This window comes from Mauremys reevesii, linkage group 27 (genome assembly GCF_016161935.1).
Source record: "Mauremys reevesii isolate NIE-2019 linkage group 27, ASM1616193v1, whole genome shotgun sequence".
Taxonomy (NCBI): Eukaryota; Metazoa; Chordata; order Testudines; family Geoemydidae; genus Mauremys; species Mauremys reevesii.
This window is the reverse complement of record NC_052649.1, coordinates 9,126,820-9,233,707: the sequence shown is the minus strand read 5'-3', so window position 1 is coordinate 9,233,707 and position 106,888 is coordinate 9,126,820. Positions and strand designations below refer to the sequence as shown.

General features: G+C 55.5%; 8 protein-coding genes and 1 long non-coding RNA gene across 25 annotated transcripts; 2 read left to right on the top strand and 7 right to left on the bottom strand.

Moving 5' to 3' along the window:
* Positions 1–2,862: 2,862 nt before the first annotated feature.
* VAT1 (vesicle amine transport 1) lies at positions 2,863–28,304 on the top strand. Its single transcript, XM_039516415.1, has 6 exons — positions 2,863–3,418; positions 15,249–15,456; positions 15,952–16,122; positions 16,242–16,331; positions 17,434–17,675; positions 23,578–28,304. The coding sequence occupies exons 1-6, from the start codon at positions 3,071–3,073 to the stop codon at positions 23,677–23,679; spliced, it is 1,161 nt and encodes a 386-aa protein (XP_039372349.1). The 5' UTR covers positions 2,863–3,070; the 3' UTR covers positions 23,680–28,304.
* On the bottom strand, positions 28,172–41,232 carry LOC120392001. Its single transcript, XM_039516270.1, has 6 exons — positions 41,042–41,232; positions 38,108–38,298; positions 37,695–37,798; positions 33,623–36,481; positions 31,212–31,420; positions 28,172–30,551 (listed from the first exon to the last, which is right to left on the bottom strand). The coding sequence occupies exons 1-6, from the start codon at positions 41,230–41,232 to the stop codon at positions 30,482–30,484; spliced, it is 3,624 nt and encodes a 1,207-aa protein (XP_039372204.1). The 3' UTR covers positions 28,172–30,481.
* Positions 41,233–47,270: 6,038 nt separating this feature from the next.
* On the bottom strand, positions 47,271–54,360 carry IFI35 (interferon induced protein 35). Of its 8 annotated transcripts, none has more exons than XM_039516418.1 (10): positions 54,334–54,360; positions 53,300–53,346; positions 52,639–52,734; positions 52,189–52,347; positions 51,412–51,525; positions 50,740–50,884; positions 50,294–50,415; positions 49,325–49,514; positions 48,897–49,003; positions 47,271–47,584 (listed from the first exon to the last, which is right to left on the bottom strand). In XM_039516418.1, exons 2-10 carry the CDS (start codon positions 53,330–53,332, stop codon positions 47,393–47,395), a joined length of 1,158 nt encoding a protein of 385 aa, XP_039372352.1. In that variant the 5' UTR covers positions 53,333–53,346; positions 54,334–54,360; the 3' UTR covers positions 47,271–47,392. The 8 variants fall into 8 exon arrangements, with proteins under 8 accessions (XP_039372352.1, XP_039372355.1, XP_039372350.1 ...); XM_039516421.1 differs by having other exon boundaries at positions 53,315–53,346; positions 54,334–54,356; XM_039516416.1 differs by lacking the exon at positions 54,334–54,360 and adding an exon at positions 54,114–54,174.
* Positions 54,361–55,481: 1,121 nt separating this feature from the next.
* Positions 55,482–60,714, bottom strand: RPL27 (ribosomal protein L27). Its single transcript, XM_039516450.1, has 5 exons — positions 60,559–60,714; positions 59,709–59,791; positions 58,156–58,325; positions 57,225–57,335; positions 55,482–55,571 (listed from the first exon to the last, which is right to left on the bottom strand). The coding sequence occupies exons 2-5, from the start codon at positions 59,787–59,789 to the stop codon at positions 55,523–55,525; spliced, it is 411 nt and encodes a 136-aa protein (XP_039372384.1). The 5' UTR covers positions 59,790–59,791; positions 60,559–60,714; the 3' UTR covers positions 55,482–55,522.
* An 813-nt stretch (positions 60,715–61,527) lies between these two features.
* On the bottom strand, positions 61,528–69,875 carry RUNDC1 (RUN domain containing 1). Of its 3 annotated transcripts, none has more exons than XM_039516403.1 (5): positions 69,646–69,875; positions 66,724–66,882; positions 66,234–66,432; positions 65,779–65,892; positions 61,528–64,833 (listed from the first exon to the last, which is right to left on the bottom strand). In XM_039516403.1, the coding sequence occupies exons 2-5, from the start codon at positions 66,820–66,822 to the stop codon at positions 63,968–63,970; spliced, it is 1,278 nt and encodes a 425-aa protein (XP_039372337.1). In that variant the 5' UTR covers positions 66,823–66,882; positions 69,646–69,875; the 3' UTR covers positions 61,528–63,967. The 3 variants fall into 3 exon arrangements, with proteins under 3 accessions (XP_039372337.1, XP_039372335.1, XP_039372336.1); XM_039516401.1 differs by lacking the exon at positions 69,646–69,875 and adding an exon at positions 66,971–67,247; XM_039516402.1 differs by lacking the exons at positions 66,724–66,882; positions 69,646–69,875 and adding an exon at positions 66,514–66,717.
* A 4,724-nt stretch (positions 69,876–74,599) lies between these two features.
* On the top strand, positions 74,600–88,455 carry PTGES3L (prostaglandin E synthase 3 like). Of its 3 annotated transcripts, XM_039516408.1 has the most exons (17): positions 74,627–74,655; positions 76,144–76,275; positions 76,428–76,494; positions 77,146–77,244; positions 78,016–78,105; positions 79,558–79,611; positions 82,208–82,333; positions 82,429–82,588; positions 84,001–84,058; positions 84,449–84,605; positions 84,737–84,853; positions 85,474–85,604; positions 85,792–85,858; positions 86,102–86,193; positions 86,925–86,979; positions 87,553–87,647; positions 88,215–88,455. In XM_039516408.1, exons 1-17 carry the CDS (start codon positions 74,648–74,650, stop codon positions 88,348–88,350), a joined length of 1,644 nt encoding a protein of 547 aa, XP_039372342.1. In that variant the 5' UTR covers positions 74,627–74,647; the 3' UTR covers positions 88,351–88,455. The 3 variants fall into 3 exon arrangements, with proteins under 3 accessions (XP_039372341.1, XP_039372342.1, XP_039372340.1); XM_039516406.1 differs by lacking the exons at positions 74,627–74,655; positions 76,144–76,275; positions 76,428–76,494; ... (1 more) ...; positions 78,016–78,105; positions 79,558–79,611 and adding an exon at positions 81,899–82,084; XM_039516407.1 differs by lacking the exons at positions 82,208–82,333; positions 82,429–82,588; positions 84,001–84,058; ... (6 more) ...; positions 87,553–87,647; positions 88,215–88,455 and adding exons at positions 80,411–80,439; positions 80,881–81,705 and having other exon boundaries at positions 74,600–74,655.
* Positions 85,099–87,859, bottom strand: LOC120392082. Its single transcript, XR_005591594.1, has 2 exons — positions 87,481–87,859; positions 85,099–86,380 (listed from the first exon to the last, which is right to left on the bottom strand). It is a non-coding gene; the product is annotated as an uncharacterized LOC120392082 (long non-coding RNA).
* LOC120392055 (glucose-6-phosphatase-like) lies at positions 88,347–96,918 on the bottom strand. Of its 6 annotated transcripts, none has more exons than XM_039516413.1 (6): positions 96,649–96,918; positions 95,770–95,879; positions 95,570–95,675; positions 95,135–95,254; positions 93,830–93,945; positions 88,347–88,426 (listed from the first exon to the last, which is right to left on the bottom strand). In XM_039516413.1, exons 1-6 carry the CDS (start codon positions 96,864–96,866, stop codon positions 88,410–88,412), a joined length of 687 nt encoding a protein of 228 aa, XP_039372347.1. In that variant the 5' UTR covers positions 96,867–96,918; the 3' UTR covers positions 88,347–88,409. The 6 variants fall into 6 exon arrangements, with proteins under 6 accessions (XP_039372347.1, XP_039372343.1, XP_039372344.1 ...); XM_039516409.1 differs by lacking the exon at positions 88,347–88,426 and adding an exon at positions 91,394–93,028; XM_039516410.1 differs by lacking the exons at positions 88,347–88,426; positions 95,135–95,254 and adding an exon at positions 91,394–93,028.
* Positions 96,919–99,620: 2,702 nt separating this feature from the next.
* On the bottom strand, positions 99,621–106,573 carry LOC120392060 (glucose-6-phosphatase-like). The gene is made up of 5 exons (XM_039516425.1): positions 106,344–106,573; positions 103,537–103,646; positions 102,273–102,378; positions 101,438–101,553; positions 99,621–100,152 (listed from the first exon to the last, which is right to left on the bottom strand). Exons 1-5 carry the CDS (start codon positions 106,571–106,573, stop codon positions 99,641–99,643), a joined length of 1,074 nt encoding a protein of 357 aa, XP_039372359.1. The 3' UTR covers positions 99,621–99,640.
* Between the last annotated feature and the right edge of the window lie 315 nt (positions 106,574–106,888).

Below are 106,888 nucleotides of genomic sequence, written 5' to 3'. Positions count from 1 at the left end.
CCCTGCACACTCTCCTGGGCTCTCTGACGAGTTCTCTCCACACACAACCCCACTGTAATTCTAATGAAGTCTGTGTACTTACACCAGGGATGAATTTATTCTGCTGAGTTATTGCCAGTGCAAGAGAGAGAGCTGCACACTCCCTTGTCACTTTCAAAGGTTTGTAAATGATCTTAAAATTCCCTGCTTCATCACTGTCTGGAGCTTTCAAAACACGCAAAGCTGCAGCTCAGGGAATTCTCTGGATTTGCTGAGTTGTCTCTTTCTCTCTCCTGCTTCAAAAGACAAAGCTAAAAGCTACTAGAGAGAAATTACTAAGGAACATTTACAGGAAGGCAGCATCGCTGGAGCAAGGGACGTGCACAGCTCATATGTCACATCCCCATTTGTCTGGAGCTGAGAGGATGTGAACCATGGATGTTTCTTCTGAACTGCCCCACAGGAATAAATATTCTGCATTTCCTATTTTCTTTTCTATTGTGGCCTCCTTTCCCTACAGGAATGGGATGATTGCAGTATGCACCTGGGGGCTTTGCAAAGGACTATTTGTATCTTGGGTATAGTTTTAGATTTGGTGCAAGCAAATATGCTTTCTGAGAGCTGGAGTTAGACATAATTTGTATCTTATTCTCAGTACCCCTACTCCACTCTCACTGACATGACTCCCTCGCAGAGCTGGAGCTAGAACCCAGGAATCCTAACTCCTCACAACCCACTAAAGCACAGCCCCCTCCCAGAGCTGGGAATGGAACCCAGGAGTCTATTTTATTCTATATAGACTCTTATACCACCCTTATAATGTGAAGCACAGATCCACAAAGGTATTTAGGTTCTTAACTCTAGAAGTTCGGAACCTAAATACCTTTGTGGATCTAGGCCTGAGCACCTCCCAGTTGTGCATTAAGCACTGTGACTAACATTGTCACATGTGGTCATTCTCTCCCCAGTGGAGTGTTTTGCTTTGGTTGGTTTTGTTTGGAAGTTTGTTTGTTTTTTCAAATGCTGTTCTTCATTTATATTGGAGAAGGCAGGTGTGGAAGGTGGCTCTTAGTTCCTGGAGGAGTTCATTCCACAGTTTTGGATAAGCCCAGACGAGCACATAGATGAGCTTTACTCTTAGGGTAGAAAGTTCCACTGTGCCTGGGGATTGGAGTTGTTGACTACCATCATCATAGAGCTGTAGGGTCTTTTGGATATCCCAGGACCAGGCCAAGGAGCTTCTGGAAGGACCGAGACCTTGCACTTGACTTGCTGCTCTATGAAAAGCCAGCACAGGGAGCAGAGGACGGGTGTGATGTGTTCACAGGAGCCAGCATTGCTGAAGGGACACAGTGCAGTGTTCTGTACTATATGGAGTTTCCTAGGCGCTGAAGACACCATGTCTAGGTATAGTACACTGCTGTAGTCCCAACGGGAGGTGACAAAGGCATGACTAACTGAGGCCAAGTCATTGTTTGCATGTTTGTCATGTGTCTGACGAAGTGGGTATTCACCCACGAAAGCTTATGGTCCAATCCGTCTGTTAGTCTATACGGTGCCACAGGACTCTGTCGCTTTTTACAGATCCAGACTAACACGGCTACCCCTCTGATACCTGACAGGATGGAACAGCGGAGAGCATTACTCACGGATGCTGCAATATGAGAGCGTAGGCAGCACAGGATTAAAACAAGCATTAGGAAGCACTTCTTTACTCAATGCACAGTCAGCCTGTGGCACTTGCTGCCAGGGAAGTTGTGAAAGCCAAAAGTATAACTGGGTTCAGAAAATCCAAGATTAGCCAAGATGTTCAGGGATGAAACCGCATGATCCAGGAGTCTTTAAACTCTGACTGCAAGAAGCTGGGACTGGATGATGGGGTGGATCATGTGATAATTTCCCTGTTTGGTTAATTCCCTCTGAAACATCTGGCACTGGCCTCTGTTGAAAGACAGGACACAAGGCTCTGCGAATCATTGGTCTGACCCAGTTTGGCTGTTTTTATGTTCATCAGGAATCTACAAGCCTCCTCAACTATGGTCTGAATCAACCATTTGTGGGTGTGAACCTTCAACCAAGTGAGACTGCACCGTGGCTGCAAACTCCTCAAAATACTTTCCTCTGCCAACCAGCATCATCTCTGTCTTCCTTGGGTTTAGCTTCAACCTGCTGTCCCTCATCATCCATGAGCTGATCTCATCTGAGCACTGGACATCATGGGCACGTGTGGTGAAGATAGGAAGAGGTGTCCTCCACCAGCATATTGTTGGCACTTGAGTTCAGTTAATCTGACCAGTGACTATAGGGTAGACATTGAATAGAATTAGAGAGACAATTTATCCTTGTGGCACCGCATAAATATGGGGTGTAATGGCAGAGGTGCATTCCCCTGGGCCCCCTGCCACCTCTCTGACCTGGGACAGCAATATCTCAAGGTGGACAGTGATGAATGTTGCTGGAGAGGCCCAGGAAGACCGGAATGGATGTCTCCCCACCATCCCTCGAAAGCTGAGTAACACCATGTTTCTGTCCCATGATTTGGTCTGAATCCAGAGTATTTGAACTAGAGCATCTCTTTTAGAAAAACATCCAATCTTTTGATGTAAAATCTGCAGGGATGGGGAATCCAGCAGGACCCTGGCTAAGCTGCTTCAGCGTTAAAGACTTTCACTGTTCAGATCTGCAGGTTATGAGACCAGCTTGTTGCTGGCGTTTGGCTACCTTCTGTGGGAGCTTGGGTTTGACACTGGGGTCCTTACTTGTGGGTTAAGTTCTGACTCCCCGTCCTCTAACTTGCGCTCCCAGTGTGGGGAAGAGAACCCAGGAGTCCTGGCTCCAGCCCCTGCGTGAGGCGCCGCTCCCCGCGGAGGGAGCTGCTGGCTCCGCTCCGCTCCGCGCGCCGCCTTCCACGTTTTCCCTCATTCCAGCCACGCCCCGGATTCCGGCTCCGGGTTTCCCGCAGGCCCGCGCTCAGCCCAGCTGTTCGCAGCTGTCCGGCCGCCGCTGCCCGGTGTCCTGCGCCCGCCCGCCCCGTCCGCTGTCCCGGCCCGGCCGCTCCGAGCCCGGCCTCCGGCCCCACCCGAGCCCGGCCATGTCCGGGGAAGAGGCAGCGGCGCCCCCGGCCCCCGCCGACCAGGCGCCCCCGGCGGAGCAGCAGGCGGCGGGCGGCGGGGACGCGCCCCCGGCGGAGCCCCAGTACCGGGCCCTGGTGCTCTCGGGCTTCGGCGGCTACGAGAAGGTGAAGGTGCAGGTGCGGCGGGGCGAGCCCAGCCCGCGGCCCGGGGAGCTCGCCGTGCGGGTCCGAGCCTGCGGCCTCAACTTCGCCGACCTGCTGGCCCGGCAGGGGCTGTACGAGCGGCTGCCGCCGCCGCCCGTCTCCCCCGGCATGGAGTGCGCGGGCACCGTGCTGGCGCTGGGCGAGGGGGTCACCGGCCGCCAGGTGAGGCGGGGGCGAGCCCGGCGGGGCGGGCGAGCCTGGGGTGTGGGAACCTGGGGCCAGGAACGGGGCGGCCGGGGCCGGGGCAGGCGAGCTTGGGGGTCGGGGGAGGCGAGGCCGGAGCGGGGGAGGTGAGCTGGGGGAGGCAAACCCGGGGCCAGGATCGGGGGAGGCGAACCCGGGGAGGTGGGGCCGGGGCTCGCCCAGGGCAGGCGGCCGCCTGACGGTCTCGGGGCGCCCCGCCCTTCCCGCGCCCAGGCGGACCGGGAGGCGAGCCCGGGGCCGGGGTGTGAGGGGCGTGGGAGGTGAGCTGGGAGAGGCGGGCCCGGGGCCCCGGGGGCAGGGCAGGCGAGGCTGGGGCCAGGACCGGGGAGGCGAGCGGCGGGGAGGGGGCGTGAGGGCTGGGGGAGGCGAGCCTGGGGCCGGGGGCGAGCCCGGGGCCGGGGGTGTGAGGGGCGGGGGAGGTGAGCTGGGAGAGGCGGGCCGGGGGGGGGGTGGCGGGGCAGGCGAGGCTGGGGCCAGGACCGGGGGAGGCGAGCGGCGGGGTGGGGGCGTGAGGGCCGGGGAGGCGAGCCTGGGGCCGGGGCGGGAGGCGAGCCCGGGGCTGGCGGCCGCCTGACGGTCTCGGGCGCCCCGCCCTTCCCGCGCCCCGGCGGGGCGGCAGCCGGGCGATGCCCTGGCGGGTCCCTCCCGGAAGACCGGGGGGGGGGGGTCCCCCGCTCCGCGGCCGGGAAACAATGGGGGCTGCGGTGCGCATGCGGCCGGGGGCTCGGGAGCGGCCGCCCCGGGCCCGCCGCTGGGTTCCGCCCGCGTGTGCAGCCAGGGGCGGCTGGTCTGAGTCGGGCTGGGGGTGTTTGGGGCAATTGCCCCCTTGCTGTGGGGCGCTGTGGGGGAGCTGGGCGCACCCCGCTTTGTGGCATGTCCGGCCCTTCCAGCCCGAGCAGAAGGATCCGTGTTAATGTCTGCAGGCAGCGCAGGTGCTGGATCTGGGGGATGGGGGGGAGCTGCAGCACCCTCGGCTGGGGGTGGTGTCCAGCAGATCCAGGGTTTACAGTTTGGTTCAGTGGTTCTCAGCTCTCCCCCCCACCCCAACTGTACAAATTGTTCCCATGCCCTTGGCTGACAGTGGGACAAGGGAGATGGTGATAAATCAGCCAATAACCCCATAGCCTGGGTGAGGGGGGCACTTCCTAGCCAGGGGCCTCCAGAAAGTGAGGTCCCTTGATTGTGTGATGCAACATAGGGATAAAACAAGTAGTGGCAGTTCTGTCACCAGGTAGAACTGCATCCTTTCCTGCCCCTGATACCGCGGTGCCAGTACAGTGTCCCGTGGCCACAAAAGGAATGCCCTTTAACCCTGGAACACTGTGTAATAGCTCTGTCGATAGCCTCTCCTCATGCATGTGGTCACATTAACTAGTGGAAGCTAGACCTGTCTGTGATTGTACAATATCTGTTCCATGAGTTGAATATAAAAACATGGTTTTCATTCAGCACAAGGCAGGAAAACAGGTTTCTGGTCTGTTCACAACATATAGTGGGAGGATAATCTTGTGAAGGGCAACAAAAATGACTATGGACTGGAACAGCTTGCGTGTGAGGAGGGGGACTGTTCAGCTTGGAAGAGACACGACTGAGGAGGGATGTGGGTGAGGTCTATAAAATCATGACTGGTGGAGAAAGTGATTAGGGAAATATTATTTACGCCTTCACATATCACAAGAACCAGGGGGCACTCAATGAAATTAATAGTCAGCAATTTTAAGACATAAGAAAGTATTTCTTCATGCAACGCACAGTCAACCTGTGGAACTCATTGCTAAGGGATATTGTGAAAGCCAAAAGTATATCTGAGTTTAAAAAAAAAAAAAGAACTAGATAAGTTCACAAAGGATAGATCCATCAATGGCTGTTAGCCAAGATGGTCAGAGACACATCCATGTGCTCCGGGTGTCCCATAGTCTCTGACTGCTAGAACCTGGGACTGGATGATAGGGGATGGATCTCTTAATAAATTGCCCTGTTCTGTTCATTCTTTCTGAAGCATCTGACACTGGCCAATGTCAGAAGACAGGATGCTGGGCTAGGTGGACCCTTGGTCTGACCCGGTCTGGCCATTCTTATGTTCTTCTATATTACACTGTCCCAGTGTTACTTTTCTCAGCAGGTGTTAGGCAAAGATGGTTTCTCTTTATTGTCACTGTTACAAAAAGAAAAAACTGTTCCCAGCCAGCCTATATTACCTGTGCTGGACTGAATGTCTGTGACTGCTTCTCTACAAATGTAAAGTGTATCCGCCCACTCAGGGTGGGGCAGTTCCCATGAAGCTGGATTTAAATTAAACTGCTTTGAGGTGTCATTTTGTAGAAATCGGTTTAGTGAATTACTATTTAAATTGCAAAGAATTTCAATCTCATTAGGAGTTGTAAATCCAGCACTTGGCGTATGTGCTGAGACATCAGACTTTCGTGCGACAAAATTGTCTTCAAAATAAAAGCTGCATACTCTGATTTGGGGGCTTCCATTCAAAGCATATTTATGTGCTATTAAATGCAGCATATGTGCAACAAAGGCAGTCTATGGAGATGATCATATTAACACATCAATCTCGGAGGCTAGTTTCTCTATGTCATTGTCTTTATGGATGAATGTTACTTAAGAGCTCTTCAATAGTAAAACAAAGGTTCTGTATTAATTAGCTTTTTCTAAATATATGTAATCCTTTTACTGAATGGTTGCCTGCTCCAATCCCACTGTAACTGGCACATTGTGGATGAGTCACTAGAGATGGTTGGCTGCTTTAATAACACAGGTGTGCTATAGAGGTCACTTGCTCAGGTGCAGGTGTGAAGCTTTCCAATTAGGGTTGGCAGAACTGTTGATTACAAATTGGTTGTTTTTTATTTTGACTGGGCTGTTTTGTCTCAACACTCTGTAGCTGCTGTCAGATGCATCTTTCTACAATAAGGAGGAAGTTATCTTTAATGAATGATGTTTCAGAACTGGATATGCTGCAGGGGACAATATATCTGCCTGTTTCTGATAATTATGAGATCTATAGTAAACAGCTGTGCAGATTGACTATGCATCTAATATGGCTTAATCCAGGGAAAGGGAGAAGAGCCTTAGCTAAACTGTTTGAGCATTAGAATACTTGGCAGTACTGTAATGATCTCCACCACAGATCTTCATCTGCTTTTAAGCTACCTAAATGAGTCTCTTTCTGGGAAAATGCAGATGTCTCTCAGACCACATTCTATGGGTTCTTTCCTCATTTCTGGGTCTTTAAGTGTTAGTGCAGCTGATTACTATTAGTCATCTACTTGTTGTCCAGCTCTCATTTTGAGGAATTAAGCTGCTATATTGTATTCCTTTCTCCCTGCCCTCAAGAGTTTACAATCTAGATAGACAAAGATTGGGCCTGTCTTACAGTGTGTTTGAACAGTCCTCAGCATGAAGGGACCCTGATTTCTGGAGCCTCTAAGCACTACTGCAATAAAAATAGCTTACTATTAACGTACTAGATCCGCTCTGGAACAATATACAGTATATATTTCATTTAAAGATCAGTTTGGTGGTTTTTAAAACACTTCCACCCCTCGCCAGCTAATAGCAGGTTTATTTAATAGATTTCTGTTCTCATAGTTTCTCCCAAAGAGTTTAAATGGATGTTAATCTGTCTGGCAGATCAGTCCTGAGTGTATTATAAACATATTAGTCCTGAGTTCTGGGAGTCTTGTCTCACTGTAATGAAATGGAGAATGTTTCCAAGATAGTCTTGAATTCTCCACTGGTTATAGAACCCTAGAATTACCACCATTCCTGTTGCTGACACCCACCCGGAAGTGGTTAGTACCCTCCTGGGTTTCTTCCTAGCACGTACTGCTGTGCAGCCACTAGTGTGGGGCAGGTGAAACGTTGCTCATACCCACTTGCTGATGAAAGGCTCTCAGCAGAGCAGATGGCAGTAGCAGAACACATCTGTTTGACATCAGCTGTTTGGGGAATAAGTAAAATTAAAAATTAAAAAAAAAGTGTCCAGGTTTAGTAAACTTGAGGCCGGCTGCGTGACTGTTTTGCTGTCCCTAGGAATGGCGGGAACACGTGGTGATCCCATAGTGAGCTGTAGGCAGTATGCTCAGCCCCCCTGTGTGTGCATGATGTATGTGGAAAATGCATGTGCATGTTGTAGAAGGGTTCATGTAAAAGGTGAAGGCTGCAGAGCATCAATAACACTTTTTTCCTGACACTGGTGCCAAGTAAATACAGGATTTCCTGCCAGCAACGGAAGATTGTGTTTTCTTTTAGCATGAAAGATGCATGGCCCAGGAGTAGTGGAGGCTTCAGGGATAAGCAGTTCCAGTGATGCTGATTTTTACATTGTCTCCAGAACCAGTTTGAGGCATCCACCAGAATGTTGGGGGCGGAGGGGGGAAGAGGCTATTTATTGGCAGGAAGAAATGTCTAGCTATAACTTAATTTAAAAGGAGAATCTTCTTGGGAGTCTGGCGAGTATGAGATCAGCTGCTAAGGCCCTTTGTCTAAGGGTGACATGGCTGTTGGCCTGCATGGACAGAACATCACAGGAAAAAAATAACTCTGTGCACTTGCTGGAGCACCCCTGTACCCGAACCAGTTTCCAAAATCTGAAATTCTGTAAGAGCTAGATGAGGGCAGATTTGCAGGGCAGACAGTCTTGGAGAGATGGGAGATCAGATGGAAGATTGTGGCATTCTTATTTCTGTTTTTTATGAGGTTTTGCATGAGCAAAATTGCGTGTTCATTGGCGTTAGCGAGAACCCCCGGGATGCTCTCCGCCTGACCGCGGTTTCTGAACATAGCTAAAACGCGATTTGTAACCAGTTTCAGTGTGGAAGGAGATTGCTACAACCATTGCAAATGCTGTTTCCCAGCCTTAGAGCTGACAAGGCCTCAAGGGCATTAGCAGGTTAGCTGCTGTGAGGTCTTGCTGAGGCTAATGCAGCATGATTCTGGCATTACGCTATAGATCACGGTTATCTTTGGAAGTTCGTAGGACTGAAACACCCTCTTTGTTCTGTTTCAGAGTAGCAGCCGTGTTAGTCTGTATCCGCAAAAAAAACAGGAGGACTTGTGGCACCTTAAAGACTAACAAATTTATTTTAGCATAAGCTTTCGTGAGCTGCAGCTCACTTCTTCGGATGCATAGAATGGAACACACAGACAGGGGATATTTATACATACAGCGAACATGAAAAGGTGGAAGTATGCATACCAACAGGCAGAGTCTAATCAATTGAGATGAGCTATCGTTAGCAGGAGGAAAAAAAACTTTTTGAAGTGATAATTAAGATGGCCCATAGAAGGTGTGAGGAGAACTTAACATAGGGAAATAGATTCAATTGGTGTAATGACCCAACCATTCCCAGTCTTTGTTCTGTTTCTCTCATTAAAGCTTTGGTAGGTCATTGACAAACGTGCCAAGTTTTTTCCCTTCACCTGTTATCATTGGGCTAACAGAGTCATGACCGTTTCAGAGACGCGTCCAGGGAATGTATTCCCAAAGCCTCTCAAACAAACCTTGATTATTAAATATGATTCGGTTACGCTCTCCCCTCCCCCCAACGAAAACATTTCAGTTTGCTCAAGTGTAAATGCCAAACCCACACAGCTATGAGCCTTTCCGCTGCCTCGGCTGTGCCGCTCTGCTGTCCAATATGCTGCTATCTGGTTTTGCTGGCGCCCCTCCCGACACACTATGAACAGATGCTCCCTGTCTGGGGGGATAAGAGCAGCTCACTGGAGAGGCTTTGGGTTTCGTGCATCTGGAAGCAAAACTAAATTTGAAAGATGAACAGATTTACACCCACACTGAAACTATGGGTACGTCTACATTGCAAGTAAACACCTGTGGTTGGCCCATGTTAGCTGACACTGCGAGGGAGGGGGGTCCCAGAGCCGGGGCCTACACTGCAGTTTTATAGCTCCACACCTTGGCTGGGAGCCTGGATCAGCTGACGCAGGCCAGCCAGGGTGGTTAATTGCAGTGTAGACACATCTTGCCTTGTGTCACAGTGCTCTTAAAGTGACGAGAGGTCCAAGGTGGGGGAGGTAACATCTTTTATTGGATCAACTTCTGTTGGTGAGAGACGAGCTTTCGAGCTGACACAGAGGTCCAGTAAGTTCGGCATGAGGTGAGAGGATTGTGTGGTCCTCTGTACTTCCTGAATATAGAGCAAAGTGAAATCTGAGGGTCTCCTTAGGTGTCTGGCAGGACAGACTTAAGCTCTGAGTTTACCCCAGGCACTTGGGTTTATTGAGTGGCAGCTGAATGCAATGGCTGCACATTTGGAGAATTCGGTCCATCGAGTTGCCACGTGGAAAGGCTTTTTCCACATGTGCATACCCGTAAGTCACCTTTGAAGAACGTCCGATTCTTGTATCGGATAGAAGTGTACGTAGTTTGTGGAGATTTGATTGGTTCATACAATGCTTATTCCACGTCTGCCCACCCCCCTTCCAGTGCCATCAGAGAGTAGAGCTGATTCTATTGATATCCCTCAGCCTTGATGTAAACTCCGTTTTGATGTTGAGTTCACCTGCAGCCACATTGTTTTCTGCTGTGATTCCCTCGGGATTTGCAGGGTCAGGCCATTTAACAAACTCCTGGAAACTGCTCTTATGTTGAAATACTTCTTATCATTATCTGAGATTTCTTTTAAGAGCAGAAGCTTAAAGCAAAGGCCTGTACTGTGGAAGGAAATCTCTTCTACATGGGCTTCCCTGCTCACATCCTAGCAGGGAGTTTTTGGCACAGCTGTTGGACTCTGTGGCGAAATCACTTCCAAAAGAGGAGAAATATATGGAAATTGCCTTTGTGACTTATCAGCTGACTCATATAACAAAGTCACGTGCCTCTTTCAGTGCAGAGTTCAGAGGAGCTCAGTTACTTCCCCCAAATCCTTCTTCAGAAAACATCTGAGGCGTGAAGAATCTAGAACTGCTCACTGCACATGCTGTTCAAATAGAAAGAGTCTGGTAAAAAATGCAATGCTTTCCTAGTCTCTCCCTTCCTGGACTGATGCTCCTAGAGCAGTGGTTCTTAACCTGGGGGGCATGCACCCCCTGGGAGTGCGAGATGCCCTTTCTGGGGGTCTGAGACAGGCCAGATATTTTTTAGAAGGTAAATCATCGAAAACACAAATTAAGCACAGGCACGTAGGTGCAGCTACTTTGTTTCATCAAACCTATGTATTAACATTATACATTTTTTAATGATTACTGTAATACACAAACAAAAACAGGTTTAAAGAACTGACCTACTTCAACGATTTTTGATACGGGGTGCGAGAACATATGTTGAGAACCAAAGGGGGTGCAGGCTGCAGTAAAGGTTAAGAACCACTGTCCTAGAGTATCCCCTTCACAGCCTCATTTGGGACTCAGATAGCAGCCAGCGTTTGGGATGGTTCTTGGGTTCTGGTGATTGGTAACTCCACATTCCCAAAGTGTATTGTATTGTTTCACAGCTAAAGCTGCTGTATTGGCACTCCACAAATAACACCCTGAAGCACATCTCGGCGCTCCAGGCCTTTGCCAGGTAATAACTGACACCATGCCAGCTTTCTGCACCTCGCGCTGTAGTCGAAAGGCACCAGGCATGAGTTGTCTGGACACGTTTAACCTTCCCTCTGTCATTCAGAATGAACAGTGATGCAAACAGAGCATGAAGCTGATGACCGTGCTGGACTGAACAGCACTTTAAAGTTGGGCGTGCTGTATCCAAAGACAGGTCTTACTAACCCAGTGCAACCATCTGCCCAGGAGTCTCTGTCCACGCACGAACAAATTCAGCCGTGAACGTAAGAACGGCCAGACTGGGTCAGACCAATGGTCCATCTAGCCCAGTGTCCTGTCTTCCACCAGTGGCCAATGCCAGATGCTTCAAAGGGAATAGAATAGGGCTATTATCAGTTATCCATCCCGTCATCCAGTCCCAGCATCTGGCAATCAGAGGCTTAGGGACACCCAGCACATGGGGTTAAATCCCTGACCATCTTGGCTAATAGCTAGAGCCCTGCGCAATTACGAAATTTGTATCCACAGCCAATCCACGATCCCAAACGTGGTCAGTGGATATAAAGCAGATATTGATAGGCCTGTCCTCCGTGAACTTACCTAATTCTTTTTTGAAACCAGTTATAGTTTTGGCCTTCACAACGTCCCTTGGCAACGAGTTCCACGGGGTGACTGTGCGTTGTATGAAGAAGTACTGTACTTCTTTTTGTTCGCTTTAAACCTGTTGCCTATTAATTTCATTGGGTGGCCCCTCATTCTTCTGTTATGTGAAGGGGTAAATAACACTCCCTTATTCACTTTCTCCACAACATTCATGATTTTGTAGACCTCTAGCGCAGCCCCCTTACTCGTCTCTTTTCCAAGCTGAACAGTCCCACTCTTTTGAATCTCTCCTTATGTGGAAGCTGTTCCATACTCTTAATTATTTTTGTTGCCCTTCTCTGTACTTTTTCCATTTTTAATATCTCTGTTTTGAGATGGGCAACCCGAACTCCATGCAGTATTCAAGGTGTGGGCTTGCCATGGATTTATATAGAGGCAATATGATATTTACTGTCTTATCTGTCCCTTTCCTAATGGTTCCTAACATTCTGTGCGCTTTTCGGACTGCTGCTGCACATTGAGTGGCTGTTTTCAAAGAACTGAGGCAAAATCAGTACTTGGTCCTGCCTAGTGAAGTCAGGGGGCTGCTGGACTCGATGACCTTTCAAGGTCCCTTCCAGTTCTAGGAGATAGGTGTTAGACCCCATCATTTTATATGTATAGTTGAGAGTGTTTTCCAATGTGCAGTACTTTGCATTTATCCACATTGAATTTCATCTGCCATTTTGTTGCCCAGCCTTGTGAGATCCCTTTGTAACTCTTCACAGTCTGCTTTGGACTTTACCCTGAGTAATTTAGTACTGTCTGCAAATTTTGCCACCTCACTGTTTACCCCTTTTTCCAGATCATTTATGAATATGTTGACCCATAGGTGACTCATAAATGACGAGATGGGGGGGCATGTGACCGCCCCACACATTGCTTCTTCTGCCCATCCATTGACCCTTTACATGCTCCCCTCCTCACTGTCCTCTCCCCACTTTGCCCCTTCACCCACCACCATCCCCACTGCTGCTCCATAAACCCCCGGTGGAGTGCGTCCTGCTCCCAGCGTTGTGTGGAGCCCCTGGCAGGAGCACTCAGCACCCCTGCAGCCTGCCCAGCGGGCTCCTTCCTCCTCAGCTGCCTCTGGCCGGACCAGCACCCCAGGAAACCCTGAGACTCTCCCACATGGGGTGCTGCCCAGGAGGAACCAAGCCCTGCGTGTGCCAAAGCCGCCTGGAGCCCTGCCGGTGCCAGGTGGACACTACACTGGCACATAGGCACCGACTTCTGCTTGCGCCGGTGGGTGCTCACCCCCCCCTCTGCCCTGACTCCACCCCGGCCCCACTCCCTCTCGCCCCTATTCCAACCCCTTCCCCAAATCCCCGCCCCAGCCCCGCTCCTCCCTCCCGGAACTTGCTTCAGCTGTTTGGCAGCGGCAAGCGCTGGGGGAGGAGGCGGGGTGGGGGAGGTGGAGAGGGGAGCTTGGCTGCCAGTGGGTGCAGAGCACCCACTAGTTTTTCCCCATGGGTGCTCCAGCCCCGGAGCACCCACAGAGTCTGCACCTGTGCACTGGCACGGGGGAGCCTCTCCACCCCTCAGATAAACGCTGGAGTAGGGAGGGGAAGCAATTTCCAGCCAAACCTGCAGGCTCCCCAGCAGCCCCTTGGGCGGGGGCTTAGCTTCCTCTCCCCCCCCGCTGTCCCAGGTCCTGGCCCCAGTGAGCATGGGGCTGCTCCGTCCCCTAGGCGCCCTCCCCGGCTGAGCCACCTCTGGCCGGACTCCACAGCTGCGGAAGCCCCTGCAGTCAGGTTTCCTGGTGCACAGTGCTTCTTCCCCCAGCAAATCGTATTCATCAGTGTGTGATCGTTCTGTTCTGTACCACAGCCTCAGCCAGTCTGCCAGGTGCTGAAGTCAGGCTGACCGGCCTGTAATTGCCGGGATCGCCTCTGGAGCCTTTTATAAAAATTGGAGTCACATTAGTATCTGGTACAGAGGCTGATTTAAATGGCAGGTTACATACCACAGTTAGTAGTTCTGCAATTTCATCTTTGAGTCCTTCAGAACTCTTGGGAGACTATCACCTGGGCCTAGTGATGTATTACTGTTTAATTTATCAGTTTGTTCTAAACCCACTTCTATTGACACCTCAGGCTGGGACAGTTCCTCAGATCTGTCACCTAAAAAGAATTGTTAATGTGTGGGAATCGCTCTCACATCCTCTGCCCGGGTAGCCAAAGTGACTGACCCTTGGAGCCGCGTACGACAGTCTTCAGAAGTTTGAGAGCCGGGGTGCACCTGCTGGGGCTTGGGGTTTCAGCCCCATGGGAGATTCCTGTGGAGAATTGGGGCTGAAGTCCCAAGACCCACCCCCCTGCTGAGCAGAAGCCTCTACCCCACCACTCTGCTGCAAGGCAGAGGCCCCGAGCTCCACCTCCAGTCTGGTAGGTGGAGAATGGGGGGAGTGTGGGCGGGCCCCTTGAGCTGCACTTTAATGGTAAAAAAGCCACATACGGCTCAGTTTGGCCACCCCTGACCTATGCAAAGAAATCATTTAGCTTCTCTGCATTGTTTTTTTTCTTCCTTGAGTGCTCCTTGACCACCTCAATCCTCCAGTGGCCCCACTGATTGTTTGCAGGCTTCCTGCTTCTGGTGTACTTAAAAACATTTTGCTGATAGTTTGAGTCTTTTGCTAATTGCTCTTCAAATTCTTTTTTGGCCTGGCTAATGGGAAAATTCTGTGCTGCTTAAAGCAGTGATGTTGCTGCAGTGCTGCAGAAGTCAGACCCGCGAGGTGTATAACCCAGTGCAGGAATCTCTGCAGAAGCTGTAGAACTAGAGTGGAATTTGCAGCAGTTTGCAGAGAAATGCAGGTGTAGCTTCAGCTACGTTGCTGGGCTCTTCCGCACAGTGTCTGTATCCATTTCAACATCGTTAAAGTGCCGAATATCCTGTTGTTGTTCGAGAGCTAGCAATGAGTATGGTCCCTGCCCTAAGGAGTTTACACCAACCACCGTGCCACGAGGAGCCAACAGAAAACCGGAATAGTGTCCATGTGCCAGTCTTCTGAGCTGTCAGGCAAAGTAGAAAGTACAAATTCTCTCCACTGTGGTGCTCTCCTGTAATCACAACTATTGGAGCGCTCTTACTTTTGGTTTCATGCTTACGTCACTAGATCCCAAGACATTGCTGCCTTCAAGTGGCCGAGGCGCTTGTTAGAGAGGGACCTCTCAAAGGGATGCAGATGTCACAGAATGGCTCGAGGCCTTGGACTCTGCATCTTGGTCCCTGTTTGGGAATTCTCCCCCACCCTCTCCCTGCCTCGCCTCAAGTTTCAGCCCAAGCTTCACGTTCTAAGTGAAGCTAAACTCCAGAAGTTTGCTCTCCCTTTTCCCATCTAGTGTGTCGCACAAAGCCAGGCCTCGTGTCAGGAGCCTGGCTAGGGGACGGCAAACGCATATTGAGTCTGTGGAGCAGAGTCTCTGCATTCCCAGCCAGAGACCAGGAGCAGTCCAGGCACTGGAGACCTGTGCATTGTGTCTGTAAAGAAACTGGTGCTGTGTTTAGTGCTGTGGCTAAGTGCAGACTGGGATGCCCAGGCTGCTGGGTGACACCTCCCTGCTGACCCAGTGCATGCCACCATCGGCCATGCCACCATGGCCCTCTCACTCCACTCTCTCTCTGGCCTTAGGTTGGTGATAAGGTGATGGTGCTGGCCAGAGCAGGGCTCTGGCAGGAAGTCGTGACCGTCCCAGCCAATCAGACTTACCCGATGCCTGACGGAATGAGCTTCGAGGAAGCGGCCGCCTTTCTGGTCAACTACATCACGGCGTACATGATCCTCTTTGACTTTGGGAACCTGAGGCCCAACCAGAGCGTTCTCATCCACATGGCTGCCGGTAACGTGTGCTGCGCCGGGGCTCAGCCCATGGGCAGTTGGCTTCAGAATGGCCAGTCCAACTGCTGGGAGGGGAGATGACTTGGGTGCTTGGACAAAGGGGTGACAAACCTGATATAAAGGCTTAGACAGATCAGCTACACAGGTGCTGGGTTGGCAAAATATCCCACTGTGCTATTGGCGGATTCTGTCCATACCCCGGCCTGTGGGATGCCACACAGTAAAACCAGATGGGTCTGATTGTATTAAAGCCCTGAGCACCATAGTGAGGTGGCAGATCCCAGGGCCATATAGTTAGCCTGAGGCCATCAAGCTCTCTTAGGCTCAATGCATGAGCGTTTCTGAACCGCAGACAAATCCTTCACTCTGAGATTGAGCCATGGCGTGGAGTCGGGTAGGGGTGGGGGGCGCAGCAGCAGCACATCCAGGGACTGGTTTGTCTCCTATGCCCCTTTCCTGTCCACTCCTCTAATTCCCCTTTTGCTGCCTGTTTCAGGGGGGGTGGGAACAGCTGCCATTCAGCTCTGCAAGACGGTGGAGAACGTCACCATCTTTGGCACTGCCTCTGCCTCCAAGCACGACGCCCTCAGGGAAAGCGGGGTCGCTCACCCAATTGACTACAGGAGTATGGATTACGTGGAGGAAGTCCGGAAAATCTCCCCAAAAGGTACCATGAGCGATTGTGGGGAGGATGGGGTGGGATGGGGCTTCCCTACCCTGCTACAGGCCTATCCCTCAGGAAATGGAAAGAAACCGCCTGTAACTCTTTGTGCAAACTTTCTCTAGGAGTCGACGTTGTTTTGGATCCACTGGGAGGATCGGACACTACCAAAGCATTCAACCTCCTGAAGCCAATGGGCAAACTCATAACCTATGGTGAGTCTGAGGGAATGATGCATCTACTGAACAGCTGATGTCATCAGGCCAGGTTCCCTGTAGAGTGGAGTCATGCATTGGGCGGGGGAGGGTGGCTCTGCATGAGAGCACTCACACTGGTTTCCCCCAGCCAGGTCCCGAGGGAGAGCAGCCCACAGTGGCTGGTTACCACGTTAGTCTGAGCTCTAGTATCTGCTCTGTCTGGAGCGTCACATGCATTAGAAACCGGATTCCTGCTGGGGGTTCAGTTTGCTCATGTTTTATTTTGAGAGCTAGGTTCCTGTCCTCTCTCCCTGCCTGAGAGATGCAATTCGCTCCTCTCCATACACTGACCTGTCAAATCTCCCCTGCAAAGAGAATTGCTTCCTAGTCCGAATACACACATGCAGGGGGAAGTGGGATCTCTGTCCTGCTCATGGGATCAGTTGCAGTGAGTTTATCCTGATTCAGGCTGACTTAATGTGTAGCACTCATAGAAGCTCCCTTTTCTTCTGTGGGGTGTGTGGGTGATGCGGTTTGAAGCTACAGAATACTTCTCTCTCCATTCTCCAGCTGCAAAACACTGTGATTCTGTCCCCATAGACAAAGCCCTCACACAGCCCCTGACGGGCTATGTAGGAATCTCACGCTGACTGCATTCCGGCCCTTGGCATTGGCCTCCACTCTGTGGACTGCAGAGTGTTTTGGCAGGATTAACCATTACAGTGGGCCAGGCTCCGAAACCCTAGCTTGGGGTGGATTCGGCCAACACGGCTGGCTGCATTTTAGCCTCAGCAGTACTCAGCCATTGTACCAGTCTCACTGGCTTGGCACCTAAATCTAGCTGTGTTAATTCACTGCCTGTCCTAAGGTAAGAAACTCTCACGTTTTGAATACTTACTCTAGCAATGACCCTGCACATCTACTGGCCAAAAGGGGTCTTTGTTCCGTCACTCAAAGCCTCTTTGCCTCTGCGTTTCTTTGGTAGGTCCTGGCCTTGCCGCGGAGTGAGTACTCTGTGCTTTCTGAGCTGCCTTAGGACTGGTGCACTGGGTGCTCTTCACCAGGCATTATTAGCCTTTTGGGAGCTCTGAGCATGACTGTGGCCTTGACTTCCTCCTAGGGGTGGCCAACCTGCTCACTGGGCAGAAGAAGAACCTGATGGCCATGGCGAAGACCTGGTGGAACCAGTTCAGTATCAACGCTCTGCAGCTCCTGCACCTCAACAAGGCCGTGTGCGGCTACCACCTGGGTTACATGGATGAAGAGTTTGAGCTCATTGGGGGTGTTGTGGCCAAGCTGGTTAGCCTGTACAACCAGGGCAAAATCAAACCCAAAATAGACTCCGTATGGCCCTTTGAGCAGGTGAGTCCGAGTCGTGGTGCAGGCTGGCAGCCTCTGTAAGAGAGAAAGCGCTGCAGGGGCAGCTGCTGCCCCTGTTCCTAGCTGGGTTCTGCAGAGTTCCGGGTCGTGTTCTCTGGGATTTGTGGTTGGTTTTCTTTTGCAGTCGAGGTTCCCAACCAAGATGGTCTGTGTTGTGCCGTGTACACACTGAGACAGTCCCTGAGCCATGGAGCTTATAATCCTAACTAGACAAGTCAGACAAAGGGTGGGAGAAGGGAATATTATTATTTCCATTTCACAGACAGGGAACTGGTCCAGAGAGATTGTGTCTGGCCCGGGGTCACACTGGGAGCGTCAGAGCTGGGGAATGAACCCAGATCTCCTGCATCCCAGTTCAGTCTCTTAGCCACAAGACCACCACTCTCCCCACGGCAGTGCTCTCCTGCAGAGAAGAGCAGTGCAGCATGTACTGGAACTGGCTGGGTGACTGGCATCTGAACTACGTGGCTGGAGCACTCTGCGCCCAGTGTCCTTTTGATTTCCACTGGATTTGGAGCGGCAGGAACTGTGTGTACTGTGCGTAGTGCAGTGGGGCCCTGATCCTCGACTGGGCACTAGCACAATACAAGTAATAATCGCTCTCCCCTGGGGACCTGGCCTCCAGCCCCGCCCTGGAAGCTAGGCCAGAGGTGACGGAGTGCAGCCCTCTTGCTCCCCAAAAGCTGTGGCTGGTTAAGGAGCATCGTCCCTTGCTCTTGCAGGGAGTCTCCTAGTGCGTTAACCTCTACTTGCCTCCCCCCCGCCCCCGTCCAAACTGGAAGGATGGAGACGGGGGCGTGGAGCCTCTAGGATGGGTTTAAACTGGGGCACTGGGGATTACAGGAGACACTGACTTGCTTAGGAAACTTGTACTCAGCAGGATAAACCAGGGGCGCTGGAACAATTTTTATAGTGAGGGTGCTGAGAGCCATTAAACCAAATTATAAACCCTGCATACAATGGAAACCACTTCAAGCCAGGGGGTGCAGCAGCACCCCCCCCGCACCCCTGGTTCCAGCACCTGTGGTGTAAACTGAAGCAGGTTCTCAAGCTGGCTGCTGTTCACAGGATGAATGAGTCTCCTCTGCCAGGCAGAGAGCTACCAGCAGGAACTCAGCTTGGATTGCTAGTGTCGGGAGCCAGGTGTGGCTGGGAGTGATAATGGAGCCCTTGGGACATAAGGAGCACAGAGTGCCAAGCGCTAAGTGATATCTTGGAGCGCAGATCCTGGGGGAATCTGGAATAAGATGCGGCAGGCCTGTAGGGGCTGGGTAACGTGCTCAGTGTCTGCATGACTGATTTGCTGTTGGTCCATGCGTGGTAAGCCTGGAATCGCAGCTCATCGGAAATGTGAGAGAATTGGGGGGTGAACTTACACATCAGATAGCGTAACCCCAAAGTCCCCTGTACAGTGCGGTGAGGCCTGGGGGCCGCAAATCCCTGGGACGGGAGCAGGAGAACCCCGCTGCAGCGGTAGACGACAGAGTCCTGGGGAAGAGGCCAATGTGCTTTCTTCACTGGACAGCTGTTGGCTCCTACACGCTCCTCACTGGGTTTGGGCTGGCACAGGCTGTGGTTTCTCCCTGCGGGTGGGGAGATGGGGGCGTATCCTGCTGAGTCTGTGTCATGCAGATTCTTCGCTCTGAGTGGGAGCACCCGCCCGTTCTCTTCCCCTTAGCAGAGTAACTCTCTGTCTCTGCCTGGGGCTGCTCCGTGTGCTCCTTTTCTTCAGACCTGGCCCTGCTTAAGCAGGAGGAGCCTTGTTCCCAGCCCTGGGAGTGTTGTCCCAATGGCACAGGCTGCCCTGCAGAAAACAAAGGGGGAGTTGGGAGTGGCCGTGGGATGAGTGTGGCCAGGCTTGTATTTACCGTTGGGAGTTGTGGGTGTATTGGATGCTCTCATCCTTGGTGTGGGGAGCATTGGAGCCGGCTCTGGACCTGCCCGGGTCCTTGGCTGCGCATTGTGGGTGGATCCTGTGCACTCGAAGGCGCAGCCTGTGTCCCAGGTGCGCCTCGTGGAAGGTGTTCTCACGTCTGAGGCCAGCAGTTCCCCATGGCTGTTACTTGCATAACTTCCTGAGAGCTCCCTCGCTCACACTCCCTCCCCTGCGCCAGCAAATGTTTGCTGGGAGCCCCGGTGTCCTCCCTCCAGAGAGGGGCTGGTATCTGACACGCTCATTTCAGCGGGAAAGGGGAACCACTGAACAACAAGGAGCAAGAGAATTAAGCCATTTTCTTCTTTTTTAAATGCCTTTCAGACTGACTGTTTCAAGGCGTTCCCAAGCTGGGAACAGAGAAAGGGCCAAGGGGCTGAGTTACGTTGATTAATTACAGACAGCAGCGCTGCACACTGCGTGTGGGGCGTGTGCTGTGCATGTTACACTAGAGACTGCGCTGAATCTCTGCTCGGTAATTACAGAGGAAACTGTATGTGGGTGGGTGGGTCATTTAGTTGCTTCACCCTCAGATTTTTCTGCTGATTGGAAACTGAGGCAGCAGAACAGTGGAGATGCTGCAGAGTGAGACTGCGGCTTCGTAAATGGCTGTTACACGTTTCTGCATTTGGTGCATCCTTATGTTCAGTCAAATTCTGCTGTAGAGTCTGGGCTCTCCACCCTGATCTGTCTCTGGGGTGGGGAGAGTTCTTCCGAAACTAGATCTTTCTGCTAAACCCCGTGTGTTCAAACCAGTATTGCTAACGAGAGAATTCTCCTGACGCAGACCCTGCCCTGCCCTGCCCCATAGCACAGCGATAGTTTGCTATGGCAGCTCTGCAGAGTGGCCTTTAATAGCGCGATAGAAAAATTCCAAACCTGAGTATTGTAAAGGGCCCTAAAAGACTTGAGGGTCAGAAACCAGTGCCTGGCTGGAGGATAGCAGAGAATTACTGCACTGGTTTCCTGTCGGCATTTGTGACCTAGTCCAGAATTAAACAGTGATTTCTGAGACAAGAGCTGACATCTTGACCGCTTCCCAGCGAGAGAGCAGGACCAGGATAGCCGGGGTCCTCTGGGTCAGGATCGAGGGGCATCTGCAGAGCTGGGCGTGGGGTGCACAGGGCTGATAACAAATGGGACTCTGGGTTTGAAGATGAGCTGGGGTGTGGGCACCGTGCCTGCCCCAACATGTCTTGGTTTCAGGCACAACACAACTGCAAAGACTTCAGAGTGACTGACACACTGAACTGGAAATCTGTCTGCAACTGAAAGCAACATTTAAAAAAAAAATGGACTCATTTCCAAGCCTGGGGCAAGTGCTGTGGTGCTGTTAAAAGTCCTTTAATCAAGTCTGCCTTCAAAGGAGATAGATAAGAGACATACCACTTGGCCGCTGACTCTCCCTGAGCTCCTTGTGTCAGCCCAGAGCAGGGGATGGTCTGGCTAAGCTGGGGTCACGTGGGGGGAGACTGCAGAGATTGTCCGCTTCTGGCCTACACTAGACTTGCTTAACCCTCCTCTACTGCTCCACACCTTGAGGGGGGGAAGGGTGCTGTTGGCTCAGGCTGGAGGGAGCTGGGCACCTTTCCAGCAGAATGGGCCAGAATCGCCACTGGGGAGCTGGTTTGTAAGACAGGGAGCCTGGAGTGGCTTTCCTACCAAAACCCACTGGCCAATAGCATCCTGGGAGCCAGGGGTTAATCTCAGGAGTTTGCTGGACTTTACCAAGCAGCTTCTGGAGCCTGCCGATACAGCTCTGATTTCCGTCTAAACACATCAGGCTGCCCGAGCTCAGAGAGGCCCAGGAAGTCTGTGCTTCTCCGAGCTTAACTGTCCAGGCTGCCTCAGAGGTGTTGGGCAGAGGCCACCCGAGTGATCTCAGCCGTCAGTGAATGGACAGTAATGCATGGAGGTGTGTTACCCTTCCGGCCCAGCCAGGGGCAGAGCTCCTCTCCAGTGGGGAGCAGAGCTGGGGGACTTACTCCCCTTCACCCAGAAAGAACAGCTGCTTCTGAGGTCTCTACAGCAGAAGCCAAAAGAGATGGGGGGAGTTTCCTGTAAAGGGTCCCAAGTAACCTAGGCCCAAAATACAGATGTGCAAAGGGCCTAAAGAAGAGAGATGGGACCCTGTCTCCAGTAGCGGAGTCTCACCAGAGGGCCAGCGTAGTGCGGCAGGAGGGTGCTTGCTGCACTGGAGCAGCCAGTCTCTGGGGTGGGGTGACGGGGATTTGGCAGGGACCTTGCTGGAGGAAGGAGCAGATTTCTCTTTCCGATGCTAATTTGTAGCCTGTTTGCTGCCAGCAAAGCGTGTGCATTAGCTCGTAGCCATTGGTGTCAGATTGGCTTCTGGCCCCAAGCACTGACTGGAGCAGTACATGCTTCAGGCCTGTGCCTGGTCTCACTGAAGCATTCAGGTAGAGCTACGGAGATGGAGACACCACAGAGCGGAGGCAGGGCTGGGTTGTTTACCCAATTTAGAACCCAGCGTGGTGGCCCTGAACAGACCCACTGGCATTTTCCTGTCCAGTCCTGGGACTTCCCCAGCCTGCCCTGACTCGACAGCAGGTGAGGAAGTGCCTGCTAGATGTTCAGTCCGTGCTGCCGGCCTTGTGTTGGGCAGTGCTGTGGAGCGGGTCCTTTGAGGGCAGTTCTGGGAGGGGTGGGGATGCAGCTGAGAGACCCTTCCAGAGCCGGGGAGACACTCAGGTGCTTACCAGGTAGTTAGTTACCTGGTAAAACATCTTCCCCTGCCCGTGGTTCTGAGCCGGACCCTGGAGCGTCTCTGTGGAGGAACTGGCCTCGGTTGTTAATGGAGGGAGGAGAGAATTCCAAAAGACAAACTGGAGTAAGTCTGAGGAGCTCTGGCAATCTCCAGCCAGCACAGCGATCAGTCTGGCTGTTCAGACCCTGCTTTCCCTTTCCCCCCAGTCACCTGCAGTCTGTTTAAATTAACTCTGGCAGGAGGCGTGTGCTGTTTGTGCATCATTGTGCTGATCTCCTCCTGCCGGAAAGAGCAGCTCATAATGGGACCCTGATTGCATTACCAGCCAACAGCTTCTGCTCTGCCTGCATTGATCTGGGCATGCACTTTGTAATGACCCGGCACGTCCCAGTGGGTTTGTGCATGAGGGAGCCCTGTGCTCCAGACAGACACAGGAGAACACGAGCGTCTCATCAGCATGTCTGCTTGGCATGGTGACGAGGACAGTGCCTTCCAGGGAGCTGAAAGCGAACTGCCTCTTCCGGGCTTTCCAAACTGACTAGAGCTGGAATGGTCCGAGCCTGACGCTTGGGGAGCCTTCACCATAGGGCGTCGGGACTCGGCAGCACTGCCGGTTACTCCAGCTGGGGCTCAAAGCAGCAGGATCCTTGTGGCTAGCATGAGATGTCCCTGCAAGGTGTGCCAATGGCCCCGTCCACTCTCCTCTCCAGACACGGCTCATCCCCGACGCAGCGTGGCTAGCGCTGGGGGCTAGAATGTGCTGTACGTTTTTAGACAGCTCTCCCCGCTGATTTCAGACTGATGGTACTGGATGGCCTTTGCCTAGTGCCTGTGGCAGCTAAATGCTTTTCTCCCTTCCTGACACCAAGCTGTCTCTCAGTAGCTGTTTTGGCACAGTTTGTTTGTGTCATAAGAAGCCCTAGCGGTGCCAGTGTAACCAAAGGGACCTATTCCTCCTTCCTCCCGGCTCTCTGTTCAGTGGGACGCCCTGGAGTGCCCTGCCCTGTGCCCATGTGCTCTGAGCGCTCTCCCCTGCTGAGGCAGGGTGGGATGGCTGCCCAGCATTCTCCGTTGTGCGGTATGTGTGAGTGCACAGCAATTGCTGACCCGTGGGTATGCGGTAGATGAAAACGTTCCTGTGCGGACGCCACTGAGCTGGCGCGTCTCCTCCCGAGTGGCGCCGCGAGGCAGGTGTGGCTCTTCTCATGGGACTTCTTTCTTCCTAGGTGGCAGATGCCATGAGGCAGATGCAAGAGAAGAAGAACGTTGGGAAAGTCATCCTAGTTCCTGAGCTGCCGAAGGAAGAACCCAAGAAAGAGGAAAACTAAAGCAAGGAGACGTGTCTGCAGGTTGTGAGTCTGTGGTTTAACCCCTAACCCCTTTGGGGCCTGGGAATGGACGGCTCAGACCTGCCATCTTCCCCATGAAGGGAATGATACATTTTTAAAGCCGGTTCTAGGACTGTGAGCGTCTTGGGTTGTGAATCATATGCACCTGCCATAGCCAGCCTCCCCCAGGTGTGATTGTGTAACATTGTGTGATGCCTCCCACCTTAGCCCTGCTTTTCCCACCGCATTGGTATAGCTCCTTTCCCAAATTCCAAACCAAGTTCTTTTCCTCTGGCAACGCCTCTCTGGCCTCCAAGCAGTCAGTGACTAATGGCTGCGTAGTATGTTGCTGCAAAGTGTAAATGCAAATTGTTATAGCAACCATTGACTGTCTCCATAGAAACTGAGCCCTTTTTGCAGTCTTACGATGCACGTTCAACAGACGAATGTGCCAAGCCAGAGATGCTTGTCAATGAAATTGCTGTAGGAAAATAACATCAGACCGTGCATTATTCTAGTGCTGGTTATTTCTTTGCCGTTATTCCTGCTGTCACGACACTTCCCTTCCTCCTCCCCCTGCTTTTCCCCACACCCCCAGGCCTTTAATGCCAATCAGCTGGCAAAAGGCCAGTTTTTCTAAGCCCAGCTTAGTATCTTAGATGCTGGTCACGCTGTAGCTTTTTAATTTGCTGTTCCTTCTCTGTGCATGCTGCATGTAACCTGAGGAGCAGTTAGGCTGGTGCTATATGAATACTAAAGAGACATTTCAGTTCAACAATTTGCTCTCGTCCATTTTCTGCTCCCAAACCGTTAGGGAAAGTCTAAACCAATTCCGTGGTCAAAGCTGGGTCTGGAGACCGAACGGGCTCAGCTGTGTCTCCGAAAGGACTGACCCATTTGTGTTGGCTCTATGTGCTTTGTTAACGTTGGGCTCTGAATGTCCGTCAGGCTAAACTTCACCCTCGTGTTTGTTACCAAGGGCTGCAAATGTGAAAACGTGTCTGCAAGGCTGGGACAAAACAAGGCTTGTGGTCGGCCTTCGCTTCTGCGGTTGTGTGTGCTAGGACGGGGACGCTGCAGCTCTGGAAGGGAGCAGGCCCAGTAGAGTCTGGAGAGCCAGCATGTGACTCCCTCAGAACCACACACTGTAGAAATCAAAGGTCTGGGCTCAGACCTGTCGAACCCGCTGGTGTGAGGCTCCCACCTGGTTAGATCCTGGCTTCCGTTTTGCACTTTCCACTCCAGGTTTAATTAGCTTTTCAGATTCTCCACTAGTCCCAGGCTGTCCCTGTGGCTAGCTAGCGCCGAAGGGGGGCTTGCAGCTTGTCTGCTCGAATCGCGAAGTGCCAGTGTTTCAGGACACTTCCTAGTGCTGCTGAGATGCTGGGAACTGCCCGTGGGCTCCTCTCCCCAGGAAGAAAGCTGGGCTTGCCCATGCCAGACGTGTGGTCAAGCTGTGGCTGGGAACCTGACCGGTTCCTTGTCTAATGTTCCGACTGGTGCTGCCCCTTCCAGCCGCGCTCGCTCTCCTGCTGCAGTCTCGGGACCTGGCGCTTTGCTGCTGTTTGCACTTGCTCTAGCAGTCCGGGGCTGGTTCTGCTGGGTGGTGGATGGTGCAGTAGCTCAGGCTTTGCTTGTATTTGGATCTGGTAACTGAAGGGACCAAGCCCCCACCCCACCCCCTTTCTGTAAAGTGCCGTAGCAGAAGCAAAATGCTGCTCTTAAATAAGAGCAAACATGGATCTCCTGGGCTGTGAACGTTCCCTCCTGCTGGCTCCCTCCCTGCATTAAAGAAAACCTGGTCCAGCATCAGCACGAGAATTGGAGGGCGACAGCCTCCATTAGCTGCCCCCGCCCCAGGAGACGTAAGTGGCGCATCACTAAGGCTTGGGCTACACTAGCAACTAACGTCGGGGTAACTATGCAGCTTTACCGACCGAGCTCCGGTGTAGACAACGCTGTGTCAGCGGGAGGGTGTCTCCCAGCGACACGGCCACCGCCTCTCGGGGGGCGCGGTACGGATGCCGACAGGAGAAGCCTCCTCTTGGCGTAGGCAGCTCCTTCACTGACGTGCTACAGAGGTGCAGCTGCATTATCTCATCAGTGCAGCCTGGGTTGCTGTTCCTGCTCCCTTACCCTGTCGGGTTGCGTTAGGCCTGGAATCTGGAGGATTCACTTCAGGTGTAAAATGGGGCCCCCGTTTAGGTCTTCAGAAAGCAAACCACGATTGGGTTCAGACCCTCTTCTGTCTTCGTTCCTTCCATTCGTGACGCGGGGATTGACTCCGCAGATGTGATGCAGCGAAACTCACAAGCACAACTTTTTTCTAACCTTTTCTAAATACAAACTCTCCCCGCTGGGTTTTTTCCCCTCTCAGAACCGCTCCTGCCCAGTGAATTAGCTTTGATTTTTCCATTGGTTTACGCCGTTTCACCACAGGTTTGTAAAAGCAGTTCAGACACTTGGGCTTTTCCTTGACCTGCTCTTGTCCAAATCTTGGCTTCACCTTGAGACAGGAGGAGTCTGGCCAAACTGCACACTGCACCGCAGAGCTTCAGGTTCTCTAGAGTCTTTGAAAGGGGGAAAATGGTTGCCCCTTCCTTGGCTCTCCTCCGCTGAGAGCACCTGGTGCCTTACTCCAGACGGCCTTATCCCGGGCACCATCGCAAGGCTTTTGAAGTCTAGTCCCCTTTTAGCAAATGGGAATATCTTGTATCTTCCTGTAGGACAACTCTGACGTATGCTGCATTGCAACGCACCATAGAAAACAGTATCTCAGTGCCTTTTCTAGACAGCTTGTAGGACTAGCAAGTCACTGAAGCCTTTGCCATACTGGCCTCTTAAAATACTGCCAAAAATCTAGTGTGCTGCAAAATAGATATGGCTTGTGATACACAAGTGACCTAGCCCTGCCTACCCTCCGCCTCGATATACTCCTCGTACACGTGTTTTATGGGCTCTCCAGGCTGACCCCTGGAAGCTCCTGCTCCAGAGCCTAAGCAGCAGAGGCTACCGTAAGGCAATGCCTCGCATTTGGATGTGGCCAAAGGTGCCCGTGTATGTCAGTATCTCTAGGCCTGTCCTCTTGCAAAGCTTTGCTGGTAGTGGCCTCTCCTGGGGCTGAGGTGAGGACATTGAGGGTTTGTCACCATTGCAGAGACTCTCTGGAATTTCTTTTCTCTTCGTTTGCAATGTGTAGTTGATAGTGAATTTTCTACCTATAAACTTCTGACACCCTTTTCAGTCTGACTTCTGAATCCTTCCGAGCAGTATGGTAGTTGTGATAGAGATTAGCACTGACTCTGCACCGCAGTAGCTACGTTTTCTACAGAAGATTAAGTGTAACCTTGCGCTTTACTGCCTCAGACTAACGCTCTGTTCTAGATTTTATAGTAGCCTGGCATTTTATGGGCCAGTAAGTATTAAACCTACTGATCGTCAGTCTTAATACAACTTTATTACCAGTGTCTCAAACAACTTGTTAAACAGCAGGTTGTTCTAGCAAGGACCAAAGCACAATGTCATTCCACTCCAGAAGATGTCTGATTAGAAGGAAACATGCTGAACAGTTGAGGGCACAACGAGTGTCATCCAGGGAACAGAGAGGGCCACGTTGCCTCTTAAATTGTGCATCGTTCCAAAATAAGTGAAGTGCAGATTAATGTTCATTTTGCTAATTGATCATTTTGACTCAAATCTTGTGCCATGGGGGCAAAATGGCTGAAGGGCAAAAGTTTGTGTTGTGATGCTATGAGCACTAGCTAAAGGTTTCTGTGTTCCCTGCACTCTCTCCTGCTGCAGTTTGCAGGGTGTTCTGCCTTTGGTATGTACGTGTAGATTGCGAAATCCAGTGGTATCTGTCTAAGTGTGACCTGAGCATCATTGCTGTATCTGTAACCAAAACTGCCCATCCAGGAAGGGGCCCTTAAACACAACTGTACGTGCTTTGCCATCCCCAGGCGGCTTTAGAACTAAAAAGCTTGTTTAGTTTAATCAGAAATTTATTAGTTACAAAGGTTTCTTGCACCTGGGAGATGGGAGTGGAAAGGAGCTCAGCTTGCACAAACATAAGCCCTATTGAGATCTGTAGCTACACCAAGACAGTATTTGAGAGGTGAGGAAGGGTCCTACAGACACCAGGGAATGGAGTTTAGCTGCATGTTTAGTTACAAACCAGCTGTGTGAAGTAGAGTTGAGTGACCAGTGATGGGCAAAAAGTGTTGTGGGCATCAGACTTTAACCAGTGCAGGAATCTGACCCACCTGCAGCTGCGGTCGGAGGTGTGAAACCACCCCTGTTGCCAGATGAAGTCTGTGATGCCCAAAGCACTGGTGATGGCAAAGGGTGATGAGCACGGTGTGAGAATGGGGCATGCTTGGAGCCTCTTACGACACACGGCAGTGTCTGTGCCGTCCGGTTGATTGGCGGAGGTGTGAGCCCAGTGGCTGTTGTCCTACAGCACGGCGTTTTTAAAAATAATTATATTCCGCTTTGTGCGTGTAACCAAGTTGAACAGAAAGCGATTGTGCCAATGCTGTTTACATGACTACAACGTGTAATGCTCTTCTGCCTAACGTTACCGTATGCCTTATGTGTTTCAAATGTTAATTAAAAGCATAACAAAACCCTCGCTGGCCTGGTTCTCTGCTTGTGACGACGTTGGGGTTAAGCCTAAAGCAAAGGTTCCTGGGTCTGTCAGCGGCCTAGCAATCGAGCTGTGGTTCCCTTTGTCAGACCCGGGCAGGTCCCTGTCCCATCCGTCTCCTGCTCGTTTGTGTCACCGAAGAAATCTGGGAACAATTAATGCTCCCCAGCCTGTCAATAATTCAGATCAGTAACACTGGGAGAGGCGCCACGGCGGGAAGATTCAAGACCTACCCTGGGTGTTTCAAACAGCCATTGGGCCATGCTTGCAATGGGGGTAGTGGATTTAGCAGCAGTGTGGCTAGCTGAAAAGTGAATGGGAGAACCCTGCAACGTGAGCAGGGCGAGCTCTTGTCAGGCCCTGTGGTGACCCGCACAGCAGAACCTGGATGGGTACAACGGTCACCCCTTGTTAAAAGAAACTGACCGTGGGAGCATAAAGCGATGTTAGAGAACACACGTAAAACGACCCGGCTGCTTCTCTGCTGGCGTGAATGCGAAGCAGCCCCGGAAACATGCTCTAGGCAGGCGTGAGCCTCCCCCCCCCCCCTTCCCTTTTGTGGGGCAGGTGCCTCCCCTCCTCTGGAAGAATGTGCTGGGTCTGGAAGAGGAGCCTGAGCCCACAGAGCCGGCTGAAGAGGATCTTGGTGCCTGACTAAATATTCGTAAGGACGCTTTTCACCCCCCGCCCTTCACCTTAGAGCTCTAACCAACAGTCCAAGCTCTGTCCCAGTGCGGTAACGCACGAGCGAGCGACCGAGGGTGCTTGTCTCTGCAGTGACAGGCTCTCTCCCCTCCCAGCTGCCGCCCCAGGGCAGGGAGCTGTTCTGTGACACAAGTTCCAGGGCTGTCGTGCTCGGAGCCAATCATGCTTGTCACTTTCCCAGCAGGCTCAAGAACTGAATGGCGTGTGAAGTCCCCTCTTGGCCCAATGGCAGCCTCTCCGCTTCAGAGGGGAGCCTTGCTGGCCAGGGGTGTGGCTAAAAGGAGACCTTCACCCCAAGCTCTGGCCACGGGCGCACTCCTATCACTGTAATTACAGGGAGCAGATTTTGCACGGGGCTTTTGAGCAGCAGCACTGGACACCTGGTGTGAAATGTAACAAGGATCTCAGCTGCCTTGTAAGGGTTCACGTCAGCCCTGCCCCCCTTGGTATCAGCACCAAGTGTGTGTTTGGAGCCTTAAATTCACCGTCACATCCCCATAAAAAGCTACTCGAGAAAGCCCGGCCTCTGCAGAGGGGCTGCAGCCACTTCCCTGTTCTGGAAGCAGCAGCCGCTGCTATGCAGCCTAGAGCCAGTTGTTGCTATACCTGCCTGTGACCAAAACGGGGGCATTGTGAGGCTCCCAGCCCGAGCCATGGCCAAGCCCGACTGAACAGGGTGGGGAACGAGTCTCGTTTATTTGGGATTCTCCACCAACTACATGGAATGCAAAGTAACAGTGACTGTGTAACGCCGTGCTCCCTGGAGCACTGCGGCTCTGGGCTACGGGCCCACAGGGCTAGACGTGCATTAGAAGCAGAAAGGTTAGTGATGCTCCTCCAGAGAGCTCCCTGCCCTCCCTGGAACAGGCGCTGGGGATGGGAGGGGAGCTCCGGACTGTCTGTCCAAGGAATGAAACGCCCAAGTTAACAAGTGCTATTCCAGAAGCACTGAACACTAGAAAGATGAGCAGCTCCCAGTCCTCCAAAGGCAGAACTGGGATGTCCCAGGTTGACCTTTCCTGCAACCAGACATGTGCCTCCACTGGAGATTAGCATCAGGCTGGAAGCTGGGGATGGCTCAGCCTATAATGCTCATCATTCACTGATGCCGAAACCAGCTGTGCTAGGAGCTGCGGCTGGCGGCTGGTTAACAAGCTAAATCCAAGTGGGAGCTGGAGCTGGTGGCAGGTTTTACTTCCACTCAGCAAGAGCGAGGGCGGGTGCCAGTGAGACGCTGCCGCTGGACGTCTCGGTTCTCAGTGCGCTTCACACTTGGCACAGGAATTCCTGGCTAGCAAAGGGTGCGGTGGAGGTGAAGCCCACGCAGCGAAAAACCGGCACTGTCCTGAGCGGCTCAGTACTGAACGTGGATTGTACCAGCTGGGCTGAGCCTGGCTGGGACTGGAGGGCGGCAGAGAGGGAGCGGCTTTTGGCAGCTCAGCACTGGGAGTTTCACTCGATGCCCAAGTTTCTCAGCAGAGCGCTGACCTCGCGGAGGTACTGGGAATCCGGGTAGCCATTCCTGCCAGGGGAGAGGAAGAGGCGTGAGGCAGCAGCCCCACTGGTAACGCTCAGAGCACATTCCAAACGCTACCCCTCCCAACGACCGCAGGAAGTAGGGGGCATCTTTCCCTATTCCCCCACACACCCCATTTCCCAGATGGGGAGGGAGCCACAGAGGGAACCTCTCAGAGCTTGGCCACCCATGCTTCCAGCCCCGGAGCAAGAGGCGGCCTAGGTCTGGTGCAGGAATTGCTCTTCGCTAGTGTCTCACTGTGTCCTGCCTTGCAGAGGTGGAAAACAGCCGGTGGGGATGGAGTAGCAAGAAACATTTAAAATGGCATTTGGATGCTGCTCTTGCTCATTCATTTCTTCTCCGACAAAGTGGCTGCTGCAGTCCCACCCGCCAGGGTAAGAGAGGCTCTGCCCTCCCGAGCCAGGGCATGGAAGCAGCTGGGGGGCTCAGACAATTCCTGGGGATGGTGCGTGTTGCACCACTGGCGGCTTCGCTCCAAGGCCGGCTGCAGCGTTGGGTTGCTGGGCTCTGGCCGGTGCCTGCACACCAAGCATGGATACAGCACAGCACCCAGGCATCTAGGGCCAGGCCCTGTTCCTCTCCCTCCTAGGCCAAAGGCCACCGGGGCCCCGACCCCGTCCAAACCCCACCAGCACCGCTCCGTACCTGGCCTTGCCCTTGTCGAAAGAGGTTTTGTGGGGGATGAGGTGCCACATCACTCTCTCCTCCCCGTCACAGGACTGGATCTGGAAGGTCAGGCCCTGCTCAAACGCTTTCTGCAGCAGCTGAGACGTCTTCTTCCCCTCCCTGTTGTCGGGCAGGAAGGCCTGGAAGCGGCCACCCCTGTATGGTCTCCCGGGTCGGGGGTCTCCAGCCTTTAAATGGCGATGTGGAGGAGGGGAGAAGGAAGAAAGTCGTAAAATCAGCCCTGAGCAGTTGTTTGTGCTGCTGGGACAGGGCTACTCTCAGGTTTGCCTGCTGGGAGGCCAGGCAGGTTTCGTCGCCTGCCAGGGTCACGCTCCCCTGGCTGGGAAGCCAGGGTCAGTTTGTGGGACCCAGCCCCTGCCCTGCCCAAGGAGCGAGCCGGGAGCGCTGGCTAGTTAGCAGGAGCAGGCAGCGAGAGGAGGCTGCTAGTGGGAGCCGTTTGTGGGCGTTTCCTACGCTGGGTCATGCTCACAACCCCCCTGCTCAGCACTTCTACACAAAAACCCGACTCCCCTGTGGCTCCCTTCTTGGTCACTTCTCTCTGCAGTGCCTCAGCCCTGGGGTGCACTGGGAGAGGAGACTGCTCTGGGCTCTTGCTGGGTTGGGAGGGGACGTGGGAAAAGCCAGAGCCCCCGTCAGCCAGAGATGAACAGTGTAACTGCCTCATTCAACTCCCCTCTGCTGCTGTGCCTGCAACAAGCGAGAGAACCTCCGAACGGCCAGGCTGGGTCAGACCAATGGTCCATCCAGCCCAGTATCCCTGGCTCTGATAGTGACCGGTGCCAGGTTCCCCCGAGGGAATGAACAGAGCAGGGCAATCATTGAGTGATCCGTCCCCTCGCCCAGTCCCGGCTTCTGGCAGTGAGAGGGTTAGGGACACCCAGATCATGGGGCTGCGTCCCTGCCCATCTTGGCTAATAGCTCTTGATGGACCTGTCCTCAGTGAACTTATCAATTCTTTTTTGAACCCGGTTATAGTTTTGACCTTCACAACATCTCCTGGCAATGAGTTCCACAGGTTGACTGTGCGTTGTGTAAAGAAAATACTTCCTTACCATTGCCTAGTAAGTTTATTGGGTGACCCCTGGTTCTTGTGTTATGTGAAGGGGTAAACAGCACTTCCCTCTTCACTTTCTCCGCACCAGTCATGATTTTATGGCTCTCTATCGTATCCCCCCCAAGTCGTCTCTTTTCCAAGCTGAACAGTATTAATCTTTTCAATCTCTCCTCATATAGAAGCTGTTCCACAGACTTAATCATTTTTGTTGCCCTTCTCTGTGCCTCTTCCAATTCTAATATATCTGTTCAGAGATTTGGGAGCCAGATCTGCACGCAGTATTCAAGTTGTGGGCGTACCATGGATTTATATAGTTGTATTATGATATTTACTGTCTTATTATCTATCCCTTTCCTAATGGTTCCCAACACGCAGTTAGCTTTTTCGACTGCCGCTGCAGTCATTGAGCAGATGTTCTAGAGACGCATTATCTATGATGACTCTAAGATCTCTTTCTTAGTGGCAACAGCAAATTTAGACCGCATCATTTTGTAAGTATAGCTGGGATTATGTTTTCCAATGTGCGTTACTTTGCACTTAGCAACACTGAATTTCATCTGCCAGCTCATTGCCCAGTCACCCAGTTTAGTGAGATCCCTTTGTAACTCTCGGCAGGCAGCTTTGAACTTAACGATCTTGAGTAATTTTATATCATCTGCAAACTTTGGCACCTTCCTGTTTACCCCCTTTTCCAGCTCATTTATGACTCTGTTGAACAGCCCTGATCCCAGTACAGATCCCGGGGGGACCCCACTATTTACCTCTGTCCACTGTGAAAACTGGCCATTTGGTCCTCCCCTTTGTTCCCTGTCTTTTAACCAGTTACCGACCCATGAAAGAACCTTCCCTCGTCTCCCAGGACTTCTTACATTGCCGAAGAGCCTTTGCCGAGGGCCCTTGTGAAAAGCTTTCTGGAAGCCCATGTACGCTATAGCCTGGATCCCCCTTGTCCACATGCTTGTTGACCCCTCAGAGAATTCGAACAGACTGGGGAGGCCTGATGTCCCTTTTCAAATGCCATGTTGATGCTTCCTCAACAAATCGTGTTCATCTGGGACATAATTCTGTTCTTTATGGGTGTGCTTGGACTACAGCTCATTCCCAGCTGCCACCCGTGCTCCCCTTCTGCCTGTGTTATCCACCTGCCTCTTCTCTTGTGAGCTCTTTGGGGCAGGGACTCTGTTCTGCGTGGGCGGTGCCCAGCACAGCGGGGCCCTGGCTTCCAACCAGGATGCCTAGGCATTACCCCAAGTCCCATAATTAGGGGGCTGGAAAGGCCCTGGTGGCAGACTGTGTGTGTGGCCTGGCTACCTACCTCCTGCACACCGTCAGGGATGTCGTAGACAATCTTGAGCGTTGGGTCTCGAAAGTAGCCGGGCAGGCTCTGGGACAGAGTCACCACCTTGAACGTCCCTTTAATAGCCCTGGCGCTCTTGGGGGAGCCGCAGCAGGCTGGGTGCGTGTCTTCGGCTGCAAAACAAGTCCGGCACAGAGCGTGGCCGCACTGGGCGCGGCAGGTCGCTGTGCACAAGCTCTGGCATGCATCACACCTCCCAAGCTTGTGCTCGTGGGCTCCCTGCCCAGGGCTGGGACCTCTTAGCTCCAGCTCCGAAATTGCCATCTCCTGTGAGTCCCCATCTCCTGCTGGGTCCCCCTGGCCTGGCTTGGGGGCTCGTTCTGCAGCCTGAGCTGGCAGGACAGTCCCAGAGCTAAAGAGCCAGATGGGCAAGGACTGCGGGGGGCCGTCTGCTGCATGAGCAGGGGGCCTCGGGCTTCCCCCCGCCTCACTGGGGCCTCCTCGGCTCTTGTCTCTTGCGAACTGGAATCTGTCAGGCAGGACCCGCTTTATCCTGGCCATCTCGGGCTCTCCAGCTGGCCTCTCCCCCTTCTGCAACTCCTGGGGGTCCCCTGGGCTGAGGCTCTGCCTGCCTGCCCAGCTGGCATCAAGGAGGCTACTGCCACTCGCATCCTGTGAGTCGCTGGGGTAACTTGGGTCCTCCTGCCCCAGCACCTGCTGGTAGCTGCTGGCTCTCGTGCCATTCCACCCGGGCCCATCCAGCTGGGAGGCGCTCTCCGAAACGTCAGACTGGCTGGCTGTGCTGCTAACCTCCAGCTGCTGCAGTCCCTCCCGGCCACGGCGATATTCGGCAGCCAGCGCTGGGTCCTGGGTTTTCACCTGCTGCGTGGGGCTTGGATACTCCTCGGCTGGAGATCCCTCCAGCCCCGGAGACGGGGAAGAAAGTGTCAGAGCACTTCGCCTCCTGGCAGAGAATCTCTGGAAGGCCTCATTGACGCTCAGCAGCGTTTCCTTGGGGCACATGAGATGCAGTTTGTACCTGTCTTTGCTGACTCTGACCTGGGCAGAGCATCCTTTCAAGAGGCTGCACAGCTCATTCAAAGCCTCGTCGCTGGGCCCCTCCACAGCGAGTTCGGAGTAGCTCAGGCTCTGGCATACGAGAGCAGGACACACCGTCTGGCACAGAGCCTCCATCTTCCACCTGGCTTGGAGGAGCTTTGTCCTGTCCTCAGCTGTGAGCGTCAGCACGGTGCAGCCTTTGCTGCTGCGCTCTGCGAGCAGGACACCTCCCTCCCTGCACAGCCCGTCAATAGCAGAGCCATGAATCTCTTTCAAATAAGCCCACTGCGCAGGATCCATGCTGATCTCCTCGCTGACCCTGCTGGGGTCTCTGGGCGTGTCGCTTGCCTTAGACTTTGGAATGGAGAAGCTATTGGAGCGTCTCAGCGGGGCGCTAGACTCGGGCGGTTTGGAATCTAGTGCTGAGCAGGTCCCCGTGGTATCAAAAAGGCTCAAGGATTTGAAGGCACTAGACGTGCTGCTAATGAACTGAGGCTTTACGGGACCAGGGCTTTTCGAGACCCCGAGACGCTGCAAAGTGCTGCTTTCTTGGCCTCCAGCAAACAGAGATGGCGTCTTGGGTCTCAAGAGCAGGGGGGCCCCCTTCCTTCGGTCCCAATCCTTCAGCTCCCTCTGCTGAACCTCTGCCGCTGGTCCAGTGATGGCCGCAGAGACAGGCAGGTGGTGCTGACCGCTTGGTGGTGCTGGATCGCTCTGGCCCGGGGCGCCAGCTTCCTTTAACCAGCTGCCAGAAAGCTGCATCTGCTCCGTGAACAGGGAGCTGCGATCCAGCGAGGGCCGTGCACTGGAAAGAGCCGCGTTGTGCGTTAGGAAGCTGAAGTTGGCGGCTAGCTTGTGTTCACCTTTAAACTCAAACTTGCCAGAGCTCAGTCGTGGGGGTGAAGGATCCACCGTGGGTTCAGGCTTGCCCAGTCTGGCATCCCCTCCATGAAGAGCGGCTGTGTATGTGGCCAGGGAGCCGTTGGACGTCCTGAGGCCGGCTGTGGCTGTTCTCCCAGGACTTCGATCTTGGATGTATTGTTTGGCCTGGGAGACATCGACCAGATTCCCGATGAGATAGAGATGTCGCTCGTCTTCGTGACAAAGGAGCAGGGGGCACAGTTTCTGCAGGTCCCCTAGCAAGGCCCTCTGAGCCCGCAGGTCACTGCTCAGCTCCCCCTTGCTGATCTTCTCCTTGCGCAGACTGGCTTCCAGCTGCTGATAGAGGTGCAGCAGCGCCAGGCGGGCTTGCACCACGGAGCTGATGTCCCCCGTGTTCTTGGAGGAGGCCTGGAGGTAGAGAATGGCGATGCCGTCGCTGCTGACGTCCACCACGTCGACCTGGTGCTGGTGCAGCACCCGCTGGTACTTGTCACTGCAGAACTTCTGCATGTACAGGTAGATATCTGCGTCCATCACCAGGGAGAAGTCCTCCAGCTGCTCCACAGCTTCTCCGTCCACAGGGTCCCTGTGCAACGGGGGCTCAGACGCCTCCTCGTGCACTTGGCCCGGACTTGGCTGCTTCTCCACCCTGGGCTCTGGCAAGGGGGAGCCGGGCCTCTGCTGGGAAGCAGACATCCCTGTGCCTGTGGCGGGGTGGCTGACTCCCTCTGGGGGGGCCTCTCCAGCTTGCTGACTCCTCAGCAGCTCCTTGCTGAAGGCCTGCAGCTCCGTGAATGGCCCCTTGACCGTGCACAGCGTCTCCTTAGGGTCGAAGCTGAACTGCACGGCGCCGTAACGTTTGCGCAGGCTTCTCAGGAGGGTTTTGCCATCCAGGAGCTTCCCGTAGTCGATGATCATACAAACACGCACGAAGATCTGGGGGGACAGGACCAGAGGAGTCAGAGGGCAGCGACTGACGGTAAACAGCCCCCCTGCAGGAGGGAGACGACCCCCCGACAGGCCCCACTCCACCACCCTGCCATCATCAGGACAACGGCAGCTGCACGCACTATCTCACCGCGGCTCCCAGGGTCACTTCAAGGCCAAGTGCCAAGCGCCTCCACCTTCCCTTCCACCCTGTGTTTGCTCTCCCCAAGGGCAGGCAAACAAACCGACTGTAGCTTCGTGCGGCAATCGCTGCCCATGGAGACGGAGAGGGCGTGCCCCGGCGGGGGTGCATGGAGCCAGGCAGAGAGCTGTAGCGTCGGGCAGCGATTAACGTGGGAGGGCCGTGCGGCCAGGCCTGACAGAGCCAGCGGCCTGGAGCAGAACTTTCCCCTCCACACGCGGCACAAAGGGCTTGGTGCACAGGGTGTTGCCTGCTGGGAGCAGGGAGTGGCGCCGAGTGTGACTTTAATACAGCCACAGCATCTCCCATGTGCGCAGCGAGCTCGGCAAGCAGCCCGGGCCCAGGGATCCCCACTTCCCGTTTCTATTGCTAGCAAAGTGCCAGGATCTCAGCTGCCTCCCACCCCCTCTGCTCTGGCTGCAGTGTCCCTAGCAGGCATTAGGCTGCCTGTCTCTGACATCATACGCAGTTGCCATGGAGATAACTGTGATGTCACAGACAGCAGGCTCTGACTGCTGAGCTTGTTTTCACGAGTATCAAAGCCCAGAGCTGGCAGCTGCACCAGCATCATGAAATGAGAGGAAGGGCAGAATTACCTCACGGCCTCTGACCCCAGCGCTGCCCCTCAACGCCCTTGAGGAAAATCGCCTGCTTTCCTGGCTCATGAAGTGGCAGAGAAATTAACAGAAGTCCCTGCCTGGCCATGTGGGAGCAGACAGCTGGGCTTAACGAACCCCCCCATCTCCCCCGCTGCTATTCCCTCTGCGCTTGGACAGCTACACATGCAGACTGACCAAGTGTAAAATTGGGCCCTGACTCGGGTGCGTTATCAGCAAAAACCCTTTTAAATCCCCACTTGAATACAAATAAAGTGAGTTTGCTTCAACTCTGATAAACAGGATTAGCAGAGTCTCCTCCCTGCGTATCTATGGCAGGTGCGATGTTCTGGGTGCTGGCGGGGGCTCTGGGAGGAGTGTACGCAGCCGGGGGGGGGCCTGCCCGCCCGATCCCGTCCGTTACCTCGTCAGGGCTCAGCTCGGCCGCGTGCGCTGTCACTGTCAGCGGGTACGTCTTTCCACCGACCAACAAAACGTGGTTCTCCACCTCCAGGACCCTCTGAGCCACTAAGCCGAGCAAAGCAATAGACACGTGTCAGCCGGCTGCACCCTGCCCTGGGCTGTGCCGCTGGGCTCCCCAGCCAGACAAGGGCCAGAGCGGGATCCTTATTCCTCCCTCTCTCCCACCGCTTTCCTGGGGCAGCCCCTTGTTGGAGGCTGGGAATTCCACCAGCTGCCCTCCAGGATGGGGGGCCCAATGCCGCAGGGGGTGCCCTGGCCTCTAGGCCCCTGGGCAGAGCTTCCTGGGCTGCCCCCGTGGCCCCAGGACACGTCTTAGGCCGCCAAGTGCTGCCTGGCGCGAGCCCCCTGTGTTACCTCCCGCTTCCTCAAAGGTGACGAGGGCGCAGGCCGGGGGGCCAGCGACCAGCGCGATGTCTGCGATCTCTCCGCCGCCGTTGCGGGCGCGCAGGAAGTGGATGGTGAGCTTGTCGGCGACTCTCTCTGGCGGGAGGTCTGTTGGGATCCCCCCCACGCGCACTGTGCGCCCAGCCATGCTGCCGGCCCTCCTGCAGGGAAGGAGCACAGAGGTAAGCCAGCAAGCAAAGCTCCCAGCCCACCCGCCAGGGCTCGTGGGCTGCCCGCTCCGCTCTGGAGCCAGGGATCTGGGCTCGCAGGCAGGAGACCTGGGTTCTGTTCTGGTGCATGTGCCCTGCCTAGCAAATAATTAATGCCACGCTCCTCACTACGGCTAGGTCACTGCCCCTCTCTGTGACTCAGTTTCTCCACTTCCACAAGGAATCGGGCTTGTGCAGCTGAATGCAGGAGCATTTGCAAAGCACCTCTGGATCCGCAGACAAAGCCTGTTGTTACCCAGGGGAACCCTGGGCAGCCCTAGCTCACCTTGCGTGAAGCCCGTCCTTTCACCGCGTGGCACTCGCTGGGAGCAGACCCCACGGGGAATCAGGAAGAAACCGCCATCCCCCCATCACGGGAGCACAGCTGAGCGTGACCTTGTGTCTCCCTCCGGCCTGTGCCAGACAGCAGCCTCTGCCCAAGGCACTTGCTGCAGACAGGGGGTCAGACTGGGGAGCTCTCATGCCTGGAGGAAGATGTTCCTCCACCGCCCCTGTCCTCACCCAAGGCCCCATTTGCCCCAAAGGAAACTGAGGTCTCTGTTGGATTTGTATCTCAGCCGCTCTTTTCTCCAGGGAGCCCGAACGTTCCAGCCTGTTTTTTCTGGCTTCGAAGCTCCTGCCAAGGCGGCCAAACCTCCGCCAGGGGTGGCATTGACTCTCTCTTTGCATCGAGCAATAGAATGGCCAAACTCTGCAGGCCCCAAGCAGCACCCTCTAGTTCGCCAGCTGCATGAGGGTGGCAGCTGGCGTCAGGGCCCAACTTCCTGCGGCCAACTGAATAATGCAGCCTCGGTGCCCTGCCCCCCTGAATGCACATCAGTGCCACTCTTTGGAAAGGCACCGGCGGGAGGACAATGCTCAGTCTCTGCTAAGGGCTCCAGGGTCTGTGGTCCGAGCCCACCTATCATTTCTCTGCTCATCTGCAAGCAGAGGGGCTGAAATCTTGGATTATTCATGAGCTTCCACTTAACATGCAAAGATGCAGCTGCACACACTGTAAATATTTATTAGGCCTCCGGGAGGGGGACCCTCTGTTCTTGCAAATTCTCATTAAGCTGGGAGGAGCAGACTGAGAGGTGTCACGGTGGGAGCCAGAGCCAAGGGGCTCAGACAGCCTCTGCCGGGGGGGAAGGACAGCACCCACACCACCCTTCAGGGTGCAGGGCAGGCCCACGCCCCTCTGCCTCCCCTCGACCAACAGCCCATGCTCCAGCTGGTAAAAGGAGCAGCCTGCCTTTCTGCTGCCCTCCCCCTGTACTGCTGCAGCCAGGAGCGATCCGAGGCCTGAGGAAAAGCCCCGGTAGCCCCTGCCCCTCTTGGCCTCGAGGCTGGGCCAGGCCCCGGCAGAATGCGCCCTGCTCAGGGGTTTGCGGCGGAGCTGTGGGTGACTGAGCTGCGTTAGAGCCAGGGTCTCTCCAGGGGTTTTTATACAGCTGCTATCCCTGCAGTCCCCAGGGGGCAATGGGCATAGGGGCCAGGCCCCAGCAGAATGCGCCCTGCTCAGGGGTTTGCGGCGGAGCTGTGGGTGACTGAGCTGCATTAGAGCCAGGGTCTCTCTAGGGGTTTTATACAGCTGCTATCCCTGCAGTCCCCAGGGGGCAATGGGCATAGGGGCCAGGCCCCGGCAGAATGCGCCCTGCTCAGGGGTTTGCGGCGGAGCTGTGGGTGACTGAGCTGCATTAGAGCCAGGGTCTCTCTAGGGGTTTTATACAGCTGCTATCCCTGCAGTCCCCAGGGGGCAATGGGCATAGGGGCCAGGCCCCGGCAGAATGCGCCCTGCTCAGGGGTTTGCGGCGGAGCTGTGGGTGACTGAGCTGCATTAGAGCCAGGGTCTCTCTAGGGGTTTTATACAGCTGCTATCCCTGCAGTCCCCAGGGGGCAATGGGCATAGGGGCCAGGCCCCGGCAGAATGCGCCCTGCTCAGGGGTTTGCGGCGGAGCTGTGGGTGACTGAGCTGCGTTAGAGCCAGGGTCTCTCTAGGGGTTTTATACAGCTGCTATCCCTGCAGTCCCCCGGGGGCAATGGGCATAGGGTCCCCCACCTGCCCCCAGGAGTTCAGGTGTCCACATCACCAGGGTTCCTGTGGCAGAGGCCCAGCCTGAGCACGCGCCAGGGGTGCCTCAGTCAATCAATAACAAGGCTGGGAAGGTTTAACATTTAAACAAGCTGTTGAATTTTTCAGCAGGAAAGGCAGCAGCAGCAGGTCCCCCCCCCCCCCCCCAGCTCTGCGGTGTAGCTGCCTCTGGGCTTTCCAGGCTCTTTGCAAAACAGCAGCAGCGAGGCAAGAGACATTGTGCTGCAGGAGGCGACGGCAGCAGCAAACTGCAACTTTGGCCATGGCCTGCGTGGCCCCTGTCTCTGCAGGGACTCCCCAAGGGGCGCGGGGGGGGGCAGACGCTGTGTTAACAAGCAGATCGGCCTCATTCTGCTCTCGCTGTCTGGGTGCTGCCGGCCTGACGGGCAGGGACTGAAAGTGCTGCCCTGAAAGAGGCTGGATAGAAATGGCACCAGCTTCCCCCCCCCCCCCCCCGCCCGGGCCGCGTCCAGCGAGCGGCCGACTCTGGCCCCTGGTTGTGCAACTGGAGCCAGGGCCCCCTGGGGCTCCACGCAGGCACCCGGGCCCAGACCCACAGGGCCAAGGGCCAGATCCCGGCCCCAGTAACTTGGTCCCCACCTGCTGCCAGGGAGCCGGGCGGGGGCCGGGCTCTGCTCCAGCGCAGGCCGGCCCCGACTCCCCACGTCGTGGCAGCGGGGGGGGCTGGAGCAGGGGGCACCACCGGAGCCCGTGGGGCTGGTGGGGGCAGCAGCGGCTGGGCTGGAGCCAGGGAGGGATGATGCTCCCAGAGGCGGGGGCGGGGGCCGCATCTTGGGCACAGGAACAATGGGGGGGGGCTGGAAATCCTGTGTCTGCTGTTGGTTATTAGTGCTCCGAGCGGGGATCCCAAGTTCCAGCCCCGGACGGCGCCCACAGCGGGGCAGGACCGGGCCAGTAACTCCCCGCCCCGCACTGCGCACGAGGCCCCGGGGCGGGGGCTATGGGGCACCGCAGGGGCGGGGCTGTGTGTACACCCGGGGGCCTGCCCACCTGTGTGGGGTGAACTCGGGGCCCCTTCCCGCCCCTTCCCGCTACCTGCGGGCTCCGCTCCCGGCTCCGGCCCAGCCGCCGCGGCGGGAAACGAAAGTGAAAGTCTGGGAGGAGCCGCCCCGCCTCCCCCGCTCCTACAGCCCCCGCCCTGTGGGTGTGTGCGTCCCCCATAGCACCTAACGCCGCCACCCCGAGACCCTCCCACCCCGGGTTAGCTAGAGCCCCCGCCTCTGAACGCCCCCGCCCTTTCGGTGTGTGCGTCCCCCATAGCACCTAACGCCACCACCCCTAGACCCCCCCACCCCCGGGTCAGCTAGAGCCCCCGCCTCTGAACGCCTCCTACAGCCCCCGCCCTGTGGGTGTGTGTCCGTCCCCACAGCACCTAACGCCACCACCCCTAGACCCACCCCCCCGGTCAGCTAGAGCCCCCCCCCCGGGCCTCTGAACGCCTCCTACAGCCCCCCCCGCCCTGTGGGTGTGTGTCCGTCCCCCACAGCACCTAACGCCACCACCCCTAGACCCACCCACCCCGGGTTAGCTAGAGCCCCCGCCTCTGAACGGCCCCCGCGCCCTGTGGGTGGGTGTCCGTCCCCACAGCACCTAACGCCACCACCCCTAGACCCTCCCACCCCCGGGTTAGCTAGAGCCCCCCCCTCCTCTGAACGCCTCCTACAGCCCCCCGCCCCCCGCCCTGTGGGTGTGTGTCCGTCCCCCATAGCACCTCACGCCACCACCCCTCGACCCACCCACCCCTGGGTTAGCTAGAGCCCCCGCCTCTGAACGCCCCCCAGCGCCCTGTGGGTGGGTGTCCGTCCCCATAGCACCTAACGCCACCACCCCTAGACCCACCCACCCCGGGTTAGCTAGAGCCCCCGCCTCTGAACGCCCCCGCGCCCTGTGGGTGGGTGTCCGTCCCCATAGCACCTAACGCCACCACCCCTAGACCCACCCAGGTCAGCTAGAGCCCCCACCTCTGAATGCCCCAGCGCCCTCGTGGGGCATTCCCATAGCACCTAACGCCACCACCCCTAGAGCCCCCACCTCTGACCGCCCCTACAGCCCCCACAGGATCCCCATAGCCCATCACCACCTCCAGCCTCACCCGTCCGCCTCCCCACAGCGCCCCCGCGCACCCTATAGCCCTCTGCCCCCCCCATTCCCGCCCTCCACACCCCTATGGCCCCATCCCCACCTTAGGGCCAGCTATCGCCCCCACACACACACACACACTCCCTCTATCTCGTCCCCTAAATATCAGGGGGGAGCCGTGTTAGTCTGTAGCCGCAAACACAATGAGGCATCCGAGGCCACCTTATAGACTAACAGGTTCAGTTGGGCATAAGCCTTCGTGGGTGAAGAGGCAGCTGAAGACATGGGGGTTTTTTACCCATGAAAGCTTGTGCCCAAATAAAGCTGTTAGTCTTTAAGGTGCCACTGGACTCTTCGTCGGTTTTGCCCTAAACTAGGGTGACCAGATGTCGACTTTTTATAGGGACAGTCCTGCTTTTGGGGTCTTTTTCTTATATAGGCTCCTTTTACCCCCCCATCCCAACTTTTCACATTTGCTGTCTGGTCACCCTACCCTAAACACACACACTGCCCCCCATAGCATCTGAGGTCACAGGCCGAGACCCAGGAGAGCAATTGGAGTCATCTGAGGTCACTGGACAAGTAATGGGGTTATCTGAGGTCACAGACTCAGATCCAGAAGAGCAAATGAGGTCATGTGAGGTCACTGAAGAAGTAATGGGGTTGTCTGAGGTAACAGGGGTCATCTGAGGACACTGGACAAGTAATGGGGTTATCTGAGGTCACAGACTCAGATCCAGAAGAGCAAATGGGGTCATGTGAGGTTACTGAAGAAGTAATGGGGTCATCTGAGGTAACAGGGGTCATCTGAGGACACTGGACAAGTAATGGGGTTATCTGAGGTCACAGACCCAGATCCAGAAGAGCAAATGGGGTCATGTGAGGTCACTGAAGAAATAATGGGGTCGTCTGAGGTAACAGGTCCAGAACTAGGGCAGGTAATGGGGTCATCTGAGGACACAGACTCAGATCCAGAAGAGCAAATGGGGTCATGTGAGGTCACTGAAGAAGTAATGGGGTCATCTGAGGTAACAGGGGTCATCTGAGGACACTGGACAAGTAATGGGGTTATCTGAGGTCACAGACTCAGATCCAGAAGAGCAAATGGGGTCATGTGAGGTCACTGAAGAAGTAATGGGGTCATCTGAGGTAACAGGGGTCATCTGAGGACACTGGACAAGTAATGGGGTTATCTGAGGTCACAGATTCAGATCCAGAAGAGCAAATGGGGTCATGTGAGGTCACTGAAGAAGTAATGGGGTCATCTGAGGTAACAGGGGTCATCTAAGGACACTGGACAAGTAATGGGGTTATCTGAGGTCACAGACTCAGATCCAGAAGAGCAAATGGGGTCATGTGAGGTCACTGTAGAAGTAATGGGGTCATCTGAGGTAACAGGGTCATCTGAGGACACTGGCCTAGTAATGGGGGTATCTGAGGTCACAGAGTCAGATCCAGACTAGCAAATGGGGGTCATGTGTGGTCACTGTAGTCGTAATGGGGTTCATCTGAGGTAACAGGGGTCATCTGAGGACACTGGACAAGTAATGGGGTTATCTGAGGTCACAGATTCAGATCCAGAAGAGCAAATGGGGTCATGTGAGGTCACTGAAGACGTAATGGGGTCATCTGAGGACACTGGACTAGTAATGGGGTTATCTGAGGTCACAACTCAGATCCAGAAGAGCAAATGGGGGGGGTGGAGGTTACTGAAGAAGAAATGGGGTCATCTGAGGCAGGGTCATCTGAGGACACTGGACAAGTAATGGGGTTATCTGAGGTCACAGATTCAGATCCAGAAGAGCAAATGGGGTCATGTGAGGTCACTGAAGAAGTAATGGGGTCATCTGAGGTAACAGGGGTCATCTAAGGACACTGGACAAGTAATGGGGTTATCTGAGGTCACAGACTCAGATCCAGAAGAGCAAATGGGGTCATGTGAGGTCACTGTAGAAGTAATGGGGTCATCTGAGGACACTGGACTAGTAATGGGGTTATCTGAGGACACAGATTCAGATCCAGAAGAGCAAATGGGGGTCATGTGAGGTCACTGAAGACGTAATGGGGATCATCTGAGGTAACTGGGGTCATCTGAGGACACTGGAGAAGTAATGGGGTTATCTGAGGACACAGATTCAGATCCAGAAGAGCAAATGGGGTCATGTGAGGTCACTGTAGAAGTAATGGGGTCATATGAGGACACTGGACTAGTAATGGGGTTATCTGAGGTCACAGACTCAGATCCAGAAGAGCAAATGGGGTCATGTGAGGTCACTGAAGAGTAATGGGGTCATCTGAGGTAACTGGGGGTCATCTGAGGACACTGGAGAAGTAATGGGGTTATCTGAGGACACAGATTCAGATCCAGAAGAGCAAATGGGGTCATGTGAGGTCACTGAAGAAGTAATGGGGTCGTCTGAGGACACTGGACTAGTAATGGGGTTATCTGAGGTCACAGACTCAGCGCCAGAAGAGCAAATGGGGTCATGTGAGGTCACTGAAGAGTAATGGGGTCATCTGAGGTAACTGGGGTCAACTGAGGTCACTGAAGAAGTAATGGGGTCATCTGAGGTAACAGGGGTCATCTGAGGACACTGGTCAAGTAATGGGGTTATCTGAGGTCACAGACTCAGATCCAGAAGAGCAAATGGGGTCATGTGAGGTCACTGTAGAAGTAATGGGGTCGTCTGAGGTAACAGGGGTCATCTGAGGACACTGGTCAAGTAATGGGGTTATCTGAGGTCACAGACTCAGCTCCAGAAGAGCAAATGGGGTCATGTGAGGTCACGGAAGAGTAATGGGGTCATCTGAGGTAACTGGGGGTCATCTGAGGCCACTGGAGAAGTAATGGGCTTATCTGAGGACACAGACTCAGCTCCAGAAGAGCAAATGGGGTCATGTGAGGTCACTGAAGAAGTAATGGGGGTCATCTGAGGTAACAGGGGTCATCTGAGGACACTGGACAAGTAATGGGGTTATCTGAGGTCACAGACTCAGCGCCAGAAGAGCAAATGGGGTCATGTGAGGTCACTGAGGAGTAATGGGGTCATCTGAGGTAACTGGGGTCATCTGAGGACACTGGACAAGTAATGGGGTTATCTGAGGACACAGATTCAGCTCCAGAAGAGCAAATGGGGTCATGTGAGGTCACTGAAGAGTAATGGGGTTATCTGGGGTCATCTGAGGACACTGGACAAGTAATGGGGTTATCTGAGATCACAGACTCAGATCCAGAAGAGCAAATGGGGTTGTGTGAGGTCACTGAAGAAGTAATGGGGTCATCTGAGGTAACAGGTCCAGACCCAGGGCAGGGAATGGGGTCCGTCTCCCATAGCACCTTATGCCACCACCTCTAGACCCCCCCCCCCCGGTCAACTAGAGCACCCTCCCGGCCTCTGAACGCCTCCTACAGCCCCCCCCCCCATGCCCTCTGGGTGTGTGACCGTCTCCCATAGCACCTAACACCACCACCCCTAGACCCACCCACCCCCGGGTTATCTAGAGCCCCCCCCCCCCGCCTCTGAACACCCCCGCCCTTTGGTGTGTGTGTCCCCATAGCACCTAACGCCACCACCCCTAGACACCCTCCCGGTCAGCTAGAGCCCCCGCCTCTGAATGCCCCCAGCGCCCTCGTGGGCATTCCCCAGCACCTAACGCCACCACCTCTAGAGCCCCCACCTCTGACCGCCCCCAGCCCCCCCAGGATCCCCATAGCCCATCACCACCTCCAGCCTCACCCCGTCCGCCTCCCCACAGCGCCGCACCCCCTAGCCCTCTGCCCCCATTCCCGCCTCCACACCCCTATGGCCCCATCCCCACCTTAGGGCCAGCTATCGCCCACACACACACACACTCCTCTATCTCGTCCCTAAATATCAGGGGCCGTGTTAGTCTGTAGCCGCAAACACAATGAGGCATCCGATGCCACCTTATAGACTAACAGGTTCAGTTGGGCATAAGCCTTCGTGGGTGAAGAGGCAGCTGAAGACGTGGGGGTTTTTTACCCACGAAAGCTTGTGCCCAAATAAAGCTGTTAGTCTTTAAGGTGCCACTGGACTCTTCGTCGGTTTTGCCCTAAACTAGGGTGACCAGATGTCGACTTTTTAGAGGGACAGTCCTGCTTTTGGGGTCTTTTTCTTATATAGGCTCCTTTTACCCCCACCCCCATCCCAACTTTTCACATTTGCTGTCTGGTCACCCTACCCTAAACACACCCACTGCCCCCCCCCCATAGCATCTGCCACACTGCACTGATGCCCCCATCCTACCCACAGGCCCCTATACCCCCCAATGCCACCCACACGGCCATCCAGGCATGACAAGCTGGGCCCAATGAGCTTTTAACACCGACGGGGCCGCAGGCAGCACCCCCCCCCATCCCAGGCCCTTGCTTGGGCATCCTGGCACGGCCGCACAGCTCATGCTCGCAGGTTCCAAACTCACTTAACCCTACACCCAGCGGGCCCCACACCCTGCTGGAAAGAGACGCCCAAGAGGGGTCTAAAGGCAATTGGGTGTGGTGGGCAGAGACCCACTGCTCATTTCACTCCATTTCATGCCTGAGTCCACCATGCCGGGTGCCATCGCCAGCCAGGGCTTCGTGGCGAGCCACACAGGCCTGCCCGCTGTGCTGACGCTCGGAAATGGGGTTCTCACCTTCCTGCTCGTGCCCAGCCCCACAAGACCATAGAGCCACACTCGGCCCTGAGAACATGGGCAAGGACCGCGAGCAGCTCCCCAAAGACTTTAATGCCAATCAGAGCCTGATTAATCTACACGGAGCACGTGGGCTCAGGCCCAGTCCCTGGGTGCCGACTGTCTCGTGTTCGGGTTAATGTCCACGGAGGAGCTTCAGTCCGTGTCCTCCTCAAACACAGCAAGTCCCTGCCCCCCCACTGGCACATATCCCAGGGCATCCACCTCGCCCCCGCCTCGGCTGGGCTTCTGGAAGTGAATCTCCAGGGCGTCCCTCATGGACTCCTCATCCAAGATGTCCGGGATCCCCGACAGGAGCACGGTCTTGGCACAGACGGACGGACGGACCTAGGAGGAGAAAGCAGAGACGTGACCCTGCAGAGCGCGCTGCCTCCTGCTGGCACAGCCCGGTGTTGGCTGAGCTACGGGGAGAGCAGCCAGGGGAGAAGAGGGTCCGCTGCTGGGGATCTCAATTGATGGAATTAACCACCACAGGGACCCCCCTGCCCCCCCCCAGGAGTCAGAGCAGAGTGTGACACATGCCCTGGGCACAAAGGCACAAACCCGGCCTGCTGCTCGCCAGGCAAGCTCCAGCGCCTGCTTAGCTCTGCACGGAGCCTCCTGCAGCAGCTGCCGCCGGCTTCCCTAGGGGCAGGGTCCCTGCAGAGCGGCTAGTCTGACCCAGCAGCAGGGAGCGCGGGGAATGCAGAGCAGGGGTTCCCCAGCTGTGACTCAGCCGCTCCCCAATGTTGTTCTTATCTGTATTTCCACGGGGCTGGGAGCCCAGGCATGGGCCAGGCCCCACTGTGCTCTGTGCTGTACAGACCCAGACCAGAGACAGCCCCTGCCCCACGGAGCTGTCTGCCCCTGTCCCGCTCATGCTCTTGGCCACCAACCCTTTCAGCTGCCTTGTGCCTTCAGACTCCAGGGCGAGCGAGCGCTGGAGCATGCGGGGGGGGGGGGGGCGGGGGCTGCACACAGGCTTGTGCACAGTGCACATGGGGGGGACAATGGGCACTGGGCTCACGCCCAGGGTGGGAGTGGTGCTAGGGTCAGGAGTGGTGGTGTCAGCATGTGCTGGGACTTGTGCAGAGGGGAGGGGTGTTAGAATCAGTGCACACTGGGGGGGGAGGGCACGGTCAGTGTGCACTGGCGCTGGTGCGGAGGGGAGGGGTATCAGGATCAGTGCACGCCGGGGGGGTGTGGTCAGTGCACAATGGGGTCGTCTGAGGGGAGGGGGGTCAGGCTCAGTGAACGCTGGGGTCGTGTGAGGGGAGGGGGGTCAGGCTCAGTGAACGCTGGGGTCGTGCGAGGGGAGGGGGGTCAGGCTCAGTGAACGCTGGGGTCGTGTGAGGGGAGGGGGGTCAGGCTCAGTGCACACTGGGGTTGTGTGAGGAGGGTCAGTGCACGCTGGGGCTCGTACAGGGGGTGCAGTCAATGTATGCTGAGGCTTGGGGTGCCAGTGTATGCTGGGGCTGGAGGGGAGGGGTATCAGGATCAGTGCCCGCAGGGGGGGTGCGGTCAGTGCACACGGGGGTCGTGTGAGGGGTATCAGGATCAGTGCACGCTAGGGGGGTGCGGTCAGTGCACGCTGGGGCTCGCACGTGGCCGGGGATGGCACCAGAGCACGCTGGGAGCGCACAGGGCTTGCAACCCCTACCTGAAGGTCTGTGATCTGTCCACTCATGTAGGGCGTCACTTTGAGTTCGTACGTCCGCTTGCCAATGGGGACTTGGATGCGTCCTTTCTTCATTAGCTGCTCCGCCACTGCCGAGCGAAGAGAGACGCCCTGAGCTCCTGCTCCCACCCGCAGGCTGAGCCTTTCCCCAGTGCCAGGGGGGCGAAAGTGGCCGCTGAGGCTCCAGCACTGGCGCCTGCAGCATCACCCCAGGAATCCTGCGCCAAGCGCAACGAGCCCAGTGCAGCCTCTGGGAACCGGGAGCCCCCCCCCGTCTCCCCCACTCCAGCCCCCCTCACGGCGCACTCGGGCTACGCACAGAGGGACGTCAGTGCTGCAGGGAGCTGTCCCCTCCCTGGAATGAGAGCTCAGGGCCCCCCACCCCGGCTCTCAGCGTCTCCCCCACCTACCTCCATCTTGCGCAAAGGTCAGCACCACGTGCCCAGAATCACTCAGCAGCTCCCGCTGCTCCACCTCACCGCCCCCGTTCTTCGCCTTGCTGAAGAACAGCTCCAGCTTATCCAGCAGCTGCTCCTCCGAGAGATCCAGGCGGGGGAGGCTGGACAGCAGGATGCACCTGTCACTCAGCTTCAGCTCAATCTGCGGGGCAGGCACCAGGCCGTCATGGCTCCAGCCTGGAGAGAGGGGGCCGGGGCTGCCGGGACATGGCAGGGGGCAGGCACAGGGAGCTTCATGCCCCTGGCGCCAATGGGGGGAGCTTTGTGCTGGGACGGAGCACAGCCCGGCTACCGTGAGAACAGGCAGCGGCAGGGCACACGGCCCTGCAGGATGTGGGGAGGCCGCCCGCCCCTGCCGGGCACAGCCCAGCCCCCCGGCGTGCGAGAGGCTCCCCGCCCCTGCCGGGCACAGCCCAGCCCCCCGGCGTGCGAGAGGCTCCCCGCCCCTGCCGGGCACAGCCCAGCCCCCCGGCGTGCGAGGGTCCCTGCCGGGCACAGCCCAGCCCCGGCGTGCGAGGCTCCCGCCCCTGCGGGCACAGCCCAGCCCCGGCGTGCGAGGCTCCCGCCCCTGCCAGGCACAACCCAGCCCCCCAGCGTGCGAGAGGCTCCCCGCCCCTGCCGGGCACAGCCCAGCCCCCCGGCGTGCGAGAGGCTCCCCGCCCCTGCCGGGCACAGCCCAGCCCCCCGGCGTGCGAGAGGCTCCCCGCCCCTGCCAGGCACAACCCAGCCCCCCAGCGTGCGAGAGGCTCCCCGCCCCTGCCGGGCACAGCCCAGCCCCCCGGCGTGCGAGAGGCTCCCCGCCCCTGCCGGGCACAACCCAGCCCCCCAGCGTGCGAGAGGCTCCCCGCCCCTGCCGGGCACAGCCCAGCCCCCCGGCGTGCGAGAGGCTGCGGCACAGACTCCCTGGCAGCTGAGCCTCACCTCCAGGGCTGAGGGCAGCAGCAGCTCCACCGGCTCTGCCTGCACTCGCACCCGGCCCTCGCACCCTGCACTCTCGTCCAGCTTCACCTCGTGCTGCTTCATCTCTAGGATCCTCTGGGCAACTGCAAAGAGGGAGAAACCAGTCAGGCCTGGGGAGCGCCAGGCAGGCGGCTCTGGGGCGGGCTGGGCCAGGGCCAGGGCCAAGCCTGGCAGGGAATCCCCCCCAGGAGCACGTGAGGCTCTGCAGCGCGGTGGTGGGAGAGTCTGGCGAAGCAAAGGGCAGCAGCACAACGGGCCCTTGGCGAGGGGAATGCTGGGGCCTCACCTCTGAGGGAGGGACCCCAAGCAGGTGCCAGGCTGCGCGTCTTAGCCAGCGTGTGTGGAGCTGGGCATCCCCCCAGCTAGGCGCTGACCAGAGGCAGGCTGGCCTGCAGCAACACACCTACCCTCTGGCTCCTCGAAGGTGAGGAGGGCAGAGCCCCCAGGTAGTGCCCGCTGGATCCGAGGGGCGACCACCAGTGCGTTCACGTCCTCGGCCTCCGTCACGTGTCCCTTAAACAGCATCTTTCTGTCCGGCAGGGAGGGCGGCGCCTGGGGAACGCAGCGTGAGGGAGTGCTGTGCCCAGGGACGGGAGGGAGGAGACGGCTGGGGCCCATCCCCACCAGCCCCCACCTGAGAGCCTGCAGCTCAGCTCCCCACACGGTGTCGCTCCGAGGGTAAAGCCTGGGAAGCTGCCGCCAGAGCACCCCTGGGCAGGGCCCCGTCTGAGCTCCCAACCTAAGCCGGGGCGGTATCGGGGCGGGAGCCCTGCAAGGGGACAACCAGCCACAGCACACTGGGGATTTCTGAAGGGCGCTTTCCCCCCGAGGCAGCGCCGAGCCCAGTGCCGGGGGCGCTGTGCTGCAGGAGGCATTTTCCCAGCCGAGATGTCTCCCCTCACAAGAGCCACTCCCGGGCTGGTGCACCCTCCCCTGCGAGCAGCAGAACGGGAGTGGAGCTCACTCACCGCAACCTGCCCCACAGACCCGCCTGATCAGCCCCCAGCAGGCCCAGGGGCCCCCCAGTGACAATCACCAGATGTGCGGGGGGCTGGAGGCCCTGCTGAGAACTTCCTCACCTTAGCTTGCTCCTCCCAGGCCACTCTCCTCTCCTCCAGCTCCTCCAGCTCCTTTTCCAGCTTCTGCTTTTCCTGAAGCAACTTGTCCCTTTCCGCCTTTGCCAGACAAAGCTCCTTCAGGAAGGAAGGAAGGAAAAGCTAAATCAGAGATGAGGGCAGAGCAGCTCTGCCACTGGACCCCCCATGATTCCAGCCCTGCCCGTCCCTCACCCAGCTCTGCTATTCCCCCACACCCACCCGCAGCCCCCTGCGACCCCAGCCCTGCCCGTCCCCCACCCCCGCTTGCAGCCCCTGCGACCCCAGCCCTGCCCGTCCTCCACCCCCTGCGACCCCAGCCCTGCCCGTCCCCCACCCCTGCCCCCCAGCCCTGCCGTCTCCCACCCCGCTCGCAGCCCCTGCGACCCCAGCCCTGCCCGTCCCCCACCCCCCCTTGCAGCCCCAGCGACCCCAGCCCTGCCCGTCTCCCACCCCCGCTCGCAGCCCCTGCGACCCCAGCCCTACCCATCCCCCACCCCCACTCGCAGCCCCTGCAACCACAGCCCTGCCCGTCCCCCACCCAGCTGCTACAGCCCCTGCAACCCCAGCCCTGCCCGTCCCCCACCCAGCTGCTACAGCCCTGCCCGTCCCCCATCCCCGCTACCCCAGCCCTGGGACTTCGCTGAGCAGAGGTGGCCAGTTGTGCCAGACTGTGCTGTGGTTCTGTGATCTGTTCACTAGACTCAGACTAAATGCATCCTGGGAGGGTGGGGTGCAAAGGGCCTGTCCCTAGGAACCAGCCTGGGAGGAGGGCTCCAGCTCCCTGCTCAGAGACGTCTCTTTCTCCAGTTTCCCACGGAGGAGTTCGGCTTCTCTCTGGAATCCTTGTGTCTTCCGCTCAGCGGCTTCCTTCGCCATCCCCAGCTCTAGCCGGTCTTGTTCCAGCGCCTGGCAGCGCTCCTGGGAGAGGCACCGAAGGGAAGGTCAGGCTCTCCTGGGCTGCTCTGCAGAGGCTACCCCGTCCCCACTGCCACTTCAACCCCACAGAATCCCAGTCTGTCCCGTGCGGGTGGGCAACGGGGCGTAGCTCCACCCCAGGCGCTATCGGCCCAGAATCGTCGGGGTCTGGGCCTCCGTGAACCACACACTGCGGCGGGAACGAGTAGGCGCATTCTGAGCCCCTGCCCCATCCCGCCATCGACGCACGTGGAAAGCAGCTGCTCAACCTGCAGTGCCTGGGCAGGGACCCACCTTGCACTTCTCAATCTCCTGCTGCAGGCGTTCGGGTGTCATCTCGGGGGGGCTGTTCTCCAGTGGGAGCTCATCAGGCAGACGGACAAAGGAATCCTGCAAGCCAGGAGAGGGGAGTGACCCCAGAGCCCACACGCTGTATCACGGGGCAGCCCGGGCCATGGGCTATGCCAGTCACTATCTGCACGTGAGCTCTCTAGCTCCGCCAGCACAGGGGTCCGAATTCAATGTGGGCGGAGCCAGAGGGAGGGGGGAGCCAGAATCCGCATGGGGGTGGGGAAGGAACTTTCCGGCTGGACTTTGCCCTGCGTGGTCTCCAGCTCCCTGCACTCAGGGCTCGTCTAGACTCAAAGCGCTGCAGCTGGGCTGCCGTAGCACGTCCGTGGAGACGCTGCCCACGCGGACGGGAGGGGTAATGCACCTTGGAGAGGCGGCCGGTCGATGGGAGAGCGCTGTCTACACCAGGGGTTAGGTCGGGTGAGCTGCGTCACTCGGAGGGGTGGATTTTTCACACCCCTGAGCGATGGAGTTATACGACCCTAATTTCCTAGTGAAGACCAGGCCTCAACCAACCAACCTCCTGGCACTCCCCCGGGGAAATGTTATTCTCAGGTTAATTTCCACTTTGGCTTTCAAAAGCCCAGGACAGGGACTGACTCGCCTGGTGCCCAGTTACCTCTTCTGAATCTGTCATTGTGTCGCCCACACCTGGGGAGAGAAAGCACCAAAGTGTCAGAATCTGGCACCAAAATCACCCCCACCCCGGTTTCTCCCCCAGCAGCATCCTGCTGAGCATCGGCTCTACAGTGATATGGGCGCGTCACGCAGGGAGATCCGAGCATACACTGATCTCCTGGCCCTGGGCCTTCCGGACTGGCCAATCACTGCAGCGTGGAGCGTTTCTCCAGGTTCAGGGGGGTGACAGATGAGCGCTCACCCCATGGTCCCCACAGGTCACTCTGATCTGACTGTGCCCCCCGTCAGGACTGGCCCTGCCCTTCACCTGCAGGTGCCCAGAAACCCCGGGGAGCGGCAGGAGACAGTCTAAAGGGAGGATTGGCTCCCAAATGTCAGGCTGGGACCAGTTCCTGGGTGGGGGGCAAATGGGCCCTGCCCCCAGGACTGCAACACCCCAGGGTGGGAGGGAATCCCTGGAATGGAGCACAAAGGGGCTCCCCTGGTCACCCCAGACAGGGACTTGGGGAGGCAGCGACCTGGGGCACCCGGGCTGGAAACAATGAGGGAGGGGCTCTGCCAGACCCTAGGGAAGGGGCACAGAGCCCCCCTGGGCGACCCTGTAAAAAGGGGTGGGTGCACCACACAACCCCCTCACACCCAGGGCTGTGGCTAGACCAAGGAGCAGACCCCCCCAACACCCTAGGGGACCCAGGGCATGCAATCCCCCCCCTCCCAGCACCCCCGGGGCTCGGAGCAGGGCGCGCCCCCATGCGGAATTTGCAGCCCCTCTCACCGACCCAGGCTCCTGCAGCGGCGCCGGCGCTTCCTGCCCGACTCCGGCCCCTCTTTCACTTTCGTTTCCCGGCCGCCCCGTGCCCCGCCCAGCCCCAGAGACCCGCCTGCGAGCAGCCCAGCCCCGCAGCCTCGGCCAGAGGCAGAGCCCGGCTCCCCTGGCGGCCCTAGCCCGGCGCCTTCCCCAGGGCAAGGAGACCCCCCCGGCCCCAGCAGGGAGCGCACCGGGGCCTGTCTGCACGGGAACACGGCACTGACTCCGCAGCAAACGCGTCCACACGAGGGCAAAGCTGGGATTTAACCAGGGCCACCCCCCTCCCCCGTGCAAACAAGGCTCAGGAGTGATGGACACCCCTGGGAGGTCATTTCGGTCTTGGGGCCGGACGCTGCCCTCAGCAAGGAGCAGGGTAACTGCCGCAGCAGACTCTGCTGCATGGTGTCAGTTAGCCAGCACCTGGGTGCAGGCCCTTACTGACCCAGTGCCCTCAGTCACCCTTACACCTCGAGGGGGGAGCATTTAAAGAAACTGGGACAAGGCAAAGCTTTGTGATTCAGGGAGTGAGGAGAACGCGTCTCGCTGAAACAATCATCCCTTCCCAGCAGTGGGGTCCTGCAAGGGCTGAACATCCCAGTCTAACCTCATGCAGGGTATAGTGAGCCTGAGTCGCCGTGGGGGGAGACCAAAGGCTTATTTGTCTCTAACTCCTCAGTTTCTGATCTTCACTTTCCCAAAGGCACCTCGAATAAGCCATGAGCCAGGTGCTCATGAAACCTTTTTGATGAAGCAAGGGAACAATTTCTGCACAATAAAATCTCTAAATTACCTCTACTTGCTGCTGAGCTCACCCCACCTTCATTTAGCTTCTACTCCCAAAGGTCAATGAGGCAGGTGGACACTATTTGAGTCAGACAAAGTTGCCACTTGCCCCATAAAGGCCAATACTTAGCAAAGGCAATTGGAAAAAATGACACCCCCCACCCCCACTGAATGCATCTGTCCCATTTCTTAGCCCAAGAACCAAAGCCAGCTGGAATAGCAGGAGCCCGAATCATTTCCCTCCCCATGAGTGACCTTAATTGACATTCAGAGCATTGTAGACTACCCAGCCTCCATTGCTGGAAAGGAGGAGCAGCTTTGTCATCTGCTCTCAACATTGTGTGGGGAAGGCATCAGATACAGAGAACTCTTAGGGCAGTTCTCCAAAGCCATCTCAGTTAGTATTTAATTCCATTTAACGCTCCATGAATCCGTTCCTGGCTGGCGTGGACTGTAATTACCCCTGCAAGTCATCTAACCGAAGCACAGAGCAAGTGATGTTTACACTGCAAAGCCACATGCTTCGCACCAGGGAACATTTTACAGGGCAACAAAATGTTTTTAATACACATTTATTGATGCAGCCATGTCACACGTTTAGAATCGCAGCTTCTGGAAGAACCACTTATTCTTGCCAGTCTTGTATCTGAAAGAAAGACACAATCCACACATTAGGGAACGCCTGGCAGCAGTGTCCCGAACGAGCCTCAGCCCAAGCTTCAGGCCTGCTGAAGCTCACATCTGCCCAGCCTGAGCTGGGCTCTGGAGCAGCCAACACCTCCCTCCCCCAATCCTTCAGGGAGGAAACTCATGTGGGACTCGTCACCCTCATCTGCTTGGGTTAAACCCACTAGTGAGAATCTGTTCCTGTGGCACGTCAGCCTGGCCACACAGGCCCCATAACGGAGAGCCCAGCCGGAGAGCACCATGCAAGCAGTGAGTTCAGCTCCTCGGGAAGAGGGAGCCGCCTCACTGCTGTGCAGGACTCCTATGGCCACATCAGCAGCACTACAGGAAGCTGGGGCGAGCCTCCTAGTAGGCCTGACAGGCCTTTGGAAGGAGGAAAGCAAAGGCAAAATGACACCCCTCCCCCCCCCGCACCAAATCCTGGGCCAGTGCCTCACCCAGAGGGGAACAACCCAGAATGTAAAACTGCATCTGCCCGGACAGAACTAGCTTCTCTGGCTGTTGGGTTAAGCGAACACGGAGATTTGTGACCCAAACCCAGTTAAAGGAGGCCTACGATTTCCTCTTTAACCCTTTATAGTCAGCAAGACGACAGGGGACAAGGGCAGAAACTCTCGGCAGTTGCAGGACTAACAATTCCCACTAGGTATCTTCACAACTTCAAAGTCAACATGACACCTGCACAGCCCCAAGCCAGAGGTGAGCCAGAACGGCTACAGCAGCACAAGCCTGTTGCTAGCACAGGAGCCAAGGCAGTGAGGATGGCTGTAGAAGCCAATCCTCCCTCTGCAGGCAGGCCAAGGAAAAGATGCTGGCTTCTCTTGAGGGGGATGCTCGTCATAATTCCTTCCTTTGAAGGGCAGGCTCTGAAATAGGCCACTGAGAAGGCAAATCAATCAGCCTTAACGCTGGACACACTGGAGTCATGTACCCAGGGACGGGGATCCAGTGACATGCACTTAACAGGTAACTAAGGAACAGGATGTCAGAGACCAAAATTAGGAAACTGCCTCTTCAAGGCCCTAGCTGCTCCTACTCCTACCCTCCCCCCGCCCCAGGTTGCTCCCTGCAGTATGTTGACAGGTGCTTGTGCAAGTGCAGTATTAAATCTTGTTAACACAACACATTGCTCTGCAAGAATCCCGCCCCCACCACTAGAATGCAACCTCCTTGGGGGTGGAAGAGTGCACACTGAAGGACAGGAAGTGGAAAACTAAACATATCCAGCTGAAAAGGTAGGAGAACTCTACATGAAGGAGGGAAGTATGTAAATATTAATTTAGGATGAGGCCTGGCATTAATTTACAGTCAATGCAAAGGATCTTAACATCCTCAAGCAGCCAGACCCTCAGTTACTGTCACTGCAGGGCCAGCACAGCCCCGTTCAGGAGCATGCTAGGACATCAGTGCTATATGAACCTGGTGTTTCTTGGGGTTTCCCAGCCAACAGCTCAGGCTGGACACATGTCACTTGAGAACGAGAACAAGCTAGGGGACTGGGTTGCAGGTTTCAGTGACTCAGAAACTAAAGTATAAACAGATTCCTACAGTTCAATAAAGGAGTGAAAAATGTAACAAGCAGCTGGAGGAGGGAGACAAGTTTCCAACTCACCTTTCCTCAAATTTCACCTTGGCTTCGCGCCTTGCCTTGCGTTTCAGTGCAGGGTCCCTGAACACATCTTTATTGACAACGGTCTTGTCCAGAGGAATATCCACAGAATACCTGAGAGAGAGGGAACAGCAGACTTTGAAACATCCCAAAGATGGGCTACACCCACATGCCAGGATGCTAGATAGCTAGCCTGAGTCTGGCTAGACAGTGCACTTCTCCTGCCAGCCCACAGGATGGTGGCAGTAAAAACACACCTAAAAAACAGACTCAGGTCAGCACCCTTAATGACCCAGGAGTCCTCAAGCACTCTGAGCCAGCAGGTAGTGAGAGGTGCCAAGCAGCCTTGCTTTGCCCTCACCATGCACTCAGCAGCACACAACAGAAGTGGGGAAGGGAAGGTCAGTGACAGTATCATGAAATGCTGGGTCTGCTACAATCCCCAATACTCAGCTCTTTCTATTACACTGTCCATCAGTAGATCTCAAAGTCCCTTACCAAGGAGATCCATATCGTTATTACAAATCCTCTTCAGAGCTTACAGGGGAAAGGCTGTGTTTCCAGCCAAAGAAAAACGAATGAAAGGCCTAAATAATGGCCAATGCCACAAGAGATGCATTTGTGAACAATAGAATTTGTCCGGCCTCTCCCACAGCGAGAGTGCCAGCCTGAATCCCGATGATAAAGGAATGGGGAAGATCATGAATGTCCCACCCCAACTTCTGAATCCTCCAATATAATCATCACTGGCCACCCAAGTCAGCATCCTGCAAACTGATTCATTGAGCTGCATAAGGACATAACTGAGGAAATCTCAGAGAAGCAGGTTTCTAGGCTTTACCAAAGAGAAAATCTGCTTTTGCCATGTTGAAGGAAACTAAAAGTAGTTTACTAGTTCTATTAGCAGCACTTCAGTGAGCCCGAGCCTGCTCACCTGGTGGGCATTAGATGGTTGTAGTTATAAACCTTCACAAAAGATTTGATCTTGGACCTCTTCGCTATCTTCTTTTTTCCCATTGCAGCAGTTACCTTCCGTGGGTACCGATCGATACCAGCCACCAGAGCGTGGCTATACGGTCTGTCTGAGGTGCCATCATCAATGTTCTGAAACACACAGAAGACCTATCAGCAATGCACAGAAACCTGGATTCTGGGAGGTCACCACAGATTCTTCTACCTTTTGAACAGAAAAACTGCTATAGCCTAATGAGTTTAAGGCACTGGAGAGACAGCCAAATGGCAGGGTGCACAGAACCCAAAAGAAAATCCTCTGCTATGGGAGCAGATCTAAAGCCCGTATGCCACAAAAAGCAGCACTAAGGGAAGCCCCCAGAATGCTCACGCTGTATTCCATGGGATTTTTAGAGGCGTCTCTTCTGCAGGTGTGCAACTCCCATGAACAACAACAGGATATAAGCAACAACCTCAAACTATCTAGCTCTAGGAGTTAATGTTTCTAGGCACCTCCGTTCTCAGCCCAACAAGCAGCATATAGATGACAGGTTTCCAGATGCTCCTAGGTAACACAGAGAAAGCAGATGTCTAATTACCTTACATGCTTATCCAGCCCTTGTCACTGTAAGATCTGAGTGTCTCACAATCGTTAATGTATTTATCCTCACAATCCCCGTGAAGTAGCAGTGCTATTATACCCATTTACAGGTGAGAAACGGAGGCACAGAGGTTATCCCTGCATGGCTCCTGGTGGGTTGGATTCCCAGCACCAGCAGACAGACGATTGCCAGCTCTGCTCAAGCGAGTGCACTGAAGGTAACAGTGTGGACATAGCTGCATAGGCTGCAGCTCAGGCGGCTAACATGAGCCTGTTTATCCCTGCTGGGAATCACACCACCAGCTGCACCCAGAGGGATTAAGTGACTTGCCCAACGTCCAAAAGCAAGTGTGCGACACAGCAGCAAATCGGCCCTGGGTCTCCCAAATCCTAGATTAGTGCCTAACCACTAGACAATGCTTCACATCCTGGCGCAGCACGAATGTCTGTGCACTGGCTTCTCTGTGACCCACTCAGCAAACGTTAAGTAACCCTCACAAATCTCACTGAGCACACACAGCCACTAAGGCCCACAGAGGTTGATTTAAACCTCACAGGGATTAAGTGACCCACGAAGTGATTAGAACCCATAAATCCCCAATCTCATGTTCGGAACAGGGCCTCTTGCTAGAACGTGATGTCACAGACATCTGTGAGAGTGGTGAGAGCCTATGGCTCTAAGGGTGACCCATGGTTACATGTCACCAAAGGGATGGGAGCAAATAATTCGTGAGCCCCCAGATCTGTAGGTGGTACCTTCCCTTACCCATCCCAGGCGAAGCCCACCACGCTGGCCAGCCCTCTGCTTTTCAACCGCACCCAGAGAGGTGGCGGCAGTGGGCTGCCGCCACCCCTAACGCAACTCCCTGGTTCTTGCAGGCAGGGCACTCGCGGCTTCTGGCCGAGGGTGAAGCCCCCCCCAAGAGGAGATTTACCTTCACAATGACGGCTTTCCGCCCCGAGTAGCGCCCAGCCAGCACGAGCACCACCTTCCCGGGCTTCATGAACTTCCCCATCTCTGCCAGGAGCAAACAGGCGTTAGGAGCCAGGCGGCAGCCCAGGAACCCCACGATGGGCCCGGCCTGCCCCAGTGCCCGAGGGACCGCCAGCATCCCCCCCCCGGGGCTCCTCTGGGGCCCGGCCTACCCCACTGCCCGAGGGACCGCCAGCATCCTGCCCCGCGCGGAGCGCCTCCGGGGCCCCGCCCCGCCCCCCACGGGCCTGGCCTGCCCCAGTGCCCGAGGGACCGCCAGCATCCCCCCCCCGGGGCTCCTCTGGGGCCCGGCCCCTCCACCCACGGGCCCGGCCTGCCCCAGTGCCCGAGGGACCGCCAGCATCCTGCCCCGCTCGGAGCTCCTCTGGGGCCCAGCCCCTCCACCCACGGGCCTGGCCTGCCCCAGTGCCCGAGGGACCGCCAGCATCCTGCCCCCCTCCCCCCCCCGGGGCTCCTCTGGGGCCCGGCCCCCCTGCCCACGATGGGCCCGGCCTGCCCCAGTGCCCGAGGGACCGCCAGCATCCTGCCCCCCCCGGGGCTCCTCTGGGGCCCGGCCCCTCCACCCACGGGCCTGGCCTGCCCCACTGCTCGAGAGACCGCCAGCATCCTACCCCCCCCCCCGGCCCGCCGCTGGGGCCCGGCCCCAGACCCGCACCGGGAACCTGCCCCGGGGGTCCCGAGCCCGGCCCCGGCCGGAACATCCCCCGCCCCAGGCACCCCCACGCCCGCCCCGCCGGGCCCTCCACCCCGCGGATGGCGGCCGATGCCATCCCGCCCCCCCCAGCACTCACCGAGGCTCCGGCTCCGATGGCGCCCAAACCGGAAAAGGAAGCCGCTACCGCTTCGCCGACCTTTCACCCCGCGATTCCGGTCACCTGACTTCCGCTTCCTCCCGCCCAGGGCCACGGCGCACGCGCGGGGTGAGGGCGGGTTAGAGGGGCGGAGGAGGCCCCAGGTCCCCTCCCTTGGCGGCCGCTGGCCGGGGCGGGCCTGGCCCTAGGAGCGCGGGAGCTCAGCGCTCCTCCCCAGAGCGGCCCTGCTCTCCCAGCGGCGGGGAGCGTGCGCGGTGCAGGTGATACAGCGCCGAGCACGGCGCGGCCTGGCTCCCTGTACGGCCCCGCACCCCCCCGTACACATTTCAGTGAGTTTAAAGGGATGCGCGGTGCTACACAGCTACCCCCGGCCCTTGGCCACTGGTTGGAGCCTTACACGCAAAATCTCCTTCTTTTTGAGGGCATTTATCTCCCCCCTGCAGTCGTGTAAACCACCACCATTACCGGGAACCCAACCAGGGACCCTGACAGCCCAACATTGCACATGCAGCGCCCTGCCCCCCACCTACACAAAATGGAAAAGTAGTATTTTCCCCACTCCATGTTTTTTCCATTTGTCAGTGGAGGCATTATTCCAGACAGCCATGCACATTTTAAAATTGACAATCCTTTCAAATCCAGCCCTGAAGGCCAAGGTAGCCTCTTCCTTGCCAGCCACAGAGCATATGTGAAATGGGTGCACTTGATCGTCCAGAAGTTTTGGTTTTTCCTATTAAGACATCATCTGACCCTTGTGGTGCCCATTTGTGTCCTTGTTGACTCCAGTTTTTAGTTCCCAACCTATTCTGTTCTGTTCCTAAATATGGTGCAGCATACAAGCTATAAAGGTAAGGACTGTAAGTATGAACTGAAGATTCAAAGTCTAGAAGGAATGAGAGGGTGCATTAACAGTTTATCTATTAATGTACAAATAGATAATACAACATACACAAACCACCATGACTTTTATTATCAGTAATAGATATTGTACTCTCCACAACACAAATACATTCATCCTATTGCACATACGCAAAGACCTAAAATCAGAACAAAATCAACATCAGAAATAAAGCAGATATCTGAACAACTAGGGTACAACACTTCTCCAGCATAGCACTGTAAATAACAAAAGGGAGTTAAGAATTAGAAAAACCCAAAGACAAGATGCTTTATGGAACCATTTAGGGCTCCAGAAAAACCTTTCCAGCAATCAGACACTTCAACTGTCAACTTATTTGTAACTGCCATAAATTTGACAAAAACATGCAGATTTCAGACAAAAAATAGCCAAACCAGAATGGGGAATGTTCCATGGAAATTATTCTTGAATTAAATCTTGCCTCTCCAGCTAATCTTAATGTGGTTGGTCATTAGTAATTCTATAATTTGCTGTCCAGGAAGACAAGTTTACCTGAATAAATCAGCTTGGCCTTTTTCACCCTTAGACAAGCCTCTGAAAATACATAAACAGTTTCATATCTGAAGGGTACAACGTGAAAAGAGTTTCCACATATGTAAGTGTCACTGCTGCTGGTTTTAATTATATTTCAGTAAACTATTTCTGCATTAAAAACGTGTGGAGGAATGTGTTACTAACCACTAAGTCTTAATCAAAGAAACTAACACCCTCCTTACAGTGTTCTATACATTTCACTCTGCTCCAAATACACAAACAATTTTAGGAATACAGTTAAGGGGTGGGGGAGAGACAGATTCTGGTCTCTCTGAAGTTAGTGGCATTTTGTCATTGACTTCAATGAGAGCAGATGGGCCCCAGTGCTCGATGGCCAAAATCTGTGCTGTCAGTCTATGAAATTCTACATGTTTTCCCAAAGAATAGCTTCAATGCTTTTTAGACAGAAATAAGATGAAACCAACAACCCTGCTGCACCAAACTGTGCGTGCAACTGAGGGGAACTGGCAGTAAGGAAACGTTCCTTTTCAAGCTTCAAAGGGAGCTACTATGAACAGTGGGAAACTGGGAACAAAAAGACCCAACCATGACAGACCCATTTCTAGCTACTAAATGTACAATTGGAGTGGTCACTCCCAACCCATCCCCCATGTGCCTGAGACTGGGATGTTGCTGTTTTGCCAGGAAGCAGAAGGGAAACCTGGCACTACCTGTTTCCAATATAAATCCACTACCTGCCACTCAGGGCATCACTGATGCCCGTACAAAGGAGACCACACTCTCCTCAGCTCTATTCCACTCAAACCCTCAGTTCTCTTTTGATGCAAGAAGTGATTTTTCTCATGCAGCCTAAATGCCATGTGGATTACTACTTGAACAGCGCTGACTGATTTGACTGCAGACCTACCTGTCACCAGTGCAGGAAGCTTTGCCCTCAGAGCAGCAGAAAATGCTCAATTACACAATAATCAAATACACTCGATGTAGAAAGTTGCTGGCCAAGAGATACTGACCACAGAAGTGCTTTTAAGAATTACATTGGGAATATTAGACATCTGTAACTACTGCAATGTATTTTCTACAAGGAGCCATATGAGCAACTGTTCTTGCAGCACAGGGGCTAATAATTAACTCAAGTTAAACACAATAACTAGAAAAGGGAATATTTGTTTGCAGTTGTGAAACCAATGCATCTGCAATAAAACCCTGACCTGATAGTGTTCAGGGCTTTGACCAAAGCTCCAAGAGGGAGCTGAGATTCTTACACAGTGCTCAATCCAGTCACCTGTCACCACATAGTCCAAAGAATGTGTCAATGTCTGGATCTCTGTGGCCACTAATCCTGCAAGATACAAACCAATAGGCACCAGAGCAGAAATTGTTCCCAGGCCTCCTGTACATTCAAAATCTACATAAGCGTGGGGGAGGGGATGTCTGACTCCACCACTGGGCATGTTACATCAAGCCTAAGCAGCAGAAGTAAGATACATCTGTCAAAAAGCCTCACACAGCCCTGTGTGAAACAGCAAACTGCCACAAGTGACATCTTTTAGACTAAAAATTCTGGGGGCTGAGCATGCAGCCACAGCATAGGAACCGCTTCCACTGAACTCCACAGGAGCTGCTCTGATGCATTGGCTGTAAAATTAGGCCCTTTTTATTGCATTTCAGACAGTGGTTCACGCCTAATGCATGTGACAGAGGCAAGGCACCAACAGATGGGGTGCAGCAGCTCTGTTGTTAGCTGCATTAGCATAGGCCTGGGTGAGGTAGCGCACAACCCAAACATCTGCAGCATTTCCTCACAGGCAGTCTTGTAAGGGAGGTTTCCAGTGCCAAGACACTACATTGCTACCCTAATAGCCACAATCAGCTTCAAAGGGGACAAGTTTGGTCATAAACAATGCTCCTCCTCTAAGCTAGTAAGTTAACACATTCCTTCTGGGGAAAGGGGGCTGATCTGGAAAAGACCCATCAAAAAGCATCTCTGATGTTTTTCAGCTGCCGGACAGCCAGGTCAACAGGAAGGTTGAACTTTAAGTTGCTCAGGCGGCTGAGAATGTTGAGTGCACTCTCAAAGCCTGCGTTAGCCATGTAGCTCCAGGGCTGATAGTGAGACTGTATCAGAGCCCCAGATTTGCAGATCAGATTCACCCAGGAGACCAGACGCTGTTCATTTAATGCCATGCACACCAGGGCTTTCAGTTCAGAGTCTGCACTGCGCTTGAATGGATCATGCTCTGTGAGGACAGTGTGAATAGCCGTCAATAGGCTCTGCTTGGGGGTAACAGTGATGCCCCCCGTCACAGGAAGGGCAAAAGACTGGGAGAGCTTGCGCGCGGGGGACTCCACGAAGGCGCGGCCGTTCTTGGTGTTGTAATACTTCACAAAGAGTTCCCAGGGGTGCATGGTCTGTGGCGACGAGGTAAATGCAGGAATCAGGCATGCAATGGGTGCCAACACCAAGCTCATCCCTTGAGAAGAGGCATAGAGCCCATGAGCCATCAGGTCTCGTATAGCAATGGTCAGCTCCTTCCGCACAGCCAGAGTCAGCTCATCTCTCGCTCCTAAGGAGACATCCTGCATGCTGGAGTAGCTGAGCACATGATCCTGGTGCTGGTGCTTCAGTGCCAGCTGCCTCACTTGGTCTACAGACAGTTCCAGTTTCTTAATTAAGGGAGAATAGTCCCTACTGGCCTGGTCCTTCTGCCAGAGGGTGCGGGGGATCTGACCAGTAGCACAGCCAAACTGACTGACAGCGAATATCTGCAGCACAGCAAGCATGCGACGCATAAGGTGCAGGCCTGTTTCTCGCATCTTTCTGGCATCCTCTGGGTTCACTGGTTGGTTAGGGAAAAGGAGAAATGCTGTCATTAGAGAATCAGAGTTATCTCTGCTTGTTCCTATATACAGGGAGCTCATCAGCCACTCTACTAGGGGATGCTTTTGCTCTGGTGCTGCTGGCTGGGTGATTCATGCTGCTTTGCTCAAGAGAGAGTGGCAGCTTCTCAGCACTCATGCAAACTACAAAATTGGGCATCAGATATTCATGTGTCCCATTCTCAAACTGCCTTATCCACCTTAAATCACGTGGCAGCAAATGAATCCTATGATGGATGCTATTTTAGCAGGCACAAGTGACCAAAACAGAATTTCAAGATTTCTAGTGAGGGGAGAGGGTGTTCCAGACAGAAGGATAATTACAGGGTGCCAGAAGCTTTTGTGGAAGGAAGTTGCTGATGTGCAAGGAACTAGTTGTCTCAGGGAATAAACTGGCCTGCTCAGTCCAGAACCTGGGACCAAATCAAGTTCTTAAGTGGGTGGTCTCATGGTAATCTATAAGGAACAACAGATCCACCAGCCAGTGATTTCTGCTGATGAAGAGTCCAGGATGAGAACAGCTGGAGTGGTGCAGGTCAAGACTGAGCTGCTTTGGTAAAGGTACAGCATGTCAGGAAAGACTGCACAGTACCTTGTTTGCATTATGTCTGATGCTAGATAATTATCAGAAGCCCCTCATATTTGTGAGCTCCAAGTTAAAGAGCAATCAGTGTTGGTGCACATTCACTGTACAATCACACTGGCCAACAGGGAAAGGTAAGAGTTCAAACGTGAGGTTTCTGGCTTATTGTCTGGATCAATGAAAGGGTAAGGGAAATCACCACTAGCAGGGGAAAAGTAACGCTGAATTTAGGAAGTGATGGGACACCAGTTCCTGCAGGTTGGATGCCAGCTGGCCAACAAAAGGAGAAGCAGCAAGAGCTAAACCCGTGTAAATTGCCCACCTCTGTTATTCCTAGGAGGCAGCCTGGCATTTGGTTTGTAGGGGCCACTTCCATGCTTTCTGCCTGAACATTCACAATGTCCATCCTCCACCTGGCCGGGACTTCCAACTTCATCTAGAATGAGAAATCCACAATGACAACAGTTCGTTATTTTGCATCCCTACATCAGCTGGAAGAATTAGGGTACAACATCACAGACTGTAAGTCAGTATTGCCTCATATTCCTCTACACATGGGTGACCATCCTGCCTCTCAGCATCACACCTATCAGTGTCCCAGGTTCTCCACACACTATCACATCACCACAGAGAGGTCTGTGCTACTCTATGCCCAAATTCTGCCCCACTGAGGTCTGCATCCTTCCTCTCACTAATTCAAGCCATGCTATACCCAAGATGCCCCTGCTGCACCAATGAGCAGCTCTCCTGACTGTCTAAGCGAAACCCAGCACTGACCCTGAATGAAGCTGATGAACATCTCCAGGTCCCGTATTTGCGTCTTCAGCTGTTCCACCAGCTGCTCCTTCACCCTTGCAGGATTGACAATCTGGGCAACAGCCACATCCACCTGCTGCCGCAGCTCCTCGGGGGACAGCGATGCAATATCCTCATTCAGGTTCATATCCAGCTTCTTTATTAACTCCTCTATAATTACCTGCAGAACATTACACATAATGAGTGGCATGATCTCATGTGGCCCTCCCACCTGCGGAGCCAGAATGCTGCTTTCACTTACCCACTAGTTATATTGGGGTGAAGCCAGTCCAGACTTTATTATATCCACTAACAGTAAACTGTAGTAGTCCCTATGGATTATATTCATGGATGCAGACTTATGATGTTGTATTACAGCTGCCTGAATCAGCACTGGCCACATGCTAGTGTTCTGAGAAAGGCACTAGCTGGTGTTAAGAAAGGGCACTGGCAGAGGATCCATAGGCCTTACCCGCTGTCTTTCCATGACCATGGACTGGGGCAGTGAATCATAGCTGCCCTCTTGGTAAGCGAAGGTCTCCAAGTCATCTAGCTGTGTTTTGAGCTGCATGATTAGCGCTCGCTGCTTCTCCTTCCGGGCCTCGATTCGCTCCTGATTCTCCTGCTCACCCTGAAACGAGTTTATTGGAAAAGAAATTGAACACTCCACTCATAGCCCTGAAGATAGGATTGTTACACAGGGACGTTTGGAAGTTCACCTTACAGCCCATGCCCTCTGTGCGACCTCACTTGCAGGCTTTCAATGAGACGAAATTCCAACCCAGTCACCACTATACAAAAGAAGCACTTGCACCCCCTACTCTAGTCTCACTAGTTAGAAACCTCAGCAAGTAGAGAACTTTGTTGTAAGCAGCCAGATGATGATCATGTCTCATAGCAACTTCTGGAGTTCTTACACATCTCAGAGTGAAGCGGCAACCTGACGCAATGCCCTACATAGCAGAGAAGAGTCACGGCTCTGTGCACTTATATACGTCCCGGTTGGGGTGACGGGCATGAATGAATGAATTGTACAAAATCCTTCTTTAGCTCTCTCATGGTAAGTGCTGGGCTCCAAAAAGACAAGAGGTCTGGGCATTGCTTTTGGATACAGCTGCATTAGGTGTTCATGTGCTTTGCCAACCACAGAAGGCTACCCCAGTTTCAGCCCCCAGATCTTTCCTATAACATATTACAATCACAAACTGCATGGCACTTTATCTTGGTATAACCTGAAGGGGATTTCAGGAACAGGTTTTCTGGATAATGCACTCAAATTGTACATAAGTGAAACAAATGCAACCCATTATTTCTCAATCAAAAGGTAGATTTATATTGACAGAGGCACTTACCAAGGCCTTCAGGTATTAAGCATGGGAATAAAAAGCAGAAATATTCAATTGCATTCTAAATTAGATTTGGGCTTGGTTTTTTCCCCCCCAAATAAAGTAGCTGAAATTTTATTTATTTAAATAAAACCTCATTATCTCACAGACATTTGGGATCCTTCTGAATTACACACAAAGCCAATTAAGTATCAAGACCACAAACCCCATCTCTGCTCCTGCATGAAAATCAAGGGTAATAAATGTCCCAAGCAAATGTCAGAACTGCCCTGACTTCAATCTAGACTTTGCAAGCAGTACTAATGCCTACAGGCAGAATGAGAGAGACCAAGAGAGTTCAGCCAAGAGCCAGAATTCATTCTGCTCACTGTCCTCACCACTGCTGGCACAAGGTTAAACTGGAGCATTTGAAAACTGCAGATGGACAGGAAATTGCCACTGGACATAGGCTTGGTGTATGAGACTGGAGTGGGGCTGAAAGCCTTGTAACAGTATCTTATTTAAAACTGATTAATTGCAAAGTAGCAGACTGACCAACGAGGGTACAGATGAAGCTTCTTTGCTTCTGTGAGTAGCTCGAAGTCCCTGCCCTGCTGTTTTTGGTGATGTAATAGCTGCTAAGCAGGTTTTAGTAACATTAAAAAATAAAGGAAATGGCAATCATCCAGATTTCCCATGTGCAATAAGGCAGCAACATTCCCAATTAACCTCCCTGTCCCTCTCCCCCTCTTCTCCAGTGTGAGCTGGCCCCTTGCACAGGGCTTCCTCATGAGCTGGTAGCAGGGGCCTTGGCTAGACCCAGCACCCTAATGCAGCCCCAGGCATAATTTGCTATGACACGCCTTGTTCATTGTGCTTGAGGAAAAGGTGGAGAGGGGTGGGGAACTGTAAATACAATTTATCTGTACAGATGTAAGATCAAATGAGGAAGGTCAACTTCCGCTATTCTGATGTTAGTGGAAAGAGAACTAATGCAGGAGGCTAATATGCAGCTTACAGTCAGGTATTAATACTGTGTAGAAACCAAACATTATCAGCGATCTAAGTGCAGTATCACTTCAGCTTCCCTCACATGGCTATTGCTGGACACACTTGTACCTTCTCATTTTAACTGGGCATTTCATGGCTGAGGTTCCAATGTGAACTTTCATATTAAGCAACTGTCCAGACTGTGAAACCACCAAGTTGAAGAAAACTGTGTAGCTGAGTCTAACTATGGTTGTGCCTAAGTTAAACAACTCTTTAGCCCAAGGACAGATCAGTCCAGAGCATGGGCATTAACAGTCTAGCCCCATGTACACAGGTTAGATTAAACCATTTTATTAAGTCAGTTCTGGATTTTGTGTCTTTTGACCTTGAATCAGTTCCTTGTTCAGAAAATCATGTACTGCAAGCAGTGCCATTCCACTTCTGTAGGGTGTGACAATGGTGTACCTAGCATCCGTGACTCATGAGAATAACACGCTCAATAAAGCAGAGAGTGAAAGATGGAAGCACTAGGCAGCATGACAGAAAACAGTGATTCTGAATTTTACTGAATTCTCCCCTGTATCTTTCTCCTCTGAGAAGGGCCATCGGTATCACTCCTTCTGAGGGGATCTGTGCTACGAAGGCACAGCTACAGCTATGCCCCTGTAGCGTAGAGAACAAGTGCGTGTGTCTGCAGTAAATCCTCCCCCCGGAGAGGCAGGCGCTGTTCTAATCTAAGGGAACAGTCACCCGCAGGTACATCTGTCTGAACATCTGTTCCGAGAGAAATGGCGAAGGCCTAACTGAGGAAGGTTAGGGGACAGAGCCATTTCGGGCCACTTTATGCACTGGGTTGGTGTTGTGTGCGCAGCCAGTCGGACACCCCCCACCCCGCGCCGTTTGTGGGGGTGTCACACACCGGCAGGGGAGGGAAACGCCTTTAAGAACCACACGGAAGCCTGGTTGCAAACTGGGGGGGGGGCGCTGAACTCCTGCTCGGCCCCGGCCCAGCTGAGCCCCCCCCGGCTCCAGCGAGCCCCTGGGCCGACTCCCGCCCCAGCCCGCCCGGCCGCACTCACCGGGGCCTCCCCGAGCCCGTCCCCAGCGCGGCCGGGCAGCCGCGGAAGGCGAAGTCCTCGAGCTCGCGCAGGAGCCGCTGCTGCTCGGCGGGCCCGGCCCGCGCCACCTGGCGGAGCCGGAACTGCACCTGGGCGAAGTGCGAGACCAGCGCCAGCAGGGCCCCGTGCAGGCGGCGGCGCTCGGCGCGGCGCCGCGGCAGCGAGCGGGGCGAGCCCCGGCGAGCCCGGCCCCGAGCCCGGCCCTCGGCCGCCTCCGCCACCGCCCCACCGGGGCCCAGCGCTCCCGGGGCCCAGCGCCCCGCCCTCCGCCTCCATGGCCCGGCGCCGCCGCCGCTAGCGGGGCCGCTCCGCAGCCTCGGCCGCCGCCGCCATCTTCCCGGAAGCGCCGCCGGTCCCCCCAGGGGGCGGGGCTAAGCAACGCCGCTTCCGGAAACGGGGCGGCGCTCGGAACATTTTAAAATGGGCGGGGTCTGTGCGTATCTGGGCGGGGCTTGTGGTGTGGGCGGGGCTTCCCCAAATTACTGCTGGAACAACTCTGTAGGTCAAATGTACTCCTGGCCCCGCCCCCTTCCCCTGGGCCAATCCCCTGTGCGCCCCCCAGCCCACCCCGTCCCCCCCCAGGGCCCATCCCCACCCTCCCACTTGCCCGGTTGCTAAGGGAGTGGGGAGACTGGCTGCTATTCAAATCGTGCTGCCTGATGAGTTTCACCCCAGAGGTAGCTGCAGTTCTGTGCCACAGAAGTGGGTCCTCCTGCTTTGGTTTGTAAAGTCCTTTGAGATTAACGATGTTCTTAATTATACTAGAGGGTCAGACACAGGCTGAGCCCATTGCACAGATCAGGGGCTCCATTCATTCTGCTCCACAAGCTCCATGTGTCTATGTCCCAGACCCCTTTATTGCAGGGACTCCTTGCAAGCCCCACCATATTACCTCCCCTTGCCAGGGTCTCTGTGTCCCTCCATTCCCCCCTCTGTCATATGCCAGGAGCTCTGTGTCCCCCAACCATGTCCCCCTAGCCTACACCACCATCCCCTATGCCTGGGGCTCTTTGTGCCCTTGATTCTGCCCTCTGCCCCTCTTCACCCCTCACCTAGTTTCCCCATTCTACCCAGGGGCAGCTCTAGGAATTTGGCCGCCCCAAGCAGGGCGGCACGCCGTGGGGGGCGCTCTGCCGGTCGCCGGTCCCGCGGCTCCGGGGGACCTCTTGCAGATGTGCCTGCGGAGGGTCCGCTGGTCCTGCGGCTCCATGACTGTGGAAGGTCCGCCGGAGCCGCCTGCCGCCCTCCCGGCAAAATGCCGCCCCAAGCACGCGCTTGGCACGCTGGGGTCTGGAGACGGCCCTGATTCTACCCCTCCCTTGTACCCTTCCCATCAGGCCAGGGGCTTTGTTGGCTCCCTCCTTCTCTCCCATCCGGGGCGGCTCTATGTTTTTTGCCGCCCCAAGCAGGGCAGGCAGGCTGCCTTCAGTGGCTTGCCTGCAGGAGGTCCGCTGAAGCCACAGGACCAGCAGACCCTCCGCAAGCATGCTGCCAAAGGCAGTCTGCCTGCTGCCCTCGCGGCAACTGGCAGAGCGCCCCCCATGGCTTGCCATCCCAGGCACGCGCTTGGCATGCTGGTGCCCAGAGCTGCCCCTGCACGGCAGTCAGGCAGCCTTCGGGGGCGTTTCTGTGGGAGGTCCGCCCTGGTCACGCGGATTCGGCAGCATTTCTGCGGGTGATCTGCCGGTCCCGCCCCTTCGGTGTACCTGCTGCCGAATTGCTGCCGAAGCCACGAGACCGACGGGTACGGCCGAAGGCTGCCTGACCCCCGTCCTCCCTTAGAAGGGCCTGGGGAGCACTGCAAAAGCAGTGTGCTTAGCTTCTAAGTGTGAGACACTCAGGTCACTCTGGAGCATCCTTTCAGGCTCATTAAGGAGGCCAGAGACTGATCACAGTGTGGCTGGCTAATCTCACCCAGTCAACCCTGTGTGGAAGGTTGACGTGCCATAATGTAGACATGTGGAGTTCATGATTAATAAGGAAAGACAGAACATTTGAGACTTGTAACTAACAGTGCCCTGGGCTCTAATTTTCACCCTTCAAACCACAGACTCACCTAACTTCTTGCATGGATTGTGGGTGCTGTGGTCCTGTTGGGATTTCCTGTGCTAAGAAATATAATTGTAGCTGCCTCTAGAGGACACATAACATACTCCACTATGTGCACATCTAATCACATTGCAGAGGGTAACAAAGGTAACTGGTTTCCAAGCTGGTGGAGTTCAAGTGTAGGAAAACAGGGGGTTCCTATAAGGAACAGGGAGCCCCACAAATGCAGTCACTCCACAGAGGTTAGGCTGGGGACATCATGAAATGACAATTGTCCAGCTTGCAGGGATGAAATTTGCTATTGTAACTGGTGTTGTTATGGAGAACAATCAAAATAATTCTTAGTGCTCACATCACAGTTAACAATCAGTAACTAAAGGGTAAAAAGTGGAACCTACAGAATCAAGCCATCAGCAATGACAAATACCCCAGCTGGAGAGTGGAGCACAGACCCTTTTAGTCATCTGTGATTCATTAAAGGAAACTTCCACATAACCATTTTGTTTTCTGTAATAGGCTCGCATGTATCAATGGTAAATCATCTTTTATTTACTTCTGCAGTTGAAATCAGGAGGGTGACAGGACTGTGTGAGACAAATACAATTCCTGCTGCCCGTGAGCCGCTGTGCCTTCATTACAGGTGGCATTCATGAGAACTCCAGGTTAAAGGACTAAAGCAGGACTCAAGCAGAGAGTTTTCACTTTAAAGTTCAGCCTCATTAAGACACAGATCAGCCAGCTGTCTTTTTTAAAATGGCAATGGGAGATTTTGCTGCAAGAGTTTTTCTTGAGTAAAGCTTTATGGGAGCAGCAATCCTGCTCCCCCTGGTCATTTTAATTTATATGGTAATAGATGGGGATGTCCCAGTGGGAGTGCATGTCCCAGGTGATGAAGAGGAAAACCATAATTTACATCTGCAAGTTCGCCCATTTGCATATTGTTCTCAGACGTGTGAGTGTAGAAACACAATGAGAGGATAAATGTTCTAGCCAGAAGGAAGCTGAGTGGTGCATGTTCTGCTTATGAACAGGAGACACATTAGATTGTATAGGGCATTTCTACGGGGCTTTTCATCTCCACCACAACTTACCAACACAACCCTATTCACCCCCACAGTTAGTGAGACAGGCAGACAGGCAGAGAAGTGAAGGTTACATAGCGAGACAGCAGAACAGCCAGAAATGGAACCTCTAGGCAATTTTCTCAAATTTAGCTGCCTAAAATATAGGGCCTAAATCCGTACTGAGGCACCCGAATAAATGGTCTGATTTTCAGAGGTGCTGAGCACCATAGTCCCCCTTGACTCCAGCTTTAGCAGGGCTGGGTCAGAACCACTCAGTTAAAGAGCACACAGACTGACAGCCCAGGCCTGGCTGCTGCTCTGGAGATCAACATGGACAAAGCCAAGTTAGCAGAGGGGCCATATGCAAGGCATGGGAGGGGAGCGGTGTTTTCCCCACAGCCCTTGGTACTAACACCACACATCCTATGTACCTAAAGAGAATTATCAATCCTGTGGGTCCTATCAGGGCCCAGATTCCCCGTATAGGATGCAATAGGTAAGTAGTTTGGGACAGCATAATATTGGGGGCAGCAAACCATCAGTGACCGTTTATCTGGTGACGCTGGGCTGGTAGGGGATGGACACTGGCTAGTCCATCAAGGCAGCACAAACCCTAGTGCCACCTCTGGCCCCCATCCTTGGCATTAGGGCTCAGGCTTGGGGGAACGTAGTCACTACATCCCGAGAGCATCCCTCTCTCCAGCCCAGCATCCTGCGTCTGAGCCGTTAGAGGACACCACTACTCACAAAGCCCCAGAACTGTAATTCCTCTGCCCTCCAGGAGGACATTGGTCTGGAGCTGGACTCTTTCCTCCTGGTCCCTGCACTCTTCTTTATCTGGATCTTGCCTGTTCAGGTGCAGGCTCATGTATCACAACTAGTCAGTCCCTTATGCGCTCAGTTCTCTCTCCAGGGTAAGCGAGCCAGGACCCACATGCTCCAGTCTAAGCCAAGGGGAAAGGGGCTGGCACAAAGCACTGGGGCCACACCAGTGAGCTGCGTCTCTGGTGTTTGTTTTCCCATTGTTAACTGTGCTTAATCCAGCTGCAGCAGTGGGCAACAGAGAGCAAAGGGGGGACTCCCAGGCCCTTCGGGGCTCCTCCTGTCCCAGTACCCGGTACACAGGGCAGGGGTTTACTACTGTAGTCAATGGAGAGGAGCATTCCACCCTGCCTGTGGCCACAGGGCTGCTCTCACCTCTGCACAAGAGAGGCTGCTCCCTCCCAGCTGCCGGGTTCTTGCGCCCTTGAGCACATGGTGCTGGGCTCAGAGCCCCCTTGGCACACGCAGACTGGGTGTCATCACCCCCAGTGCTGTATGACTCAGGGTGGAGGTACCATGCTCCCTGCTGGCCTTGGCTTGGTGGGGAGGAGGCAGGAGGGGCCGTGGACCGGCTGTGACGGCAGCTCCAGCACCAATGGCTCCTACACCTCCCCAAGCTGCCCCACCGGGGTCACTTCTGGAACCTGCCCTTCTACAGCCCCTGTCATCCACATCCCCTCGGGACAGCGGCCGTTCTCCCCACGACAGAAGGGGAAACTGAGGCACGGCATGGGGAAAGTGATTTGACCAAGGTCAGAGCAAACCCAGGAGTCCTAGCCCCTAGATACCCCCTCCCCCCCCCCGCCGAACTAGAACCCAGGGGACTGAGCCCCATCTCAGCCTGTCACGGCGCAGGGTGTCGCGGGGGGGCTCGGTGGCGCCGGGCTGGGAAGGAGCCGGGTCCCCGCGGGGCTCGGGCCGGGCGCAGCGTGTCTGTGACGGGCGCTGACAGCTGAAGCGGCCGGAGCTCCGCCTGCAGCCCGAAATAGCAGCGGCGGCCCGGCGCCGCCTCCAGAACCAGCCCGGCCATGGCGAGGTGAGCGGGGCGGGCGGCGGAACGCGATCCCCGGGACCCACTCGGGTCACTGCCCCCACTCGGGTCACCCCTCCCGCTGGGACGCGACCCCCCCGGGACCCCACTCGGGTCACCCCCCCCGATGGGACGCGACTCCGGGACCCCACTCGGGTCACCTCCCCCCGCTGGGATGCGACCCCCCCGGTACCCCACTCGGGTCACTGCCCCCACTCGGGTCACTCCCCCCCCCGGCTGGGACGCGACCCCGGGACCCCACTTGGGTCACACACACACAGCCCGGCTGGGACATGACCCCTGGAGCTCCCATTTGTGTCACCACCCACCCCAGCCCCCCAGCTGGGTCACTCCCCCCCAGGCTGGGATGCGACCCCTAGCACCCCACTCGGGTCACTGTTCCCCCGGCTGGCACCCCCCACTTGGGTCACTGCTCCCCCCGGCTGGGACACGGCTCCTGGAGCTCCCGCTCAGTTCACCCCCGCCCAGCCTCCCGGCCACTATTCGTCACTTGGGTCACTGGGACCCCCACTAGAGATACAATCCCCCATTTGGGTCACTGTCCCCCCCTGCTGGGACACAATCCCTGGACCACCCACTCGGGTCACCCCCTCACCCACCAGCCCCCACTCGGGTCACTGGGACACTCACATCCTCAGCTGGGACTTTTCTTGTCTGACTGGAACCTGGAAAGTGTCCTGCATGTTGGAAACAGACCTAGCAACTCGCTAGGAGACACCCCACTGGCCCGGGGCCCCTCCATGCCCCAGCACACGGGGGAAAGGCTCTCTGTCACTCAGGGCCAGCCCAGAGCAGGAGCCTCCCCGCCCCGGGGGACAGGCTTGGGCTAGTGGGGCTTGGGCTAGCGAAAAACTCTTTAAATTGCAACTGGGGGCTGGAGGAGCTCAGGCTCTGAAGCCTCCGGAGGGGGTGAGCTTCAGAACCCAAGTGCAACCTCAGAGCTTGTCTATACAGCCATTTTGAGAGCACTAGCCAACCTGCTTGCCCACGTCTTGGGGGCTGTGACTGCACTCCAGTGAGCGATTGTGCTTAGTGAGGGCGGTCCCTTGCCTCACACATACAATAGCTGTACAATAGCTTCACTCCCAAAAGCACAAGCCTTGTGTCTCTGGGAGGTCCCTCTCTGATCACATGGTGCTGCAGGATTCTGTCACTGAGGTGCCGAGAGAGGCCAGTTCCCGGGATGCTGCCAAGATAAAATGATGCTTTTTGGAAGTGTAACAAGTTTGCTGAATCTGCAGCCAGCTTCTTGCCTGCCTGGTGCCTGCCCCCTTTTCCTGGGTCTCGCCCTCTCCCTGTTCCTACATGCCAATCGTCTGGCCCAGGCAGGTGTAACAAGGGCAGCTTACTGCTGCTCTGAGAACTCCGCACAACGCCTTACACACAAGCTGCTGCTGTGGGATGCCGTGAGATGAAAGGTGGCACAGAAATGCCAGGTCTTACTCTGCTCCCCGGAATTCATCCCTTCTGAAGGGTCTCTTGTTTGCCAAGGCAACCTGCAAAAACGCTGTGGTACGACCGCCCGTGGTACGTCTTCCTGGAGTTCTGCGTGGAGGACAGCACAGACGTTAAAGTCGACATTGACGACCAGCGGGTTGTGTTCAGGTGAGCTTCCAGCCCCTGGTAACCGGCACTCAGTGGCATGGCCCTGAACTGGGAGCTGTACAGGGCAGGGCCAGCAGGAAGGATCCTCTTAGAGATTGTCACGGAGAAGGCCCAAGCCCAGTTCTGAGCTAACCGAGTTTGTGTTTTGGCAGCTGTAAAAATGCAGATGGCGTGGAGATGTACAACGAGATCAACCTGTACGCCAGGGTGAACTCCAAAGTGAGCAGCCGCCCCGTGTGATGAGGCATCAGAGCCCAACTCCTACAGGCCTCGATGCCTCCAAAGGGACCGTGAGCTTATGACAACCCGAGGAAGGGTTTGGGGGGAAGGGGAGTGATTTGCCTTCAGACTGGCCAAGGCCATCCTGGCCTGTCACATCATGTGATCTCATTGCTCAGACAGGAGCATGGCCCCAGACACTCACCGTCCCCAGAGGTTGGGAGACCAACAAGGGATGCGATTAGGCATCATCTCTTGGTGCTGCTATGCCTTCAGCCTTACCCAGCCCTTCCCATCAGCCCCCAACGGTGCTTTGTTTTGGGTCGTGGCCATCACTGCCTCTGCACCCAGGGGATTTTGCCCAGCTAAGTGAATCAGAGACACCCAGCAGGCCCGGCTGCATGGAGAAGATGCAAGTATCCCAAGGAAAGCCCCCTCTTCTCCTGCCTTCTCCTCTTACAGCCAGCTCTCCCATGCCCAGATTTGCACCTCGATTCCTGCAGGCTGAGTCTTGATCTCCAGGGACTTTCCCATGTGTGTCAGAGCTTGGGAAGGGCTTCATTTTAATTCTGGACATCGTGGCTTATTGAGAGGGAGAGAGGTGCCCAGAAGCCATGTCAGGCAAGGTGTCTTTGCTCTGTCCCTCGGCAGGACTCGCAGCAGAAGCGCTCTGACCGTTCCATCACCTGCTTCATAAGGAAGTGGAAGGAGAAGGTGGCATGGCCGCGCCTCACCAAGGAGAACATCAAGGTAAACACAGGGCCTGAGCAGCTGGGGCCCCTTCCTTTGGAGTTGTTTTTCCCCAGTGAAAAGCTCAGAGTTTCTCCCACCTGTGGGTGCCATGCTGTGCAGCGTGGGCACTGCCGGGGCTGGCACAGCACTGTCTGCTGCTCACTCTGGCATTGCTGGTTTGGATTTTATGCCCCGGTTAGTGCTGGTGAAAGGTGCCAGGTAAGCAGCTCCCAGAGACTGAAATCCTCTGGCTATAGAGCAGGTACCACAGACACCAGCCCAGCACCACTCACTGCACCTGGCTCAGCTCTGATGGGCGAGACCCCGGGGGGGGGGGTACAGCTTGGACTCCTAAGCTCCTTGGGACAGGGACCTTCTCTCTGTTGTGTGTGTGCAGTGCCCTGCACAGTGGGGCTCTGAACCATGAGCAGAGCTCCTAGGCACCACCACAATTCAGTCCATGACAACAGAGCCCCACGCTGGACTGCTAACAAGGGGCTGCTGAATAGCCATCAGCTGGTAATGCTGGGCACTACCGATCTGGGCCAAACCTCTGTAAGTGCCTTGCAGTGAAAGGCCATAGGTCCTCCAGCTCAGGCTGGGGTGGAACAAGCCAGTACTCTAAAGATGGAAGGCCTCATAATCCCCACCCCTGCCTGGGGCTGGATCAGGGCTGGTGTTGTCCAGATCCCATCCCCAGCCAGCCCCCAGCCCCCAAAGGCATCAGACTTGCTGCATTCAGCGCTGCGCTGCATCTGTTGTGATGCTGTTTCTCCTGCTTGCTCATAGCCAGTCTGGCTGTTTGTGGACTTTGATAACTGGCGAGACTGGGAAGGGGATGAGGAGGCAGAAATGGCCATGGCTGAGCAGTACGCAGAGGTAAGTCTTAGGTTACTGCATTTATATTTGGGTCTGAGCAGTGAGCCAGCTGCACCACAAGATCCCAAACAGTGACCTGAGGCCCCATGCAGAGCCCACTGGGGCCGAGACCTTCTGGGCGAAGGTGCTGCAGGGGCCTTCCTCAGTTATCCCTGTTTCATGTTACTCAATGCAAAGTCCTTGGGGCAAGAGGAAAGTCTGAGCATTAGCTCAGTAAAGTGTCAATTATCCAGTACAGGCAAGTGCTGCTGCACTTTGTAAAACCTACTGTGAGACATACTGAATATGATTAAATGACTATCCCTAAAACCAATTTATCTCCTCCCGGCACTGCCTGGGTAATGTCCCAGCTTGCCTTAAAAACTCACTGTTCACTCCAGACTGACTGGCTAGAGCAGCGGTTCTCAACCCCCATCCCAAGTGGCACACTGCTGTGGCCTAGCTGTGTGCTAAAGGCTGCCGGCCCACCCCGTGGGGTCCAGGCTGCTGGCTGGCCCTCCGCCCACGGCTCCACCTCTGGCCCCTCCGCGGAGGGGTCTCCGGGCAGGAGGCGCGGAGCATAAGGGTCTGTGGGGCCACGCTGTGGTTCTCAACCTGTGGCCCAGATAACACATTGTGGGCCACATATGCAGCCCACGATGATAAATAGGTTGAGAACACTGGATTAGAGAAATTTCAGCTGTGGCTGTTGGCATGTGGCTCAGTATCTCCACCAACTGGCTAGGAGCAGAAATGCACCATGGCTTTGCCCAAACCGGAGAGGTGAGGTATGGACAATAGCAGGACATGGATCTTAATGCGCAGCCAGGGAGGAGAAAGAGCCATAGTGGGAGAACGACTGAGTAGAAACCCTGCTATTGCAGTCTAGCTAGGTACTTATCTGGCCCCTGTGAGTATCTGAGCACCTCCTAGTCAATGCATTTAGCCTCACAGTACCTTGGAGAGACAGGGAAGCATCAACCCCATGGTGCAGAGCGGGAACAGGCCCTGAGGGAAGGGACTTGTCCAAGGTCACACAGGGAGTCTGACTGAGCCAGGGACTGAACCTTGGTCTTTTGCATCCCGATCTGGTGCCCATCCACCTGATCAACGATCCTACCCCATGATAGCAGGGGGTCTGTCTTACGTAGAGCCCCATTGTGGGAGCTGCCTTCAACAGGAGTGAGGAGGCCCCAAGATGGCCACTGGCACTGGGCTAAAATCCAGTGGAAACCTTGGGGTACAACCTGCAGCCAAAGTCACTTCCCCCTGAGCAAGGTTTGGATGAACCAGCTGAGCCAAGCATGCACAGCACATGTGCTTCTCCCTCTCCCTGCTGTGGGTCTGTGTCACAAGGGGAGCTGGGATCCCTGGGGGTGGAAGGCGCTGCCTGGGAGGAGAAGGGACTCCAGCCCCGCCACTTTGGTTGTGGGTTCCTTTCTTTATTCGCATGACTGTCTGTTTCCCATCCAGCTCCTGCAGAAGGTCACTGTTAAAGGCACACCCCCTGCAATGGACGACCTTGATGTAAGTACAGTTGGTCACTGCCTTGCTGAGACAGTAAGTTCTGGGTGGTTTTACACAGCCAGGCTCTTTGCCTCTGGCCCTCCCAGTGCCCAAGCCTGGCTCCCAGCTGCTCTATCTCTGCCAGCCAATGGGGAGCCTCATCTCAGCATGGACTAAAGCCAAACTTCTTCCAGGCCAATGGTTCTCTGAAATTCCACTGTGCTAAGCGGCCCTATGTTCTGGGTGTGGAGACCTGCTCTGTGTAATTGTGGGAACACCATAACTGTCATTGCCCTGTCCTTTGAAAAATACATCTAAGAACACAGGGGGAGCAGGAAGGGAACCAGCAAGGAATCCTGCCTGCTGCTACTCTGGGGTGCAGAGGAACAAATGGTGCATCTAATTCATATCAAACCTCCTGCACAACTAGAACGGATGACTGGCCTGTCTAGTGTGGTCTCCAGCCTGTGCCAGTAGCCAGTCCCTGATGCTGAAAACCCTCTTTATGCTCCTGACGAGATATACAGTGCAGCTCATCAAAGCAGGGCTCCTTCCAGACCCTGTGGCCATTGGCTTATGCCCAGCAGCATGTGGTTGAGGCTGGTTTTTCAGGGTTTCCTTCCACACTCTAGGCCCAACACACATTTCAGGGTCCTGGAAAAACTGGAAGTCTTGAGCATTTCTAACTTGCCTGGGTCCCAGGGTGTCTGGCACTATGGAGTGTCCTTGTTTCACTCCATTCTGTGGTCACACGTAGCATTAAGGGAAACACTCCGTGGCCTTTCTAGACTCACTATCTGACTTTCCATCTCTATTCCAGGATGACATTTGAAAGCACAGACCCTGGTGGTAAGAACTCCCCTGAAGCACTATCTGGCTGCAACTGAGCCTCCCTGTTACCTGATGGGAGATGTGCATTCTGACCTGCCGACAGTGACCAGGATTAGTGCATATATCACCCTTCGCTGCACTGGCAATTGCCCTCTGGGATCTGAAAGGACTTAATGGGAGGCTGGTGGGATGAGAGTGCTGCAAGCAGCCCTTATTCTCTGCCCTTGCCATTGTCTTCCTGGCCCAGGAGAGCTAGGTGCAGCTCTGGCATTCACTGGATCACCTGAGAGTAACATAGCTGCCCACCTTCCCACTATTTCCTGTGGTACCTATTCTCTCCTGGGGGCCTGACCCTCCCCCTGCTCTCATCCTGTCCCCTTCTCTCCCCTCAAGGCCTGACTCCCTGCTCTGCCCCCACCCAGGGGCGCACTTTCTGACTGCCCTGTTTTTCCCCCACAGAGACATGACAGCAGCTGCTGAGATGAAGCGAGCTGGGGAGGGAGGTAGCCGTGTTTAAGTGCCACTGTGGTTCAAATGCGCCAGGGACTCGCCTGCTTCAGACTTTGGCTCCAAATTGCACAATCACGGACCCTAGAACTGGAAAAGCCCTGCTGGGCCCATTTTGCCCGCCCTTGAAGTCAGACCCAGAGTGGGACTGTTTCCTATTGTATCGGGCAGTCTAGTTTCAAACACGCTAAGCCCTGGAACTGCCGCCACTTCCATTAGGAGACTATTCCACAGCCAGACACCGGTCAGTGGCAGGCAGGTTCCTGTGCCTCATTTTACCCCGTTATTGCCACTTATGCTGCCACGAACCAGCCTGAGTCACTTCTCTCCCTCCCCTGGCACGGCCTCCGGCCCCGTGCTGACCGCACTCAGCCATGCCGCAGAGATTTAGCCGCCTTCCCTGCTCGGCACCTGCCGCTCGTCCGTCCCTGCCAGGCGTTTGGGGGGTGGGGAGGCACAGGGGAGAGAAGGCCTGTTAATAAAGGAGAAACCTGCCACGCTGGCTGCTGTTCCTGTGCTTGGGTTTTCCTGCCGCACGGGGCCCAGTTTTCCAAGTGCCATTGGTGCCCGCGATGTTACCGCGCCCAGGACAGAGAGGGACCCGGGTGGCACTCGCCTCTGGGGGCGGCTACGGGCCTGGCGCTTGCAGGGTCCAGGGGAGACGCTGAGACCCCCCTGCCCACAGGGCAGCTCCCCAGGCCAGGCTGCTGCCCCGGTGTGGGGGGTGCTCGCCGACCCCCCCCCCAACCAGACCCGTAGGACGGGCCGTGGGTCCCGGGGGACACGTGGGTCATGGGGTGAGACGCGGGGGGCGTGACACCCGTGGGTCCTGCGGGGGTGAGCTCCAGGGGAAAGCCCATGGACCTGGGGGGGGGGGCGGAGAGGAACAGGCCCATGACGTCACCACACCGCCCCCTCGCCGTCCGCGTTCGCCGGTCGCGTGTCCCCTCCCACTCGCCGTCTCCGGCCGCAGCTCGCGTTCGCCGGTCGCGTGTCCCCTCCCACTCGCCGTCTCCGGCCGCAGCTCGCGTTCGCCGGTCGTGTGTCCCCTCCCACTCGCCGTCCTCTTCCGCCAGTTCTGTCCCCGCCCGCTCGCCGCCCCGGCCCGGCCGCCGCGATGGTGTTCCAGTGCCAGAGGGACAGCTGGGCCCGGCAGGTGCGGGAGCCGCGGGGCGGGGTCGGTTTGGGGCGGCGGGGGGCGCGCGGGGCCCTTGCGCGAGGCTCCCACGCGTGACACGCGCGTGCCGGGCCCCGCGTGACCCCCCCCCCCGTTTTGCAGTTCACCACCAGGGTCGCGTCGTGCCGCCCCGCGGAGCTGCCGGCCGAAGGCGGCGCGAAGGAGACGCTGCGGGGCTTCCACGTGGTGCTGGAGGACACGATTCTCTTCCCCGAGGGCGGGGGCCAGGTACGGGCTGGCGGGGGCGAGGGCGGGTCCGGGCCGGCCCCGGGGGCTGCGGCCCCGCTGCTGACCGGTGGTTGACCGGACGCTCCTCCCTGCAGCCCGACGACCGGGGACTCATCGACGACATCCCCGTGCTCCGCGTGACCCGGCAGGGCCCGGCCGCTGTCCACTTCGTGCAGAGGCCGCTGGAGCCGGGCAGCGAGGTGCTGCTGACGGTGGACTGGGACCGGAGGTTTGACCACATGCAGCAGCACTCAGGTGACCCGCTTTGGCTCCCAGAGAATATGGCTCCTGCCGGGCTAGTAACACCTTGCACCAAACGCTCCTTGGACAGGGACCCTGCCTTTCCTAGGGTTGCCAACTTTATACTCCCACAAAACCAAACACCCCTGCCCTGCCCCTTCTCCATCCCCCGACCTCTGTCGCTTGCTCTCCCCATCCTCACTTGGCTGGCTCAGGGGGTTGGGGTGCGGTGGGAGGGGTTGAGGGCTCCGGGGTGGGGCTGGAGATGAGGGGGTTGGGGTGCAGGAGGGGGCACAGGGTAGGACCGAAGGGTTCAGAGGGCAGGAGAGAGCTCAGGGCACAAGGAGGGTGGGGAAGGTGAGAGCTACGGCTGGGAGTGTGGGCTCTCAGGTGGGGACTCCAGGCCAGGATTGAGGGGTTTAGAAGGGGATCAGGGCTGGGGCAGGGGGTTGGGGTATGGGAGGGGGTCAGGGGTGCAGGTGCCAGGTGGTGCTTACCTCAGGCAGCTCCTGGAAGCAGGGGCATGTCCCCTTCTCCAGCTCCTATGGGGAGGCACATCCAGGTGGCTCTGCGTGCTGTCCCATCCACAGGCACTGCTGCCGCAGCTCCCATTGGCTGCAGTTCCTGGCCTGTGTGAGCTGCAAAGCTGGCATTTGGGGCAGGGGCAGCGCGCGGAACCCCCGGCTGCCCCTACATATAGGCGCTAGAGTGGGGACATGCCACTACTTCTTGGAGCCGCAGGGAGCCTGCCTTAGTCCCGCAGCGCTGACCAGAGATGCCATGGTCCCTTTTTGACTAGGTGCTCCAGTCGACAACTGGACATCTGGCAACCCTATGTGTTTCATAGGTGCTGAGTGCATTTCTAGAACCCATGGAGGCCTGGGGGGGGGTGATACACGCCACCAGGGTCTCTTTACCCCATTTAGGTGCAAAGTTACCGAATGGCCTACCAAAAAGGGAAGGATTATTAGAGCCCATTAAAATAAGACCCTGTCATGGTGTTCAGACCTCTGCAGCGCTGTCAGAGCTGTGTGTTTGTCGTGCCCTGCCGGGCGAGGACAAGACTTGCCCATAAAGCAGCGTCATGTTGCCCATGATCCCAGAATGGTTTTGGATATCAGTGACTCCTTCTGTAGGGAATGTGGCTAGTGACCACTTAGTTTTCTCTATTAGGAGGGGCTGGTTTGCTAGGTTTTCTGTGGCATTTCTGGAACTCTTGAGAAGGTAGGAGCTAGCCTTGCAGGCGCTGTCCTGGCTCATACACAGATACTTTTAGAAGACTTGGAGCAGAGAGATGCTGTCTGATTTGACCTCCTCTCAACAGGCAGTCACATATTCTCTCTCTCTCTGTGTGTGTGTACACGCACGCCTAGCACTAGTAAAAATAAACTAAAACCTCACAGCCATTGCTTGCACTTCTCTTCCAGGGCAGCATCTCATCACTGCCCTTGCAGATCTGATGTTTGGATTCAAAACAACTTCATGGTGAGCAGGAAAAGTGTTCCTTTTAACTCTGTCCTTAAACCTTGTTTGGCTTGTGCCACAATGCTGGGTCCTGAGGGATGAATGTTGATAAATGCAGGGAGCGTGGCGTGCAGACACATGCCGCTCAGCTGCAGAAGGCATGGTAGAAGTGACCGCACTGTGACTGGAGAGAAGCTGTGTGGAGTGTTGCTCTGCCTCTCTGTTCCCTTCTCTCAGAAACACAAGCACACTCTGGTGCTATGTAAACACTATACCCAGAGAGAGCACGCACGTGCTTTGCTCCAGTAACAGAAGTCCAAGGTGCTTCCTCCTGCACATGCCCAGAGGGACTTTTGAGCTTGTGTCCTCTGTTGTATTGGCAGGTGTGTCTGATGTTTATGGTCCTTGCAGGGAGCTAGGCCATCAGCGCACTGTCATCGAGCTGGACACACCTTCGGTGACAGCAGAACAGGTGGAGGCTCTAGAGAAGAATGTGAATGAGAAAATCCGGGCCCGTATTCCTGTGGTGGTGAGGGAGCACTCTGAGGATGACCCAGAGATCGAGACGGTGAGTAGCAATGGAGGATGCTGGCAAAATTCATTCTAGAGCCATGTGGGGCAGAGGGGAATATGCCACCCAGTCTCCTTTTAGTCCCAGGGCGTGGGTTGCCATGGTCGCCTTCCTGGTTCTCTTGCTAGGTGAGAAGCCGCGGTCTGCCAGATAACCACACAGGGCCAGTGCGTATCATAAGCATCGAGGGCATAGACGATAACATGTGCTGCGGGACTCACGTCTCCAACTTAAGTGACCTGCAGGTAAGGGCTGCGCTGCCTCAGCAGCTTCAGTGCTCAGGCACCGGCCTGTAGATCCGCTGGTACAGTAGGAGTCCCTGGACCCTCTGCAGATTGTCCCGGTTGGACACAGAACCCCAATCACAAGCCAGAGAGAGTGGTGGGACGCAGCCCTGCACCCTGTGGTTACCATTGTCCACTCACGTCCCCCACACCACTGCATTAGTGAGGGTTTGCCACCAGTGAACAATCCCCCGTGTTCTTCATGCAGAATTAGATGAAAATTTAATTCCAGAGCTGCCTCTGGGTTTTGATGTCCTTACAGTCAGCTTGATAAGACAAATGACCCTTCCCTGCCAGTTGGCATGCCTGGTGCGCTGTGGGGGATATTAGGGTAAAGAAGGCTTGTTGGCACACCGGGTCCAGGCACGCTAGACAGCATGGTACATGGCTAATGCGTAATGGCACATGGCTAATGAAAGTGTCTCATCTATTTTGTGGCTATATTTGAAGGCTGATGTCAGTGGGTTTAATTCTGGTGATAGAGAGTCGACATTCACAATGACACATGGTCTAATGGACCTTTAGCTGTGTGTAACACACCATTGTACCTCTCTGATCAGGGTGTTTGTTTCTCGTTTAAGGTTATTAAGCTCCTTGGCACAGAAAAGGGAAAAAAGAACAAAACCAACTTGGTCTTTCTGGCAGGCAATAGAGTACTGAAGTCTGTCGAGCGAAGTCACAGCATCGAGAAGGCATTAACCTCGCTGCTTAAGTAATGTCCTTTCCCAGTTTCCCCTGTCCTTGCTGTTCCTCTCTGGGCAAGGAGGAGAAGCATGTGACCCTAAAGAGGGCATTTCTAGCCCCTGGCTCGGGTGGTATGTTGTCTGCAGCGGCTTCATTGGTGGAGCCCTCTCCGTCCAGCGCCTTGACAGCCCGAACTCTGCCTTGTTGTTTTCCAGAAATGGAGCAGAGGAGCATGTGGAGGCTGTGAAGAGGCTGCAGAATTCGGTGAAGCTGCTTCAGAAGGTACGGCTGTGGCCCAGCAGTCACTCCGGCGAGGGTCTGAGCTTTGGGAACAGCAACAGTGCCCTGAATAATTGTATTCAATGAGAATTCAGTTTTCAAATCTCCCTTGTGTTGACCCTGGAAGCTGGGAAAATTGTGACTCCACCTGTCTCAGGAAACTCCATCCCCGACCCCACTCCACCCCATCCCCGTGTTCTCGCGCTGACTCCTGGGTCTGCAACATGAGCTTTGCTTCCCTTGCAGAACAACTTGAACTTGCTTAGAGACCTCGCCGTTTTGACAGCACAGAACTTCAAAAGCAATCCAGGCCGAGGCCGAGTGTTTGTGTTGCACAGGTAAGGCACAGATCCAGGGAAGGGGGCTCGGCTGCTGCAGCGTCTTACGCACAGATTCCAAGGCCAGAAGGGAGCATCGTGATCACGTAGTGTGAATTCCTGCATAACACAAGCCAGCATGGCAGCTGCATCCCTCTGCTGTGCATTCAGGGCTGTTTATAACAGAGGTCCATTAAATCCCGACATTCTTTAAGGGAGAACATAAACTGAGGAAACAGAATATTAAACCAACTGCCTGGGCCTGCTGGAAAGGCTCATAATTAAAGTCCAATGTGGTTGTATTTCGGCTGTTGAACTCTGCTGGTTTTAGTACATTTGTCTGCTTATCCCTCCCTGCTGGGGGTATTGTCAAAAAAATGGAAGAGCTCCATTGGTTACAGAGTAAACACTTTAATAATTCATCATTTGTGGGTGGGAAACAGAGAAAGGATTTGTCTGTATAAATTGCTAATCACTGTCCTAATGATGAGAGGCCACAGCCCTGACCCTTGGCACAAAGCACGCTCACCCAGGGTCTGGCTTCCAGCTTCCCTGACAGTGTTTGATAAGAAGCTGGTGGGAAATTTGACTCTAAAAATCAACCAAAAGCCAAGCCAGGGCAATGTCTAGTCTGTGTGGGTGTTTGGTTTCTGGCTCTGTCATAGAGTTTAGGCCAGAAGGCCTTCACCACCAGAGGCATGTCTGGATTCTCTAGGCCAGGGCATCTCTGAAATGGTTTTTACCCTTTACAGGAAAGATGGTGACTCTGAGTTCATGAATATCATCGCCAATGAGATCGGGACAGAGGTGAGCTCTCTCTGGCTTGTCCTCACCCCTTGATGGCACTTTGGCTTCTGCTACGGGCTACGTAGTCTCTCCCCACCCTTGACCAGCCCCCACAATACACTGACCAGAAAACAAAGGCCTCATTCTGCCCAGGATGTTGCAGCCCAAACTGTTACATCGGTGCCCCCCAGCTGTGATCTGGAGGGGTCCCGCCTGTCCCAGGGAGGTGGGAGCTCATTTCCAGGGCTTCTCCAGCTGTGCCCTTCCTGTTGATCAATGGGCTGGTTAGAGCCAAACGTGGGAAAGGTCCTTGTGCTCCAGACACCGGTCTCCCCCCAGCTCATTTAACACAGGGGCCACCAGACACCAGTCACTGCCTTCCAGGACCATGTGGGGCTGGTGACCTGGAGTAAAAGGCTCAGTAGCCCATTTCCGACCCCTCCTGCCAAGGCAGGTAGTGCCCCAAACAGTCTCCCCTCCAGCAACCTGTTCACAGCAAAGAGGAGGGGTGTTCTTACTCACATATGGGACTCCTAAGTCTCATTGCTCGAAGAGGGGGAGATGTTCTGCTGCAGGATCCATCTCTCTTTACAGGACACCCTGCTCTTCCTGACTGTGGGAGATGAGAAGGCAGCTGGGCTTTTCCTCCTGGCTGGGCCCAGTGAAGTGGTTGAAAAATTAGGCCCCAGGTAAACTGTTCTGTGACCCCCCGTAGTCCAGCAACCTTCCTGACCAGCTGGGGGACTATCAGCACTGTCAAGTCAGCCTCCAGCCCTATTATTGTCCAAACACCCAACAAACTCACAAAAGGAAAATAAAATTTCCAGGTGGAGATTTCTACCCAGCCAGGTGTCATACCTGGAGCATTCCTTCTCCAGGGCCTTCCTGCTGCTGCTGCAGTCTGTCAGCTCTGTCTCCCGTCCCACCCCCCTTGCAGCTCTTTATAGCCAACACCTGTCCTCCCTTTCTCAGCTGGGTCTGATTAGCCAGCTGGGCTGCCTGGCACCAGGCCTTCGGTGCTTAAAGGAGCAGGCCGCCCTGATACACCTCTGCTATGCTACAATTATTATTAATGAAGGGAAATTAAGTTCTGGCTGCTTTATCAGATCATTGATTTCACTGGCGTCTCGCTCAATATCTGAGGCAGGGCAGACAGGCCATTTCCCTCCTCTGCCCCCCAGGCACACCCAGTTTGGGGCTGTGTGAGAGAGCACATCCAGCCCTCCTGGTTTCAGCATGTGGATCTGTCCCTTTAGAGTGGCGGAACTGCTGGAAGGCAAAGGAGCCGGGAAACGGGACCGCTTTCAAGGCAAGGCGACCAGGATGAGCAGGCGAGCAGAGGTGCAGGCCCTGCTCCAGGACTTCATTGGCCACCAGACCCTGGAGGAGTAAGGACCAGCCCTCGCCAGAGGATTCCCCCATCTGCTGCTCATGGACCTGGGACGACAGGGTCACTTGCTGACTCCCTCTAGACGAATAAAAGTTGTGTTACGAGAATGATGTGTGCACGCGCAGAGCCCTGACGACCAAGCTGCCTGGGCTCTGACCTCAGACCAGGTCCTGTGGCTCCAGGATATGCCAGGGGGTGCATGGGGGGAGGTTGGGTGGGGAGAGGAGCAGGGAGTGTCAGGCGTATTTGGGCAGGGGGCTGACGCCCTCTGTTTCCCACTGGCCTGGCCATGATGTTGCAGACTTTCCCCCGATAAATGGTACAACTAGCTTCCTTAACTGGATGCTTCCTGGTGCTGCCGTTCTTGGCCAGGGCTGGGGACCACACTGCCAGGCAGAGCTCCTTTGCCATCCCTCATGGTCCAGCCTCCGGCAAACCCAGGGAACATCGTGCTGTAAGCCACGATCCTTGGCTTTTGCCTCATTTTCCATTGGTGGCCAGTACCAGCCTTGAAGAGCAACAGGTGATGACTGCAGTGTGAGCGGGTTTATTCCGGGTTACTGTGACCAGTACAGACACCCCTTTACATGTACTTGGTGCAGAGAATGGGGACGAGGGAGGTTAATTCCAGTAGGGGGCTGGGCTCTGACAATTGCTAACCCTTACAGAGAACACCAAGGTAGCTCCCAGGAGTCCCTACTCAGGATCCTGTGCGCGCTGCCCTCCAGCCGAGGGACGCGCCTGCAGGAGCCCAAGTGATAGAGGTAGGATGTTGCACCATCATTCGTGTTGGCCAAGCAGTTTTCACTTTAACCAGGGCAACAGGAAACCTCGGGGGGGGGGAGGGGGATGCAACGTTATGGCAGGAATCAGGTGAGACTGGCTCATGCTGGTCTCTGTCACCCTGCCTCACAGAGCTGGAACCAGATGGGGAAGTGGATGAAGAAGGCTGATATTGGCAGTCAAGGCGATGAAAAGGAACCAGTCCTGGGAGTTCTGGAGGAAGCGATCACCTGGATCCCTGCCTCATGCAGGACGTTCATGCCGGCCTCCGTTCTTTGCTGATGTTCTGAAGCCACTGCAGGTGCTGGAGGGTTTATGCTGGTGCAGCTGGACTGTGCACAGCATGGGTCCAGCCTGGCTGCACATGCTATCACTGACCTCTGAACTCAGCAGCGACCTCTGCCAACCTAGCACTGACCCAGTTACAAACCTGATGCAAGTGTTTGTCAAAACGTGGCTGTAGAAAGTCCCTGACAGCCCGGCATTACCTTGAAATGGTGAAGCAACATCTTGCACCATACTGACAAACAGGGATTGCAGCCGCTCCTGCTTCTGCCCAGGGTGGTCACTAGCCGCTCGGTGCTCCCATGCCCTTTGCTCACTTCAGGTCCATGTAGTTAAGGATCTGTTCAGATGGCAGGCACAGTGGAGAATACCAGCATTTGGAGTGTTAATCTAAGCAACTGGCTGGCAGCTATGTCTTGGGGACATCTTTGCGCAGGAATCTGCATCCCTCCTGCTGGCCGTGAGGTTCATCTTTATTTATGCATCTGCAGTGCCTCTGTCTCTCCAACAGCAGCCTACATTTCTAACTCCTGATCACAGCAGTGCAGGTAACATCACAGCAGAGACCAGATTTCAGCCTGTTGTGCGACATCAGCGCTGCTAGCAAACCGGCTGGGTGGGTTTGGTATGAGGCTGAAGGCTGGGATTACTCACTGCATTGCACAGCATTTAGGAAAACTGCAGCTGGAATCTCATGTCTGAGAGATACCAAACTGCCCCTAGGGGAGTGAGGGGCTCATGGCTCTCCAGCATCCTTTGTGGGCAGGAAATGAGCGGTGCTCCCTCCTGTTCTGTGCACGCTCTACACACCCTCGCTCTGATTAGTGACAGTTATTGATAACAGGTCAGGAGCCACTCTGAGGCTGTTCATGCATGAGGCTGAATCCTGCACGGATCTGTGTCCCTGTCCCCCCCCCAGTATGGGGTTTTGTCCTGTGCTTGGTCTGTGGTGATGGGGCTGGAGGGAGGGAGGGTGGTGATGGAAGTCTGAAGCCTTGTGTGAGCATAAAGCTAGTGGGAACCAAGATCTATGGGCGTGGTCGGGTAGCCAGGCTGTCTGCCCATACTGCACGCAGGCGAGCAGCTCCTGAAACGGACATTCAGCTTTCAAACCCGAAAGCCCTAAGTCGACCTCCCCACCCCATACGTATCTTGCTGCTGGAACTTCCCCTGCCACTGAACACACAGCTAATTCCAGGCATCGGCCCTGACTCCTGATCTGAGCCACGGGAGCAGAGATCTTCCCCCGTGCCAGGGAGCGTGGCCAGAATGGACTGGTTTCTCACTCTCTCAGGTCAAGCCCTGCCCCTGCACAGAGCCATCGGTAGGACGCCAGGTGTGCTGTATTGGGCGCATGGTAGGAAGCTGGAGACAAAGCACCAGTGCTCTGGGGCTGAAATGGAAACCTGAGCGCTGCAAGTGGAGAAGCTGAACTTTGGCCTTGTGGGTGCTGGGTGTCAGTCACTAGGAGGATGCTGGGAAGGGGGAAAGCTGGGCCAAGCTGGGGCACACACGGCGACAACCCCCCTGCAGCAGGGCTCTGTGATGGTGCAGCTACGCCAGTGTCAGTGCCCAGAACTGAGCTGCTTCCGTCCTCAGCATTCACCTCGCCAGACCTCCCTAGTGCCGAGTCGGGGCCTGAGCCTGCTCCTCCCATAGCTGCTGCCCCTCAGTTCCTGCCATCTAGAACAGTGGCTCTCAACCTTTCCAGACCCCTCTACCCTTTCCAGGAGTCTGATTTGTCCGGTGTACCCCAGAGTTTCACCTCACTTAAAAACTACTTGCTTACAAAATCAGACATCAAAATACAAAATTGTCACAGCACATTAGTACTGACCAATGGCCGACTTTCTCATTTTTACCAATATAATTATATAATAAATCAATTGGAACATAAATAGCGTACTTCCATTTCAGTGTATAGTCTATAGAGCAGTATAAACAAGTCATTGTATGAAATTTTAGTTTGTACTGACTTTGCTAGTGCTAGTCATGTAGCCTGTTGTAAAACTAGGCCAATATCTAGATGAGTTGATGTTCGCCCTGGAAGACCTGTGTGTACCCCCAGGTTTGTGTACCCCTGGTTGAGAACCACTGTTCTAGAATGCTCCCCTCAGCCAGACGGGGACTGGATAACTGTCCTGCTCTGTTCATTCCCCCGCAGCATCTGGCACCGGCCCCTGTCAGAGACAGGACACGGGGCTAGATGGACCATCGGTCTGGCCATTCGTGTGACTCTCTCTTGGAGGCTCTGGGTCCCTGCGTGTCTGGAGGGCCCACCGGGGCAATGAGCAGAGGTTGCCCCATCAGTAAGATGGCCTGAGGGTGGGAAAGGCTGAGTGGAATGTACTAATTTTATTGCCAAAGGCATTTCCCAGCTAGCTCCTGTCCCTCAGCCCGGGCCCCCTGGGTGCCGCCCAGCTGTAACAGCCCTGGTAACGCACACAGACACACCCACGTCCACGGCCCTCCTTGCAACCTCAGGCCAGCTTTCCCGCCCCGGGAGCCCATGGACACGCCGTCCTTGCTCTGCTGGGGCCGAGTTGATTGACAGGCACAGCATTGTTGTTCAGTGTGTCCCTATCTAAACGCACTGGCCCAGAGGGGACTGAACCATGAGATTGGTAGGTGCCGACTGCTCCCCACTCTGGAGAGCGTTTGGTCCGTCGTGGTGTAAGAGGCTGACTGTGGCCTAGAACCGAATTCTGTGTGGGACCCCTCCCCCTCGGCTGGAACAGCGTTCCTGACCGCCCCCTTATCCACTCGCTCTCTGGAGCAGAGGTTACCATTTGTGCCAGCCTGGGCTGGGCCAGGGGCTGTGGCCAAACGAGGACCCCGTTACATTTCACCCTGTGCCAGCACTGAGGTGTGTGATGGTCACTCGCTTCCTTTCCCAGACAGGAGACAGTGAACTTCCCCCTCCACTCCACGGCACTGAGTCGTGCGTGGGAGCTGATCACGTACCCCAGAGCTGTGAGGTCCGTGGTGCTGGGAGACCTGTTACTGCAGTGGGACAGGGAAGGGGGAGCCCTGCAGAGCACATTCCCCTGCCCCGAAGAGCAGCCTGGCTTGGCAGCTACGACGCAAGTTTGCGGGTCAGCTACAGGATCTTCTTGTCGCGCCTCCCGAGCACCTGGGCGACGCAGTAGGGGATGAGAGCCACAGCACACAGGTGGGCAGCGGCGCTCTTGCAGAAGGACAGGACGTAGAACAGGAGCTCTCTGTCCGTGGGGAGGTCGAAGGAGTCGAAGAGGTGCAGGACGAGGAGCGAGGCCGCGATGCAGCTCAGGCGGAAGGGCAGCTGCTGGCCCATTTTCCCTTTGCAGCTCTCCAGGTACATCTGGGAGTTGAGGGCCAGCCCCAGCCCAAACAGGATGCCCAGGTTCCTGAGGAGGCCGGCGAAGGGGGTGGTTTCAATGTGGACCCACTCCGGCCGGTCACACCACCGCTTGGCTTTCTCCAGGGACCACAGCAGGTCAACGCCGAGAGCCTTCAGCAGCAGGTAGAAGCCCAGGGCGAAGCTGAAGAGGAAGAAGGTGGTGCCCAGGTACCTCCGGAGACTGGCGTTGTAGATGGAGGGGATGTGCCGGAAAGCGGCAGCCACTGCCATGCCTGGGGGCAGAGAAGTCTCTGTAGGTCCGTCCACACTGCAGTTCGTGTAGTGTGGTGTATCGACGTTTGGGGTGGGGCTGGTGCCCACGCTCTAGGATCCTGCGTGGTGCGAGGGTCCCAGAGCCGAGACTGCAGCTGGAGCCCAAACGTCTACACTGCAATTAAACAGCCCCTGAGCCCGAGCCCCACGACTCGGAGTCAGCGGTCCTGGGCCAGCCACAGGTGTGTCACTGTAATGTGGATGTACCCGCAGTGAGCAGCAAACAGGCCTAGCTGCAAAACGTACTGGGTGGACTCAGTGTAGAGAGGCCTTGGGGAAAGAGCAGGAACCCGCTCCTGGTACCAGGTGCTAGGCACATGTAGCGACAGCCCCAGGTCACCCAAAGTGCCTACTAACGACGGGGTGTGCAGAGAACTGGGACCCTCCCTCCCGTGCAACGGGCCAGCAGGCGCCTGCTGGTTAGCACGTGACCCTGGCGTGCGCTGTCTCTCTAAAGCACCATGCAAAGCAGTGACATCATGTCAGCACTGAATGACGGCATTAGCCTTGCAAGGGGAGGCCGAGCCCACTACGCCATGTGTTTGCTTCTCCACACTGCAGACGTGGGTACCTGGGGAAAGACGATCACCAATCCCTGCACTTTGCCAGCGTATTTTGAGTACATGGTGATCCCAGAACTGAGGATGTACTTCTCCCCCAAGCAGGAGGAAGGCTGTCTAGGGCTCAATATCGTCTTCCTGGTCACTGGGCCCTGGAGAGCTGGCGGGTGATGTGACGGGGGAGGCAGCCTTGACACTCACCTGAGATGACACCTGCGATCACCTGATGGGGGAAGTGAGCAGCTAGGAAGACTCGGGACAAGCAGACGCAGACCTGCACGGCCCAGAACACAAGCCACAGGAGGCCGCGGAGGCACCTGCAGAGACAGCCAGCCAGGAAGGTTGTGGGCGCACAGGGCCAAAGCACTTTAATAAAGCCACAAGCGGCCTGTGAGTGACAGGAGCCTGCGCACTGGCTGACTGACTCCTCTCTAGCTATGCAGGAGCGACCATGCCAGCACGAGTGCCCGTCTTGCTAGCTAGAAAATGAGACCGAGTCTATGGCCTAAACGTGTCTGCCACGAGGCCCAGCCATGGGTGCTGGAACTGGGGGTGCTGGGGTGTGGCTGCACCCCCTGGCTTGAAGTGGTTTCCATTATATCCAGGGTTTGCAGTTTGGGAAAATGGCTCTCAGCACCCACACTATACAAACTGTTCCAGCACCCCGGGCCAGAGTTAGGGCAACCGAACCAGCGAGCGAAGGCCTTTCCCATGCCTGGTGCCTCCTGCATGCTGCAGCAGCTCAGGCGAAAGGGGCTTTCCCCAGGGGTGGCTGATTGGACCCCCGCAGATCTGCTGCCAGCTGAGTCACCTCCCCTGTGCGGGGCTCGACTCAGCTGTGAGCCACTAGATCTCACTGATGCTGATGCCAGTTGCTGTGCGGTAACTAGCCGTGATGCAGCAATGGGCGCTGCTGTTCCAGGTGTGAAAAGCCCCAGGATTTTCCTTTCGCTCCAACTCTTGGGGGCTTCGCACGTCCGACTTCTCATGTATCTCCCGGTCCCAGACATAACACGGGAAGAATCTGGGGGGCAGGAATTCATGCTGACCGGGAAGGGGGGGCATTTACCCACAATTCCATTAGTAATCCTCCATTTTGCCTTGTCACCCATGGGACCCTCCTCAGCAGGGTGAAACGATCCCCTCCCCAGGGCTGCAGCAGCAGGTGGAACCAGCTGACTCAGCTCACTCACCCAAACGGATTGTGGGTGGGGGCCATTGCAGAACACCCCCCTTGTGGCCTGGGATGGCCCTGCCAGCTCGGCTTCCTCTGGGTTCTCCGTACTGATGCCCAGACCCCAGGAGCCTCTGTTGTGGAGCTTGATTTCTTACCTCTCTTCAAAAGTGCTAAGCTCTTCTTTAGGCCTGCAAGTCCAGCCCCGCACCCTCCTCCTCCCACAGCCTCCTGGTCAGTTACAGCCCTCAAGCTGCTCCCCCAGCTGGCCCCCTCTGCACTTAGTCCTCTCACCGCCTGGGCTGGGAGAGAGCAGCAAGCAGGCTCCTTACCTTGCTGGTGTCTCCCGGGTGAGGAGGGAGGAGGCAGCACCCTCCTTCCCAGGGCTCCTCCCAGCTGGCTGGGAGAAGGGACCTGTCCCACCCTGCACTACCAGGCTCTGGTCCTGGGCCCTTAAAGAAACAGTAGCCTGGGTTTTCCCCAAGCACTAACTGTTCCCCAAGCACGAACCATCTCCCTCTCTCCCAAGTCCCAACACCTGCTTATGCCCTTCCCTGTGTGCTCCTCTGCTCCCAGAGTCCCAGGAACCCTAAAGGGACACGCTATGGAGCAGGGGTTGACTGAGCCCTGTTCCCCTTAAGGGGACAGTCACCCTGTTGTAGGTATCAAATCATGGGCAGGAAAAACTTGTCCCGTCCTGACGAACACAGAGCCAGGCCCAAGCCGCAGGCCACGAGAAGGCCCTCAGGCCACAGGGCACTGCTCACCTGGCTGCACAGGATCTGTGCCGGGTGCCCTGGGCGCAGGGCAGCAGGGCAGTCACCATGACGTAGTAGACTCCAGCAGAACCCATGGCGTGGCCTGAGGGGCTTCCTGTGGAGAAGACCCAGCCCCACTCAGTTAGAAGGGAGAGAAGCCAGGGAGGAAGTTGCAGTGAATCTGAGGGGCGCAATAGCGGGAACCTCACCTGGGCCGGTCTCACAGGTGAGGGGGAACTGCTGGATCACAGGGGTGGAGGCGTTGCCATAGTAATCGGTCTCATGGACCCACCAGTAGGGTCTCTGCCCAAAGAGGATCCTGTAGTGAAAGGAGAAAATGACAGTGCCAGTGCGTGGCCTGGGGCATGTCACATACCCACCTGCAGCGCGGATTCCCGGGGGCGGCGGAGCACTGGCTGCCCTACCCTGAGGGCTGTCGGGAGGACTCTGTAGGTGCAAAGTGCTGGCTCCATAACTACCATGATTTACTCTTCTTGCCTTTTCAGCTCACTTATTAATTCAGCACCAGCCTCTGCTTTTCGGTGCAGCTCCTGGGCTGCAGCAACAGGACAGATGCTTGCAGACGAATCCAGGCTGCGGCCAGACACTGGGGAAGCAGCTAGGTCCTATGTGCTGCGAGTAGACAAAGAGCCTCCATGTGTTCCCTGTAGGGGCCCCACTGTTCCCCCGTCTGTGCCCATGTGCAGAGAGGGGGGCTGCTGCAGAGCTCAGCGAAGCACAAGCCTGCGGGTTTGGGAAATTGCCCTTCCCAGCTGATAGCCAAATAGAATTGCACCAGCAGTTTGCATCAGCGCAGCCCTTTGCCACAAGAACTCGCAGTGCTCGCCCCACATTAACTGAGCTCCACGAAAGCTGTGCACCAGTTTGCTGAGGGGGAAGCTGAGGATGGAGCGGTAAAGTGACTTGCTCAAGGTCACAGAGCTAGTCAGTGGCAGCCTCAGGGACAGAGCCCAAGTGTCTTGACGCCCAACCCTGTTCCTCAATCCCAAACTCAGCCTTCCCCTCAGAGAGGCTCCATCAGACCCAAACTGAAGCACTCCACAGCTGCTTTCAGAATCCGCACTCACCACTTAAAGACCAGGTTGAGCCAGTCCCCGATCACGGCCACCCAGATCAGCTTGACGCCCACCGCCTCGCAGAGGTGGAACCAGATGGGGAAGAGGATGAAGAAGGTGTTTCTAAGGTCGGCTGCGAAGGAGATGAAGAGGAACCAGTCCTGGGAGCCCTGGTAGTTCTCCTGCAGGTACTGCACCACCTGCACCCCAGCACTGTGCAGCAGGTCCATTATGGCGCCTGGTTGTGTCTCTGGATCCCGTTGTTTGCACTGACAGCTTTGTGAACTCTGCTGCCTCTTATACCCTGCCAGCCTCAACTCTTTTATGACACATGCAACCTTTGATCCTGAGCCACCCCAGCCAAAAACTATTGACAGAGCCAGAAATCTGGAGCAAACTGCCTGTACCATCATCCCCAGGAATCAATAGCCCTCATTTCAGAGTTTCCCTCTGGTTACTTCTGGGCATGTGGTTCTCACTAGGGGAAAGGGCTGAAAGTTGGGGAGTAACGCAGAGAATTGCACAGAAGCTACAACGAGCTAATTTGGTGTCACTGTTTTAAAAACAAAGACAGGTTTGGTTGGATGTTAACCTGCCTCTCCAGGAGAATGATGGGCTAGAAAACAGACACCAGTAGGGCATGAATCTGTCCCATTTCTCTGAAATCCGTTACTGATTGTTCAGACTAAATGCATTTTACGGGTCAAATCCTCAACTGGAATAACTGGGCATAGCTCCATCAACTTCAGTGGAGTTACACTGGCCACCCTAAAGCTGCAGGTTGGGCTTTGGGTAAAGCAGGTTGTTTTACTTGTATTTATTCATTTGTTTGACAGGTCAGATGCAGATTTCCCAGCGTTAGAAATGCAGCTGTGCCCTGCTTCACCCCTTAGACCTTCTCCCTGTCAAGATGCGTCAGCTGGTAGCACTCACACCTCTGGGCTGAGGGAGGAGGCTGAGTTCAAGTCCAGTTTATTATTGCTGCAAAGGTGAGCCCAAACCCTGGTCTCTTACAGTCCCAGTTTGCACAGAAAATGTGCCTCCCACAGAAGGTGTCGACATGAGGCAGAAGATGCATACTGGGCCAACTTCTGATCTCAGTTCTACCAGTGTAAATCTAGTATGACTCCACTGGAGCTAAGTGTTTGCTCTGGATTTGCCCGGCGTGTACCTGAGATCACCAGCTGGCTGAAAGTTTATATCCAGGGTTGCTCTGTGAAGTGTGTCATGTAATCTAGGATTCCCAGTAAAGGACGTGTGCACAGAACGTGTGCAGCCCAGTGTCCACTGAGAAAAAAGTGAATGATCCAAGTGTAACTCCATCCCTGTCTCCCTTCTTTGCTTTTCCCTAGTTGGGAGGGATCGGTGTTGAGCACCCAGAGTATTCCTGGTTGTACAGATGTGTGCTCCGTCGAGATGAGCAAACACAACATGCACCAAAAACACAGAGATGTCTTCTCCAGCTGCACTTTTTCTACTAGGCTGAGGCAGGCCAGATGCTTGTGATCTCAGCTGCAGAAACATTAGGCCTCAGTAAGTGATTTGTGGAAGGATCTGTGTAAAGGCACGAGGCAAAAGAGTACATGTTTGATGGTAAAAAGCCGAGGAAAAAGGAATCTCCCACACAATGTGATTCGTGAGATATATTTAATCCCCCAAACCGTGTGGGAAATACAGAAACTAACAACCCAGGAAGAGAAACCCCGACCCGGCCACGGGGAAAGAAGGAGCCGGTGTAAACGAGCAAGACAGCAACGGCCCATGGCACACTCAGGATTCCCACACCGGTCCTGCAGTGGTTACCAGCAAACAGGAAAACAGCTCAATAAGTGGCAGAGAGGGGCAGTTTGTGACGCAGCAGGATCAGAGTGGGAGTCAGGGCTGTGCATGCCATCAACTCGTGACACTTTGTTGGAGAAGTAACAGGAGATAACAGAGAAAATAAACATGTTCTCTCCCTTCCCGTTCACATCTCACTGTTCCAGTTGGGCAGAGATCTTACCACTTACTGTCTCTTTTCAAACTCTTAGGTCTGAGTAACTCAGGCAAAGAAACCTCAAGCCAGTAACAGATTGAAAAGAAACCACACATTGGTAAGTTCTCTGCTCTGGCAGGAACGTTCATGCCCACAAGTGATCAGGGCAGACCTGTGCCCCAGTGGGCAGGAGTTTTGTGATATGACCCTCAGGGTTGGATATTTCCCAGCAGGTCTGGGATCTCGTGTGTCTGCTGGTGAGGGCAGGGAGACACTCATGAAACCTGGTATCAAAGGCTGCATGAAACAACTGCCAACACCAACTGAGAGCTCCTAGGAAGCAAACGCTACAGCTTGTATCTCATGCAAAATCCAAATGTAAATATCTCACCCCAGGGCTACAGCACAAGCCCAGTGCATGCTGGGATACACAGAAGAGGCACTCGTTTCAGAAAGGTGACATGTTATTTGCACAAGCTGGAAGGGTCAGATTCATCATGGTGTTACTCCAGGTTTATGCTGGTGTAAAAGCCTTGAGAACAAAGCCACAGAACTGGGACACCACGGTGACTGCGAAAGCCAATCGCCCTTCACTCACTGTACAGGGAGCTAAGGCTTTGCATGGGTCTGTGTCACCTTAGTGAGAGCCCCAGGTTGTACATTTCTTACAATTCCCTTTTTTTTCTGCTTAGCATATGGCAGAGAGGGTGCAAGGACCATGCCGGGGTCAGGACCTCCTCCTACTGCATGAGGTTAAAACCAAACCATGCTGCTTTTCTCAAACGCCCAGTGTAAAGCAAACCCTCACCTCCCCAAACCCCTCCGCACCGGACTGAGAACAGGTTCAAAGGACCCACCCCCGTCTCTCAGACAATTCTCCGCGTCTTTCGAGGCCATGTAGTTTGTGCAGCTGGCACGGAAGAGCCAGCCCGTGCCACGCTCTGTGATACAGCACCAGAGGGCAGTCACAGGCCTGGCTGTCAGGGCTAGGAGCTAGAGGCAGCCAGGCCCATGCAGCTCTGCTCTCTCTCATAAAACCTTTTCCTCCTGCCTCCTGATGAGCCGGGCGACGCAGTAGGGGATGAGGCCGGCAGCAGCCACGGGCACGGCCACGCTCTTGCAGAAGGACAGGACGTAAAACAGCAACTCCACCTTGGTGGGAGGCTTGAAGGAGTCGAAGAGGTGCAGGACGAGGAGCGAGGCCGCGATGCAGCTCAGGCGGAAGGGCAGCTGCTGGCCCATTTTCCCTTTGCAGCTCTCCAGGTACATCTGGGAGTTGAGGGCCAGCCCCAGCCCAGACAGGATGCCCAGGTTCCTGAGGAGGCCGGCGAAGGGGGTGGTGTCAATGTGGACCCACTCCGGCCGGTCACACCACCGCTTGGCTTTCTCCAGGGACCACAGCAGGTCAACGCCGAGAGCCTTCAGCAGCAGGTAGAAGCCCAGGGCGAAGCTGAAGAGGAAAAGGGTGGTGCCCAGGTACCTCCGGAGACTGGCGTTGTAGATGGAGGGGATGTGCCGGAAAGCGGCAGCCACTGCCATGCCTGATAGAGGAGACAGCCATGAAGCCGGCACTCTGGCACCCGCCCGCGTCAGCGATGCAGGAAGGAGTCAAGGTACCAAAGCCCAACCCCGTCCTTCACACAACAGACACTATTCCCGTTTCCCTGCCCGGCTGCCATTACCCGGTGACAGCAAGTCTCCGGCATGTTTGCAAAGTGTGGGGAGAAGAGACGGTTAAAGGCCTTCCAAGGCACCTGGGAGACAACCGCGGGCGGAACAATTCTGCTGACTCAGCAACGGCACGGTTCCCATTTCCCCCAGACCGGGGCCTTCTTCCCGACCTGGCTGCGGAGCCGCTGGGCATGACCGGGGGGTGTCAGACAACAGGTCTGGCATCCAGGCGGGAGCAGCAGCAAGGCCATAAGGAATGAGGCTCCTGTTCCCATGACAATGCCCTGAGCCATAACCATCCTGCCCTTCTTCCCTTTGGCCTATTTCTGCGGGGCCAGACTCCGAGCCCCTCGACCCGAGCAGAGGCCAGGGGTCACCACAGGGCTCCCAGAGGCTGTGATCTCTCTGGGGCGGGGACTGGCTCTCCTGTTTGCGCAGCGCAGCAGGGCTGCGTCTCAGCTGGGGGGTACTACCGCAGTGCACATAGATAATAATAACGGCACGAAGCAGAGGGAGATGGACCAAGGAATCCTGGCTGCCCCGTCTCTGTTAGGCTTTGGGGTCGTTAGCTGCTTGGCCAAATTCCAGCAAAAAGCCTGGCACAGGCCTGGGGCTAGACACATTTTCAGCTGTTTATCTGATGCCGGATAATTAGGAGCCAACACCCCGTCCCCCCAGGCTCAGCCCTGGGCAAAGGAGAAGGGGGGTTCAGAGGGTCCCCTGCTCCCTTTCCGCTGCATCAGCCCCCTCGTCCCTCTGCTGTGCTTGCCCAGTTCCAGTCAGACTCTCCCCACCCGGCTGCTCTCTCTGTCGCTCCCTGCCCCTCTCCCGTCCAGCCCGGCAGTGAGTGAACGCAGGCCAGGCCAGGGCTGCCCAGCGACGCCAGAGAGCGCTGTGCCCCTTCCGTGGCAAAGAACCACAGCCAGTCACTCTGAGCAGAGGCTGCAGGCTTTAACCCCGCACCTGCTGAGCCGGACTGCAAGCCTGCTGGGCAGCACCCTGTTTTCCCACCTCTGACAACAGAAGCGCTTGGTTTCTTACAGGGACTAACATGGGAAGTTCCCAGAGCCATGCTGCATCCAGCCCACCCACCCTTTCCCCCACCCCACGGTGTGAGGAGCAATCCAGGGAACCGCCCGGGCAGCAGCACCTCACCTGAAACGACGCCCGTGAGGACTTGGTGTGGGAAGTGAGCTGCTAGGAAGATCCTGGACAGACTGACAGACACCTGAACCCCCCAGAATGACATCCACAGCGCCCCCCGCAGGCACCTGCAACAAGCAGCGAGAACACAGCAGTCAGTGGGCTGTGGGGTTGGTGGGGGGAACGTGATGAACCATTTACTCAATAAGTAAGATTTGTGGGACATTTCAGGAGGACATACACAGCAGCAGTGTCTGGGATGGAGACCCCAGGCCCTGGTCCTGCAGCCAGCGGCAGCTCCAGGCACCAGCGCTCCAAGCGTGTGCCTGGGGTGGCAAGCCGCGGGGGGCAGCCTGCCGGTCCCTGCAAGGGCGGCAGTCAGGCAGCCTTCGGCGGCTTGCCTGTGGGAGGTCCGCTGGTCCCGCAGATTCGGCGGCAATTCAGCAGCGGGTACATTGAATCCGCGGGACCGGCGGACCTCCCGCAGCCAAGCCGCCGAAGGCAGCCTGACCGCCGTGCTTGGGGTGGCAAAAAAGCTAGAGCTACCCCTGCCTGCAGCTGCCAGATCTGAACCAGGCCGTCCCAGTGCATTGCTGCAGGGGGAGACTCAATCCCATGCTGGGGTCTGAACCCATCAGCGGCGCTCCCCATGCAGCTCCAGACTGCATATGCCATGTGCACAGTGACACGGCCAGGGGCTGATGGGCAAGAGCCCAAACGGGGAGCCGTGCTGGTCTAGCACGCGGCTGGGATTAGCCAGAGCTCATTCTGCCCAGAGCTAATGCCACTGCCCTGAATTACACCCCTTGGCCCTGCACCCAGCGCGAGGGCAGAGCTGGATCCTTACTGCTGCTGGAAGGGGGATCTCCGGCGCCGACGCAGGGTGCTAAGCAGAGCCATCACCATCACGTAGCACACTCCAGCTGAGCCCATGGCATGGCCAGAGGGGCTGCCTGTGGAGGAGAGTTGGGAGAAGCCAGCAGTGAGCTCAGTGAAGAGAAAACCCCTCCCACGTTGGCTTCTGTCTACTGGAGAGTTTGAACGCACAGAAGGGAATCATCTCACGGTCTGTTCTAGCCCAGGCCGCCTGCTACAGGCTTCCTGGGCTGATGGTTTACGGGGCCCTTCCCAAGGACTGTAACTATTTAGACATCGTTCCCTTTCACAGTCTCAGCCCCGATCCCTTGGGTGTCGGCTGCTGCTCCTTTAACTGTTTTGTGTCCATTCCAGGACAGGCCAGAGAGCCAGAGCACGTGGCTGTTATAAATCCGATCAACAGGTAGGCGGACAGACAGACAGCTGCCGGGAGCGAGCAGCCCTGTTCCAGCCCACCCCCGGTGAAAGGTTAGGTGGGAACCAGACCATGTGGGGGGAAGGCAGCCAGAAGGGGGCTCTTCTCACCAAAAAACCCATCTGCGTCTCGCTCTGGCCCCCAAAATCACAAGCTGGGGATTGGAATCCAGTCTGGCCTCTAGGGATGCAGGAGAGGCATGGAAGCTCAATGCAGGGAGAGGCTGCTGAGGTTGCTAGCGTGCAGACTACCCAGACGTCTCTGCCAGGCGGTTAGCTGGCATAGCGCTCGGCTGGCCGGCCGGCCGGCCCATTTCCCGCCCGGGGGCCAGTGCTGCCTTGTTACTGGGCAGCTCCCACCACCTCCCTTGGGAGCATGGTCTGCCCTCGGGCAGGTCTCACCCTTCAAACTGAGACTCAGACGCCTGGTCAACGAGGCGCACAAGCTGCCCTGTCTCCCAGCACTGCATGGAGTCTGTGCGGTGTGGGAACCGACTCTGGCCTGCAAACGGGCATGAATTCAGGGTCTGATTTCTGAGCACCTTAATCCCAGTAGAAATCAGTGGTCACTCAGCAGGATGACTCCTGGGGTAAAGTGCTACTCAGCACGTGCAGGTGTCCTCATTTGGGCCTCTGATTATACGGTCTTTGGGGCAGAAACCTGCTTCCTCTTGTGAGTGCAGCACACCGAGCACCCTCTGGGGTGTTACATTCATTAACAACCAAAGGCTAACGGTTGCTTGTGGGTGCAGTGACTGGTGTCCATGCTGTGCATTTGTCAGGCTTCTCCTGCATGTGCCCTGTGGAGGGGGGTTGCTCACCTGGGCCGGTCTCACAGGTGACAGGGAACTGCTGGATCACAGGGATGGAGGCGTTGCCGTAGTAGCCAGTCTCACGGACCCACCAGTAGGGTCGCTGCCCAAAGAGAATCCTGTAGTGAAATGCAATGGGTCACATGGTCAAATCAGGCATCATCCACCCCCCTCCTCTTGGCCAGCACAACCGGTTCATTCATAGCGGACTCCAAGTGGTGCCAAAGGCAGGTCTGGGCTCATTAGCCAGGAAAGGGCGTAATTCCAAGCCGATTTGTTCAGGTTAATCAGAAAGTGTCTGTTCTCAGGGGAAGTGAACTCTGCTCATGGCTCTTACTCTTTTCCTGGAACCATCCTTCGCCTTCTGACCATTATCTCACTTTGCTCTAGAAGTCCCGAGACCTCGAAGCAGCATTTTTCCTCCCTGAACAGCGTGTTTATTTTATTCAGCAATCTCTGACGCTGGGTCAAGGCCAGGCAGGGGTTTGTGTAAGCAAGATGATGGCATTTTGGGGGACGAATACAGCCCATCTTGGCTATGCTGGAGGACATGAGGCCAGCTGGGCAGTGTCTGGTTTAAGCCCCCTGAGATGAGCGCGAATTGCCCAGAAATGCACTGGTGGGCTGCTGTATGATGGCGTGTGCTGCCCACCCCAGCCCTTGCCATGACCATGACAGGAAGGGAACAGGAGCTTGAACCAGGTGTTTTTAACAGGTTTAAAGTGAATTTCCTGCCGGTAAAAGGTGCTGGATTGACAGCTCTGATCGCGGACAGGCTGCTATTGGCCGACAGTGCAAGCTTCCCCCACACTGCCCTGCTACTGCGCCTCTGCCCTGACCCGGAGAGACCTGCGTTAGGGGCTGAGAGGTGAGACCAGTCACCAGGGCCTACTGAGGCCTACTTAACATGTAGGTTGACATAGCTACGTTGCTCGGGGGGGGTGGTGAAAAATCCACACCCCTGGGTGACATAGCGACACCAACTTAAGTTCTTGTGTAGACGCAGCTAGGTCAAGGGAAGGCTGCGCCCATTGCCCTAGCTGCTACTGCTTGGGGAGATGGTGTTTCTACAGCAACAGAAACACCCCTTCCATCAGTGCAGCCTGTGTCTACGCTATGCGGTCATGCAGGCATCGCCATGGCCCCCTGCTATGGCTGTAGGGTAGACATGGCTTCAAGCCTCGGCCTCTTTACAGTGCCAGTGGTCGTGGTGTCTTTCAAGAGCTGGGTTTAACTGATAGCACAAGGCAAACATTGCAGAATCACCGCACCCTGCAGCCCGACCCCCAGCAAACCTGCCCCTGCCTGAGGAAGAGTCAACAGTGTGCCCTTGTTCCAAGAAGGCTAACGGCATTTTGGGCTGTATAAGTAGGAGCATTGCCAGCAGATCGAGGGACATGATCATTCCCCTCTATTCGGCATTGGTGAGGCCACATCTGGCGTACTGTGTCCAGTTTTGGGCCCCACACTACAAGAAGGATGTGGAAAAACTGGAAAGAGTCCAGCAGAGTGCAACAAAAATGATTAGGAGGCTGGAGCACATGACTTATGAGGAGAGGCTGAGGGAACTGGGATTGTTTAGTCTGCAGAAGAGAAGAATGAGGAGGGATTTTATAGCTGCTTTCAAATAGATCTTGTCAAATAAGCCTGAAAGGGGGTTCCCAAGAGGATGGATCTAGACTGTTCTCAGTGGTAGAAGATGACAGAACAAGGAGTAATGGTCTCAAGTTGCAGTGGGGGAGGTTTAGGTTGGATATTAGGAAAAACTTTTTCACTAGGAGGGTGGTGAAGCACTGGAATGGGTTCCCTAGGGAGGTGGTGGAATCTCCTTCCTTAGAGGTTTTTAAGGCCAGGCTTCACAAAGCCCTGGCTGGGATGACTTAGTTGGTGTTGGTCCTGCTTTGAGCAGGGGGTTGGACTAGATACCTCCTGAGGTCCCTTCCAGCCCTGATAGTCTATGAGTCTAAGAGTCTGTGGAGCGCGCGAGCTTGCCTCTCTCACCAACAGAAGCTGGACCAATAAAAGCTATTACCTCCCGCACCTTGTCTCACTGACTGCTAGTGCCGCTATCACTCATTTAATAAATTACAGGGCCGCCCGGGGGGGGAAGTGGGGCAATTTGCCCCCAGGTCCCGCAGGGGCCCCCACGAGAGTTTTTCGGGGCCCCTGGAGCAGGGTCCTTCACTCACTCCGGGGGGTCCTGAAAAACTCTCACGGGCCCCGGGCCCCCAGAGCTTCTTCCGCTCTGGGTCTTTGGCGGTGGGTCCCGCTTCGACGGTAATTCGGCAGCAGGGGTGCCCTGTCGCGGGTCTTCGGGGCACTTCGGCGGCGGGTCCCGGAACGGGAGGACCCCCTGCCGCCGAATTACTGCCGAAGTGGGGGCCCCCCCGCCGCCGAAGCCCCCAGGCCCCCTGAATCCTCTGGGCGGCCCTGATAAATTACAGTAATGTTGATGTGCCCAGAGCTACAATAAATCAAACATGGTATGGAGAGGAAATCAGGCAACAGCGCCCTGCTGGCCCATCTGGGCAGCTTCTCTGTCTAGTATTAAATTACATCAGTTTAACTCAAGCACTCAAGAAAGTGCATTTTTACACGGCTTAATTTTAAAAATACCCAGACAGCCCCGTTAACGCACCTCATTTGTAACATAGGAGCCGCTTAGTATGCGACAGTAACGTATCATGTTAACTTGTGCATGAGGGTGAGTGTGTGTGTGAGTGCACGTGTGTAGTAACATGAGTGTGCCCCTCCCTGGCTCGCTTACAGACACACAACCCTGGGCCTTGCCTTGGCAGGGAGGCCCACACACTCACCACTTAAAGACCAGGTTGAGCCAGTCCCCGATCACGGCCACCCAGATCAGCTCGACGCCCACCGCCTCGCAGAGGTGGAACCAGATGGGGAAGAGGATGAAGAAGGTGTTTCTGAGGTCGGCAGCGAAGGAGATGAAGAGGAACCAGCCCTGGGAGCCCTGGTGGTTCTCCTGCAGGTAGCGAGTCATTTGGACTCCAGAGCTGTGTATAAAATCCATTCCTGTCTCCATGGCTGTAGCTCAGGCGGCGGGGAGCTGGCCGGGGCTTTGGGACAGAATGTGAGGCCTCACTTTTTGGGCTGGCTGGTTATATACTGCTTGGGATGCAGATTACATTTGCTTTTCAAAGATGTCCCCCCAGTTAAGACATGTTAGCACCAAAGCTCCTCAGCAAACATTACTTCACAGGAGTGTGATACAATTACCTGCTCCAGGCTTCTGTCTCAGCAATTCACAGTGAGCTGCTCAAATCAATCATTAACCCACTTAGCACTGGTAGGAAAAACCAGACTTTCTTTTTTGCAGCTTTTGCTGTTTTTCCAGCTG

What these genes read in the sequence shown, in the direction of transcription:
- VAT1 (XM_039516415.1), top strand. Translation starts at nt 3,071, where the DNA reads ATGTCCGGGGAAGAGGCAGCGGCGCCCCCGGCCCCCGCCGACCAGGCG. An exon ending in AGGGGGTCACCGGCCGCCAG is followed by an intron (nt 3,419 to 15,248) that starts GTGAGGCGGGGG and finishes CTCTGGCCTTAG; the next exon opens with GTTGGTGATAAGGTGATGGT. An exon ending in CCGTATGGCCCTTTGAGCAG is followed by an intron (nt 17,676 to 23,577) that starts GTGAGTCCGAGT and finishes CTTTCTTCCTAG; the next exon opens with GTGGCAGATGCCATGAGGCA.
- LOC120392001 (XM_039516270.1), bottom strand. Translation starts at nt 41,232, where the DNA reads ATGCGGCCCCCGCCCCCGCCTCTGGGAGCATCATCCCTCCCTGGCTCC. An exon ending in GCCCGGCTCCCTGGCAGCAG is followed by an intron (nt 38,299 to 41,041) that starts GTGGGGACCAAG and finishes CCTTCCCTGCAG; the next exon opens with GAGGGCCGGCAGCATGGCTG. An exon ending in TCCCTGACGGTGTGCAGGAG is followed by an intron (nt 31,421 to 33,622) that starts GTAGGTAGCCAG and finishes CGCCATTTAAAG; the next exon opens with GCTGGAGACCCCCGACCCGG.
- IFI35 (XM_039516418.1), bottom strand. Translation starts at nt 53,332, where the DNA reads ATGACAGATTCAGAAGAGGTAACTGGGCACCAG. An exon ending in AGCTGGAGCCCTCCTCCCAG is followed by an intron (nt 51,526 to 52,188) that starts GCTGGTTCCTAG and finishes TCCTTCCTGAAG; the next exon opens with GAGCTTTGTCTGGCAAAGGC. An exon ending in TGCTGCCCTCAGCCCTGGAG is followed by an intron (nt 49,515 to 50,293) that starts GTGAGGCTCAGC and finishes CCTGCCCCGCAG; the next exon opens with ATTGAGCTGAAGCTGAGTGA.
- RPL27 (XM_039516450.1), bottom strand. Translation starts at nt 59,789, where the DNA reads ATGGGGAAGTTCATGAAGCCCGGGAAGGTGGTGCTCGTGCTGGCTGGG. An exon ending in AACCATCTAATGCCCACCAG is followed by an intron (nt 57,336 to 58,155) that starts GTGAGCAGGCTC and finishes CCTCTCTCTCAG; the next exon opens with GTATTCTGTGGATATTCCTC. An exon ending in AAGGTGAAATTTGAGGAAAG is followed by an intron (nt 55,572 to 57,224) that starts GTGAGTTGGAAA and finishes TCTTTCTTTCAG; the next exon opens with ATACAAGACTGGCAAGAATA.
- RUNDC1 (XM_039516401.1), bottom strand. An exon ending in GTTCATCAGCTTCATTCAGG is followed by an intron (nt 65,893 to 66,233) that starts GTCAGTGCTGGG and finishes TTCTCATTCTAG; the next exon opens with ATGAAGTTGGAAGTCCCGGC. An exon ending in GCCTCCTAGGAATAACAGAG is followed by an intron (nt 64,834 to 65,778) that starts GTGGGCAATTTA and finishes CTAACCAACCAG; the next exon opens with TGAACCCAGAGGATGCCAGA.
- PTGES3L (XM_039516408.1), top strand. An exon ending in TGGCTGAGCAGTACGCAGAG is followed by an intron (nt 78,106 to 79,557) that starts GTAAGTCTTAGG and finishes TTTCCCATCCAG; the next exon opens with CTCCTGCAGAAGGTCACTGT. An exon ending in GGATTCAAAACAACTTCATG is followed by an intron (nt 84,059 to 84,448) that starts GTGAGCAGGAAA and finishes TGGTCCTTGCAG; the next exon opens with GGAGCTAGGCCATCAGCGCA.
- LOC120392055 (XM_039516409.1), bottom strand. Translation starts at nt 96,866, where the DNA reads ATGGACCTGCTGCACAGTGCTGGGGTGCAGGTGGTGCAGTACCTGCAG. An exon ending in CACAGATCCTGTGCAGCCAG is followed by an intron (nt 95,255 to 95,569) that starts GTGAGCAGTGCC and finishes TGTTTCTTTAAG; the next exon opens with GGCCCAGGACCAGAGCCTGG. An exon ending in ACCCGGGAGACACCAGCAAG is followed by an intron (nt 93,946 to 95,134) that starts GTAAGGAGCCTG and finishes CTGTCTCTGCAG; the next exon opens with GTGCCTCCGCGGCCTCCTGT.
- LOC120392060 (XM_039516425.1), bottom strand. Translation starts at nt 106,573, where the DNA reads ATGGAGACAGGAATGGATTTTATACACAGCTCTGGAGTCCAAATGACT. An exon ending in CACCTGTGAGACCGGCCCAG is followed by an intron (nt 102,379 to 103,536) that starts GTGAGCAACCCC and finishes TCTCCTCCACAG; the next exon opens with GCAGCCCCTCTGGCCATGCC. An exon ending in AGATCCCCCTTCCAGCAGCA is followed by an intron (nt 101,554 to 102,272) that starts GTAAGGATCCAG and finishes TGCTTGTTGCAG; the next exon opens with GTGCCTGCGGGGGGCGCTGT.